This window comes from Anguilla anguilla, chromosome 4 (genome assembly GCF_013347855.1).
Source record: "Anguilla anguilla isolate fAngAng1 chromosome 4, fAngAng1.pri, whole genome shotgun sequence".
NCBI lineage: Eukaryota > Metazoa > Chordata > Actinopteri > Anguilliformes > Anguillidae > Anguilla > Anguilla anguilla.
The window spans coordinates 37,798,573-37,924,815 of record NC_049204.1 but is presented as its reverse complement, the minus strand read 5'-3'; the positions used below and the strand labels follow the sequence as shown (position 1 = coordinate 37,924,815).

General features: G+C 39.8%; 3 protein-coding genes and 1 pseudogene across 5 annotated transcripts; 2 read left to right on the top strand and 2 right to left on the bottom strand.

Moving 5' to 3' along the window:
• Window positions 1–6,588: 6,588 nt before the first annotated feature.
• On the bottom strand, window positions 6,589–18,464 carry LOC118225299 (probable polyketide synthase 7). The gene is made up of 7 exons (XM_035413476.1): window positions 18,299–18,464; window positions 17,753–17,825; window positions 16,227–16,380; window positions 15,738–15,898; window positions 14,495–14,698; window positions 13,921–14,102; window positions 6,589–12,098 (listed from the first exon to the last, which is right to left on the bottom strand). Exons 2-7 carry the CDS (start codon window positions 17,808–17,810, stop codon window positions 6,732–6,734), a joined length of 6,126 nt encoding a protein of 2,041 aa, XP_035269367.1. The 5' UTR covers window positions 17,811–17,825; window positions 18,299–18,464; the 3' UTR covers window positions 6,589–6,731.
• A 7,897-nt stretch (window positions 18,465–26,361) lies between these two features.
• On the top strand, window positions 26,362–36,830 carry LOC118225304 (patched domain-containing protein 3-like). Of its 2 annotated transcripts, none has more exons than XM_035413483.1 (4): window positions 26,362–27,280; window positions 28,048–28,169; window positions 29,002–29,147; window positions 34,399–36,830. In XM_035413483.1, exons 1-4 carry the CDS (start codon window positions 26,561–26,563, stop codon window positions 36,132–36,134), a joined length of 2,724 nt encoding a protein of 907 aa, XP_035269374.1. In that variant the 5' UTR covers window positions 26,362–26,560; the 3' UTR covers window positions 36,135–36,830. The 2 variants fall into 2 exon arrangements, with proteins under 2 accessions (XP_035269374.1, XP_035269375.1); XM_035413484.1 differs by having other exon boundaries at window positions 28,048–28,104; window positions 34,399–34,504.
• A 1,240-nt stretch (window positions 36,831–38,070) lies between these two features.
• LOC118225298 lies at window positions 38,071–51,083 on the top strand (annotated as a pseudogene).
• An 8,513-nt stretch (window positions 51,084–59,596) lies between these two features.
• On the bottom strand, window positions 59,597–88,608 carry LOC118225303 (6-methylsalicylic acid synthase-like). Of its 2 annotated transcripts, none has more exons than XM_035413481.1 (7): window positions 88,367–88,608; window positions 80,207–80,279; window positions 78,355–78,508; window positions 77,866–78,026; window positions 67,150–67,353; window positions 66,605–66,786; window positions 59,597–65,487 (listed from the first exon to the last, which is right to left on the bottom strand). In XM_035413481.1, the coding sequence occupies exons 2-7, from the start codon at window positions 80,262–80,264 to the stop codon at window positions 59,956–59,958; spliced, it is 6,291 nt and encodes a 2,096-aa protein (XP_035269372.1). In that variant the 5' UTR covers window positions 80,265–80,279; window positions 88,367–88,608; the 3' UTR covers window positions 59,597–59,955. The 2 variants fall into 2 exon arrangements, with proteins under 2 accessions (XP_035269372.1, XP_035269373.1); XM_035413482.1 differs by having other exon boundaries at window positions 88,390–88,608.
• Window positions 88,609–126,243: the final 37,635 nt, after the last annotated feature.

The following is a 126,243-nucleotide window of genomic DNA, read 5'->3' as shown; positions in this document are numbered from 1 at the left end:
CGTGGAACCAGTCATAGAATTTCCACATGGCAACGCATCACCAATATGCCGAAATTATAGCAGGTGGTATATAATAGTTCGTACTGTAAAATAAAGTGCCGTGTTTTTCTACTGATGCTAGTCCACATGAATATTCTTCTCACTTTCAACTACTGCGCATTAACTGGAATGTTTATTGTATTCATTTTGGGGTGGGTTTGTACAGTTTGTACTGTGCACCTGTATGGCTCCATATTTATGGGGATCTTTTCTGTGTTAAATTACTATGATCCCTTTTAATCAGGTGTGGCCTCAGCTTCCTCTTTTTGTGGAGCGTAATTCATACACTTTTACTTTTTAAGGATGAATGAATATTCATTTTGGAAATTTTCTCCCCTTTCTTTTCCTGAAGACATTGTTATATTTTTGGTAAAATGTGGCTTTTCGTATCAGACCATGCTGGTGAAGAGTGCTGTATGTTACCACAAAAAAAAGAAAGACAAAAAAAATAAACAGGGTATACCTTCACTGTTTTAAAAAGGCACTTGGAGGTATGGCTACTGAGCAATAAATTCAGGGTAAAAATAAAACTTCTGTGTTGGGACTGGTTTTCTGAGAAACACTGGTTACAGCTGCATCATTGAGAAATGTGTTAGTGTACAGCAGCATTTCCCAAACTATTTTATCATAAGCCCCCCCAAGCAAAGCAAAGGGGGCGTCGAGTCGCACGCCCCCCCCCCCCCCCCATTATTGTTATTATTATTATTACTATTATTATTACTATTATTATGGATAAAGGCCTAATAATTAATTTAAATCACTATACGTGGAACATATGACGCATGAGACATAGGGCTTACTTTCTCGTGTTTTTTAGTGACTTTGGTGGGCCCGATGCGTCGAGAAATTGTGTTATTCGATAAAGGGATCATTTTCAATTGTTCGGCGCTTGCTTCACCAAGCATAGTGGAGACCATGTCAACAGCAGCTGGAAGAATGAATTCCTCAGCGATGCTGTGCGGCTTCTTACACCTAGCTACATGATACGCAACCTGGTAGGAAGCTAACAAGGCTTTGGATGGAATTGAAGCGATTTTCACGAAACGACTTTGCTGACCACGATACTCTTGCAGTTGTTTGGTGAAAAACTCCAGAGGCTTGCCAACATGGTCATTATGTTTAGTTTCTAAATGTCGTCTCATTTTGTTTGGTTTTAAACTGTCTGCTGACAGAGTTTTTAAGCATAGTGCACACACAGGCCTCCCCTCTCCCCCTACCACGGTGCACGTGAACCCAAAAGCCAGGTACGAATCATCATATTTTCTCGTTTTTTGTTTCGTCGCTTCTTCCTTTCCACTTGTTGATCGTGTTGCGTTGTTTCCTTCTGTTCTTCTTTTTGGCCCTATTAAAAACTTGTCCATTCTGTTTTTCTTCCGTTCTGCTTTGCAAATGGAACTGCACCACGACGCATTTAATTTTGCCACTTGACGCAGTTTCGATATTAATTTAAATAGGTCTAATCATTCGATGGTGGTCGGAATTGACCATTGATGTCATTTTCCCACCGTTCTCCTTCTCATTGACAGTGAAAATATACCCATTCATCAAATTAGATTTGAAAATAATTGTATGACATTATGTATATAAATATTTTTTTAAATTCTATCAGTCCCAATTCTTTTGCACCCCCCGTGTATCCTTGGCGCCCACTAAGGGGGACGCACCCCACAGTTCGCGAAATGCTGGTGTACAGTTTCACTTGTTAACAAATATATTGGGTGAATGTAGCTGTTTTAGGCCTCTCAATTCTCAACCATCCTCCTTCAGTCTTACTTAAGGCTGGTATATTTGGACCTGTGTTGCAGTGTGTAACAACCTTCACCCTATTCTGTACAACTATATGGTCCTTATGCTGCTATACAGTCTATTTGGCAACATACTGTATGTAATATTGTATGGACAGTGGTACCAGTACTTAAAAATGAAAGATCATCTGTTTTTTTAAAATGATCTTGCTCTTGGTTCGATGAGATGGTGGTGGAATAGAAAGAGGTGAAGACAGCATTTTGACTGGCAAATGTATAGAATTAGTTTTTACAGGAACTGGATTTCCTGGGATAAGCAGCGGTTTCCTATAAGAGTTGTACACAAAGAATAAAGGATCAATGTTATGAATCCACCTTGCTGTTGCTTGTGTTGTCTGTGAGGCCCTCAGTCTCCTAACATTCAATAAAATACTAAATTGACACCTGAGCCCATTTTAAGTTTTCTTAAATATTTATTGGTTGATTGATGTTCCAACTGCAGATAGGTTGGTCAGGGAGTATAATATCATTACCTGGCATCTTTTATTACTTTCTTGAAAGAACATGAACCTGAAATAACATTACTTCTGAGGTGACAGCTGCCTATTTCCAAAAGAACTTAATGACACATGAATATTTTTATCCACCCTTTCAAAAGGCATTTAACAAGGAGTCACTATGCTTCGGTGTGGGGAAAGCTAAAACAGGTGGTGGTGGTGGTGGTGGTGAAGCTCAACAGTAGCATCCAGAAAAGAGCTTTTAGAATCTTGTTACAACAGCTGCCAGAAAGCATATTTAGGTCGGACTTGAACAACGTTTCCTGAAGGGGCTTCAAGCTTGACACTGGCCTGACACATAAAAAAAGAAAAAATACTGAATACACAGTGCAAAATTTCACACTACAATGACATCTTTGTACATGATCAGCCTCTATAGCATCCATGGCATCACCAGCAAGCATACAAAAGGGTGGAGGGAATCCAATGCCCCCAGTGCTCTGAATCAGCTAAGTGGGAAATGGCGTCAAGCTAGTACCAAAGGGCGGTGAGTGGGTTGGCAGGGTATGGTAGTACAGTGGGTGTTTCTCGGAGACGCTTACACGTCTTACAAATAAGTTGAAATTTAATTTGCAGTGAGGACCTGGGGACTCAAAATGGGTAAGGAATGAAAGCGGTTGTGCAGTCAGTGAGATGTGGATGGGATGATTAAGGCAGTAAGATTTAGGTGATCATATGGTCAGATGATTAGGTTTCTCATCTGAAATTATATACCTTCTAAAGCACAGCTCCCCAGTCACCATGCCGGGGAACTGGCTATTCTATTTATTTATTTATTTTTGGTGGTCAAGAGAGATTACCTCCTGTTCCTCCTCAAGAGTACAGCCCATCACTTCTCTTGGTTTCCTAAAGAAAAAACTTAAGTGACCATAGACTCAACTCTTCATAAACATTAACTTTTGTACCTTCTGTCCTCATGTGAACATCATTTCAATAAATAATTTGGCACATTCTTATTAATTATGTGTTTGTATAGAAAGTTAATCTTTTTATGTGACTTTCACAGTGAAAACATCTTTCCTTAGATTTCTATTTGCCTCTGATACTGATTACTATGCGAGACAACACTTGTTACATTGTCTTTATGTTGGCTGTAGTTGGTACCTCAAAAATGAATGAGATGTTTGCTTAAAATAATGACCAGTGTTTTGTGAATACATTATATTTGATTGCAGATTTTACCAGTGATGATTTCAGTGTTGAAAATGTGAACTTATTTTGGTTAATTGGAAAAAGAGAAGTGTGAAAATAAAAAATAGGTTCCCAAACAGTTATTGCGCCTGCTTTTTCAAAAGGTCATAAGCCCATCAATATACTCAAGCCATCAATATTAGACCAAAATAACTTGTATGGCTGATGGATCACTGGGCTATATATTGTTTGTCAGAACCAACATTAAACCAAGAATTGTTTAAATGTCAGTTCTTCCCACAGCTGAACGGGTAAAAACATTTTGTGTGCTGTTGTACCCCTTAATATTTTATGAAGTTCATTTCACTTTCATTCTGAATGTTATGTAAAGTCCAATAAACCACTTAAGGAAATAAAAATCTGTTCATATGATAAATGCGGGGGTAAACTTCAGGGTCACGTAAGAAGAAATAAATAAGGACCCACTGGGTTGATTTCATTTAAAAACGTGTGATCATTTAAAATGAATAAGTATTCAAAAGGCATGTTTCAGTAATCTATGTTTGCTGTGTCCTTACCATCTACAGGTGTATTTAATTCATTTACTTTATTTTTTCAGTCCCATTGAGATCTCCCTTTCAAGGGGCTTGGCCAATATAGAAGCATGCACCAATACAAATTCATCACATGTAAGAATACAATGAGATAATACAAAATTAAGATAAATAACTAGAAAAATGGTCCATGTTTTGGCATTTAGTTTCTTTGCATGAATGTGAGAAAAGAAATATATATTTGAAAATTCCAGGCCAATATAGTTGTTTGGGTGATTATGGCGATTTCTATTAGAAATCCTGAAAGGGGTCATTTTCCTAATGCTTTTTTGGTATGCAGTAAGGCTTAATGTATATAAAAACCATTGAAGGTTTGATCAAAATAAGACTGGCATAAATAAAAGGTTTCCTTAACCGTATCATATAAATATAAGGGAGGGCAACAACAAGGTAAATAACAGGCTACAATAGCAATTTCAGTTTGTACATGTGTACAATCAATAGTCCCAATCCCCCTCCATTTCAGGGTACCATAATGTTTGCTACAAATGTCTTCACAGGTGGTTCTAATTAGTCAGGTGTGTTCAATTGCTGCCTTAGTGCAGGTATAAGTATCTAGTTTTGATTCTAGGCTTTTGATTACCTTTGGAGTCTGTTATTGGTGGTTGTCAATATGAGGACTAGACTTGTATCAATGAAAGTCAAGGAAGCAATTATGGATTGAGATGAGGATGAGAAATAAAAAAATACACTCAGAGACATAAGGCAAACTGTAGTCTTATCAAAATCTACTGTTTGGAACACCACTGAGCTCAGTAATCGCAAAGGGCCTGGTAAGCCAAGGAAGACATTTGATGGTCGGAGAATTCTCACTAATGAAGAAAAAACTCCCACTTACCTGTCTGATAGATCAGACACACTGTTCAGGAGTCTGGCTTGGATGTGTCAGTGACTAAATGTACTAAATAAAATATGCTGATTTTTACATGGTGAAACCAAAATGTATTTTTAAAAAACCCTTTAATTAATTAATTAATATATATATATATATATATATATATATATATATACACACACTCACCGGCCACTACATTAGGTACACCTGTTCAACTGCAAACTGCACCCATTAACGCAAATATCTAATCACCCAATCACATGACAGCAGCTCAGTGCATTTAGGCATGTAGACATGGTCAAGACGATCTGCTGAAGTTCAAACCAAGCATCAGAATGGAGAAGAAAGTTGATTTAACTGACTTTGAACGTGGCATGGTTGTTGATGCCAGGTGGGCTGGCTTGTGTATTTCAGAAACTGCTGATCTACTGGGATTTTCATGCACAACCATCTCTAGGGTTTACAGAGAATGGTTCGAAAAAGAGAAAATATCCAGTGAGCGGCAGTTCTCTGAGCAAAAATGCCTTGTTGATGGCAGAGGTCAGAGGAGAATGGCCAGGCTGGTTCGAGCTGATAAAAAGGCAACAGTAACTCAAATAACCACTCGTTACAACCGAGGTATGCAGAAGAGCATCTCTGAACGCACGCCATGTCAAAACTTGAAGCAGATGGGCTACAGCAGCAGAAGACCACACCGGGGGCCACTCCTGTCACCTAATGAAGTGGCCGGTGGGTGTATATATACACACACACACTTTTTATTTATTGCAATTTTGATGCCAATTTTCTTTTTTATTGAGCTTAGGGAGGGGACATATAGTGTCACAACTATTTTTTTGTTTGTTTTTTAAAACATTTGAACACTCACAGTCCTTCCTTACTTACATTTAGTATTAGCAATACTGTGGTATTTGTAAATACTTATTAAATGCAAAACAACACAACATTAGTGGAATAATACTAAATGGCAAAAAAATATTGCTAACTAAACGTTAATTTTTAAATATAAAATATAATATAAAACTAGTTAGCAATATTTTAGCCATTTAGGTGGCTGTCTGTCATGTGGATGTGACAGTAGATTGCTATAGAACATACATCATATAAACAAATTCATCAAGTTTGCATGAAGTTGGAAAACTTTAGTTTGGACAGATGCTTCCTCAGTATTTCCACAGAATACTGAAAACAACCATTTAGAATAATTTGTCTAGGATTGCAGTTTTTCACTATAATCTGCGTGCCAAACAGCTTTAATATTGTATCTTATTAGTGGGCTGGACTAAAATCCATGTATTTATATTGTAATTGCAGTGGTTGATACACTGTGCATGTAAACTGTGCATGTTTATTTTTCATTCATTAATATCTCTTTGCTTATAATGTACCAAATATGAAGTGTGATGAAAAACATGATAAAATAATAATAATAATAATCATAATCATCATCATCATCTAAACGGTTTTACTTTCATTTTGATCTGTTGCAGTGAGGAGGATAACTTTTTTGTGTGTGAGAGAGCAAGAGAGAGAGAGGAGAGTGGAATAATAAACAAATAGTCATAGAATCATACAAACAACATAATGGTGCACTTTTTCATTCGTTTTATTTTTTAAATTCACCATCTGTTTTTACATTGCTTTCTTTTAAGATGATTTATGTTCAGTATTTCTTTATTTTTACATCTTATTCTCACATTTATTTTCAGATTCTTGAAAATGTTTTTCTACCTTTCAGTTGTTAACAAGGATTATTTATCTTTTAAACAGTAGCTTATCCCAAAACGGGTGTAATCTGAACGCCTAATGTCTAAAACTGTGTGAACTCTTCTTCCCTGTTTTCAGTTACATTCAGTGATAATTTTTGGACATTTTTCTGAAGTTGCCACTCTTCTCTTTCCTCCATGACTGACAAGTCTCTTTCCTCCACGATTGATACTAAAGTAGATAGAGTGCTGTTTGGGTCCAGAAATTTAACAAGGGGAACATTGACTCCTGTCTCTTGAAAGATGAGGTTCTGCAGAGTCATGGCCACCATTGAGTCGACACCCAGAGCAGCCAGTGCTGTATCATCACTCAGCTCTTGAAGGTCTACATTGCAAGTCTCACGGATCGTGGTCCTGACATAGTCCCCTGCCGAAGAGGGTGATGGTGACAGTTGGTCTCTGGGTTCTGTACATATGTTTCTCAGTTCTTCTTCTACCAAAGCTGTCAGACGTATTTTGAGGGAGGTGTTTTGAGACAGCACATGGTTCCAAAGGTTTTTGAAGCTGAACTTGCACACAGCCTGTTGAGCATTGTTTTGCAACAAACATTGCTCCAGACCTTCATGAAATTCTGCCACATTCATCACTATCATTCCCTTTGTCTCCAAAAATCTCTGCAAAGAATCCTTGTTCAATAGGAGGCCTAGGTTCAAAGCCCCCCAGTTAATGGACTGTGCAGCCATTCCAAGCCTCCTCCGATAATGGCAAAACATGTCCAGGAAGGAATTAGCAGCGGCATAGTTTGTTTGAGTGGCATTGCCAATGAAAGAGGAGATGGAAGAGTAGCACACAAAGTAGTCCAGTTTGCAGTGCATTGTTGCATGATGGAGATTCAAAGCACCACTAACCTTTGGCCTGAGCACTTTTTCATAGTGTGACTTGTCAAGAGCTTCAAGTAAACCATCATGCAGAACAACTGCACTGTGAAATATCCCTCTAATTGGACAGGAAGGAAACCTCTGTTCAATCGCAATGACTGCCTTCACAACCTGTTCTGAAAGGGAGACATCACACTGTATGCTGATGATGGACACTCCGTACCGATTCTGCAGCGTAGATATCTCATGCTGCAAATGAGACGAAGACCTTCTGCTTAGAATGGCAATGCATCCACCTCCCCTTTGAGCAATGAACTTCACTGTTTCAAACCCCAGCCCAGAAAGACCCCCCGTCACTATGTACACAGACTTCTGCAGGAAAGGTTGGTTTGGCTTCTCTTGTATTGGAAGATGGGATACCTCATCCTTGGTTTTTCCATTAAGCACAACTACAGATGTGTTGTCTGTGCTAAAGTAGGATTTTGATACCTGAACAGGCAGGCAATCAATGCTTCCGGAAGTCATTCTTTGAAAGACAGTGTTTCTCAGTACCGGAACTTCAATCAATCGCATTGATTTCAGCCAGCTGTAGATCAATCTTTTTTGCTTCCTTAGGTATGCTTTCTGGAAAAGATGAGCCACCTGAACGATCTTAACACAGACGCTTTCACTATCAGTTCGAAACATGTTTCGCAAAAGAATAGGTGGCATCTGATTATCATACACTAAAACAATGTTTCTGGTGGTAGAAACACTGCAAGCTGTAGCAACCAAAGATGTATCAAATGGAGGCAAAAGGACAAATGCATCGCACTTGTTCACGTTTTGTAGCAGTCCGCTAAGTTGTGTCCCTACGATGGCATTCCACCCTGACTGATTTGCGGTAAACATTAGCACATGCACCAGATTTGAATCGGGTTCAAGAGAAATAATGCCCAACTTGTTCTTTTGTCTTACTTTTGGAAGGAGACAATGCAAGATTTCCCATGCAAAGACAAAGAAGGAAATGCATGGTGCTTCCTTGAGAAATGACAGCTTCTTTGTTCTATAGCATGCAGCTTCTGGAATCACAACCTTTGATGATGCAGTAATGGGGTAACATGAAACAATGTGATCTCCTACTTTCAGTTTCCCCACACCCTTCCCGACAGCTGTAACAGTTCCACTGAAGTCCAGAGCCAGGAGTTTGTGGTTCTGTGACACGTGTTCGTTCCAGTACATGGTCTGACCAAAGACCAGATCAGAGACACTGACCGGGAAGTAATCTGATGAATGAACACAGATTTTACTCAGTTGAACCTCAACAGTTTGCTTCTGTATTTTGTCTCCAGGTTCACTACAAGGAACTGCAGACAACTTTGTCATTCTGTAAGGGTCAGCAGTCTGCAAGATGAGATTCTCAGACCCTGAAGAGTAAACTTCCATTTCAGGACTCTCAATGGTTTTAAGGGGAGTGCGAGCGATTGTACTTGAATAAATCTGGCCTTTGCTTATCGTCAGCTCTGAGTATTTGCTGGCTGGGTAGGAACATAAAGCGTGAGCTAACGAACTGAGGTCTTCACTTGTCATAGAGGCAAGATCAATTATCTGGAATGACATACCTAAAAGTTCAGCTGCGCAGGCTCGAGTCATGCCAGAAATGACAAAACCTGGACTGATACGGTCTACCGTCCCCTCTGCTGATCTGTAGGTTATAATTCTGATAGTGTCAGTGTATTTGGCAGCTTTCAGTTCAAGAACAATTTCACGGAAAAGCTCACAGCAGTCGACCAGGTGATCAAGGATCATTTCTGTTTTCAAGTCACTGAGATTTTGAAAGCCACAGATGAACAAAACCTCTTCAAAAATCCTGGCACCATCTGGAACCATGAATTCAGTAAACAATTCTGTAACTTTGAAGTCGGATAGTTTTCCAAGTTCCTTGAACTGGACAAAAGTAGAACTTGAGTGTAAATACTGCCGTAAAAAATCAGCCACCCTTAACTGATCAGCAAAAACTAAGGCTTTTGGTTTGTGACAGAGGCTGACATCCTCAGTGGTGGCATGCTGCTCATTGTGAAAGAAGAACTCTTTAGCAACAGAAGAACCCCCTCCCAATAATGTGATCCGTACATGTCTCAGTTCAACTAAAACATGACCCTCTTTGTCTGTAAAACAGCCACATACCTCAAACCCATCAGATGTCTCTCTGGCTGTTCGCAGATACATGACCATTTCATTCTGCAGGGGACCAGACACGGTGACACAGCCCATGGCGGATGGGAATCCGGGCCTTGATGAAAATCTATTCCCGGCTGCAACAGCCATCATCTGCAGAAAGTGATCCAGCACTACAGGGTGAACATAGTAGTCCTGCAGCTGCCTCATCATTTCATTTGGAACCCTGAAGGTTGAAATAGCCTCCTTGAACTCCTCCCCATAGTACACATCTCCCAGCTGTCGGAAGACCGAACCATACTGAAATCCTGCCTGAGAGAGGGCTGTGTAGACCTGCTCCGCCCTTATAACTGATTGGCACCTTTTGAAAACAAAATCCAGAGCGATATTCTTTTCCTCAGGAGCCATTGATCCATTTTTCCATTCAATGGCACCTGAGGCATAGGTAGCTGACTGAGAATGTATTTTAAATTCTGCTGTTTTCTCAGATGGTTCAACCTGTACTTTCATTTTGGGGGAGGTCTCACTGAGTACAAATGGACTTTGGAAACTGATACTGAGCTGCAGTGAGCTGAGAGACACATTTGACTTCATACTGGCTATGAAGGAAGCTAGAGCCAGTTCAACATACAGAGCACCGGGGACAAGGGCAATGCCACTGTTTTTGTGTTCACTTAGGTACTTTGTTGCACCTGAGAAAAGATTACAGGCGAACTCTGTGCTGCTGTTTTTTGTGGGCCTTATAATTGGGTGAAGGGCACAAGATGCAATTTCATTTCCCTGTCTCACTGCTTCTAAGTACACCTCCTTCTTTACACAATCAAATTGATACATTGGGAAGGGTGTTGGTGGTGCCTCATGTCCTTCATAGAGATGTTCCCAGTTCACATTCACCCCCAGCTCAAAGAGTTTTGATGCAGCAATGAGCAGTGTCTCGTGGTCTTTATCTGGCTGAACAGAGGGGAACACAGTGATGTCATTCCCCAATGTCTCCATGATGTTCCTTTGCAGGGCTCTTCTTGGACCTACTTCTACAAAGACTATGTTCTTCTTGTCTTTGGCTGCTGATCTCAAAGCTTGTTCAAATGCGACAGGCTCACGGACATTCCTGGCCCAATATTTCCCTGAGCTAAAATCCCCTTGCGAACACTTCTCTCCAGTCACAGTTGAAAACAACTCTGCCTCCATTTCATTCTCTTGCAAAGATCCTACACTGCCCTGTATTTGGTCCAGGATGGGATCCATCATATGACTGTGGTAAGCAGCAGGGACATCTAAAATGTGGAGGAACAGATTCTTGTCGTTGAAAGAGGTCTTCAGCTTATGGTGAAGACATTCAACAGCATCTGCATCACCTGATAGAGTGCAGGACTGCGGGCTGTTGAAGGCAGCTAAGCAGACTTTCCCTGAGTAAGCAGGCAGGAGCCTCAGGATTTCTGATACGGCTATCTTACTGACAACAAGCATTTTCCCTCCTGTGACTTTGCTCTGCAACATACTGCGAAAATAGATCACCTTTACTGCATCCTCAAGAGACAGCAGACCAGAGCAATGGGCAGCAGCAACCTCTCCTACAGAGTGCCCAAGAATGGCATCGGGTCTGATACCCCAGTGCTTTAGAAGGCTGAAAATGGCAACCTGAATAGCAAAGAGAATGGGTTGAACAACATCTGGTTTCAAATAATCATCATTGTCATAGTCATTTTCCAGCTTCTGCAAAATGTTAGTGCTTTTGTAATTCTGGAACAGGTTCTCAACCTCTTTCATTTTTTCTCTGAAAACGTTCTCCTTTTTCAACAGTCCTTTGCACATGCCTCTGTAGGTCACTCCATTTCCACAAAACACAAAAACCAACTTTAAACCTGATTTTAATGGCACAATGCTTTTGTTCAGTGCTGAACTGAGTTGCTCCTGTAAGTTACTGCGAGAGGATGTCAGAAACACTCTTCTATATCTGTGCTTCATGTGGCTTCTTCGACATGCCGATGTATATGCCAGTGATTTTAGATCTACTGCATTGTTTGTGGCCAGCTCTTGACTTGTGTCTGCAATTATCATTCCAAATGACTTTTCAGAAGCTGCAGACACAACAAGGAGTTTTGCTGAATCCTGATTGGTGGGTATAGAATAGTCCACCTGCCTGTACTCTCTGACTATAGCATGCGCATTGGTCCCTCCAAACCCAAAGTTATTGATACCTGCAGCCCTTCCTGCTGTGCCAGTCTTTTCCCACTTCTCTACTCTGGTGGGAATTTTCAGGTTCAAGGCTTTGGCATCAACACTGGCGCTGTCCTCAGAGTAGAACAGAGAGGGAACAATGGTTTCATGGTGCATCATCAGAAGCACCTTGATGAGTCCTGCCACTCCAGCGGCTGACTCAGTGTGCCCGATGTTACCTTTCACTGAGCCAATGCAGAGTGCTTCTCCTGGAGCCACCTAGGCTCCTTTCATAGCTGCACATAGATGTTTATAATCACAAAGGCTTCTCAAATTTTCTAATTCATAGTAACACCACGCTCACGAGTCTGCAACTATTTATACTATATGCAAGATAATTCTAAATATTTGGTGATGTATTGTCGGCAATCCAATTACCCCACTTCTAAAAGTGATTTACATAATTTACTACTTGTTTTAACATGTTTAATTCAAAATATGAGGAAGACATTTATCTTCATATATTGAAGGTTCAATTGACAAATGCTAGTGCATAACACGCATCTTTGAGGGCGGAAATGTAATGCTAGGATCAAAAAGAAAGACAAATATTACACAATATATATGGTGATTCAGAAGCAGAGACAAGTGCTCTTTTTAGTAGGTAAGTCAAATTCCTTCAGCAAAGGAACTTGATTGTTTCCATTTAACAATGTGACACAGGCTCTTTCGAATCTTGTTAAATTAATTATGTTACTGAAACTGAATGTAACAGTAACAGATGATACTGCAGATATACTTTAAAAATATGTATTGTAGCCTACAACTGACATGATTTTACAGGATGGATGGTCTGATGATAAAATTTACAGATCATGTAATCTTCAATATCACTGAAACAATTTTCTATGTCTAGTAAATGTTTGATGCAACACAGAGAAGATAAGTTCAATGACACCTTTGTATGTGTGCTTGTGTGCGTGTTCATGGCTTGTTCGTGTCCATAAAGGACTTTTTTGTATTTTGGGCCTGGTCATTGGGCATTGAGTACATAACTGCCATTCTTCCATTTTGCATCCTGTATTCTTGCAGTACTATTTAAACTATAAAGTGGACAAAGGAACTGGAGTGGGTAGGAGGGACAAGGTGGTGAAGCCTAGGAAGTAACGGGAAACAGCCTCTACTGCGCATACTTAAAGCAAAAGAGCTTTCTGTGCATTGAATTCAATGTAAAAAACCAAGGAAAATGTCATTGATCAATTTCTTGTGATCACAAATTTCATGATGTGTAGCATTTTGTGAAACAATGGTCATTTTGGTCCAGACATTTTGGGGAAATATTGCTTAAAATTTACATATTTTATTATTGCATATTTTCACAATCTGCTTTTAATATGAAATGTAACAATCATTAATCGAGTTTAAAATACCATTGGGAATGTTTTCTTTTGCCTTCAAATGTTTGATATTTCCCATTCACTTCAATCGAAGTTTCAATGCTTTGCACTCAACATGCACAGTACAGGATTACTTCTGGGAGTTCAATAGTTTAGGTTAGCACAAGGTTTGCTTTCCTGTCTAGTTGAACATGCGTTCTTATGCTTTAAACTGCAACAGGGAAAGGTAACTAGCTGACTGTCCCTGAGAGACAGTAGAAGACAAACTGCTATCTTGCTGATAGAAGTTAACAGTGTGGCCATTGTTGCACTGGCAAGTTGGCTATCTGTGAAACTATTTTGCTGCATATACTAGGTAAAAACACTTGACTGTCTGTAGTCTGTTTGCAATAAGAGCTCCAGACTGATTCCTTTATCTCAGTTTACCACCTCAGAGAAGCACCGCATCAGAATGTTTAGTGGTAGATGTGCAGTGATCTCCTTCCTGATTATGTAAAGTTAGTCTGTTATGTAACTACCAATATATTAACATAATGAAAAAGCTAGCTCCATTGATTTTTGACTTTCTATATTAAGATTATTTTATGTGAGCTGATAAAAAATATACATGCGTAAATGGGAATGGTGAAGGTAGAAGGGCTAAATTGCATGTTCTCATCATTACGTGTTCTTATGTTCTTACAAACACAGTATTACTGCCTCACTTTTTTCAGTGGCTTGAGCAGGATGATCCCACAGCCTTCGCCTCTCCCATAGCCATCTGCTCTGCTGGAGAAAGGTTTGCTGGAGCCGTCGGGTGAGATCATTTTGGCTTTGCTGAGAGTGACAAAGACCCGTGGCTCAAGGATGCAGCTGACCCCACCACAGACAGCCATCTCACAGTCTCCTGGAAAAACAAGAAGGGTAGCTCAACCATCAACATGACATCACAAACAGACAGAATACAGATTTTCCTTCTGGGTCAGTCTATAACTGCTGTCACAACATGTCAAAATGTACAGAAAGGTTTGAGTTTAGTGTTGTTTTCTTTGCCCAAAAACTACCTTCTGAAAAATTGGATTTGGTCATTTCTTTTAATGCAATTAACAGACAGCCAACCAAACGAGACATTAAACCATGGTCTTGAATCAGTGTGAGCATTATAGATCCCATGTGTCCATATGTTTTGAAGTGAAGTATCAAAGAGATCAATCAAAAATAATACTACAAACTATGAAAAAGTTTCAACAGAGAGAACTAAAACTGCTATAGCTGTGTGTAAATAACAGGCAGCTTTACCTTGTCTAACTGCTTGGGCAGCGTAGTGGAGAGCCACTAGAGAGGAGGAGCAGGCGCAGTCGATAGCCAGCGAGGGTCCAGTGAAGTTGAAGGTGTAGGAGATCCTGTTGGCAGCAATGCTCATGGCTGTTCCTGTGCCATTGTAGTGGGTTATGGTGGTTGGGCTGTTATTCAAAATTGCCTCGTAGTCCCTGTTCATGAGTCCTAAAATAAATGGTTTTTTTTTTCAGGAAATCAGTTGTACAGTTAAAAACAGGGTTTGAGTTATGTGGGAGCCAGTGGGAGCTGAGCTCCCATAAGGAGGGGTCTGAGCTCCCATGAAAGCAGTAAAATCATATACATCTGTGGGGTCGCTGATACATTACCAACAACAATTATTTTAATCACAAATAATGCATTTTTCAATGTAATGAGTATTATTTACATTAACGAGATAAATAGGCTAAAAGCAACATGTTTTCCAAAAGTACTAAATGCACTATATTCTCTAGTGAATGACAGTATGGCTGCACTTCACCACCAAGCCACCATGGTGCGCAGTAGAATATTGCCTGTTCCTGTTGAGAGCGCGCAAGTCGCAAACATTCGAACCCATTTGGAAGAAGAAGCCACTACATGTATCAGCCAGCATTATCTTTATAATATATTGAATAGAAAGTAGTAGTATAGACTAGCTACCATGCCGCCGGCAGCTCCCAGCATGCCCCGCGCACGGGACACTTTATCGGGTTCGTGCGGGACTGTTGCCCTGTAAATGTTGTAAATAGCGTGATTATTGTCTTGCACAAACGTGTCTGTGTATTATATTTTGTGTTTTGTTGTCTTTGGTTGTTTGTGTGGTGTGCCACCGTGGGCGAGACGACGGAGGAGTTTGAGGGGCTTCTCCCCTATTCGCTATTGTGAATCAAACTGAGCAAATGTCTGGTTTCTGTATTGAATGTTCCTCAATAATGCTTGATTGAGTTTGAACTACTTTACATGTCAGATTTCATCATGGATCCTTGCCATACTATACTTAGTATTAGTTATTTTAGAGACCCCTGCAAAGCTCAGATTATAACTTGAACCTTTGTAAAGCTGAATATTTAGATGCACTGAGCCACAAAAAACACTAAATGTATTTAAAAGCTGGCCATAGGGCTGGCATTCACATTGAGACAATGATAGGCTAAATCATGCCCCCTCACCAATGAATGCCCCTGAAAGAAAACATTTTATCTCACTAAAAATGAATAGTTTGTACCAATGAAAACACCAGTTCTGGTTCCACTGGCCTTCTCCATGGGTATCCCAGCAGTCTCCAGTGCCCTGTAGGTGCACTCCAGCAAGAGCTTCTGCTGGGGATCCATGAGGTCTGCCTCCGTCTCAGTGATTCCAAAGAACTTGTGGTCAAACTCATTTAACCTGGGTATTAAATTGTTCAGAACTTTTATTTCACTACTACATTGAGTTTCTTTGAGATACATTGAGATTTGTGTTGACTTGCTGCTCAACTCACTATGTTCAATTTCAAGAAAATAAAACTAACAGTTGATTTACAAAGAAAAATGAAACAATTATTTCTATCAGAAAATCTCTAAGAGCACATTGCATGAACAATTTAAATATATTGGATATGACACTAATGTACAATTCTATTTTTGGTTATTATAAGGAATAAATCTCAGCTGCATGCATTTCATAAATATGCAGTTCAAAATATAAAGGTAACTGTAGGGAACTTGTAGCTTACCCATCAATCAGGGCTGCTTTGGCAGTTCGCGTTTTCCCAGCTTTGCTGTCATCAGAATCATACCAGAATGCTGGGTCAAATCGGTAATCTGGAATTTGCACTGTGCAGTTCTTTCCTTCCAGCAGAATCTTCCAGAAATTGCTAAGTCCTTCACCTGGCAGATGCAGGAGCATATTTACTGTCACTATTAGATAACCATTCATTAGTTCTCTAGGCAATTAAAAAGTTCATATATTTAGAGAATTACTTCTTTATGCCTTTATTTTATGGCACCTTTGTAAATATTATGTTAATGTTGAAAGACATAAGTCCAGTTCAATGTGGAATTTGATTTAAAATCGTGGAGTTCTGTACAAAGAGACAAAATAAGCTCGATTCTGCCATGGAAGAAATGCACAGTTCTAATTATGGTAGGCTGGGACACATTTTTTTCTGTCTGTTTTCCTGCCAATTTTATTCAGTTTTATTGCATATACATTTTCATCCACAGAGGATGAAATACAGAAAACAAAATCTGAATTCAAATCCACTGCAGCAGACTAATGCATAAGTGATTACAGTCTCTATTTACAATCTGGTCCCTCATTTATAGAAATGTACACATAAAAATATTTTTTTTTACTGGCTGGACAGATGTGGGATTTGAGCTGTAAGTTAAGACTGGAGATTGGAACAATTTATCATTATCATCATCATTATCTCTATCACTTTACTGTGTAGCCCCGAAGTTATGCTGCCAGATAATAGCGCTCATATTTACCCTGATCATCAAAAATATTGAAATAGCCATATGGAATATATTCAATGTTATTCAAAATATGCCAATCACTGTTCCAATTTAGAAAATTATCCAACATTTTATGTTGCCTAAATAATCAAATGACATTTTATTTTTTTAAATTAATTTTCATTATCCTCAACATAATACATCAGTTTAATTTTCACATTACTTCGATGTTAATTGTAAAAGCTAAAAAGGCCATTGCATCTGTAATTTACTATGCCATTAAATGCTGGGGAGGTAAAATAATAACAATAAAAATAAAAATAAAGGTTGGGTTGTAGTCTAGAAAAACGTGCTACACAGTTTTTCGTCACCACGACCTTACTGCAACACTGAAAAGTTGCAACAATGGCAGGTGCTTGCCCACCTTTAGTTAAATGGATTACACAGATGTGTAAAGTTATGCCTAAATCTTCTTGTAAACAGGCAAAGTAGCCTGCATTGGTACATTGGCTGACACTACTACACACAAACTTTTCTTTTATGCACAATTAATACAGTATAAAAAAGCACAGAGAAAACAAATCAATAGGTGAACTTGGTGATTGTGCATTTGTTTTAAGCATTTAAAATATCTTTAATACCTGACTTTTTTATTCCCCCTTTTTGATGTAAGTTTGAGATGCCTGTAGGATACTAACTGTACAATATAATGCCAGCATACAGTGAAATAAATCACTGCAATTTCTTTCCCCCAAAATGCAGCCTATATTGACAACTTTCTGAAAGGCAAATACCTCACCTCCAGGGAAATTGCAACCAATGCCCACAACTGCAATCTCTTCATCTGAGTCCGCCATTTTCAGCTTTCACTCCTCCACAAAATGAAAGTGTGAAAATTATATCTTACACAACTCACGGGATGGAAAATATTTAAAAACGAATTTATCCATGGCTATTGCATTCAATATCAACATAAATGGCAAAAATAAATAAGAAAACACAAATTGTGCATTCAAAAATGTGTGAAAATATGAAGAACATATGTATAAGAGTAATTCATAAAATGAAAGCATCCAAGACAATTCATGGTTCGGATTCCACACTTCCTGTGGTTTAACAGTGAAGTATAATTAACAAAGGATGTGTAGAACTCGTTCACTCCTACAGGATTAACCCCAAAAAAGTATATTATGACGACGTATGACATATTATGAATTTAAACCAGAATCTGAACACACATAAGTAATTTGCACCTGTTGCTACACAATGAAGCCTCTGCGTGCCTGTGGGAAAACCCCATTAGATGTTTCACATTAGGCTATCGATATTTTATATCTTAACTCACCGAATTGCAATGAAGATTAACATAATTCCATTACCAAACTATTGGAGTTTCATGTGCTTCAAGCTTTTGAACGTCAACTTTATATATTTAAAGCTTTTTCAGGCCAGGGGGCGGTGTCAGTGGCCACGTAGCTGGCAGCTGCCAGCCTTCCAGATGGTCTTGCCAAACCTAGCTGTAAAGATTAATTGATAAATGTGACTTCTAGTTTAGTACATTTATTATTTACTCCCCCTGAAATTGTCACAATAAAATAATCATCGAAACAGAACTTGTGGCCTTTAAGCCTCTTTCCATTGATTGCCCTTAGTAATACAATTCAGATTAAAATTCATGCCACTGATACAGGGCCACATGATCGTCTGGATAATTATGAAAAGTTTATATATAAATGTTGTGATGGGAAGATGAGTCATAGTTCAGAACTGCCAGGAAAAGCTAATAACATTTGTTTATAAATGCATGCAACTTCCTTTTTCTACTAAAGAGTTGTCTATTCTATTTTAATTATTAGGATGAGAGTTAGATTTATTTGGGGAGATTTGGAAACATATTATCAACGTGTTTTGGGACAGTAAGGGATTTAAGTAGGAAACTGTGAGGTATCGGTTAATTTGTTTTTACTCAAGATAGTTTTACTGTCTGAAATCGACAAAATGTGAATATGGAGAAAAATTTTATGTACTGAAATAAAATTCAGCAAAATGCAGTAATTACTCTGGAATGTGGGGCCAAATGTTATATTTTACGAGTCAAATTAACACTGTTAACGTTGACATAATGTTGGACATTGTACTGTGTAGATAAGATTGCAGACTTAACAGTTCTTTGGAAGTGGCAATTATGTATAAACTTCAATTTTATGGCTAACTTTGGTTGACTTAGTTTTGAAAATACTCATATATACACGTAGCCTATCAAGCTCCAACAGATATGTGTAGGGAAACATCATGCAAGTTAATTTTTTTCCCAATGGTAAATTCTGCACATATTTTTCAGCTAGTTGGTAAAATCTGAAATTCTGGAACTACAACCTACACTTACACACTCTTGAGGGCTTAGAAAGCAAGGTCAGGCAATTCCTCCACAGATGGCTGGGCCTGCCACAAAGCACACCACAGTCTCCACACTTGGCATTGAAGTAATAACTGGGAGGAAGTGGAGGGCGTGGGAGGAAGTCCAACAGGCTGAGTCACGGCTGCAGCACAGCCTGCTGGTGGGATCAGTGGCATCTGGGCGTGCAGGGCTTGGTAGTATCCCAAGAACTCGCTACAACAAGGCCCAAGGCAAAGAGAGACATCCCCTGGTCCAGGCAGGTTGATCTGAGGAAGCAGGCCAAGTTCCTAGACACCATTGCAGTGACCATGCTCAAGCCAGACATGGTGCTGATGTCTGAAACATCAAAACAGATGGTCCTGCTGGAGTTGACTGTTCCCTGGGAAGACCGGATGGAGGAGGTCTACAAGAGGAAAAGGGCCAAGTATGAGGACCTGATTAGTGAGTGCCAGAAGCAGGGATGGCAGGCACAATGTGTTCCTATGAATGAGGGCTGCAGAGGCTTCAAGATCCTCGGCATCACAGGTCTGCACAGCAGGAAAGCCATCAAGAACACCACTGAGGCCGCAGAGAGGGCATCAAGATGGCTGTGGATCAAGAGGGGAGATCTGTGGACAACACATGCTACTTGGACACAAGCTAGGGTCTGATCAACCCTAGGTGGATTGCCTGGGTGAGGGTGTATGATTATTGAAAGACCCGAAACACCACATGACCCCAGATTACATCACTGATGATGTGTCCAAGTGCATCGCAAGATGTGTGAAATAACACAGAAGTCACATTAATGTAGGATTCTGCATTTTTTACACAGCACATCCATCCATCCATCATTTATACCTGCTTATCCTGGGCAGGGATGCAGACTTATCCTGGGTAGAGTTGCGGGTGGTGCTGGACCCTATCCCAGCATGCATTGGGTGAGAGGCAGGAATACACCCTGGACAGCCCGCAATCTATCACAGGGCACACACACCATTCACTCACCATTCACTCACACACTCATACCTATAGCCAATTTAGTCACCAGTCAGCCTGCATGTTTTTGGACTGTGACTGGAAACTGGAGTACCCGGAGGAAGCCCACTCGGAGACAGAGAGAACATGCAAACTCTACACAGACAGGCCCAGGCTGGATTTGAACCCAGGAACTTCTTGCTGTGAGGCGACAGTGCTACCCACTGCAGAACAAAATAGCCTAAATGCAGGAGAAATACACAGCACTTTCTAAACACAGATATTTCAATTATGAAGATTACAACAGGCGACCCTGGTTTTTCAACATTTGTAATGTTTATTGATCATACAGTAATATTGACACAGCCATCACTAGTGATGTCCTAAGTAAAAAATTGGACATCCTATATTGGAGAATGCGTGATGGTATGGGTTTTTAAGTTAGCTAGTCTTGTTTTTCCCTTGACTTTGTTGTGTATATCTCAGCCGTCCAATTTGAATCTAGTTGGTTCCAAGTAATCACGGCTAATAAGTTGCGCCTGTCACGAGTGGACGCACACAAATAGTGAGGAGTGCATTTTTATGTGAAGCCTGTGCTCTCCTTTTTGTGTACTTGTTGTAATATTGATTTAAAGAAGAAACACGTATTTACATAAATGTGTATTTTTTGTGTTTTTTGTGCCGCCATAAGGCGGTAGCGTTCATGAAAATGTCTATCATGACAATATCTCATATATCCACCTTTTCTTACTTTTGACCATATGAGGTCTGTCCTCCACCAACACCAACAGCAATACCACATTTTAGCATTTTAGCAAGTGCTATCCTGAACAACCATCTTTTGGCATGTGCTTCACAAGGTAACCTCTTCGGGAAATGATTCCTTGTTTGACTGACTTATAAAGTACAATAAATCTAAATTTCTAAAGTATGGTAATTTACAGTTTAACTACTTTTATCAGATAAAGTTATCAACAAATTGTGTCCCAAACAACCTTTGACACAAAACATAGAGTATAATAAAATATAAACAATAATCAAATAAAAGCACACAAACTGGCCAGCTTTTCACCATGTCTCTGCTTAAGCATTTACAGGAAACTCTTAGCCATAGCGTTTAACATAAATGTACTTATAAGTTAAAACAACAAACAGTGCTGATAAGTAATCAGGGTCATAACCAATAATAATAATCAATATATAATCTTACAACAAAAAGCAACATATATGAAACAAAAATTTCAATTGTTTACCATATATTATTGCATGGGGATGGACAATAAAAAATATTGTTATTTTAATCACTTCAAGGGAACTTTTCCATTCATCTGGTGTATTTCTTTCTCATTCAAAGCTCCAGTTTGTTTAGTGTACATACATATGTAAATATGTCCAAGTAGCTATTGATGTAAAGCTAACACTGTTGACTCCAAATAATTGGTATATTATGAAAAAGAAAATATGAAAACCATAACAGGACTCAGTGGTGAGCATGCCAATGACGAACACTACTACTGCTAGGATGCTGCCAGTGACTGGTTCAGCTTTATTTAAATTAGCTGCAAGCTGAAACAAAAATATATACAAAACCATTGTTAGACTATGTACAGAAATATATGTAGGCCTATGTATGCCCAAGTATCATAGTAAAGCCAATGTTACTTTGAACTCCAAATAATTATATATGATGAAACAAAAGTGTAAAACCATAACAGGATTCACACACTAGAGAACATTATACTAGGTTATAACATGCAACTGTTTATGGGTGCTTGTGTAACTTTTCTCATCTCGAAATATAACCGGTAAACCGGGATGAGCTATCAGGTAGTCTATAGCACTGCAGTTCTATAGACTACATCCTTTCATATGTCCATTTCCCTTTGAGGAGAAGGATAGCTAGTGCTATCTTAAAATTTATTCCCACTGAGATTTTACTGTAACTGTAGAAAAACTAAAACAAGGGACAGCGCAACTTTAAGGGGAGCTGGATTACAGGCAAAGAAAAGGAAGCCTGCGTTAATACTGCAGACAAGGACTGCCGCCCGACCCTTCTTAATATTTAAAATATTTGTTAACCATCAATGGTCTGTTGCTGTTTGCCACTCCCAATGCAAATCTCAATGTTTTAGTGCATAAACAGAATTAGAAGTACTGTGAAATGTCAAGATTCTGCCATGAGGCTGTGCATGTAACATGATAGCCAGGCAACCCATGTTAGTCATTCCTTTGGCTTCAAAATGAAAAATAGCAACAACATAAAAAAACTTTTAACTTGTAATGCTGGGTGTTTGCCATAGAAGTCGCAGGTGCCACAGATTCCATGACGTTCCCCATGTTTTGCCATTTCCACAATATCCTCTGTTTTTAGTGCTGTTCGTTAATGTATTTTTACTTGGGATATTTTTTGTAGCCTGAAATTGCGAAATGTGAAAAGGGAGAAAAAAAAATGTTAGCACTAAACTAATACAGCTGAAGAAACATGCAGCTATTGCCGTTAAGTGACTGAACATTGGCATTGAGATTTGGCCTTGAGCCGTCTACTGATGGTCCTACGGGAGATAAGATTGCAGAAAATATTGTTCCTTGGAAGCATCTATAAACATGCATTTTATGACTAACAAAGGTTGACTTTGCTTTGAAAATACTTATTTATTTTTCCAAATAAATACCAAGCTCAATATACATGTGAACTGAAACATTACACAAGTTAATTTTTTTCCCAATGGCAAACTCTAAATATACTTTTCAGGCAGCTGCTATAATCTGAAACTGGGGGATTACAACAAAAATGTACAGTATTCAATACTGTAGAAAACATCTCTTTCCACTTTCTGTAGGGGACACTTGAGATTATATTTAAATGTTTTAATTTTAATTTTAAATTAAATGCTAAATGAGATTAGATTTATCGACTTGGACTAAATGAGAATGCTCTATGTCCTAATATGTGAAGTCAAAAAAATGAAAGAGGGTGTACTTTTCACTTTACTGTAAATGACTGCTGCAACTTCATATTTGTAGCCTCAATTATGTTTAGCTCCAAACAAGGTAAAACTAACCCATAATTTATGCTTCTGTGCACCTATGACACAAGGCCTTATTTCTGCAACACCCAATCCAAACATATTCCATCTATTTAGTTAATAATAAGAATAATAATAAGAATAATAATAATAATGATTATTATTATTGTTGTTGTTGTTGTTGTTATTATTATAATTATAATAATACAAGGAATTGCATTTCCAAATAGGGTATTCGGCTTTGGATAAACCCCTAATTAATATCCATTTAGTCCCCTTTCAAAGTGCTTTTCAAAGTTTTTATAAGTCATACTTTGAATATAATCTTTCAGTGTTTAAACATAATGCAGCAACACAGACACATGATCATCTGGAGGATTATGAAAGGTTGCAAAACCTGTATTTGCATTCAGAAAGCTAATTACATTTGTTTATTGCATCAGATTCCTCTTACCATTTCAGGGTCAGTGAGCTACGAAGTTACCTGTTCAATCTTAATTGTTGTTAGGGTGTTGTGTTTATTAGGGAAAATTTGGCATCATTTTTCTCTATCTAGTTCTGTGTAGTTTTGAAGTCGGCAAGGGAGATAAGTCGGGAAGCATTACTATTAGTTTTTGAACCAAAGATCCAACTCAAAAACAGACAAACCAGGACAGGATACCAAAAAAGGCTTAAAGACCGACAGAGAGAGGAAGTTACCTGTGCAGATTGAACAAGATACAGACTAGACTGAAACACTGTTTTGAATGCAGAGGAGAGCAAACTGGATATTTAACAATAGGTGAAACTAATAGAAAACAAGACATCAGTTAGCACTAGCCAGTAAAAAGAACAAAAAAGGAAGTACTAGACATAAGGAAGGGAAATAAAAGAAAATAACCTGGATAAATTATTTAGAAAATACAAAGTAATCCCACAACACAACATAAATTTCATCCAATGGAAATGTAACAGTCTGCAGTCTCTGACCCCATAGCACAGAAGTCAAATGTAATCTCTGTGTAGATCAGCTGTGTCTGCTGTCTCACACAGAACAAGGGCAACAGCAAAACCTGGCTTTGTTACGAGAGCACTGAATGACCTGGCAGTAAACTTTATAAAACTAAAATAATCATCTGTCAAAAACTGATTTTTCAGCACTGCACTAGAACACACCTTAAAGAATACATGTTTCTGAAAATCAGGTTTGGCATGAGTGTCAAAGCATTATAACGATAACTTGTAAAGAACTCTATACCAACTAAGGGAAGATTTTATCAAATTAATATGCCAATCACAATATTGTCCAAACTCTTTAAGAAAAAGATCAGGAGATGATAATAGATAAATAAAAAGATCAAGATTGACTGTCAGGTCGCAAACACACCCCCCACTACTGCCTGTGAAGTCCTGCTTTTTCATAGAACCTAGACAAGCCACATCACATTTTTGTTAAAATACATTGTATCAATTTTGTTTTTATGATTACATCTGATAAAACCATAAAAACAATAAAATTAATTGGGTGCTGTTTACCCTCCCTTATGATGCATGCCAATATAGAAATAAAACTGATGGATTCCATGGATGTAATGACTAACAGTAATTACCATCCAGATTTGAGGAGCCGAGAGTCGAGAGGACACTGTTAAGCCTTGCAAGATTCCTGGTTAACATTCAATTTTTTGTCATCAAGCACCCATGACCTTGTGCAACAACAGGAAAGTGCTTATCTCTTTTGTTAGGTACCAGCAGTTCTTTCTTAAACATGTATTTCTTTCCTGACTAACAACGCAACAAAAAGTAACAACAAGCATAAATTACTGATTTGACCAATCAGGACATCTTCACCATCATAAGACAGAAGGTGCTTATGCACTTCTGTACATCGCTTTGGATAAAAGTGTCTGTTAAATAAATGTAATGTAATGCTTTGGCCTTCTTAAATCATAAAGTGAAAACATATGGATATTGGTAAAAATAAAAAAATATGGCTTTCCTCAAATTAATGACCATGCAAAGAATCTGCACACTGCTCAGCAATAAGAAAAACGACCCTTTTCAATAAGGCAGGGTTGCCCAATCTACCATCATGAAGGTTTTCATTTCAACCCTAATTTCGCGCGCCTGATTTTACTAATTAGAAGCTCAATGAGATCTCTCTCTCAATGAGGTGTGCTTTGTTAGGGTTGAAATGAAAACCGACAGGACAGTAGATCGCCAGGAACTGGACTGGGCAGCCCTGCACTAAGGCATTGGAAAAACATTGTTACTTAAATTTTCCATGACGCTTTAATTATAAAGTTCACAGCGCTCGGTGATATACTGCGGTACAAAAATATGTACACTGAAACTGAAACGATATCAAAAACTACAGGAGGGGAAAAACCTCCGTTTAGTTTTGTTAGTATAAGTTGGAATAATATTCATTAGGTGTGTATTATTGGTTTTTAACACACACACACACATTTCATTTTAAAAGACAAAAGGAAAAGAAAACACATTTAAACAGAACAAGAAAACACTCAAAAAGAAAAACCTCGTCTACATGTCAATAATACTAATATCCCTACCAACAATCACAAAGACAATAATTATTTTAAGAGAATTTGACATTAATTCAGTAGGGTCGTTACATTTTACACGATTGTTTTGTTTTTGGTGAAATAAGTCTCAGCTTCCCGAGGTGGCCGAGGACCTGTAAAATCTTTGCTCTCACGGCCATGGTTTATAAATATTTCAGTGAGATAATGAGTGGTTTATTTAGTAGGCCTACACACCCTGCAGTGAATACTGTAACAGCTATTTTAGATTTAGTTTGAGTATGTTCCACGTAGGCTAATACGTTTTATTGTATGCTGAGCATTGACTACAAACCTCTGATTTCTGACTTAATGAATTAGCATTTTTAAAAAGTCGTTGCATACATTACAGAGGGTAAAATACTCGTGAAAACATGGGAATAACTGTTATAATTATCGTCGAACAAGGAAGCTCCATGAACTGTTGGGTAGCCTTTCTTTTCAGCCAATACAGCCGTGACCTATCATTCTTTATTACAGGAAGACCCAGTACTAATACAGTATAATAATAAAGTTGTGGTGATTTGGCTGCAACGTAGTTAAACAATAACAGACAACCTGAGATACAACAGGAAGACATCGGTCACTTACTACAGTAGTCTATATGCCGAAAGAGCGTAGCAAGCAAATTGTATCGGACTAGTCGGTAACAGGAGCCGAATAACATGGCCACAGACTGCATCGCGAAGCCCTTATGCAAGTTTTTTGAGAAATTTGGGTGCGCTGTGGCTACGCATCCATTATGGTTTCTCATAATTCCTCTATTTCTCTCCGCTGGTTTAGGAGGGGGATTCTACTTTCTAAAAGAGAGGGAGGCCAATGACATCGAGGAACAATTTACACCGGTGAACGGACCTGCCAAGCACGAAAGACGTTTTGTCAGGGAAAACTTTCCTTACGGCGATGATTCAATGTTTTCAAGTCAAAGGCTCTACACCGAAGGAACATATGCGTCTCTTATAGCAAAACACAGATTCAATATACTGGCAAAAGCTGTTTTCAAAGAAATAATCGCTTTGGACGAAGCAATCCGCAATGTCCCTGTGAAAATTGATTTGGGGACAATGCAGTTTTCTGATATTTGCGCCAAATCAAACGGCAGTTGCGTCTCGAATGCAATATTAGAAATTATGGATAACAATAACGATGAAATGGAACAAACCAGCATCACATTTCCAATTTATAGGAACCAATCAGAAGTGTATCTTCTTGGCTCTGCAGTCGGTGGAGTGAAACTGAATGAAAATAATGTTGTCGAAAGTGCTCAGGCAATAAGACTATATTACTATTTAAAGGAAGATGAAGCCAATCGACAGAAAGTCAATTTATGGCTGGATGAATTTCTTAAAGTCTTATCAAATTACACAACTGCAGATTTCATTGAGGTATGTAGAATTTTGTTTTCATGTTCAGCCTACTCTGAAATACTGTTGCTTACTGTCGGAACCTGTTGCGCAAAATAAATTATAGCCTAGTTATTGCTGATATCTTGGCAGTCGAATTTAAAAATTCTGATCGATGAATATTATTGTTTTTTAAACGCTTTAATCCCGTGGAATTCAACACTTTTTTTAATAGGCCTTATTTTTCCAGAAACCCCCATACCGTAATGCTTAGTTTGATCCAGTTTCCAAGCATTATGTCCCTCTGTGCACTCGAATATTACCATTGCATGATTGATAAAACTAGTGAATGTAATTTGGCAGTATGTTCAGCAGAATTATATTCACATGAAGCATACACATACATTGGATGCTTATTATATGATGACAACAACAAGCCCTTGCAAGAAACATTCAGTTTTTACTAATTTGACAATATAATGGCCTACTCTTCAATTAAAAGAAGAAAAAAAAATTGACTTTACAATTATAAGGGCGCCAGTGCAGTGTAGTGGGAGTGGGCTATATAACTGGTCATGATGCTTGTTCAAATCCCAACTCAGTTCCTAATACAGTTATCCTAAATTATTTCAGTTAATAAAATACCACAGCATACATGGAACAATATATATATATATGTAATTGTAAGTTTCCTGAATGTGGTGCCTGCTAAAATTCTATATGAAATGTACTTGGCATTGTTGAGAATTGAAGTTGCTCTAGACAAGTGTCTGCTCAATGAATATAACAATGGTATATTGTCTTTTCAGGTGTCCTATTTCACTTCTCGATCACGACAGGAGGAACTTGAGGCAAATTCAAAAGAAGTGATCCCTTTATTTTCAGTGACATACTTCCTTTCCACCACTTTCGCAATCATATCTTGCATGAGGTAGCCTAAATTGTGTTACTTTTGTTACAGATTTTCCTGACTTCCTGAGCTACACAATCTTGCTTTCTGAAAATTAGTCTCAATAAGTTATGTCTAAAATTAGTCTCAGAGTTATGTTGAGGTTTGTAGAGATAAAGGTTATTTGTGGTAGATGGTAAGAAAATACCATTTGTAATATTTCTGGAAACCCTTGACACCAGTGTGGCTGTGGTGTGCTTGTAACAGCTTAATTACCCACTAATAAGTTACTTTAAAAGGATTAGTCCAGAATTATATGGAAATGCTACAGTAAGGTTAGGCTGAAGCATTTAATATTTCAAGTCAGGTCTATATAAATCCTTTAGTCAAAAGACACTTTCATCTTTTGCTTAGTTTTCGTAATGAAAATGTTTCCAATCAAAGTAGGAACAGTACTGAAAACCATAGCAAGCAAGGTTATCCAGTATTTTTCTAAAATTTCACCCAGTTTCACTTTTCCCAGTTTGTGTATCATTTGAAATTTTGTGAAACTGCTGGCACATGAGCAGTGTGTCTATTAAGGAAGCACAGCAGCTGATGTAGCTGCACTCCTCTTATACACCCACCCACAGAGCCAGTGAATAGAATACAATTTTCATTTTCAAGATACATGTTAATTGTTTAACTGAGATAAACTGTTGTTTGGGTTGTACAAAGCATTTATGACACATGTATTTTTTCCTGAATAGCAATGCAATAGTATCTTGGAAAAACACAGTGCTGACAACACCAGCATTGTTTGTTCTTATTTCAATTTTGTTTGGTGTGAATTATAATAGATTTGTTTCATTCTTTATATTTTAAATGTCATCAGATTGGACAATGTATGGACAAAGGTGTGGGTGGCAACCTTTGGAGTGCTCTCTGCTGGTCTGGCAGTGCTGTCCAGCTTTGGGATGCTGCTGTACATTGGTGTGCCCTTTTCCATGACTGTAGCTACGGCACCTTTCCTGATACTTGGTGAGACATTTTACAGGATTTCAGGACACCATCTCCAGAAAGTTAACCAAATTTTTCAATTTTCTTGAATAGCATAGTGAAGATCTTTGTGTAAATAATCTGTCTTTGTTATTAAATGATTAACACTATTTCCACTAATTATTAGTGTTTAAAAATATGCTGAAATACATTGCTTTCCTGCAGCTTTTTCATAGAAAGTGTTTAATGCTTACAAAGCATAGCCAAAAGTATGTGGACACCTGACATCCAACATCTCATCCAAAATTATGGGCATTAATATGGTGTTGGTCAATCCTTTGTCGCTATAACAACCTCCACTCTTCTGGGTAGGCTTTATACCAGATTTTATGGACCACTGCTGAAGGGATTTTCTTCAATTCAGCCAGAAAAGCATTAGTGAGGTTGGCGTTCATATTTGTCACAAAGGTGTTGCATGGGGTTGAGGTCAGAGCTCAGTGCAGGCCAGTTAAGTTCTTCTACACCAATCTCGATGAAGCCATTTCTATATCGACCTTGCCCAGCATGCCTGGGGGCACTGTAATGCTGAAACAAGAATGGGCCTTCCCCAAACTGTTGCCACAAGTTTGAAAGCACAGAATTGTCTAGAATGTCACCGCATTTGGGATTTTATTTCACTGGAAATAAAGGAACTAGCCAAAATCATGAAAAACAGCCCCAGACCAAGTGTCAACATACTTTTGCTCGGGAAAAAAGCTTCAAGAACACAAGCTTGGCGTAGAGCTGCTATCCTTCCGCCTATGGTTTAAATACAAACATGAATTAATATAGTTGCCGAAATGAAACGACCCCTCAGCTCCGCTCCGCTTGCTACATTTGCTCCTGGGGTAACACCCATTCCTGACATACCACAATCTGAGTGAATTACATTTTTTTTTTAATCAGTAGAAAACGTTACTTTCTATTTCTTTGTCCTCACTGGTTGCATGCAAAAACGAACATGCAAAAACATCGGATACACAAGCAAAATGGACATAATATGTAGAAGTGCACTTAAAAAGAGCAAACTTCATTCCTGTGTCTTCTTCACTAGTGGCTCACAGTGAGCGTACACAGTACCCCCCCCCCCCCCCCCCCCCCCCCAAAAAAAAACCTCTAACTCATTACACTGCCTTGCTGGGTAACTAAAAAATGCGTCAATTTAATTATTGCTTTTGAATCTGTAAAATCTTTGTGGGAAAATAATTTATATTTCAGTTCCGCTTTCTGCATTTTGACAGAGTTTAATGATACCTATATTGCTAATGAGATGACAGGCCAAGTGTGTAACGTTAGTACAGACGTCTGTGAAATTAAGAACTAAAATAAGCATTGCAATTCAGCCCAGTAGGTAAGGTTACCAGTTGTATAGAAACTGGCACAAGATAATGACTTCTTCACGGCAGCTATATCGATTTTCTTAAAAAGTGACTATTGAATGGACCACTCTGCTATTTCTACTGTTCAATACTTTTTAAATTATGCTACTGTAGCTACTCTACAACACCACATTTCTAATTTCATGTTAGCTAGCCCTATATATCCTCTAGCAACATACACACAATTAGTAGGTCTGTTGTGTACAATAGCCCATTAGAAACGCTTTCATTTAAAATTATGACAAGAAACTGGTGTGCGACCACAAATTTGGCCTCAACTTGCTGTGTTTGATAAAGCTAAGATCTGCTTCAATTGTATGACATCGAGAATACCAAATTGCAGGAATGTGAACACAGCAGGTGTCCAAAGGACTGCCACTTCCAAAATTGGTTAAAATTTGAGATAAATAGGCCTAGTCTACTTTAGCGAGATGGCCGCCTGCCATAACTAGCTCTTTAAACACTCTGATGAGCAAAAGGCCAATGCTGGATTCACACTGCACACAATTTTTGTCCTGACTTTCCTGTCCCCGACATATTCTTGAGATCGGCCACAACCTGCCACTTTGACCAGTATTTAGTGATTGCCCCCCACCCAGCACTGGTTGGAATGAAATCTAGCACCAGAGGGGTCCCCCAGGACTTAAAAACACTGGCCTACACAGAATTTATGTGCAATGGATGATATACTTGATAGATGTTTTTGATGACCAGCTGACTTCACATTAGCTGGTACAAGGGTTTAAATGGTCTAAAGCAAAAAATTAACTACAAGCATTTCCAAAGCAGCTTGTACAGCATCAGCCCAATGCACCAGTCATTGCACTGGGGCGTTGGGGTGTGATTGTTTCAAAGGGAAGACCACCCTGAACTGGCCCACCAGCTTAGTTGTCTTGGGTCAGTGCTAACCAAGCCCACATATTAATTCAGCCATTTGTAATCAGAAAAGTGTAGGATGGTATAGCTGCTGGTGATAATTGGCTGCTAGTGATTTACCACTGTTATCAGGTAAACAGGAAATAGGAAATAGTCACTATTACAGACCAAACTGACCAGTAAGGAGAACGAAGGTTTCTCATGTAACCACGGTTCTACGTATGAACTGAGGGACTATGCTAGTCACATACTAATAGGATGGTGGCAGGATGAGTCAAGATGAAATTTCAGAGCACTTCGTGCAACAGGTGTAGTGCATACTCCAACTCTTTTAAATATCGGAACACACCACATTACTGCATCTAGACTTGCTGAGTTTATAAGGAAATCAACAGCTGGACTAGCATAGTTCATAGAACTGTGGCCATGTGAGTAACCTTTGTTCTATTTCATATGGGGACTATGCTAGTCACATTCTAATGGGGTGACAATACCAGAGTATGTTGGTTCCCTTAAGACAAGTTAGGAAATAAAGAAAACAGAAAGCATTTTTTTCAAGACTTTGTTATTTTAGAACCAAACCTTAACCACAAATTTAGGGTTGGGTTGGGAGAGCCGTGCTAAGTACAGCCGAGCCCACTCCGTGAGGTGGTGCAACATTCACTTGGTAAAACCTAGCAAAGGTATCTGAAGATGCCCAACTGACAGCAGCACATACACTATATGACCAAATGTATATGGACACCCCAAGGTCTGGGGCTGTTTTTCTTGGTTTGGGCTAGGCCCCTTAGTTCCAGTGAAGGCAAATGTTAATGCAATCTTCTAGACAATTCTGTACTTCCCCAACAGTTTGGGGAAGGCCCTTTTCTGTTTCAGTATGACAATGCCCCTGGGCATACAATGAAGTCCTTATAGAAAGGGTTTTGTTGAGAACAATGTGGAAGACTTTGACTGGTCTGCACAGAGCAATCCTTCTCTTGTGTTATCACGACAAAACTAGATAACATGGCTTAAAATGATCCACGTTAGAAGTGTTTTATCAGTGTTTTTACTGTCTGGTTATCTTGCTACGATGACGCGTGACTAGATGACACACTCGCTTGCAATAACGCATTGGCTATTGACACAGCATCATATCTCAGATAAAAAAACAAATGTGTGATGCATTCAATCACCATTTTATTTTGGCTGGTTATTTATTTGAGAATACAGCGATGTCCTCTGGAAGTGTAGCTCCTACGCTGCTTATGTGCTCACTGCCACTTCATAAAGGCTTGCTAGCCAGCTAGCTTTCTAAAGTGAACCAAATATTTTAGCTAGCTCGCTCACTTGATAATGAGGATTGATAAACATAGTGGTCGTATAAACGCATTTCATTAAAAACTTTCACTAAATATACATACCTTTATTGCGGAAAAAGAATCTGTGACAAGTCTTGCAGTGGAGAATATTGGATGAGGCACGAGTGACAAACGTCTTATTACAGAAGTAGCGCGTCAGCTGCTGCAGTTCACACTTATATTAGAGCTCCCTCTACTGGATAATTCTAGTAAATAGCAATTGCAATGTTCGAACAGACAAGTACAGATAAATAATCAATGTTTTTTTTGTTTATTATACTTATTTAAAAATTGGGACACATCGGCTGCATAACTGCCGATCCCGATGTCGTAAAAAAAGTCGAATAATGGCCGATATATCGGCCAAACCGATATATCGGTCGGGCTCTAGTTACAGGGTGCCCTGCTGCCGCAGAGCGGAGTGCTCGAGCAGGCACATAGGATCGAATCATGTCCTGCAAGTAGATGGGGTCTGTCCTGTTGGCTGCAGTGTAGGCAAGGGTCAGGGCTTTGAACCGGATCCTGGCAGCGACTGGTAGCCAGTGGAGTGATCGCAGCAGAGGAGTGACGTGGGAGAATTTGGGAAGGTTGTAGATGAGTTGGGCAGCGGCATTCTGAATCATCTGTAGTGGCTGTATGGCACAAGCTGGCAGGCTTGCAAGGAGAGAGTTGCAGTAATCAAGGCGAGAGGTCACCGTAGCGTGGACGAGCAGCTGGGTGGAGTGCGTCGTCAGGTATGGTCGAATTGTTGTACAGAAGGAATCTGCAGGACCGTGATGTTGCCTTGATGTGCTCCTTGAGGTCCAGTTGGTCATCCAGGACCACCCCCAAGCTCTTGGCAGAGTCAGAGGCAGTCACTGTGGTGCCATCAACCGTGATTGAGAGCTCCTGTAGTAAGGAGGTCTTGCATGGGAAGAAGAGCAGCTCAGTTTTGTTGAGGTTGAGCTTCAGATGGTGGCTGGCCATCCAGGTGGAGATGTCAGCCAGGCAGGAAGATATCTTATCATTGACCTGTGTGGCCGAGGGGGGGGAAGGAAAGAAGGGTTGCATGTCATCTGCATAGCAATGATAGGAGAAGCCATGTGAATTAACAACTGAACCAAGATATTTGGTTGTATAAGGAGAACAGCGGAGGACCAGTACAGATCCCTGCGGCACTCCCGTAACAAGGGGATGAGAAGCAGAGGCAGACCCCTTCCAGGTGACCTGGTAGGACCTATCTGCAAGATAGGAAGCGAACCAAGACAGGGCAGTCCCAGTGGTGCCCATCTCAGCCAAGGTGGAGAGGAGTATTTTATGGTTGACCGTGTTGAAAGCTGCAGACAGGTCAAGAAGGATCAGGACAGAGGAGAGGCGTGAGGCTCTTGCAGTGGCAAGTGCCTCCGTCACAGCCAGGAGCGCAGTCTCTGTTGAGTGCCCGGATCGGAAGCCAGACTGGTGAGGGTCTAGCAGGTTGTTCTGATGGAGAAAAGAAGTTAGTTGTTTAAGAACTGCTCGTTCAAGGGTTTTGGACAGAAAGGGTAGAAGCGATATGGGTCGATAATTCAACATAGCTAGCTGGCTAATAACATAGCTAGTCACATAAAAGACTGATGAACTATCAATTATTAAAATGAATTCTGCATGAATATTAATAAAACTGCTGTTCTTCTTTCTAAGGGATTGGTGTTGATGACATGTTCATCATGATTTCCGCCTGGCAGCAGACCAATGTTTGCGACAGTGTTGAGAAGCGTCTGGCAGACACCTACAAAGAGGCAGCCATCTCTATCACCATCACCACGCTGACGGACATCTTGGCTTTCTACATTGGTCTCATGACACAGTTCCGCTCAGTGCAGTCTTTCTGCCTTTACACTGCCACAGCTATCCTGTTCTGTTTTATATACAACATCACGTTCTTTGGTGCCTTTATGGCACTGGATGGAAGGAGAGAAGAAAGTGAAATGCACTGGCTGACCTGCAGGAAGGTTGAATTCCAAAACCCCAAAGGAAGATATAAATGTGACAGTAAATCATGTAAGGAAAAGAATGATGATGTAGATACAGTAAATGTACATCTAATAAGTGGACTTTTTAAGGATTACTTTGGACCTTTCTTAACCAAATCATGGAGCAAAGCTTTTCTGACCCTGCTTTATGCTGCTTACTTAGCTGGCAGTATTTATGGATGCATCCAGACAAAAGAGGGAATAGACCTCAGAAATCTGGCCCCTGACAATTCTTATGTTATTAAGTATTACAGTGATGAAAAGTTGTACTTTAGTACATATGGTCCAAGTGTTATGTTGATTTTAAATGGTGAATTTAAATATTGGAGCAAAACAGAACGAGCAGCTCTCAACTCAAGTTTGGAAATATTTCAAAGTCTACCATTTGTTGACAAAAGCTTATTTGTGTCTTGGCTAAATGTTTATGAAGAGTATGCTAAATCCATATTTAATATAAATAATGAAATTGAATTTAAATCCTATTTACCTGGATTTTTAGAAAAAAGTTACTTTAAGCAAGATGTCAACTTCACCAATGACAAGATTTATGCCTCCCGGTTTTTTATCCAGACCATAAATATAGATGATGGTGATAAAGAAAAGAACATGTTGAATAAGCTAAGAGAGGTTGCAGCGAATTGTTCTGATAATAATAAGAATTATTCTTTTATGGTTTATCACCCTGCATTCATCTATTATGACCAGTATGTTGTCATAGTTAGTAATACTATTCAGAATATTTTAGTGGCCACAGCAGCCATGCTGGTCATATCCCTCTTGCTGATTCCAAACCCTCTCTGCTCACTTTGGGTAACCTTTGCCATTGCTTCTGTCATTGTGGGTGTTGTTGGCTTCATGACCTTATGGGATGTTAATCTTGATTCCATATCCATGATCAATCTAGTTATCTGCATTGGCTTTTCTGTGGACTTCTCTGCACACATTTCTTACGCCTTTGTCTCAAGCGGTAAAGATAAACCCAATGAAAAGGCCATTGATGCACTCTACACCCTGGGGTATCCCATAGTTCAGGGAGCTGTTTCTACCATACTGGGGGTGTTGGTGCTATCAGCATCACAGAGTTACATATTCAGAACCTTCTTCAAAATCCTGTTCCTGGTCATCTTGTTTGGGGCAGTGCATGGAATTGCTTTCATTCCTGTTTTTCTGACTTTCTTTGAAATCTGCACTTGTTCAGAAAAAGTCAACAATGAAAATAAAGAAACTAATGCTGGGTCAATGAGCACTTATGGTAATCCTGAATTTGATTATGGACCTAATATGGTTGAAGATGGACAATCACAGTTCACATTTTCATTGAATAACCAAAATCAGGTTTCACAATGTGTTAGTGTGAATGGGAACTGTAGCTTGGAAATGAAATTTGAACCTGACTGTCCCTGACTTTCAGAATTGATTATTCTGACATCAGTCCTCCTAATTATGATGTTACAGGTAGGGAAACAGTTAGGTAGGGAAAAAACAGTTAAGGATTCTGGTAGCTCTGTAATACTGTAAGTGTGAGGCAATCATGGAACAGTGGCATCATATCTGCAGAATTCTAGATGCTAATAGCCTCCATGCCTTGGAATATATTGGCTGTACGGGCCGCACATGGTAGCACCACTGCTCCATTTAATGATTTGTATTTTCTTTTTTTTCTATTTGTATTTTCATGTCTTTGTTCAATATCTTTATTACAGGAAATTATGAAAATGTGCAATTGTTTCTAAATCATTGTAGAACAATAAAATGTGATTTTTTCAATGCCATTCAGTTTGAATATGCTGTAATGTCCAGTTAAAACCCTCAATGTAATGAGCTGTACCACAATAACTATTTAATATAACTATTTCAAGGTATACTATGTAGGTTTTTGCAGACCTTGTAGACTCTGTGTTAAAGTAAACTTCACTCACACCTCTTTTTTCCTCAAGCCCACCAAAACCTCCATTGAGGACACACCCTCAAGCGCTACAAGCGAAATGTAAAGCGAAGAGGTAAGGTGCTCAGAGATATTGAAATTTTCACGTCGCCTCACAGCAAGAAGGTCGTGGGTTCAAATCTCAGCTCGGGGCTTTTCTGTGTGGAGTTTGCATGTTCTCCCTGTGTCCGTGTGGGTTTCCTCCGGGTACTCCGGTTTCCTCCCACAGTCCAAAGACATGCAGGTAGGCTAATTGGAGACTCTAAATTGCCCATAGGTATCGTAGGATATGTATAGTGCTTAGATTTTGGCCTTAGAGAGGGAAACAGTAAATAAGAATGTGGCCTGGCCTCCCCTTCACAAGCATCAAAGCAAATGTGATTGGGGCAATTTTAAAATTCCACTGATACCCTAATCAAGGCTGACTATCTAATGGGTCTCACCTCCTCAGAAGAGACAAATCATATGACACAGGACACCATATCGGGGGTTGGAGACCCTGCATGCCTAACATTTCCCATTACTTTTAGTTTGAATGCAATCTTTAGGTAGGCCAGTTCTTGCCATAAATTAGTCTGACCCCCCTTCCATTCTCTCCTGAACCTTAACCCGGCATCACCCAATCAGGGCAAGGTATTTAAGATGGCCACAGGAGAAAGTTGTGTGTTGCGTTTGGTTCCAGAGCCTTGAAGAAGAGTTTTCCTCTTTTTTTGGTGGTGGTTCCTTGGTTGTGTGTGTTTTTAGCTGGTTTTCTTTTCATCCTGTGGCACCAAAACTGGGAGTGAGTAACATTTTTGCAAGGTCTGGCTTATCCGTTTCTCTCTTTCTTTTCTGGTATTTATAGATTTGTTGTTTAATGTTTTGTATTATGTCTTCTGTTGTGTAATTTAGAAGTAGTGTGCCTGCATTCAATAAAGAATGTATGTTTTCAATTCATTAATATAATTGACTGTTTCTTATTGAATTCAGTTATTTAATCTTAAAACCTGGTATAGAGCTTGTTTTGACTTGTTGGCTGATTCCACCAGTTTTCTGTAGACTGACCTATCAATGAATTTGACGATTTAATTGATAATTCTAATTTTAAACATAATTATTAAATTAAATCCAATAAAATATATTTTACATGTAGGTTAAGTGAGGGGTTCTAGCATGCAATATCACTTGGTTCAGTATTCAGAGTGCTGAACAATTTAACAAGGGCATTGACTGTTGGAACTGCTGGATTCAGAAAATAAACATATTCTTAATTAAGCCTTACTTGTCCGACAGTATGATTGTATGAGTGAATGGTACGTGTGCCCTTTGATAGATTGGCGGCCTGTCCAGGATGTATTCCTGCCTCTTGCCCAATGCATGCTGGGATAGGCTCCAGCACCCCCCGCGACCCTGCTCAGCATAAGCAGGGTATAGATAATGGATGGATGGTAACAGTAATTAGGCAGTGTTACAACGATCTTTACACTGAGTGCACCCCTTTGTGCGTGGGAACATCGTATGGTAGCTACTCCGTAGAGCCCTTGCTATTTTGTGTTTTTCCTAGTTTAATATTTAGCAATTCTAGGCTCTGTTTCATGAAGCAGAATTACTGAGTTAGCTGGGTAACTGCACTGAGTAGGGGAGAGCGGGGTATGTTGTCACACTTTTCACTCTTTCTTACATTGACTGGGCACAATACATCACAATGGTATAAATGTCATACCAAATGAAAGAAAAAAGTCTTGGGTACATATGTTGTATTCATTACATCTTCATATCTTATTTCAGTACAGTTGTAGACAGTTAAATACAGTGTGCGCACTTGCCCCATCAGCAGGTAAGTTGTCACACTATGTTGGGTAAGCTGTCACATTGGATTATCAACAAATAAAAACACAACTACTTAATTGTGAATATTGATTTTTTTAAATTTCAAATTCAAAACCAAATTCAACATAAAGAACTCAAAACAACAAACAATCATCCGTAAATAACAACAAACAACATCCGTATCTGACTAATCAGGCTCATCTTCAGAGTTACAGTTCTGGGACAAATAAATTGCCTGGCCTGAGGTGTTAGGTATATTGGTATATTGCTAGGTCACAATATATTGAACAAGCTGCATCTCCAAATCAGGTGAAAAACCTGCCGTGGCTTTCTATAGCCAACCACAGTTGTTGTCACAGCTGCCTGATTTCCTACTTCTTCTGTGGGAACCTTTTGACAATACCGAGTCAGAGTATAGTAATTTATGCCAAAATCCCTCGCTGTACTCCTGATTGATTTATTTTGCAACTTTACCTGCCTCACTGCCTTTAACATTATGGCAGCAGGTGGTGTGCTGCCATTCTCCGTCTTTCTTCCTTCCCTCCATCTGAAGTTTCTCTCTCTGGGGATTAATAAAGTTTATCTATTCTATTATTCTATTCCTTCCTTCCTTCCTTCCTTCCTTCCTTCAAAATATCACAATATCAGTGTTTTTTGAGCATGTTCTATGTGCCTATTTATACAAATTGACATGTGTGCTAATGTTGGTTAATTCTCAAGGTTAGCTCAACATAGGACTGCAGCTAAAGTATCAAAAGACAGGTTAATGTCTCCTCTACTCAGTACAACAATATACATTTTAACATTCATACCTAAAATAGTTTTATTACATAAAATGTAAAGTGTCATTTTTTTACTTTTGAAGGTGAAAAATAAGAAAATTGTGCTCACCTCAGAATAGTGACTTTGACCACATGTGAACAGGAAGTTGACCATTGAACATGTTGTCACACAAAGTAGCTATTTGATTTTTGAGATAGCGTGTCTTCTGTTGGAGGTATGAACAGTGTGACAATTTACCAGTGTGACAACTTACCCGTTGTCATCTAATGCTAAAAACTCTCCCAAGTCTGCAACATGGACTGAAGAAGAGCTATTATGGGTTTTACTCCAGTTATCCAGCTACCTCGGTAAGCAAAGGTGGTTATACTTAGAGCTCTATTTTCAAACCGGCGCAAAGCGGTGCCAAGCGCAACATAAACTGTCTTTGCTAGTTTCAGACCGACGCAGTTGTCATTTTCCCGTCCAGCACACACGTTGTTTAAATAGCAAATGTATTTGCGCCCATGGGCGTGTTGGCCTTAAAATGAGGTGTGGTCAGGCGCATTGTTGGTGCATTGCTATCTTGCGGCAGCGGAATTGCGATTGCGCGATTGGCCAACAAAAACCTGGTCTTAAGTCAATGGTGCAGTATTTTACTGTTATTTTAAGGGCGCATTATTAAGATAGTAATATGCGCCTACATAGGCACAACGGGCGATATTAAAAAAAAAAAAAAAAACTTGTCAATGGTTAAAACATGTCATAATGGTTATTCATAACATTGGTAATATAATATTAATATTATATATATTAACATAATATTCATAATATAATATTTGGTGGAATCCTGCTGTTGCCGTAGATGGTTTGCTCGCGCGCTTCAACTTCGCGCACGAGCAGATCCGTTTCCTCTGCAGAGAAGCGTTCTTTCCTACTACTTGGCAAATCCACCATTATAATAGCAATCTGCCAAGGTGCAAGTGCACCTGGCTTTTAAAGGGAATGGGAGATGACAATCTGATTGGTTTATTTCATGTAATGCCCAAAACACGCCTATGATTAATGAAGAGACTAAGTACAACCCCTTTGAACCATGCGCCTTACTTTGCGCTCAGATTATCCGCCGTTAAACTAGCAAAAGTGGATTTGGACATACCCTAAATGCACTTGCGCCATGCGCTTAGATTGTTAAAATAGAGCCCTTAAAACTAGAGAGCATGCATGCTGTAGCGAATTCATGTCTCCTGATTGAGATAAATGCAGGTGAATTACTGAGCTAGCTGAGTTGCAGCTATAAACGGTTATAGCAGTTCCCAAAGGGTGGGGGAAGACATCTTGATAGAAGGCCAAATTTTTATACAAAAGCTACCCAACCTTGGGGCCAAGTTACCTGAAATAATTTAGGGAAAACTGGGTAGCAGCATTGCTTTGGAATACGGCATGTTAAATTTGTGAGCTAAGATAACCAATATTGTTTCTTGTAACTTAGCCTAATTTTGATATATACTTTTAGTCGCAGGCCGAGATTTGCAAGTCTGAATTACTTATAGATGGTGCTTTGTATGTGTGAGTAACTTGGCATTTGTGTACATTGAAAACATGCTTTTCTTCAGATACTAATTTCCTGTCCCCTTTACATCTAACATAACATAATATTGCTCTTTTTGGCATTATACATGATGTCAAAATCTTCACCATACTGGGAACATATCTTCAATAACTGTTGAAGACAAGCACTATAAGGGCAAAGTATGTATAAATATATATTTTTTTAATTTAAAAAGAATACTAAATACTCTTCTCTTTTTTTTTTCAAACCTAAGACAGATGGTACAGAAAAAGAGAACCCAAAAAATATTTCAAAATATGCATTGGAATTCTATAGCCAGTTTTATACCAGTGATGAATATCCCATCAGTGATATGCCTGCTCTTAAAGACTGTACAGTGTGTATTGATGGATAATTCCAATTTATGTTACACAGATATTTCTGTTACTGCAATTAAGAAGGGTATCTGCAAACTAAATGGGAATAACTATCCAGGGAATGATGGGTTGACCAGTGACTTCTATAAAGCTTTTCTGGATGACATTCAGTTATTTGTTTTTATTGGAGTTTTACATGTTTACCTGGAAGATTATTCTTCCATAAGACATGTGTCTTATTATTATTCATAAATACCAAAAGATTAATTTAATTAATGTAATTTTTCTTTTTATAAGTAATACCCCAGATAGTGTGAAGTTAAATTATAAGCACTCTTGCCTGCTTAATTGTTTCATTTGTGTGTTGTTGTTTTTTTTTTTTTCTTGGTTCAGTTTTTTGAAATCACTAGCTGCCGGCAAGCTCAACAGTACCACAACTAGGTAACATGGCTTTTAACTGTATACAGTGGTTTGCAAAAGCTTGTGCACTCCTGGTCAAATGTACATGTTTTGTTAATTTTCATAAAACTTCTACACATACACATTTTTTTGTTACTTTGTTCAATATGTAAAATTCAATATGTTAAAAGAAAATTAAAACTACTTGTGCATTAAAATTTACAGAAATATGTCTTGTTTCAGTTCCCTGCAAAGGATGTATTAACTTCATTTCACTTAGAAAATTGAATTGTTCAATTAATTGAAACACATAGTACACATATTGTTTTAGAACTCAAGCATGCTGTAAATGTTTCTCAGCCTCATAATGGATTCCTTGACTTTCATTTTCATGACTCCTCATGTTGACAAACGCCAATAAGAGTCCAAAGGCAATCAAAAGCCTAGAATCAAGATTAGATACTTAAAGCTGTCTTATACCTGCATGAAGGAAGCATTTGGACACACTTGACTATTCAGAAACCCCTCTTATGCCATCTGTCCCAAAAGTCATGATGCCCTGAAATAGGGGGACTATTTATAAAAAGTGCTGTGATTTCTACATGGTGAAACCAAAATGTGGCCACATTCTACCCTTTTCAAAAGGATACTTCCAGCAGGATAGTGTACCATGTCACAAAGCACAGCGTTTACTCCTTATGGCCAGTATAAAAACTGCTGTGATTCTTTGCAGCATAGTTTCAACAAGGTGCTGTAAATATTTCTTAGGGATTTTGGTCCTTGCTGACTTCATAACATCACTCAGTTCCTGCCCACTGTAGCCTCAATTTCCAGTTCTTAGCTGAGAGAAGTGGAACTTGGCGTGGTCTTCTGCTGCTGTAGCCCATCTGCTTCAAGGTACGACGTAGTGCATTCCAACATGCCTTTATGCACACCACTATTGCAAGATAGGCTGTTATTTAAATATGTATTGCCTTTCTGTTTGCTTGAACAAGTCTGCCCATTGTCCGCTGACCTCTCCCATTAACAAGGTGGTCTAAGCCACAGAAAAGCCACTCTTTGGATTTTTTTGTTTATTGCACCATTCACCATTCCACCATTCCCACTGTAGTGCGTAACAATTCTGGGAGGGCAGCTGTTTCTGAGATGCTGGAACAACCCTTTCTGGTACCAATAATCATACCATGGTTAAAGTCCCTTAGGTCACAGATCTCAGCCATTCTAATGTTTGCTCAAACAAAAAACCTCTTCATGATGTCCACATGCTTTATACACTTTGTGGCCACACGATTTGTCGTTTGGAGGAGCAGGATCTTTGCGTTAAAACAAGCAGGTGTACCGAATAAAGTGGCCGGTGAGTATGTGTGTGTGTGTGTGTGTGTGTGTATATATATATATATATATATATATACATATATATGTGAGGGGCCAAATAGGAAACAGCCCGAATATATAAATGTAACTCTGAATATATAATTGTAATTCTGAATATATAAATATAATTCTTGAATATATAAATGTAAGTCTGAATATATAAATATAATTACTGAATATATAAATGTAATTCCGAATATATAAATACAATTCCTGAATATATAAATGTAATTCTGAATATATAAATACAATTCCTGAATATATAAATGAAACTCTGAATATATAAATTCAATTCCCAAATATTTAAATGCAATTCTGAATATATAAATACAAATCTGAATATATAAATTCAATTCCCGAATATATAAATGTAATTATGAATATATAAATACAATTCCTGAATATATAAATGTAACTCTGAATATATAAATTCAATTCCCAAATATATAAATGTAATTCTGAATATATAAATATCATTCCTGAATATATAAATGTAACTCAGTTTATACTCAGGCATATCACAAGACAGTCATTTTTATTTTTTGAATAATTTCTCTTTTTTTTTCTTTATGGGCTACTGAGTGAGCAAAACAAGTTTAACATTAGCATCAGTAACATTTTACAGTAAAATCAAAGATAATCAAACAAAAATGTTAAATAATTAAAATTTGAATGAGGCAATAATTCGGACTTCATTAAGGGGTCCTTATTTTCTTGGTATTAGGACCTTTCAAGTAGGGGCACCAAATTTCACACGGGAATAGCCCAAAGAGCTAGAGAAATAGTAAATAATCTCTTAACCAGCAAGGGTTTCATAGAAACAGCTGCAGCATGCGACAGGAGTGACAGAAGACCATGTTATGGCTCAATAGCAAGTTCTCCAATTCGCACAAAGAGTACAGGTGAGCTGCTTAAACTCTTTGAATAACTTGCGATGTTGGTGTTTGAGGTGCTTGGCTAACTTAGCTATATACTGTTAAAGGTATAAAATAATAAAAATAATAAATATACTAAAATATAAAATTCTCAGTCAAATCAAAATCAAATTGTGATTGTAAGTAACAGTTCTAGTTTTTCCATTTTCGTACCGCACTCTAGTCTGAGTTGGCCTGCTTGGGAACGGCTAAAAACACTAAAACAATTCATAACACGTAAAGATGGCTAGCGGCATATGGAAGTAATTCTGTCTCACCAGATTTTGAAATTTAAAAGCCTTTGAATTTCTAGCACTGATTTTTTTTTTTTTTTTTTGCACTGAAATTATGTATCTTATTTTTTTGCCTCTGAATTCAACTCTTCAAATTTTTAATAACTAATTTTCACTTTCATATTTCAGTGTTCACAAATTCAGAATCAAAAATTCAAATAATATATATTCAAGTTGCTCAAATTCAATAGGCCAAATTCAGATGCCAAAATTTGAGGTAAAAATTTCAGATTAAACATCCGGGATTCCAAGGATAAGCAATCGATTCTGTCTCAAATCGAACCAACATCCAACCAATAAAGTTATGCTCCATTGGTCATGTGACGCCGATGCTTGAAATGACCTTTTATACAGTCTATGGAACTTACTGGAGGCGGTCAGCGATGGGAACAAATGCGAACGATGGCACTTTGTTGAGTATATTAACTCTTTTATTTGCCTTTTGTGTCGTTTGTTTTTGTAAGATTCAGTAACAGGTAATAGCTGACACGTTGCACATTAACAGAATTTATTGGACAATATCTACGCAGAACTTTTAATGAGGTGGCGTTCGTTAAATTTTTGTTAGCATAGCTAACGTTGTCATTAATTTTAATTTTTTATTTTTATGACTGACAGTGCCACCATCTTGATAGACAGTGGTTTTGCTTATGTTGCCCCACACGTGATCAGTCATTCCCAACTGCTACGTATGAGATCCTTTGGTTAATTTGATAAATTATTTCTTAATCACTACATGATTTCTCCTTCAGTTTTCTGTGATTTTAACAAATTTTCCATGACTGCTCTGTGACTTTAGCCAATATTTCCTCATTTGTGTTGTTTGATGATTTCTTGCTCAAGTTGTTGAAAAAGCGTTGTTGCAAAGATTCTCTCAGTGCACTGTAAAAAAAATGTATTCTTACAGTAAAATGTTTGTAAAAATTTACAGTAATGTTGAATCATGGTAATAACTGAATATTTAATGGCCATCCCATAAATAGCAGGATTTCATTGTTTTTCCTTCAGTAAATGGTTTTTCATTTGCGGTAGTCTTTTGATCATTTCCTTATGCCATTTTTTTACGATGTGCGTCTTCAAGGCCTATACCTGTGCCTCAGTCTTGCTTGCATCTTGATTCACTGTATATCTGCTCTTTAGAGACAGAGAAATTTCACACAAGTTGACGCTTGTTGATTGTGTGAACGTTAGTAAATACAACAGGATACACAATCAGCCATACTTACTGTATAATACTCTATCTCGTCCTTACGTGATCCTCAGTTAAATGCATGTGTAAAACAGCAGGTCACCAGCAAACGTTTTTAGTATGTTTCTTCAACCAAGCATTGTTTTGTAGTAGGAAGGACCCCCATTAAATAGCCTTTTGTCTGTACGTTCAGGGTGGTGCAGCATGATCGAAATGAACTTTGAAAATGCGTACAAGTCCTTTGAGAGACTAAAGGACGAGTCACGGTGGTCCCAGTGCTACTATGCCTACCTGACCGGAGGTTAGCATGACTGCCCCCGGTGGGCTGGAGGTCTGTTTTCCTTTCTGGACCTTATAACATCCCATGTTCGTGCAGGATTCTCCCATACTCCACATAAAAACACCACAAATTAGACTGAGGGAAGGAACCAATTTATCTACTTCATGTGAAGTGCAATTTACTTATGTTGCTTCATTTATTTCAATTTCATTATACTGGAAACATTTTTAGATGGATCAAGTGCAGAGAGGGGGCTTGTGTATTGTGGGTTTCCTGTACTGCAGAAAGGGTAAATATAAACCAGTTGTAAAAAGGGAAAAAGGTTTATCTAGGAAAGATATGTGAAAGGTAAGTGAGAAAGCAGACTAGATGACAGTGGTGGAAGATTACAGGAAAGGAAGATGCAAGGAAATAGTGGGGATTTGGTGCGTGTGTGTGTGTTTGTGTTTAAAGGATGTGAGAATGGTAATTCTTCTGAAAGTGTGGTATTCTATCACTGAACATTAAAGCACTGATGGTCCTTCAAAGTATGCAAGTCATAGTTCTGTCAGGACCACTGTCATCAAAGTAGAACTTTATTGACAATAAAGGCAATACAGTTATGTTTGGCGGTATGGCTCTGTTCTGGAGCTCTCCCGCCAACCATGCAGCCCGCGTGGATAAGGTCGGGAGGCCAGCAGCCAAACCCCCCTAGAGGGGTACACACGGAACAGATCCAGCAGCAAAGCAAGTTCTTAACACATGGGGATGGAGCAATACAAATTCTTAACACATAGCAATGGAGAATGCAAATTCTTGACGCATGGGGATGGAGCTGGGGTGGTGGAGGGGATTTACAAAGCAACGTGCAGCGAATGAGTAGAGGGAGGCTGTTTAAGTAGACCACCCTGTTAGGGAATGTACTGTGATAGGCGAACATCACTCAGCTGAGCCATCAGCTGATTCAGCCGGAGCGCTTGACTCTCGTGGCCTGCCAGAACTACGCGATGCTCCATTTTTGAGTGTAGTTTTAAACCCACCAGTGGAAATACCAAAAAAAAAACTCTACCCTCTTCCCACTCTGTTCAAAGTGTGCCAGGGAGCCACAGGAGATCTGGATAGGGCGAAGACCATCTTCAAGGACGTCCAGAAGCACTTCAAGAGGAAGAACAACCAGATTGAACAGTTCTCTCTGAAGAAGGTGGGCTTGTGCGCTAGTTTTTAATGGTTTTTAAAAGTTTTTTAAAGTCTTTAACGGTTTAGCGTGATTTCAACATTTTGGGAAACCCCCGTCTTTTGGAATTAATGAGGTGTTGGGTGCCCATGCCCTCTAGCAGAGAGGTGCTTTAGCCCAGTTTGTACTGCTTGTCTTTCCTGTTGTGTGTGTGTGGGCATGCGTGCGTGCATGTGCACATGTGCATGCACATGTGTATTTATGGCCGCACATGTGTCTCTCTTCTTTTTGTGCGTGTACATGTGCTTGTACTTTTGCACGTGTGTATGATTGGGTACATGTATGGATTGGCATCTATTTGTGTGTTCAGGCAGAGAGATTACGAAAGACTTCTCCCACAGTGGAGCTGTGTACACTGGCTGCCTTTGAGGTTCTGTACCTGTGGAAGGCTTTGCCCAACTGCTCCATCTCCAAACTGCAGCTCATGAGCCAAGGTGACTTCACTGATCCCACCACATACTATGGGGGGCCCCCAGAAAGAGCTGTACCACATTTATTTGTGTCATTCTGTGGCTTTAGTAAACGGAGATGCTGCTGCAACTGTGTGCCCGAGCCAAGTATAGTCTGTCTCTGCTTGCTGCGTAATGAATTGTGATAAAAGATTTATCTGTATTCAATTCATTGGCATCTAGTAAAGCATTAAGTAGATTTTTTTTTCTTCAAAATGGGCTTGGCTTTTATCATCAGTCACACTTTAAAGTAGTTTTAAGTCGCCTTTTTGTGTCCTCAACACGGCCATATATTTTTTTCAAGACCAGGGTGTCATTATTATATGTTAGTTTTGTTTGATGCACTTGACCGAGTAACATACAGAAATCCACAAAGTTATTATGTTTCTTAAAAATACGTTTTTGGGAATTAAATGAACCCGTGTCAATCTAAAGCAATCTGTTGTGTAATACGGCACCGTGCAATCCAAGAATTCCTTCAGGAATTTAATTCTTGACATGAAACATGATTAAGGGGCATACTAGTTCTTGATTTCATGGTTTTCAGATTTGTTTTGCAGAACATTAACTTTATAGTCAGGGCTCTCACCTTGCAGCTGTGACCACCCTGAAACCTGCAAAGCAGACAGAAAAGGTTTTATGCTGATGGGGACACAAAGCAAATGATGGTCAAGCTCATTAGCAAGGACCAGAATCAGGGGGGTGTGTACTAGGACAGAGTGTAGCACAGTGGGTAAGGAAGTGGGCTTGTAACCAAAAGGTCGTAGGTTTTATTCACGGGTAGGACACTGCCGTTGTACCCTTGAGCAAGGTACTTAACCAAAATTGCTTCAGTATATATCCAGCTGTATAAATGGATACAATGTAAAAATGCTATGTAAAAAGTTGTGTAAGTCGCTCTGGATAAGAGCGTCTGCTAAATGCCTGTAATGTAATGTATATAATACTATACGCCTTCTGTGGAGCTGTCAGTAGGTTTCCATATTAACACCTGGCACCTCCACTTTCTTACTTCTCCTTCAGTATTACAGGACGTGGATGACCCCTCACACACAGGCCTAAAAAACCTGCTTCTCGGTGCCATTCACAAATGTTTAGGAAATACAAAGGATGCCATACAGGTAATAAAAAAATGGTTTGATAATGTGGTTTGATTTTGGCCAAATTCATACAAAAAAATATTTGTACTATTTTAGATTCTGCGTATTTTAATGTTTAATGTTTACTACAATGTTTAATTGAATCGTATATAGAACTGTGCCCTCAGGACAGTCCAATTTGGGAAACACCAATACACTGTTTGGGCACATGGTGTCACTGTCCACTTAACTGAACCACAGATTTTCAGATGTGTTTTCTTAGCTCATTTATTGTACTGAAAAGCATGGAATAATAATATTGACTTGGCATTTGTCATTTTGTGAATATTTAATATCTTTTGACTGAACTGAAAAATATTTTTATGCATGAGGTGCTTTTTAAACTGCATTTGAATTGGAACTATTCAGTATTCCCTACCACGGATTTTCCTCTCTACATCCGGGTTATTCTTGTACCCGATATGCTTATAGGGGGTTGCGCTACACTGGCATTGATGCTGAGCTTTTTCTGATTGCGCTGCTTCTGACTGTGCTGATTCAGACTGCGCTGCTACTGACTGTGCTGATTCTGACTGCACTGCTTCTGACTGTGCTGATTCTGACTGCGCTGCTTCTGACTGCGCTGCTTCTGACTGTGCTGATTCTGACTGCACTGCTTCTGACTGTGCTGATTCTGACTGTGCTGCTTCTGACTGTGCTGATTCTGACTGCGCTGCTTCTGACTGCACTGCTTCTGACTGTGCTGATTCTGACTGCACTGCTTCTGACTGTGCTGATTCTGACTGTGCTGATTCTGACTGCACTGCTTCTGACTGTGCTGATTCTGACTGCACTGCTTCTGACTGTGCTGATTCTGACTGTGCTGCTTCTGACTGTGCTGATTCTGACTGCACTGCTTCTGACTGTGCTGATTCTGACTGCACTGCTTCTGACTGTGCTGATTCTGACTGTGCTGCTTCTGACTGCGCTGCTTCTGACTGCGCTGCTTCTGACTGCACTGCTTCTGACTGTGCTGATTCTGACTGCACTGCTTCTGACTGCGCTGCTTCTGACTGCGCTGCTTCTGACTGTGCTGATTCTGACCGCGCTGATTCTGACTGCGCTGCTTGTATGCAGTCTTTTCAGCTGGCGGTGAGAGACGAGGCAGGCCGACAGAGCAATTCCTACGTCCAGCCATACTCCTGCTATGAGCTGGGCTGCATCCTACTGGAGAGTCCTGAGGTGAGGCTGGCTCACCCAGAGCTGTGACCCGCACTGTCAGGGGAAGGAGCCGAGTCAGTGTGTGCAGCTCTACAAATTTGTATCCAAGAGAATTTAACAAAGTTGTGTGTGGTGCATGCTTCTGTGGTGCAAATAGAATATTTAATTTGGTCATATATAAATATGCAATGACATATAATATGTATGTATATATAATACATAATTGATACAGAGTGTCATTTCTTGGATAATGACTGTGAGTTTTCCCTGTGCTATTTCTGTTTGTTCTTGCAGTCAGTGGGGAAAGGAAGAGCGCTGTTACTTCAGGCTAAGGTAAGAGTTTGTGCAGAATTATAGCTGCTGGCAGCTGCTGGCAATGGCAGGTCCCCAAATTGGCACCATTAAAACCTGAGATGTTAAGCCATTTGTAGGCTCTTTCTATATTTAACAAGTAGTCTGGGTTGCCCTGAGAGACGTCTTCTGGGAAATTACATGATTTTTCACAGTCAGCCACAATCAGTTGTGAGAGACTTGATTCAGATTTTAGTGAATTTGTTCTTGAGAAATGGGGCCCAGAATACACTTAAATGTGAAATCTATCCTTCAGCGGTTTTAAGATGTACACACCATTGTTTTGCATTGTTTAAATACTAACAGTTAAATATTAAAAATTAACAGTTAAATTGTTTAAATATTAAGTGGTTCCATGTTCAGATGGCTCTCTTTGCAGCAGTGTACTTCACAGCTTCAAATTTCATTCTGACCATGCCTGTGCTGACTGTGGGATTTCTCACCCAGGGAGGAAGGGTTTGATTTGGGAAGGTGTTCCCTGACCTCGTAGTGCAACCGCAACTTGTCTGGCCAATCGGTTGCCCGCAGTGTCTCCCTCTCCCAAGCTTATAGTTGAGAAAATCTGAAGCTTGTGGAACGAAAGAAAAATTGGGAATCAAAAGCTGTTCAGTTGTTACTTACTTGTTTTGTGTGCTTTACCCAGCGGTGCTTTCATCCGGAGTTGACAGGTGCATTTCATAAAGCACAGTGCATATGTTGTGTCACTTCCTGTCTGTGTAGATCAGAGAATACGGTCAGTTCCTGTCTGATGATCCAACACTGCTGTATTGTGTGTGTGTGTGTGTGTGTGTGTGTGTGTTTTCTGATACAGGAGGATTATGCCGGCTATGATTTTGAGAACTCCATGTGCGCATTCACTCAGCTCTTGCCTCTCTGAAGGAGGTAGTCCCACAGTGACTCTGCCGAATATCCCTGACCATGTCCTCCACCCCAAATGTGCACCACCACCCCCCCATGTCTGCACTGTGCAACAACATAACGATATACAGGGAGCCTGGCTTTATTCACCAAAGCCATCCAAACAGCAGCATAAAAAAACGCCCTTCACCCATTTTTGTGCTGTTTACCATATAGTTGTCTTACTTGTACTAGTATGGCATATTATATTGTTTACCATATCTTAAATCCTCTTTATGATTGGTTTCATTACATATTTCGGTAATTACTGAATCAGTTGCTTCTGTTTTAAGTTTATTAATCAGTGGCTTGGTGCAGCTGTAGAGACCAAGACACCATACATTATTTTGTCCTGTTTCTTCTAACACGGTAATCCTCCCTGTTGTTTTGTACAACTGTAGTTGTAATGTATTTCCATGAATGAAAAGAGCAGTGGCAATGTGTTCTGATTGGCTACCACCCACTCTCCTCCTCCCACAAGCTGTACGTGAGAGTGGCAAATACTGAATATGGTCTTAGATGTCCTCATCATGGTTATACATTAGCTGAACTAATGCATGCATGTGGTACAAACCTCATTTGTCCTTTTTTTTGCCAAATTTAACGTTGGCAATGGAAGGAGTGGACAGGAAGTGGCTTAGAAAGAGTAAAATTGAATTTAATGTCCAGCAACAAGAAGTAAAGGGCACAGGTCATGCTTTTAGAGTTCCTAGTTTTTCCCAGTTTTTTGTCATAAAGCAAAAAAGATTTAGCAATTGATTATCTGATGCTAGTATTTGTTGTGCTGTGGTAAAATATATCCATAGGTAAGTGCCAAATGTAAATCATGAGTGAGCCGTCGCTTTTGGCTCCTGAATATCTTCCCCTTTTTTACTATATAACCAAATTGTTCCCGCTAGCACTTTGAAAAACCCAGTATGAGGGATTAAATAGACCACTTAGCAATATCAGTGTCAATAACAGTGTAAAAAACAAACTGTTTACATAATATCTCATCACATTTTTGCGGTTTGGATGTCCAATCCATAGCCTTTTTAGTTAGGTTGTGTTACATGATTGTCCTTTCCCCTAATTTTGAAGCTTCTCATGGTCTTCTCATGATCTGCCAGTTAGATAGTGAACTCAAACACCCTTATGTCGGTGCTTTAGTAAGAAGAGCAGTGATAGTCTTCTCAATCTTGTTTTGGTTTTCTGTTATTTTTGGAACCACAGTTGTGGTCTGTTTATCTGGTGAAAATGGTTTCCCAGCTTTACAGTAGATCACTCTGAGAGCAGTTGTTATTAACCCTGTAATACACCCAAAAACCCATCAGATTCCTACATCTTTGCATCGCTTCAAACTAACTGGTTTTCATTGTCTGCACCACAGTACAGCGTTTAACTTTTTATACACTAAGAAACGACGTTTTTTTCTGTTTTTTTAGAACTCAGTTTACAGAATCTGGTGCAGACACAAAGCACTGGGCAGACATCCCAGTCTTTGTGTCACGCATGGAATACACCAGAGAAAATAAAAATGTCTGACTTCAAACTCTCTTAATCTCTGTAAGATAAAGTTCTTTGGGGGAATATTGTCCATGGGTCACCTGTTGTTGACGTCATCAAGTATTGTCATACATCATCAAGCCATATTCTTGTAGACTGCCTGTATTTTTACCAAAACTATTCTTTCTACTCTTTTATCTGTCTCTAATGTCACAGTAGAATACATAAACCATGCAGTGTGAACAATATAATTTCATAGTTTTGACCAGGAAGGGTACTGTATTGTGGGATATACTGTATTTTAAAAAATGGCTCCTCTGCTGTTTGGTCAGTATGAAGTGTTGTAAAAAAAAACAGTTTCAGGACTTCTCACATACTCTTATATATTAGATGATCTCCTATTCCGCTGCAGCAGGTTGTTGAAATGTGAAACAAACACTTTAAACACCAATGGCTAATACATAACTGGGCATTGATAACTCAGCTATGCATGTTCTTCATAATAATAGTAATTCCTCAGAGAATTTGTTTCTGCTGCACTTCATTTAACAGTACAGTATGAATAATGTGAATAATTGTGATTGGTTTAAACAGATTATGGAAAGTCCCTGGTAATTTTTGTGAAACATTCATCTTACAGACCATAATATGGTTAATGTCCTGAGTTTCTTACCTGAAAGATGCAAGTACAGTTCCTCAGCTTCACAATGCCACCGTACCTTTGCGTTGGATAATCTGAATTGTTTAAAATTATCCACCTGTATAAGCAGACAACAAAATCATAAGCTACACATTTTCCCCTGCAAAATGTTGTCTGTCAAGTAAAAAATAACACATAAAAAACTGGTGAGTACCTTTGCTTAACTGCAATGCCAGATCATGCCATAGGTGGTTGTTCGTGGAACCAGTCATAGAATTTCCACATGGCAACGCATCACCAATATGCCGAAATTATAGCGGGTGGTATATAATAGTTCGTACTGTAAAATAAAGTGCAGTGTTTTTCTACTGATGCTAGTCCACATGAATATTCTTCTCACTTTCAACTACTGCGCATTAACTGGAATGTTTATTGTATTCATTTTGGGGTGGGTTTGTACAGTTTGTACTGTGCACCTGTATGGCTCCATATTTATGGGGATCTTTTCTGTGTTAAATTACTATGATCCCTTTTAATCAGGTGTGGCCTCAGCTTCCTTTTTTTGTGGAGCGTAATTCATACACTTTTACTTTTTAAGGATGAATGAATATTCATTTTGGAAATTTTCTCCCCTTTCTTTTCCTGAAGACATTGTTATATTTTTGGTAAAATGTGGCTTTTCGTATCAGACCATGCTGGTGAAGAGTGCTGTATGTTACCACAAAAAAAAGAAAGACAAAAAAAATAAACAGGGTATACCTTCACTGTTTTAAAAAGGCACTTGGAGGTATGGCTACTGAGCAATAAATTCAGGGTAAAAATAAAACTTCTGTGTTGGGACTGGTGTTTTCTGAGGAACACTGGTTACAGCTGCATCATTGAGAAATGTGTTAGTGTACAGCAGCATTTCCCAAACTATTTTATCATAAGCCCCCCCAAGCAAAGCAAATGGGGCGTCGAGTCGCACGCCCCCCCCCCCCCATTATTGTTATTATTATTATTACTATTATTATTACTATTATTATGGATAAAGGCCTAATAATTAATTTAAATCACTATACGTGGAACATATGACGCATGAGACATAGGGCTTACTTTCTCGTGTTTTTTAGTGACTTGGGTGGGCCCGATGCGTCGAGAAATTGTGTTATTCGATAAAGGGATCATTTTCAATTGTTCGGCGCTTGCTTCACCAAGCATAGTGGAGACCATGTCAACAGCAGCTGGAAGAATGAATTCCTCAGCGATGCAGTGCGGCTTCTTACACCTAGCTACATGATACGCAACCTGGTAGGAAGCTAACAAGGCTTTGGATGGAATTGATGCGATTTTCACGAAACGACTTTGCTGACCACGATACTCTTGCAGTTGTTTGGTGAAAAACTCCAGAGGCTTGCCAACATGGTCATTATGTTTAGTTTCTAAATGTCGTCTCATTTTGTTTGGTTTTAAACTGTCTGCTGACAGAGTTTTTAAGCATAGTGCACACACAGGCCTCCCCTCGCCCCCTACCACGGTGCACGTGAACCCAAAAGCCAGGTACAAATCATCATATTTTCTCGTTTTTTGTTTCGTCGCTTCTTCCTTTCCACTTGTTGATCGTGTTGCGTTATTTCCTTCTGTTCTTCTTTTTGGCCCTATTAAAAACTTGTCCATTCTGTTTTTCTTCCGTTCTGCTTTGCAAATGGAACTGCACCACGACGCATTTAATTTTGCCACTTGACGCAGTTTCGATATTAATTTAAATAGGTCTAATCATTCGATGGTGGTCGGAATTGACCATTGATGTCATTTTCCCACCGTTCTCCTTCTCATTGACAGTGAAAATATACCCATTCATCAAATTAGATTTGAAAATAATTGTATGACATTATGTATATAAATATTTTTTTAAATTCTATCAGTCCCAATTCTTTTGCACCCCCCCCCCCCCCCGTGCATCCCTGGCGCCCACTAAGGGGGGCGCACCCCACAGTTTGGGAAATGCTGGTGTACAGTTTCACTTGTTAACAAATATATTGGGTGAATGTAGCTGTTTTAGGCCTCTCAATTCTCAACCACCCTCCTTCAGTCTTACTTAAGGCTGGTAAATTTGGACCTGTGTTGCAGTGTGTAACAACCTTCATCCTATTCTGTACAACTATATGGTCCTTATGCTGCTATACAGTCTATTTGGCAACCTACTGTATGTAATATTGTATGGACAGCGGTACCAGTACTTAAAAATGAAAGATCATCTGTTTTTTTTAAATGATCTTGCTCTTGGCTCACTGAGATGGTGGTGGAATAGAAAGAGGTGAAGACAGCATTTTGACTGGCAAATGTATAGAATTTGTTTTTACAGGAACTGGATTTCCTGGGATAAGCAGCGGTTTCCTATAAGAGTTGTACACAAAGAATAAAGGATCAATGTTATGAATCCACCTTGCTGTTGCTTGTGTTGTCTGTGAGGCCCTCAGTCTCCTAACATTCAATAAAGTACTAAATTGACACCTGAGCCCATTTTAGGTTTTCTTAAATATTTATTGGTTGATTGATGTTCCAACTGCAGGTAGGTTGGTCAGGGAGTATAATATCATTACACTTTTATTATTTATTGCATCTTTTATTACTTTCTTGAAAGAACATGAACCTGAAATAACATTACTTCTGAGGTGACAGCTGCCTATTTCCAAAAGAACTTAATGACACATGAATATTTTTATTCACCCTTTCAAAAGGCATTTAACAAGGAGTCACTATGCTTTGGTGTGTGGAAAGCTAAAACAGTGGTGGTGGTGGTGGTGAAGCTCAACAGTAGCATCCAGAAAACAGCTTTTAGAATCTTGTTACAACAGCTGCCAGAAAGCATATTTAGGTTGGACTTGAACAACGTTTCCTGAAGGGGCTTCAAGCTTGACACTGGCCTGACACATAAAAAAAGAAAAAATACTGAATACACAGTGCAAAATTTCACACTACAATGACATCTTTGTACATGATCAGCCTTTATAGCATCCATGGCATCACCAGCAAGCATACAAAAGGGTGGAGGGACTCCAATGCCCCCAGTGCTCTGAATCAGGTAAGTGGGAAACGGCGTCAAGCTAGTTCCAAAAGGGCGGTGAGTGGGTTGGCAGGGTATGGTAGTACAGTGGGTGTTTCTCGGAGACGCTTACACGTCTTACAAATAAGTTGAAATTTAATTTGCAGTGAGGACCTGGGGACTCAAAATGGGTAAGGAATGAAAGCGGTTGTGCAGTCAGTGAGATGTGGATGGGATGATTAAGGCAGTAAGATTTAGGTGATCATATGGTCAGATGATTAGGTTTCTCATCTGAAATTATATACCTTCTAAAGCACAGCTCCCCAGTCACCATGCCGGGGAACTGGCTATTCTATTTATTTATTTATTTTTGGTGGTCCAGAGAGATTACCTCCTGTTCCTCCTCAAGAGTACAGCCCATCACTTCTCTTGGTTTCCCAAAGAAAAAACTTAAGTGACCATAGACTCAACTCTTCATAAACATTAACTTTTGTACCTTCTGTCCTCATGTGAACATCATTTCAATAAATAATTTGGCTATCAGGCACATTCTTACAAATTATGCGTTTGTATAGAAAGTTAATCCTTTTATGTGACTTTAACATCTTTCCTTAGATTTCTATTTGCCTCTGATACTGATTACTATGCGAGACAACACTTGTTACATTGTCTTTATGTTGGCTGTAGTTGGTACCTCAAAAATGAGATATTTGCTTAAAATAATGACCAGTGTTATGTGAATACATTATATTTGATTGCAGATTTTACCAGTGATGATTTCAGTGTTGAAAATGTGAACTTATTTTGGTAATTGGCAAAAGAGAAGTGTGAAAATAAAAAATAGGTTGCCCAGACAGTTATTGCGCCTGTTTTTTCAAAAGGTCATAAACCCATCAATATACTCAAGCCATCAATATTAGACCAAAATAACTTGTATGGCTGATGGATCACTGGGCTATATATTGTTTGTCAGAACCAACATTAAACCAAGAATTGTTTAAATGTCAGTTCTTCCCACAGCTGCATGGGTAAAAACATTTTGTGTGCTGTTGTACCCCTTAATATTTTATGAAGTTCATTTCACTTTCATTCTGAATGTTATGTAAAGTCCAATAAACCACTTAAGGAAATAAAAATCTGTTCATATGATAAATGCGGGGGTAAACTTTGGGGTCACGTAAGAAGAAATAAATAAGGAACCACTGGGTTGGTTTCATTTAAAAACGTGTGATCATTTAAAATTAATAGGTATTCAAAATGCATGTTTCAGTAATCTATGTTTGCTGTGTTCTTACCATCTACAGGTGTATTTAATTCATTTACTTTGTATTTTTTCAGTCCCATTGAGATCTCCCTTTCAAGGGGCTTGGCCAATATAGCAGCATACACCAATACAAATTCATCACATGTAAGAATACAATGAGATAATACAAAATTAAGATAAATGAAAAATGGTCCATGTTTTAGCATTTAGTTTCTTTGCATGAATGTGAGAAAAGAAATATATATTTGAAAATTCCAGGCCAATATAGTTGTTTGGGTGATTATGGCGATTTCTATTAGAAATCCTGAAAGGGGTCATTTTCCTAATGCTTTTTTGGTATGCGGTAAGGCTTGATGTATATAAAAACCATTGAAGGTTTGATCAAAATAAGACTGGCATAAATAAAAGGTTTCCTTAACCTTATCATATAAATATAGGGGAGGGCAACAACAAGGTAAATAATAGGCTACAATAGCAATTTCAGTTTGTACATGTGTACAATCAATAGTCCCAATCCCCCTCCATTTCAGGGTACCATAATGTTTGCTACAAATGTCTTTACAGATGGTTCTAATTAGTCAGGTGTGTTCAATTGCTGCCTTAGTGCAGGTATAAGTATCTAGTTTTGATTCTAGGCTTTTGATTACCTTTGGAGTCTGTTATTGGTGGTTGTCAATATGAGGACTAGACTTGTATCAATGAAAGTCAAGGAAGCAATTATGAGGATGAGAAATAAAAAAATACACTCAGAGACATAAGGCAAACTGTAGTCTTATCAAAATCTACTGTTTGGAACACCACTGAGCTCAGTAATCGCAAAGGGCCTGGTAAGCCAAGGAAGACCTTTGATGGTCGGAGAATTCTCACTAATGAAGAAAAAACTCCCACTTACCTGTCTGATAGATCAGACACACTGTTCAGGAGTCTGGCTTGGATGTGTCAGTGACTAAATGTGCTAAATAAAATATGCTGTCATTTTTACATGGTGAAACCAAAATGTATTTTTAAAAAACCCTTTAATTAATTAATTAATATATATATATATATATATATATATATATACACACTCACCGGCCACTACATTAGGTACACCTGTTCAACTGCAAACTGCACCCGTTAACTCAAATATCTAATCACCCAATCACATGGCAGCAGCTCAGTGCATTTAAGCATGTTGACATGGTCAAGACGATCTCCTGACGTTCAAACCAAGCATCAGAATGGAGAAGAAAGGTGATTTAACTGACTTTGAACGTAGCATGGTTGTTGATGCCAGGCGGGCTAGCTTGAGTATTTCAGAAACTGCTGATCTACTGGGATTTTCATGCACAACCATCTCTAGGGTTTACAGTTCTTTGAGCAAAAATGCCTTGTTGATGGCAGAGGTCAGAGGAGAATGGCCAGGCTGGTTCGAGCTGATAAAAAGGCAACAGTAACTCAAATAACCACTCGTTACAACCGAGGTATGCAGAAGAGCATCTCTGAACGCACGCCATGTCAAACCTTGAAGCAGATGGGCTACAGCAGCAGAAGACCACATCGGGTGCCACTCCTGTCACCTAATGAAGTGGCCGGTGGGTGTATATATACACACACACACGCACACTTTTTATTTATTGCAATTTTGATGCCAATTTTCTTTTTTATTGAGCTTAGGGAGGGGACATTTAGTGTCACAACTATTTTTTGTTAGTTTGTTTTTTAAAACATTTGAACCCTCACAGTCCTTCCTTACTTACATTTAGTATTAGCAATACTGTGGTATTTGTAAACACTTATTAAATGCAAAACAACACAACATTAGTGGAATAATACTAAATGGCAAAAAAATATTGCTAACTAAACGTTAGTTTTTTAAATATAAAACATAATATAAAACTAGTTAGCAATATTTTAGCCATTTAGGTGGCTCTCTGTCATGTGGATGTGACAGTAGATTGCTATAGAACATACATCATATAAACAAATTCGTCAAGTTTGCATGAAGTTGGAAAACTTTAGTTTGGCCAGCTGCTTCCTCAGTATTTCCACAGAATACTGAAAACAACCATTTAGAATCATTTGTCTAGGATTGCAGTTTTTCACTATAATCTGCGTGCCAAACAGCTTTAATATTGTATCTTATTAGTGGGCTGGACTAAAATCCATGTATTTATATTGTAATTGCAGTGGTTGATACACTGTGCATGTAAACTGTGCATGTTTATTTTTCATTCATTAATATCTCTTTGCTTATAATGTACTAAATATGAAGTGTGATGAAAAACATGATAAAATAATAATAATAATAATAATAATCATCTAAACAGTTTTACTTTCATTTTGATCTGTTGCAGTGAGGAGGATAACTTTTTTGTGTGTGAGAGAGCAAAAGAGAGAGGAGAGTGGAATAATAAACAAATAGTCATAGAATCATACAAACAACATAATGGGGCACTTTTTCATTCGTTTTATTTTTTAAATTCACCATCTGCTTTTTACATTGCTTTCTTTTAAAATTATTTATGTTCAGTATTTCTTTATTTTTACATTTTATTCTCACATTTATTTTCAGATTCTTGAAAATGTTTTTCTACCTTTCAGTTTTTAAACAAGGATTATTTTTCTTTTAAACAGTAGCTTATCCCAAAACGGGTGTAATCTGAATGCCTAATGTCTAAAACTGTGTGAACTCTTCTTCCCTGTTTTCAGTTACATTCAGTGATAATTTTTGGACATCTTTCTGAAGTTGTCACTCGTCTCTTTCCTCCATGACTGACAAGTCTCTTTCCTCCACGATTGATACTAAAATAGATATAGTGCTGTTTGGGTCCAGAAACTTAACAAGGGGAACATTGACTCCTGTCTCTTGAAAGATGAGGTTCTGCAGAGTCATGGCCACCATTGAGTCGACACCCAGAGCAGCCAGTGCTGTATCATCACTCAGATCTTGAAGGTCTACATTGCAAGTCTCACGGATCGTGGTCCTGACATAGTCCCCTGCTGAAGAGGGTGATGTTGACAGTTGGTCTCTGGGTTCTGTGCATATGTTTCTCAGTTTTTCTTCTACCAAAGCTGTCAGACGTATTTTGAGGGAGGTGTTTTGAGACAGCACATGGTTCCAAAGGTTTTTGAAGCTGAACTTGCACACAGCCTGTTGAGCATTGTTTTGCAACAAACATTGCTCCAGACCTTCATGAAATTCTGCCACATTCATCACTATCATTCCCTTTGTCTCCAAAAATCTCTGCAAAGAATCCTTGTTCAATAGGAGGCCTAGGTTCAAAGCCCCCCAGTTAATGGACTGTGCAGCCATTCCAAGCCTCCTCCGATAATGGCAAAACATGTCCAGGAAGGAATTAGCAGCGGCATAGTTTGTTTGAGTGGCATTGCCAATGAAAGAGGAGATGGAAGAGTAGCACACAAAGTAGTCCAGTTTGCAGTGCATTGTTGCATGATGGAGATTCAAAGCACCACTAACCTTTGGCCTGAGCACTTTTTCATAGTGTGACTTGTCAAGAGCTTCAAGTAAACCATCATGCAGAACAACTGCACTGTGAAATATCCCTCTAATTGGACAGGAAGGAAACCTCTGTTCAATCGCAATGACTGCCTTCACAACCTGCTCTGAAAGGGAGACATCACACTGTATGCTGATGATGGACACTCCGTACCGATTCTGCAGCGTAGATATCTCATGCTGCAAATGAGACGAAGACCTTCTGCTTAGAATGGCAATGCATTCACCTCCCCTTTGAGCAATGAACTTCACTGTTTCAAACCCCAGCCCAGAAAGACCCCCCGTCACTATGTACACAGACTTCTGCAGGAAAAGTTGTTTTGGCTTCTCTTGTATTGGAAGGTGAGATACCTCATCCTTGGTTTTTCCATCAAGCACAACTACAGATGTGTTGTCTGTGCTAAAGTAGGATTTTGATACCTGAACAGGCAGGCAATCAATGCTTCCGGAAGTCATTCTCTGAAAGACAGTGTTTCTCAGTACCGGAACTTCAATCAATCGCATTGATTTCAGCCAGCTGTAGATCAATTTTTTTTGCTTCTTTAGGTATGCTTTCTGGAACAGATGAGCCACCTGAACAATCTGAACACAAACATTTTCACTATCAGTTCGAAACATGTTTCGCAAAAGAATAGGTGGCATCTGATTATCATACACTAAAACAATGTTTCTGGTGGTAGAAACACTGCAAGCTGTAGCAACCAAAGATGTATCAAATGGAGGCAAAAGGACAAATGCATCGCACTTGTTCACGTTTTGTAGCAGTCCGCTAAGTTGTGTCCCTACGATGGCATTCCACCCTGACTGATTTGCGGTAAACATTAGCACATGCACCAGATTTGAATCGGGTTCAAGAGAAATAATGCCCAACTTGTTCTTTTGTCTTACTTTTGGAAGGAGACGATGCAAGATTTCCCATGAAAAGACAAAGAAGGAAATGCATGGTGCTTCCTTGAGAAATGCCAGCTTCTTTGTTCTATAGCATGCAGCTTCTGGAATCACAACCTTTGAGGATGCAGTAATGGGGTAACATGAAACAACGTGATCTCCTACTTTCAGTTTCCCCACACCCTTCCCGACAGCTGTAACAGTTCCACTGAAGTCCAGAGCCAGGAGTTTGTGGTTCTGTGACACGTGTTCGTTCCAGTACATGGTCTGACCAAAGACCAGATCAGAGACACTGACCGGGAAGTAATCTGATGAATGAACACAGATTTTACTCAGTTGAACCTCAACAGTTTGCTTCTGTATTTGGTCTCCAGGTTCACTACAAGGAACTGCAGACAACTTTGTCATTCTGTAAGGGTCAGCAGTCTGCAGGATGAGATTCTCAGACCCTGAAGAGTAAACCTCCATTTCAGGACTCTCAATGGTTTTAAGGGGAGTGCGAGCGATTGTACTTGAATAAATCTGGCCTTTGCTTATCGTCAGCTCTGAGTATTTGCTGGCTGGGTAGGAACATAAAGCGTGAGCTAATGAACTGAGGTCTTCACTTGTCATAGAGGCAAGATCAATTATCTGGAATGACGTACCTAAAAGTTCAGCTGCGCAGGCTCGAGTCATGCCAGAAATGACAAAACCTGGACTGATACCGTCTACTGTCCCCTCTGCTGATCTGTAGGTTATAATTCTGATAGTGTTGGTGTATTTGGCAGCTTTCAGTTCAAGAACAATTACACGGAAAAGCTCACAGCAGTCGACCAGGTGATCAAGGATCATTTCTGTTTTCAAGTCACTGAGATTTTGAAAGCCACAGATGAACAAAACCTCTTCAAAATTCCTGGCACCATCTGGAACCATGAATTCAGTAAACAATTCTGTAACTTTGAAGTCGGATAGTTTTCCAAGTTCCTCGAACTGGACAAAAGTAGAACTTGAGTGTAAATAGTGCCGTAAAAAATCAGCCACCCCTAACTGATCAGCAAAAACTAAGGCTTTTGGTTTGTGACAGGGGCTGACATCCTCAGTGGTGGCATGCTGCTCATTGTGAAAGAAGAACTCTTTAGCAACAGAAGAACCCCCTCCCAATAATGTGATCCTTACATGTCTCAGTTCAACTAAAACATGACCCTCTTTGTCTGTAAAACAGCCACATACCTCAAACCCATCAGATGTCTCTCTGGCTGTTCGCAGATACATGACCATTTCATTCTGCAGGGGACCAGACACGGTGACACAGCCCATGGCGGATGGGAATCCAGGCCTTGACGAAAATCTATTACAGGCTGCAACAGCCATCATCTGCAGAAAGTGATCCAGCACTACAGGGTGAACATAGTAGTCCTGCAGCTGCCTCATTATTTCATTTGGAACCCTGAAGGTTGAAATAGCCTCCTTGAACTCCTCCCCATAGTACACATCTCCCAGCTGTCGGAAGACCGAACCATACTGAAATCCTGCCTGAGAGAGGGCTGTGTAGACCTGCTCCGCCTTTATGACTGATTGGCATCTTTTGAACACAAAATCCAGAGCGATATTCTTTTCCTCAGGAGCCATTGATCCATTTTTCCATTCAATGGCACCTGAGGCATAGGTAGCTGACTGAGAATGTATTTTAAATTCTGCTGTTTTCTCTGATGGTTCAACCTGTACTTTCATTTTTGGGGAGGTCTCACTGAGTACAAATGGACTTTGGAAACTGATACTGAGCTGCAGTGAGCTGAGAGACACATTTGACTTCATACTGGCTATGAAGGAAGCTAGAGCCAGTTCAACATACAGAGCACCGGGGACAAGGGCAATGCCACTGTTTTTGTGTTCACTTAGGTACTTTGTTGCACCTGAGAAAAGATCACAGGTGAACTCTGTGCTGCTGTTTTTTGTGGGCCTTATTATTGGGTGAAGGGCACAAGATGCAATTTCATTTCCCTGCCTCACTGCTTCTAAGTACACCTCCTTCTTTACACAATCAAATTGATACCTTGGGAAGGGTGTTGGTGGTGCCTCCTGTCCTTCATAGAGACGTTCCCAGTTCACATTCACCCCCAGCTCAAAGAGTTTTGATGCAGCAATGAGCAGTGTCTCGTGGTCTTTATCTGGCTGAACAGAGGGGAACACAGTGATGTCATTCCCCAATGTCTCCATGATGTTCCTTTGCAGGGCTCTTCTTGGACCTACTTCTACAAAGACTATGTTCTTCTTGTCTTTGGCTGCTGATCTCAAAGCTTGTTCAAATGCGACAGGCTCACGGACATTCCTGGCCCAATATTTTCCTGAGCTAAAATCCCCTTGAGAACACTTCTCTCCAGTCACAGTTGAAAACAACTCTGCCTCCATTTCATTCTCTTGCAAAGATCCTACACTGCCCTGTATTTGGTCCAGGATGGGATCCATCATATGACTGTGGTAAGCAGCAGGGACATCTAAAATGTGGAGGAACAGATTCTTGTCGTTGAAAGAGGTCTTCAGCTTATGGTGAAGACTTTCGACTGCATCTGCTTCACCTGATAGTGTGCAGGACTGAGGGCTGTTGAAGGCAGCTAAGCAGACTTTCCCTGAGTAAGCAGGCAGGAGCCTCAGGATTTCTGATACGGCTATCTTACTGACAACAAGCATCTTCCCTCCTGTGACTTTGCTCTGCAACATACTGCGGAAATAGATCACCTTTACTGCATCCTCAAGAGACAGAAGACCAGAGCAATGGGCAGCAGCAACCTCTCCTACAGAGTGCCCAAGAATGGCATCGGGTCTGATACCCCAGTGCTTTAGAAGGCTGAAAATGGCAACCTGAATAGCAAAGAGAATGGGTTGGACAACATCTGGTTTCAAATAATCATCATTGTCATAGTCATTTTCCAGCTTCTGCAAAATGTTAGTGCTTTTGTAATTCTGGTACAGGTTCTCAACCTCTTTCATTTTTTCTCTGAAAACGTACTCCTTTTTCAACAGTCCTTTGCACATGCCTCTGTAGGTCACTCCATTTCCACAAAACACAAAAACCAACTTTAAACCTGACTTTAATGGCACAATGCTTTTGTTCAGTGCTGAACTGAGTTGCTCCTGTAAGTTACTGCGAGAGGATGTCAGAAACACTCTTCTATATCTGTGCTTCATGTGGCTTCTTCGACATGCCGATGTATATGCCAGAGATTTTAGATCTACTGCATTGTTTGTGGCCAGCTCTTGACTTGTGTCTGCAATTATCATTCCAAATGACTTTTCAGAAGCTGCAGACACAACAAGGAGTTTTGCTGAATCCTGATTGGTGGGTATAGAATAATCCACCTGCCTGTACTCTCTGACTATAGCATGCGCATTGGTCCCTCCAAACCCAAAGTTATTGATACCTGCAGCCCTTCCTGCTGCGCCAGTCTTTTCCCACTTCTCTACTCTGGTGGGAATTTTCAGGTTCAAGGCTTTGGCATCAACACTGGCACTGTCCTCAGAGTAGAACAGAGAGGGAACAATGGTTTCATGGTGCATCATCAGAAGCACCTTGATGAGTCCTGCCACTCCAGCTGCTGACTCAGTGTGTCCGATGTTACCTTTCACTGAGCCAATGCAGAGTGCTTCTCCTGGAGGTCTGGCTTTGGCAATGGCTCTGGAAATGCTTCCTGCTTCTGTTGGGTCCCCTACCGGGGTTCCAGTCCCATGAGCCTCTATGTACTGGACATGTGATGGATCAAACCCTGCAGAGTAAATTCTGTGGAGCAGCTCCTCCTGCTGGGCCATGGACGGCCTGGTGATTGGACTGACAGTGCAGCCATCCTGATTGACAGCAGTTTTGCTTATGATGCCCCACACATGATCAAAGTCCCGTAGAGCCTGCACACAGGACAACAAAGGAAAATCACGATATCACACAGGAATTTAATGGCAGTGCCACCTAGGCTCCTTTCATAGCTGCACATAGATGTTTATAATCACAAAGGCTTCTCAAATTTTCTAATTCATAGTAACACCACACTCACGAGTCTGCAACTATTTATACTATATGCAAGATAATTCTAAATATTTGGTGACGTATTGTCGGCAATCCAATTACCCCACTTCTAAAAGTGATTTACATAATTTACTACTTGTTTGAACATGTTTAATTCAAAATATGAGGAAGACATTTATCTTCATATATTGAAGGTTCAATTGACAAATGCTAGTGCATAACACGCAGCTTTGAGGGCGGAAATGTAATGGTAGGATCAAAAAGAAAGACAAATATTACACAATATATATGGTGATTCAGAAGCAGAGACAAGTGCTCTTTTTAACACACCACCAAGTAGGTAAGTCAAATTCCTTCAGCAAAGGAACTTGATTGTTTCCATTTAACAATGTGACACAGGCTCTTTCGAATCTTGTTAAATTTATTATGTTACTGAAACTGAATGTAACAGTAACAGATGATACTGCAGATATACTTTAAAAATATGTATTGTAGCCTACAACTGACATGATTTTACAGGATGGAAAATGTCATTGATCAATTTTTTGTGATCACAAATTTCATGATGTGTTACATTTTGTGAAACAATGGTCATTTTGCTCCAGACATTTTGGGGAAATATTGCTTAAAATTTACATATTTTATTATTGCATATTTTCACAATCTGTAGTCTGTTTGCAATGAGAGCTCCAGACTGATTCCTTTATCTCAGTTTACCAGATACCTCAGAGAAGCACCGGATCAGCATGTTTAGTGGTAGATGTGCAGTGATCTCCTTCCTAATTATGTAAAGTTAGTCTGTTATGTAACTACCGATACATTAACATAATGACCAAGCTAGCTCCATTGATTTTTGACTTTCTATATTAAGGTTATTTTATGTGAGCTGATAAAAAATATACATGTGTAAATGGGAATGGTGAAGGTAGAAGGGCTAAATTGCTTGTTCTCATCATTACGTGTTCTTATGTTCTTACAAACACAGTATTATTGCCTCACTTTTTTCAGTGGCTTGAGCAGGATGACCCCACAGCCTTCGCCTCTCCCATAGCCATTTGCTCTGCTGGAGAAAGGTTTGCTGGACCCGTCGGGTGAAATCATTTTGGCTTTGCTGAGAACAACAAAGACCCGAGGCTCAAGGATGCAGCTGACCCCACCACAGACAGCCATCTCACAGTCTCCTGGAGAAACAAGAAGGGTAGCTCAACCATCAACATGACATCACAAACAGACAGAATACAGATTTTACTTCTGGGTCAGTCTATAACTGCTGTCACAACATGTCAAAAATGTACAGAAAGGTTTGAGTTTAGTGTTGTTTTCTTTGCCAAAAAACTACCTTCTGAAAAACTGGATTTGGTAATTCCTTTAAATGCAATTAACAGACAGCCAAGCAAACAAGACATTAAACCATGGTCTTGAATCAGTGTGAGCATTATAGATCCCATGTGTCCATATGTTTTGAAGTGAAGTATCAAATAGATCAATTAAAAATAATACTACAAACTAAGAAAAAGGTTCAACAGAGAGAACAGACAACAGACCTTGTCTAACGGCTTGGGCAGCGTAGTGGAGAGCCACTAGAGAGGAGGAGCAGGCGCTGTCGATAGCAAGCGAGGGTCCAGTGAAGTTGAAGGTGTAGGAGATCCTGTTGGCAGCAATGCTCATGGCTGTTCCTGTGCCATTGTAGTGGGTTATGGTGGTTGGGCTGTTATTCAGAATTGCCTCGTAGTCCCTGTTCATCAGTCCTAAAATAAATGTTTTATTTTTCAGGAAATCAGTTGTACAGTTAAAAACAGGGTTTGAGTTATGTGGGAGCCAGTGGGAGCTGAGCTCCCATAAGGAGGGGTCAGAGCTCCCATGAAAGCAGTAAAATCATATACATCTGTGGGGTCACTGATACATTACCAACAACAATTATTTTATTCACAAATAATGCATTTTTCAATGTAATGAGTATTATTTACATTAACAAGATAAATATTCTATATTCTATAGTGAATGACAGTATGGCTGCACTTCACCACCGATAGGTTCCCAGTTTTATTTAGTATACATATATATATTATATGTAGTGTATTGTGTTTCCGTTTCTGCCATTACTGTGTCTGTAGTTTGCATGCCTCTGTGTCTAGCCCCTCTGTAGTGTGTCTCAGTATAACACCTCTAGTGTCTGCAGCAAGGATGTCACATTCCTATGCTAAATGGCTGCGAGGGTCCCCAGGAAGGGACAAGACCATTTGTCTCTGGCCTGCCTCTTAACTGAACCTTTTAATATGTATGACTGCAAACTGTATATCCAGACACCACACAGCGTGATCGGCAGAGATTCTCTCAGCGCAGCGCCCGAATGTGCTGGGTCTGTCTCTCCCTTGCACATTGAATTAAACATCAAATCCTCTGAGGAAACTTTGTCAGCGTGTTCTTCACCGTCCTGCATTTGACTCCACGAATAAGGGCAAAATATTCTAACAGTTTTGGCGACCATGAAGGGACAGGAAATATCTTCCACCTGAAACAACGAGAATCAACAAGAAGGTGAGTATCTTTTCTTAAACACAACTTACCACCTTCATTAGGCGTTGATTTTCCTTGGTGCAATTTGGAAGTGACTCCTGTTCAGTATTTTAAGAAATAATTACGTGGACAGGACTTTGATGTAACAACTGATAATGAGTTTGTCTTTTAATGTTAACGTCATGGTAGTGCTAGCAGTATTAACAGAGTACGTGGAAGCGTCAATCTGTTCAGTAACGTCTGCGTGCTGAATTAGAGCACGGCAGCGTTTCGGACCACGTCGGGTCCACTACGCCAAGAAGAGCGTCTGTTTAGTAACATGTGTCGGTATTTGATAGAAGGACACGTTCCGAGCCACGTCGGGCTCATGGGCGAAGTAGCGTCCACCTTCCTTATTAACGTCTGCATGCTGGGTGAAGTCACGTAGCGTTTTGGACCACGTCGGGTCCACTACGCCAAAAAGAGCGTCTGTTTAGTAACGTGTGTCGGTATTTGACAGAAGGACACGTTCAGAGCCACGTCGGGCTCACGGGCGAAGTAGCGTCCACCTTCCTTAAACAGTAACGTGTGTCGGTATTTGACAGAAGGACACGTTCCGAGCCACGTCGGGCTCAAGGGCGAAGTTGCGTCCACTTTCCTTAAGCTGTTTAGTAACGTGTGTTTCTGGAGTGGACACAAAGACACGTTTCGGTTTGGAACCATCAGACGAGGGAGCGTCTGTTTAATAACTTGTTGGACAGGCTTTGGTGTTGCTGGTTTTTGGGGCATGCTGGTTGCTGTTAGTAGCCTAAGTGTTTCGGAGCAACACGGTGAATTGTGAAACTTGGGCTGTGTGCCAAAGTGTGTGAAAGTTGTTTTTCAATGCGAGTGATTGCGTGAAAGTGCACTCAATGTTGTTTTGTTCGGACCTCCATCGGTGTTGTAATGTCTACATAATAAGTCTAGTATTGTTGTGTTAGGTCTACGTGACATGCTCGTGATATAAAGTGTACATAATACAGTATATCTCATAAAAAACACGTTTTCAACGTACAAAAATGCCAAGTTACTCACACATACAAGACATACACCATCAATAACTCATTCATTCAGACTGCCAAAATCCAGGCCTGCCATTAAAAGTATTGATATCAAAATGACGCCAAGTTACGGTACTACAAACAATATAGGCTATCTTGCCTCACCGAAATTTAATAACATGTATTCCAAAGCAATCCTACCCCATATTTCCTCAATTCTTTCAAGTCACTTGGCCCTGTGTTTTGTAATCTCACCATATTACAATGTCATGCAAACTTTGTGTCAGATCAAAGTGTCGAATATTTCGTATTGCCTCATGGAACACATTGAAATTCATATACAGACGGAGGGGACGGAGTGTAGCACAGTGTGTAAAGAACTGGGCTTGTAACCGAAAGGTCGCAGGTTCGATATCAATACTTTTAATGGCAGGCCTGGATTTTGGCAGTCTGAATGAATGAGTTATTGACGGTGTATGTCTTGTATGTGTGAGTAACTTGGCATTTTTGTACGTTGAAAACGTGTTTTTTATGAGATATCATTTCTTTTTGCAAAGTGTTTTATTACGAGAGTGAGAAATGCGAAGTGACCCTGTAAGAAACGGTTGTGGATTATGGCTATCCTTGTGTGAATTTGTACAGTCTGATGAGCGTGTAGGCTACGTTTAGCAGTTTCGGTTTGCTATATATGTAAAACAGTGGCTGTGACAATTGGTGCGGTGGCGTAATTGTAAAAACGCATCTGAAAAGGTGAAATATGGCCAGTGTATGTAGGCTACTCACGGATTTGACGGGCATCCAATGAGCCTTGATTGACAAAAGAATCAGTAAGCCCGTAGAATTAGAGCTGCCTAGGTCGCAACTTGTGTACCCTTCTGTCCTGCTCCGTTGTCTGTTATTTCGTGAAAATGCACTTTTAGTGTTTGTAAGGTTTATAAGGCATTTTGATAGGCTTATCTGTAGGTAGGAATCCTCTTTGCTGTTTTGTTAAACTAGAACCGAAAAAGGTGATAGTGGAGAATAGGAGCAGACGCATATGTCCCAGCAGGCAGTGTGAGATAAATTAGGTGAAATGATTAAATTGCGTAGTTGAAACAATATGTTTTTAGCAGAATGGGCATGTAGGTGAAGGTTGACATGATCACAGACAATAGTGCGAAGTAAATGAAGTGACCATGAGCGAGCTTAGTTTCCTCATCAAACGGTATATATAACAGTCTGTATTAAATGTTAGTTGTTGAAGTGGAGGGTTAAATAACCTGTGCAATCTATTGCACTAATGTGTTTTTCGCATGTTCAGTGCTAGTAGTTATATTTATGAGTGAATCATGATTTTAAATGTAATGTTTTAATGCGGAGTTGCAGAACGTACATACGTAGTAATTGTTTGTATGTGGCTAGATAGAGAACAGGGCGAGGTAACATGAATGTAGAAACGTGGCGTTTGCTGATAAGAAGGTTTTGTAGGCTACGGTAGCCAAGTGAAGAAATATAGCTAGTAGAAATGGCACAGTGGTGAACTGGTGTAACTTGTTAATAAAAGGAATACATTTGCCGTCATGAAATGCATATGGGTGGCCGTGAGTGAGTTTTGGTAAAGCAAATATAAGCGTAAGAAAACGTTAGTGTAAAAGAGGAAATGATCTACCTGAGGGCGAGTCGGGATTCAAGCCTTAAAACGGAGGTTTACCAGTCTGTGACTTCGTTAGTGCAGCACCATGCCATAGCTATGCAATGCGTGAAATATCATTAGCAAACCTGCCGGTGGTTTTAAAGAAGAACACAGGCCAGTAAGCACAGAAGAGCTCCTGTCGAATCCATATGGCTTTGCAATATTGTAGCCGGTTAATAACTGAACGTACAGACGGTACGTCATAATGCATATGGCTTAGCAATATTGTAGCCGGTTAATAACTGAACGGTGAACGGCGGGTAGATATGGTGCAAAAGCAATAATTGATAAGTAGTAGACAATTATTAGTGAGGGTCGAAGCAGGTTAAAGGAGTAACATGGTGATTGAACGTGACACTTCCCAGTTGTCTTTAGGAAACAACAAAACAAATGTGCATAATTTTTTTTATTATTCAGTCATTTCAATGTACTAAAGCCTAAATTTCCCACTATAAAAGTTCACCCTGGGCGTGGTAATGAGAACTGTCAGTTAGCTATGATTGACAGACCGTGCCCCGTTACCATAGCTACCCCCATGATAAGCGCTATTTTTGGGAGCCTTTTCACAAGCTAGCTAGCTTAGTAGTATATGAAGTATCGATAGATAGCTAAGATAAGGACGTTGACTTATATACAATTATAATTTTTGCTAGCTAGCTAGCCAAGTTAAGAGAAAAGCACAACTATAACGTCCTCATAAAAGCAAACTAGCTAGCTAACGTTATCGATAACATTGCCTTATGAAAGCGAACTACCTAGTTAGCTAATGTTAGCTAGCTAGCTAGCTAAATGAATATAACCAGAAATAATCTAATAGTCCTTAAAGGGCACTCTAATTTACGTGAACCTAACGTTAGTGAAATATTTGCATTGTCTTGCCCGTAAGCCAGCGGCGCAAACTATGGGTCTCCAGTTATCCATGGGTTTCCGGGGCGTGAAAAGGGGAGTGGTTAGGCTACTGTGTTCGTGAGGCACCAAGTTGAGAACTTTCTCAACCGGTTGAAAATAGGACGATAAATTTAAAGCGCATATTTCTCCAAAAATACAGAACGGACATATTTAATACTTTACTCATTGTGTTTCTTCAATGCCTCTTGTGGAAATAGCACATAAAACAGAGAAAGTGTGAAAGTCACCATGGTAGGCTACTCCTTTAAAGAAAGGTGTTCCAAGCTGGGCTTGAACCTAGGACCCCGTGTTCCCAAGACTGTAACCTTGCCCACTAGGCCAAAGGTGGACTAGCTATTTAACCGGGGAATGTTTCAGAGTAAAAAGGTATGGGTATTTTGCGTGTGTATGCGCGTTTTTGATTGGGTCGTGTAGGTGAAGATTTGGCTGGTGTCAGTGAAATGTCCAATGGGGAGACATTTTGTTAGTGGGATAGGCGGCAGGAAAAATAAGAATGAGAAGAAGAAGAAGAAGAAGAAAGAGAAGAAGAAGAAGAAGGAGAAAACGCGAAATCCCCTTAGTTTGGGGCTTTATTGTGTGGACATGTGAAGTTATTTATGAAATCTGTCTGTTGAAATGGGATCAGAATGTACAGAATTGAATGTTTTTAAGGGTGGAGTGTCTGTGGCTGTTGTGGTTATTTCTCTGGGGAACCCTGAAAAGTGCCAAACTCTCTGTGCTGTATAGGTATGGGGCATGCCCCCGCCAAGGCGTAACTTGGCGGGATGGCATACCTGCCATCCCAATATAACGTATATAATATAATAGAATCGGAGCAGTACATAAACGCGTTGAGGTTCCGGACTAATAGCATAATGACTGTAATACCATAAGCGCGTAAATATTCTTAACTTATGAAGCCCAAGATAAGGGAATAACGATAAAATAAAGAGTAAAAGTAGCACCCATATAATATAAAAGAATCGTAAAAGCGCATATTTTCCTTTCGTGTAGTTAATGGCTCATAATAGCTAATCTGCGTAATTCTGAAGGGCTACCAACTACGGGAATGATGACGGAGAAAGAGGTTTTATGCGGGGAATTAATGGCAGCGGCATTAAAATCTATGGTTAAAAGATATGGGAAAGCAATGAGAACTAACCCCCCATTCCCCAGCAAAAATGATTCCGGGGTAATTTCAGAGGAGGCACTGAACGTATGGTGGTCCCAACAGAAAAATAATTAAGAGAAAGGCAAATATGCAATGTATGTTTGTTATATGAAGTGTACACAATATAGTCGAAAGAATTTATAACCTAAGTAACATAATAGAATGATCATAGATAGTAGTATAAACTGATTGAGGTTCCGGTCTAATAGCCTAAGGACTGCGGACACTATATGAGCCTGAAATAATGGAGTAAGGTTATGTAGGAAAATTTTGAGACTCCCCATGATTGAGATGTCTTCACACATTAAAGTTAGGGTATTCCCATCAATGTTGATCAAACTCTCGATGCTTCATGATAGAAATACATCACATGTATGACTATACACTCATATAATCAATATGTAATCCAATAAACCTATATCAGTAGTTGCAGCTAAGCTTATGGAAATGCAAGAAACCGCAGTATCAACTGTAGAAAAAAGCAAGAGAACGCAGAAGGCTTAAAAAAACCACACTTACTCACTCAGCAGAAAACATTAATCAAATACTAACCATACACTTATATTTTCAAACTGATCAACTGTGCTAGAAGACTAATATTTTACAGTGACCCCTATGTAACTTGTATGCTTAATGGAAAATTACAGGAGGCTGTGACTTGTATGCATAATGGAAAATTACAGAATAAAGACTAATATTTTTTAAGGGAAAGTTGGGGTAACATTACACAATAACGTTATCACCTAAGAACAGAAAATCATTGTGGTGCCAAGAAGGTCAGATCGACCCAAGAGCAGGAAATCAAAATCATTGCGGTGCCAAGAAGGACAGATGGCTGGTATTTTTAGAAATGTGTTAAGGGGAGTTGTGGGGTACATTTGTGTATAAAATGAATGTGAAACTGACAATCGAGGTTCAATTCGGTGGAATTGATCCGGCTTTATGCACCTGTGCAAATAAAGTCTAACTTTTCTGAAGAGCTTGCTGCTGTGGTGTCTTTTCCCTCATGAAGTAGTTTTCTACAAATTAATGATTGGACTTTGAATTCTGTCGGTTCCGAGACACGAAAGTTAAAAGAATTTATGATAAAATAGTAACACAAATAGGAATGTCTCCTATATTCTGTGTAATATGATAAAGTACAAGACACATACTTTACTTGCCCTTAGCAACTCTCTTACACACAGGGATGTAGCTACAGACAAGTATTTTATACCCATGTACTAGCTGTTTATTGTTAATAATGACTAATCTACAGATCTCTGAAGAGTTTTCAATTGTGGGGACTAAAAATGGTGAAAGAGAGGTTAAGTGAAGAAGGTTAGGAAGGCTGCTATGTGTTCTCTGCTAGGGAACAAGGTAAGAATGGGCCTTTAGAGATACGCTGCTGTATTTAGCTTATAGTAATTCAGGGAATGAATTGAGTAGAGACAGTGGTGATTTCCTGACTGTGGCAATTGATGGTAGTCTTCCCATTTTTAGAAACAAAGCTGGAGAAATTGGTTAAGCTTTGAGAGATTGTAGTGATCTATTGGGCATGGGCTGCATATATTTTACGAAATAGCATAAGGACGTGGACACCATAAGCCCCTAAATATTCTTAATTTATGAGCCCAAGATAAGGGAGTAACAATAAATAAATAAATAAATAAATAAATAAATAAAAAAGGTAGCACACATATGATTGACCCCTAGTGGCAGATCCTAACACCATCCTTTCCACTGTTTCTCATGTAAAATACACGCTGAGCAATGTTGGCTTCAAGCTGACACTGAGGTAATGGATCGTTTTTACTTCTCAAAGTAGCATCTTGCATGAGACTTTTGTTAATACCGTGAATGTACCTGTGGGTGATCAGTGGGGTTACCGAGGGCAACCGAGGCCGTGTAAATACACCAGAGATGGAGGAACTAGTATGTAGCATTGGAGGGTTCAAGCACTTGTGAAAGATGGAAGTAAAATACAGAAGTATTGAACAGGAGAGAAGGCTTTTGGTGCAAGGTAGTACACTGCCTTTACTGCAGTACTGTGGGAGACGCTGAGGACCTTGCTCAAACACGGCAGGAAGTTATGCACTGGATAGCCAGTGAGATTTACAGGGAAATTGCAAGTAGGGATTTGACAGAAACGTGTTTGAAAGTGTTTGTATGTGGAGAATAGAGGATGTAAGCATAAGGATTTTAAAATGACGTGTGACATTTGAACTTGTAGGAGACTCCTGACTAGGGCAAGAGCCCCCAATACAAAATGGGGGACTGGTACAAGAAACTAACATTGGTACAAGAAACTAACTAATCAATTCAAACTAACTAATCATTTGTTCTCCATTTTAGGATAAGACTGGGTGACGCAGCCACCAGCCGTGCTCCTCTCCGTGAAAGCGGGACTGAGTAATTAACACTGAGTAAAGCCGCGTTTCCACCAAAAGTACCCGGAACTTTTAGTCCCAGGAACTAATTTTCAAGGAACTAAAAGGTTCCTTCAGCCCATGGTTGTCTGCGTTTCCACCGCGGTCTAAAGTCCCGCGAAGATTAGGCAAATTAGCCCACTGACGTATGAAAAAGCGACGTTGTCGTCGGTCCATCTGTACTATGATTTCTTCTGTAACCCCATACTATCACCGAAGTAGCCTACATTATTTTCTAATAACCGGGACAGCCCGGAGGGGTTTATTCCACTTATATACAACGGGTTACCAACAATGACTATATATGGTTACTTTTGTATTTATTTATTTTTATCGATTTAATCACCTGGAATTGAAATATTTTTCTGCAGCCGTTTGGGCATATTTTACCGTTGTCAAGCAAAACTGTCGTTGGTAGTTGAACTTGGACCGTTGTTATGCAACAAATAGGATATAACAGGCCAATAGTCAGATTGTAACTGTTTTATATATCCTCTCAAACACATTCATTATGTTTTTATGCGAACATTCACTTTCATGTCTTGACATCCGAGGCGACAGAATGCATTCACATTTCCAATATAACTGGCAACAACAGCAGAAAACATGCACACGTTGTAAACAATTTTCTGTTTGATTACTTTCTCATCGTCAATTCCATATAGGCTAATCGCAAAATGACAAGAATAGAACGAAAACTCAGACTTGTGTGAAAATTTAAATTAGTAGTGGTACAGCCACCGTTTGCTTTCCTTCGAAGTTACTGCTAGCCGAGCAGCGAAGTGTGCCCTCCAGATGCGAACCATGCACCATAAATTAGTCCATAGTCTTCCTGGTCTTTTTGTGGAATTGAAGAATGGCAGAGTAAAATTACGGCAGTCTGAAAAAGCTAAAGGTACGATTACTAGAATTAACCTGTTATTTTACCCTGACAAAAAGTGCGGAAGGTGATTTCCAGTTTGCTTTTACTGTATCACCAATGTGAATTACGCAGAACTACCGCATACCTCACATAACTGTATCAAACGTTTTGAGTCAGTTACAACGGGCTAACAAAGAAAATCCGGAAGAAAATATTCAGCAACCAAATTAATCCGTTTGAATGTTTTGGTACGTAATATGCTGTCCCACCACAAATGCTTTTTATAAAAAAAAATTATAAAACGAATACTAAAGCAAGAAAAGAACAGAAGAGCACACGTTATAATTCCAAGATGTTGGCAGGCTATAACCAAAACTAGGCTACTGCGCCGCATAACATACAAGTTTGATTTGAAGTTATTATGAAAATAAATTGGTTTGTGGCTGCATATTTTTAAACATGGCGGCTGAAAATAAACACAAAAAAATGCTGCGAGTACTCGACCATCAGAAATGTTCAGCGCTGCAAGCTCCACCCAAAAGGTTCCTGTACTTTCGGAAAGTACTACCCCCCGAGCAGGAACTTTTTGGGGTGTAAAATAAAGCCCCCGGAACTAAATCTAGACCCTAGTTCCTGCGGTGGAAACGCACTGAGTTCCTCAAAAGGTTCCTAGTTCCGGGGTAAAGTTCCTGCGGTGGAAACACGGCTTTATATTTATTAACAATTAATTTGCTTTCACCCTTTGAAATTCTAACAGGTTGACCCATGAGGACTCCTGGTGGTTAGTGTATTGGTGGGAAATTGCATGTAATGGGTGACTGTATAGGTAGATATTGCAGGCTTTTGTCCTAAGTGTGTTTCACTGGATCACAGAACTGGACCTGACCCGGCTGAGGACAAAGAAACATGCCTGGTTCAACCTGGATACAAGGTCATGGTGAAAAACATAATTGGAAGACATTTTATCCAAATTTGGTCTGGACCACACATGCTCACGATTCCATCAGCTGCTTCCAGTGACTGGAACTCCGGTGTGGTTCCGCATTAAATAGTTAAGAAAATACAAGGGTGAGACCCAACATGGGGCACAATAATCCCCGTCTACCCTCTGGGGGCTATCTCTCTCTGCGTGTCTCCGTTCAGACGCATGTTTCCAGGACAAGAATGTGCACCAACCTTGCAGGCTGCAGTTGGATTTGGGATGACTTCACAGCGACATTTTTGTCATTATGTTGTCATGTTGGATATTTTTGTCATTATGTTGTAATGTTGAACATTTTGTCATTATATTGTAATGTTGTATATAGTCTGAGAGTGTGGGTTGATACAGGAATAGGTTGGGAGGAGGGCTTCTCCCCTATTCGCTATTGTGAATCAAACTGAGTGAATGTCTGGTTTCCATATTGAATGTTCCTCAATAATGCTCGATTGAGTTTGAACTACTTTACGTGTCAGGTTTCATCATAGATCCTCACCACGTTACACCTAACATTAGTTATTTTAGAGACCCCTGCAAAGCTCAGATTATTATTAATAACTCAAATCTTTGTGAAGCTGAATATTGAGACGCACTGAGCCATGAAAAAACACTAAATGTATTTAAAAGCTGGCCATAGGGCTGGCATTCACATTCAGACAATGATAGACAAAATCATGTCCCCTCACCAATTAATGCCCCTGAAAGAAAACATATTTTATCTCACTAAAAATGAATCGTTTGTACCAATGAAAACCCCAGTTCTGGTTCCACTGGCCTTCTCCATGGGTATCCCAGCATTCTCCAGTGCTCTGTAGGTGCACTCCAGCAAGAGCTTCTGCTGGGGATCCATGAGGTCTGCCTCCGTCTCAGTGATTCCAAAGAACTTGTGGTCAAACTCATTTAACCTGGGTATTAAATTGTTCAGCACTTTTATTTCACTACTGCATTGTGTTTCTTTGAGATACATTGAGATTTGTGTTGACTTGCTGCTCAATTCACTATGTTCAATTTCAAGAAAATAAAATTAACAGTTGATTTACAAAGAAAAATGAAACAATTATTTCTATCAGAAAATCTCTAAGAGCACATTGCATGAACAATTTAAATATATTGGATATGACACTAATGTACAATTCTATTTTTGGTTATTATAAGGAATAAATCTCAGCTGCATGCATTTCATAAATATGCAGTTCAAAATATAAAGGTAACTGTAGGGAACGTGTAGCTTACCCATCAATCAGGGCTGCTTTGGCAGTTTGTGTTTTCCCAGCTTTGCTGTCATCAGAATCATACCAGAATGCTGGGTCAAATCGGTAATCTGGAATGTGCACTGTGCAGTTCTTTCCTTCCAGCAGAATCTTCCAGAAATTGCTAAGTCCTTCACCTGGCAGATGCAGGAGTATATTTACTGTCACTATTAGATAACCATCCATTAGTTCTCTAGGCAATTAAAAAGTGCATATATTTAGAGAATTACGCCTTTATTTTATGGCATCTTTGTAAAGATTATGTTAATGTTGAAAGACATGTGGAATTTGATTTAAAATCTAGGAGTTCTGTACAAAGAGACATAATAAGCTTGATTCTGCCATGGAACACATGCACAGTTCTGCTTATGGTAGGCTGGGACACTTCCTATATTCATAACATTCATAAGTGATTACAGTCTCTATTTACAATCTGGTCCCCCCTCATTTATAGAAATGTACACATAAAAATATTCTTGAAATGCAGGAACAAAAATAAAAGGCTTGCTGTAAAAGTATACACATAATGCTGTCTGTCTGCTTGAATTTACTCAAATCAGTGCTAAAAAAAACAAGAAAAACAAACTTTTATAGATTATGTCACTATATAGCTCTAAAATGGTGGTATGGATGCATTACATAAATGCAGAACATTAATTTTTAAAAGTGCTTAAAAATAACTGCTTTAATGTTTTCATTTATTTTAACTGAGTACTTTCTAAACAAGCTGTGGATAAATTAGGTCTATGGCTATTGGGACTCTACAGATCAATGAACTGAACATCTACTGTGCATACTCCATAATTGAGTTGAGTATAATCATTTTTTGAATACCTATTTTTTTGCTGGCTGGACAGATGTTGGATCTGAGCTGTAAGTTAAGACTGGAGATTGGAACAATTTATCATTATCATCATCATTATCTCTATCATTTTACTGTGTAGCCCTGAAGTTATGCTGCCAGATAATAGCGCTTACATTTATCCTGATCATCAAACATATTGAGAAAATGGCAATATTGATATTCAATGTTATTCAAAATATGCCAATCACTGTTATAATTTTGAAAATGATCCAACATTTTATGTTGCCTAAATAATTGTGACAAGGCTACCATAGAATGTTGCACTTTATTTGCATCATACTCTGTTTTAAGAAATCAAATTACTTTTAATTTTTAAAAATTAATTTTCATAATCCTCAACATAATACATCAGTTTAATTTTCACATTAACTCAAGGTTAATTGTAAAAGCTACATAAGGCCATTGCATTTGTAATTTACTATGCCATTAAATGCTGGGGAGGTAAATAACAACAATAATAAAAATAATAATAAAGGTTGGGGTTGTAGTCTAGAAAAACGTGCTACACAGTTTTTAATCACCACAACCTTACTGCAAGACTGAAAAGTTGCAAAAATGGCACCTTGCCCACCTTGCCCACCTTGCCTTTAGTTAGATGGACTACACAGATGTGTAAAGCTATGCCTAAATCTTCTTGTAAACAGGCAAAGTAGCCTACATTGGTACACTGGCTGGGATGACTACACACAAACATTTCTTTTCTGCACAATTAATACAATATGAAAAAGCACAGAGAAATCAGATCAATAGCTGAACTTGGTGACTGTGCTGTCATTTGTTTTAAGAATTTAAAATATCTTTAAAACCTGACTTTTTCATTTCCCCCTTTTTGACGTAAGTTTCAGTTGCCTGAAGGATATTAACTAACTGTACAATATGTTGCCAGCATACAGTGAAATAAGTCACTGCGATTTCTTTCCCCAAAAAATGCAGCCTATATTGACAACATTCTGAAAGGCAGATACCTCACCTCCAGGGAAATTGCAACCAACGCCCACAACAGCAACCTCTTCATCTGAGTCCGCCATTTTCAGCTTTCACTCCTTCACAAAATTAAAGTGTGAAAATTATATCTTACACAACTCACAGGATGGAACATATTTAAAAACTAATTTATTCATGGCTGTAGCATTCAATATCAGCAGAAATGGCAAAAATAAATAAGAAAATACAAATTGTGCATTCAAAAATATGAAGCGAAAATATGAAGAAAATACATATAAGAGTAATTCATAAAATTAAGAGACAGATTCATGGTGATATGGTAGGCAGACTGTTTAATGTTTGGATTCCATGCTTCCTGTGGTTTAAGAGTGAAATATAATTAACGAAGGATGTGTAGAACTCGTTCACTCCAACAGGATTAACCCCAAAAAGAGTATTATGACCTTAATTTAAACCTGAATCTGAACACACATGAGCAATCTGCACCTGTTGCTACACAATGAAGCCTCTGCGTGCCTGTGGAAAAAACCCATTAGATGTTTCACATTAGGCTATCGATATTTTATATTTTAACTCACCGAATCGCAACAAAGATTAACATAATTCCATTACCAAACTATTTGAGTTTCATGCTTCAAGCTTTTGAACATCAACTTTATGTATTTAAGTACAATAAATGTACATTTCTAGAGTATGGGCATTTACAATTATAAATTAACTACTTTTATCAGATAAAGTTATCAGAGAATTGTGTCCCAACCTTTGACACAAAACATGAAGTATAATAAAAGTATAATAAAATATAAACAATAATCAAATAAAAGCAAACAAACTGGCCAGATTTTCACCATGTCTCTGCTTAAGCATTTATAGGACACTCTTAGCCATACCATCTAACATTAATATGTAGCCTACTTATAAGCAACAAACAGTGCTGATAAGTAATCAGGGTCACAACCAATAATAATAATCAGTACATAATCTTACAACAAAAAGCAACATAGATGAAACAAACATTTCAATTGTTTACTATATATTGTTGCATGGGGACGAGACAACATTTTTAGAAATGTTGTTATTTATAATCACTTCAAGGGAATTTTCAATTCATCTTGTGTATTTCTCATGACAATCATACAAAACTCCAGTTCGTGTTTTTGTGGTTAACTGACTCAACCTGTCACTGGCTAGCTTTGAATTAGCCAGATTGAAAAACAAAATATAAGATAAGACCTTCGTTTGTCCATACATACATATATAAATATGCCCAAGTATTGATGTAAAGGTAATACTTTTGACTCCAAGTAATTGGTATACTATGAAAGAAAATCTGAAAACCATAACAGGACGCTATTACTGCTAGGATCATGCCAATGACTGGTTCAGCTTTATTTAAATTAGCAGCAAGGTGAAACAAAAATACAGTGTTCGAATTACGGGGGGAATTGGGGGGGGTCTGACTCTGACCCCCCTAATTAAGACTTGGACCCCCCCCAAAAGAGGTAAAAACAACAGGTTGGGGGGTCGAAACATTCATATATCCTTCTTACCTGTAATCGTAAATATTGCAATATATATTTCCCATCAGAGGCGTCATTAGACACCAACCCTAGTGACGCCACTGACCTGTTGTTTTTACCTCTTTTGGGGGGGGTCCAAGTCTTAATTAGGGGGGTCAGACCCCCCCCCCCCCCAATTCCCCCCATAACTGGGATGGGCTATCAGGTAGACTATAGCACTACAGTTCTATAGCCAACATCCTTTCATGTGTGCATTACCCTTTGAGGAGAAGGATAGTTACTAGTGCACACAGAGTCTGTTAGCTATCTTATAATTAATTTCCATTGAGATTTTGCTGTAACTGGAGAAAAACTAAAATAAAGGGCCAGAGCAACTTTAAGGGGAGCTGGATTATTACAAGCAAAAAAAGGAAGCCTGCGTTAAAACTCCAGACAAGGACTGACGTCCGACCCTTGTTAAAAATAGGCACTCAATGACTCAAAGCTGACTTTTCTACCCAGACACAAACAATACGTAAGCTGTTTTCGACGGTGAAAGTTATCGAGGTCGATAGAGCACATTGTGTTTATTCGGGGGACCAAGAAGCATCGAAAGAAATCGTGTGTGTTCATCTTCCGACTCCTTCAGTACCTGGACAGGAATCTTATATTGGAAGCTAGCGGGAAAGATAGACATGCTTGATGGCAAGCCAGGAATGTCTTGAGTATATGTCAATAATTGACAAGCTGTGTAATCATCAGGTAGGCCTATTCCTTAGCATAGGCCTATATTAAAATTATCACGGTTTTGAACATTGTACCTTTAATGTTAAATATATGAAATGTAACTGAAAATCTGAGGATTATAGATGCTAATTTGAGGACCCTGCCCATTGTTGTCTTTAAAATTATTAGATATTATTCCCACCTCACATTATTTCACAACTTTGAAATGCTCCTAGTAAGCTAGCCCACACTCCTGCTGACCTCTCTATGGAAGGTGTATGGAAGGTGCAGATTCCTGGACATGCGAACAGGACATAATCTATGTGGATTATTCAATACTTTGTCACATTTTGCCATGACAAAATCTGAGCATTAAACTACAGTAGTCTGCTGTGAAAATCACAGGGAACACATATAGCCCTCTATTGATAACTGTATAACTGTACATTAAGTTTGAGCATTTTAACAGGTGCTCTTAGCCAGAACAACCATCTGTTTGCACCAGCTTTACAGTAAAAAACACTGCAACCCCAGGGCTTAATATACAGGGTGAAAGGGGGTTACAACCCCCAATATTACAAAACAGGCAAAATAACCCCACAATAATATGTAGTAATATGATGAGAAAAATAATTTCAAATAATAGAGATGGGGATTTCATGATGTGACTAGGATATACTGGTAAAGCTGGGTGTTTGTCACAGAAGTCGCAGGTGCCACAGATTCCATGACATTCCCCATGTTTTGCCATTTCCACAATTTCCTCTGTTTTTAGCGCTGTTGGTTAATGTATTTTTACTTGGGATATTTTTTGCAGCCTGAAATTGAGAAATGTGAAAATGGAGAAAAAACAGAATGTTTTTTTTTTTTAATTTTTCAATTTTACCAATTCTCTGTGTGTATCACATTCCTGTTCGATGCGCTATCCTCTGTCGGTCTGGGGAGGGTGTAGACTACCGCATGCCTCCTCCGATACATGTGGAGTCGCCAGCCGCTTCTTTTCACCTGACAGCGAGCAGTTTCACTGGGAGAGTGTAACGTGCACGGAGGTTCACGCTATCTCCCCCAGATCCCCTCCCTGCTGAACAGGCACCCCGACCAACCAGTAGGATTCGCTAATGCAACGATCAGGACTCATACCCTCACCGGCTTCCCACCCGCGATCACTGCCAATTGGTCTCTGTAGTGGTAGGTGAGTGCTTATACCTCTACACTACCCAGACGGCCCTGAAAAAACAGAATGTTAGCACCAAACTTACGGAGTAGAGCTGTAGAAACATGCAGCTATTGCCGTTGAGTGACTGAACACTGACATTGAGATTTGGCTTTCAGCCGTCTACTGATGGCCCTTTGGTAGATAAGATTGCAGAAGATATTGTTCTTTGGAAGCATGTATACCAAGCGGCCAAAACCAGACTTCGTTTTTGAAGCTCATTTCCTGGTGTTGTAGTTCCTGGTTGCTCACTAGCGCCACTACGGATGGCTCCAGTATAGGTGTTTTCATATCCGGTTTCCATGTAAGTCTACGGTACAAATGCGATCAAAATACAAAGTCAATAATTTTTTCTTAGAAGAACAAATAGTTATAATATGTGTATTTTATTGGTCTTATGACTGTCCATGGGTCGATTTCATGATTTATTGCGTCATTTGGGCACAGTGCCAATATTTGTTCTGGACCAATGAGGTACAGCTTGCGTCACTTCCGGATTACTGCGGAGGACTATGCTACAGTAGGGGCTACAGTCTATGGTCACTGGGGTGGGCGGTGGCGCTTCTTGGCCTTGCCATTGCGGCTCCGGCTACGGTCCGCCTGTGCTAAGTCTGAAAATGCAGGCATCCCATTTCGTGGTGATTTCATTATGGCGTGTGCTATTTACAGCTGCACTAGACGACCATAAAATAATCCTCCTCTTAAGTTTTTCGGTAGCCGAGTCATTTTTACTATTTCCTTTAGCCTACTTAACCAAATAATTACTTGGCAGAAAGCGTAATCAGCTTGCTATATTTGGTAGTCCAGTAGTAGCCTGTGCTAAAACAGTTCGCAACTTCGGCTACCAAGCCATTTGACTAGCTAGCTAACCTTAACCGGCAAACATTCAATCTGTCAAACGTGTTTGGCGGCTTGTCAATCGTGTACATTGCGTAAATGTCTACCTGGGCCATGCTTCACGCATGTGACAAAGCTACTATAATCCCGATTTTGGGATAAACACTTTTTCAGTTTCACGAAGCGAATTAAGAGTTTCAAGGTTCATTTGCTGAATATACAACACACGATGAAATCACACACAGAATTTAACGAAATTAACCATCTTGGCATTTAGAAAGGAACATGTTTTTAGCATTTAAGAGACCGACAAGCTAGGCATTTAAGACAGTGGTTCTCAGAATCGGTTCTGGGGGCTCCTTGCGTATATTGGCTTTTCTCCATTGGTTTTGATGATTTACAAGAAAAAAAATAATAGCCTAATAATAATTAGAAATTCAACGTAGGCTACATTATTTTTGTCTTCATGCACCAGGTGGAAAACTTGCCGTACAAAGTGCGTTGTCATATTTACACGCCTGCAGATCAGTTATTAAAATACTTGGTAGATTTGTTAATCACCGCTGAGTTAATTTTTATTCGGTAGAAAGTGATTTGCGAACGATCGGTCAGCTAGCGTCACCCAGCAAGTGAACACCACAAACGGCGATGGAGTAGCTAGTAGTAGCATGCTCATTAACTGACTGGCGAAAACCTACGACGATAACTTGCTCGCTTAACAGCAGATCTACCAGACAGTTATACGAAAATTTGCCTAGTCAAATCACCAGTAGCCTACACATCTCCGATTGATTGACCATCAGTGTAGTCAATGTTCTTCCCCTGTGGTTCATATTGCTAACGCGTGAGCTAACCACGGATAGCCTACCTAGCTCACTGGCAAACTGATATGCTAGCTAAGCATATTCGTTTTGCTGAGAAACATAAATTGAAGATAACTGAACATAGCCTAATTGTATTTTTAATGTCATACATATAACGTGATTACATGACACAGTACAGTCACGGATGGAAATTAAACTCTGTAAACATCTGATAATATATTTTAAAACATAACGGCAGACAGTCAGCTAGCCTCGTTCAGGTTGAGGGGCTTTTCCGCACCGGACTGTCAATCAAATTGTAAAAATCACAAGACCGCTTAACTCTATGGTTTTGGCTCCAAATCGAGAAAATGGCCGCGCCCGCCATTGAGCTTCAAAACGTGTTTTAGAGACCCACGGAGAGTCAATGGGTGACGTCACAGTAGCTTTGTCCATATTTTTTACAGTCTCTGATGTATACACCTGCATTTTATGACTAACAAAGGTTGACTTTGCTTTGAAAATACTTGTTTATTTTTCCAAACAAATACCAAGCTCCAATACACATGTGAACTGACACATTGGGGTGACATAGCTCAAGAGGTAAGACCGATTGTCTAGCAGTCGGAGGGTTGCTGGTTCAAACCCCGCCCTGGGCATGTCGAAGTGTCCTTGAGCAAGACACCTAACCCCTAACTGCTCTGGCGAATGAGAGGCATCAATTGTAAAGCGCTTTGGATAAAAGCGCTATATAAATGCAGTCCATTTACCATTACACGAGTTAATTTTTTGCCCAATGGCAAAATCTTAATATACTTTTCAGGCAGCTGCTATAATCTGAAACTGTGGGATTACAACCTGTTATGAGCGTTAGCCACTAGGTGGCACTCAGGTTCCAAAACAGGAAGTGACCGATGAAGAGGCACGGGAATACAGACGTTCGGTTATGCACTGCAGCATTGTTTTATTAGCATGCATTAAAGACGGGTTCTAAACATCGACCTGACTGGATATATGTTTAACACAACCAAAATGTACAGTATCCAATACTGTAGAAAACATCTCTTTCCACTTTCTGTAGGGGATGGACACTTGAGATTATATTTAAATGTTTTAATTTTCATTTTAATTTTTAAATTAAATGCTAAATGAGATTAGATTTATCTACTATTAGGACTTGGTGAGAACTAAATGAGAATGCTCTATGTCCTAATATGTGAAGTCAAAAAAATGAAAGAGGGTGTACTTTCATTTCACTTTACTGTAAATGACTGCTGCAGCTTCGTATTTGTAGCCTCAATTATGTTTAGCTCCAAACAAGGTAAAATTAACCCAAAATCAATGCTGCTGTGCATCTATGACACAAGGCCTTATTTTTGCAATACCCAATCCAAACAGATTCAATATATTTAGTTATAATAACAATAATCATAATAATAATAATAATAATAATTATTATTATTATTATTATACAAGAAATTACCTGTGCATTTCCAAATAGGGTATTCAGCTTTGGATAAAACCCTAATTCATATCCATCTGGTCCCCTTTCATTTTAAGGTGCTTCTCAAAGTTTTTATAAGTCATACTTTGAATATAATCTTTCAGTGTTTAAAAATAATGCAGGAACACAGGCACACGATCATCTGGAGGATTAAGAAAGGTTGCAAAACCTGTATTATTATTCAAAGATTAGGTCAGTATTTACATTTAGAAAGCTAGTCACATTTGGTTATTGCATCAGATTCCTCTTACCATTTCAGGGTCAGTGAGCTACGAAGTTACCTGTTCAATCTTAATTGTTGTTAAGGTGTTGTTTATTAGGGGAAATTCGGCATCATTTTTCTCTATCTATTTCTGTGTAGTTTTGAAGTCCGCAAGCGAGATAAGTCGGGAAGCATTACTATTAATTTTTGAACCAAAGATCCGACTCAAAAACAGACAAACCAGGACAGGATACCAAAAAAGACTTAAAGACCAACAGAGACAGAAAGTCACCTTTGCAGATTGAACAGGATACAGAATAGGCTGAAACACTGGTTTGAATGCAGAGGAGAACAAACTGGATATTTAACAATAGGTGGAACTAATAGAAAACAAGAAATCAGTTAGTACTAGCCAATAAGAAGAACAAAAAAGGAAGTACTAGACATAAGGAAGGGAAATAAAAGAAAATAAACCTGGATAAATTATTTAGAAAATACAAAGTAATCCCGCAACATAACATAAATTTCAACCAATGGAAATGTAAGTCTGCAGTTTCTGACCCCATAGCACAGAAGTCAAATGTAATCTCTGTGTAGATCACCTGTGTCTGCTGTCTCACACAGAACAAGGTCAACAGTAAAACCTTGCTTTGTTATGAGAGCACTGAATGACCTGGCACTAAACTTTATAAAACTAAAATAATCATTTGTCAAAAACTGCACTAGAACACACCTTAAATAATACATGTGTCTGAAAATCAGGTTTAGCATGAGTGTAAGGATAACTTGTAAAGAACTCTATACCAACTAAGGGAAGATTTTACCAAATCAATATGCCAATCACAATATTGTCCAAACTCTTTAAGAAAAAGTTCAGGAGATGATAAGAGATAAATAAAAAGATCAAGATTGACTGTCAGGCCGCAAACACACCCCCACTACTGCCTGTGAACTCCTGCTTTTTTATAGGAACTAAACAAGCCACATCACATTTTGCTAAAATATATTGTATCAATTTTGTTTTTATGATTACATCTGATAAAACCATAAAAACAATAAAATTCCTTGGGTGCTGTTTACCCTCCCTTATGATGCATGCCAATATAGAAATAAAACTGATGGATTCCATTGATATAATGACTAGCAGTAATTACTGTCCAGATTTGAGGAGCCAAATGTTACAGAGTCGAGAGGACATTGTGAAGCCTTGCAAGATTGCTGGTTAACATTCAATTTCTTGTTATCAAGCACCCATGACCTTGTGCAACAACAGGAAAGTGCCTTTCTCTTTTGATAGGTACCAGCAGTTCTTTCTTAAACAGGTATTTCTTTCCTGACTAACAACTGTGGTGGAAATTACCTAATTTCCCCCGGTCGGTGAGAAGAGTCTAACAGACTTACCCAAAATATTCAGTTTCAGATACCTTTATTTGGCCGAACAGGAGAATTCACAGAGCAACAACATCTCTGAATGAATGTTCTCGAAACAGTTAGAGCATTTTATAGGCTACACTTCAAAGTAGGTGAAATTGCCTGTTCTGGAATTTCCCCAGTGCTTTTGCAGTTCCGTTAAAAACATTGGATTCCTAGGAAACGCTGAATTCTCACTTCCTCAAGGCTATATATGTCACAGTGACTTACAGTGGGCTCCAGAATTATTAGCACCCTTAATAAAAATGTAGAAAAAAAGCTGCATATTATAAATTACACAGATAATAATCTATATGTTATGTTCAAACATATGAGAAAACTATATAATTTTATTTCAGTACATTTACTCTCATGCTGCGCACAATAAACAAAACCAAGAATCTGGAGCTTGCCAAACATTTTGCCAAACAAAATTGAACATTTTGGCCATACACACCATGTACATGCTTGGTGGCAAAAGAGGAATGCATACAGGAGAAGCAACTCATACCTACTGTCAAATATGGAGGTGGGTCATTGATATTTTGCAGATGTTTTGCTGGCAGTGGTCCCGGGGCACTATTTTAGATCAATGGGACAATGAATTCAACAAAGTACCAGGAAATACATAATCCATAAGCACAAACCCAAAGATATCAATGATTCTGAAAGTTCTACATGGAGCAATAGTCAAAAATCCCTCCAAATGTGCTCTCTAACCATATCACAAATTAGAGGAAAAGATGCATGGCTGTCATCTTTGCCAGGGGTGTTCTCACAAAATATTAAACCAGGGGTGCCAATAAATGTGGAACCTGTTTTTTAGGGAAATATTTTTATATTTAAAAAATTTAAGACTTTGTGGATTCCAATGAATCATTAATCAAGCACACTAGTTTACACATGTTGGAAAATAAAGCTTATGTCAATAACTGTTTTATTTTTTAGTTTATCAATTGTTTTTAGCATTTTTTGTGGATATTTATCAAGGGTGCCAATAATTCTGGAGCCCACGGTATAACAATGGAGAAGTGCAGAGACAGTTTCTGTGAAGAACAGGAACACGCGCGGGAGGGGCTATGCGCTCTGTAACACCGGATAATGAAACGATACCGGATAATGTAATAACTTTTCATAATGTAATGACTTTTTCATTTAGAAGGACTGTCTCTGCACTTCTCCATTGTTATACGTAAGTCACTGTGACATGTATAGCCTCAAGGAAGTAAGAATTCAGCGTTTCGGGTAAATAAGTCAGTTTCCTAGAAATCTGATGTTTTTAACCGAGCTGCAATAGCGCGGTTAATATACCAATATCCATATGATGTTTTCACTTTATGATTTAAGAAGGCCAAAGCATTAGCCTACATTACACACTGTAAAGGTTATGCGCTTGGCCCAAAGTTAACTTCCGCTCCGTGTTTGTTTATTATTTGGGTTTGTCTTTACTGGCTAATATGGCACTGATTTCAAATGGAGTGAAAGTTAAACTGATGAGCAGACTGATGTTGGGCTCAGGTTGTTGTGCTGTGGGGTGCAACGTGGAACAAATGCCATTTCAAAAATTTGTAAAAATATATAATTTAACTTTGTAACCCCACTAGGGAATTGTGAAACGAATTGTTTGAATCCCTGCGATTATTATAGCTGGTGATTGCCCGTTGTTACTTCATATTTTTGAGAAATAACTGGACATCGTTACCTATTAAAATGTAAGTCCTGTAAAAATATGCATAATAAACTGTATAAATAAATAAAAACTCAACTTCATACATACACATTTAGTAATACTAATACAGCCTTATTTACTGTATCAAATTTAAGACAAGCAACATGCTCGTAATTATCTCATCGCGACCCATTAAAGCTAATGGCGCAGAGGTTGCTTCATAATTTCAAACTGCTTTCTTAACGGCTATTTTGCATCCTGCGACTTGGGTTACAACTGTGAATATGTACGGATTCCTAGACGTGCTGATAACGACCACCCCATTAACCTCAAATACGCAAGACATTAAGGACACTTATACAGCATGCTAACAACTTTACGTCAAGTTCCATTCATTTATATAGGGTGGTCAATACACGTCCCCTTAGCAACCAAAAGCTAGCGCTGGACCACCTCTGACTTATTTGCCGGCACAGAAAAAAATCACGAAAGTGTTGAAAAAATAACCACGGGAGGATAACAAGGACATTTTTTCCTACATAACTAGGTACAGGTTGTTACCCATATTTCGCCTATTTCATATATAGTTGCAAATAAGTTTACGTTTTCCTGTCTGTCAAACAAAGGTGGTCCAATAGGTGCTCTCACTCTAGCATTGACTTTTTTCAGGTAACAAACTTATGATAAGCAATAGCTAATAGCTAGCTGACCAGTAACAAGCCTTCAATAGTTATGAACAATTAGCTAACTAAATTGATTGTAGCTAGCTAGCTAAACGTAGCTAACATTGTATAAATTATAGACAGTAACGTTAGATCAATGCTAGTAGTTGATACGCTATAGCTACGTTTTGAACTTACGTGTTTCCAATGACTTGACAACGTTACATTGCCTGAATATTTTTTGTTGTGGTAACCTAGCAAGATGACCCAAACTATTAAGAGCTACTATGTTTTTCCATCAATGCATGCTATACAAATAAATACCTACAGTAATTGCATTGGCTACACATGCTGCCCAGCACTAGCCCCAGTTTGAGTCTCACGTAATCATCGTTTTTAAGCAATGTCATAGAAAGAGTGCATTTTTTACTAGGAATGTGGATGTAACCAGAATAGTTATGGATTATGCAAGGAATGTATGATGCTCAGCAAGGTGCAATACTGTCAACACTATCTGTTTCTGTCACATTTTTCTGGTAGTGTAATGTTATCACATTTGAATTTGGCCAAGTAACGGTTCTTTTCTTCGACTGGTAACCCCAAATACTACTGGCTAGACATAGTTTTAACTAGCTAGCTAACATAATGTACTTGTTATTTATTTTGCTTGTTATCAAACATAGTCTAGAGGGACTCTGTTGTTATTGATTGTCTGTGGAAGTCTGCCGGAAGTGAAGTTAGGGCCAGAACAACGTGAAATACGTGAATATGTTGTGATTCACAGCAATGCATAATTTAGACATTTTGGATAGATTTGGAGATGCTGGGTACACTGCTTAGTTTTTGCTTCATACATCTATAGTAGTTCTACATATCCACCCTTAGATTTTATGAACTTGTGGTCAAGAAGTTCTTGATCCAGCACATGTACATGTCATAGTTTAACCTGCTGTATATATGCAATCTCTCAGTATTTAATTACAAACTAAAAAAGTACAAATTAATTTTAGATTTTTTGTCTAGACAATTGCATTTGTGGCACTTTATTTCTTCTAAAATTAAACTAAAGTAATCTGCGTTAGTATTGTAAATTGTACAAATGTCTTGCTTCATTTAAACCTCTGGGGTCGAGAGCTCCGCCGGGGGAGCTCGACAAGATGAAATTTACTTTCGTTTCTATTTGGATGATTAACTTCACGTGCTTTATCATACAGACACAACAACAACATTGACAGAAACCTTAGAATCGCGACTTTCCAATGCGCCCATTGGCAAATAATATGAATTGTTTCAAATGTTCTAAATTTGATTAATTAGATCATGTATGCTTCGTTAAACTTTACTCATTACTAGGTGAATTTCGCTCAGCAGGAAGTCCGCCCAAATCGCATTCACATGTTAACAACATTATAATTACTCTCCATAGAAGGAGACTAAAGGAGGGGCGATGCGAGATCCATGTGAGAAATGCCAAGTCTGCGAAAGCGGGATAGAATGTCAAAGTGTCACCTAATTCACTTCTTTTGAGGTGAACATTTCGTTTAATTTTGGAAAATGGTCCGTCCGGAAGCCGACACTGATGAAGAGCGGTGTCATTTCGAACAGCGAACTGATCCAGCTGAGGATCAACTTCATGCCTAAGTATATTTCTTATGATCATATTGGTAAATATGTGTACTGTATTGCAACGTATCTGTGTGTTTGTAGGAATATCCAGCAATATGCGCGTTTGTAAATTCGAACGATTTGAACTATTGCATCTCAAAATTATAGGCTAGGCTCTCTGCGTCTGGTTGTGTTAGAAGTATCAGGTAGACTGTATGTTTTTCGATCATATTGGTAATAAATAGCCCGTGGCGTGGCTAAGATTCTAAAACTGATGTCCTCGCACAATCGATATTAGCATACTGTAAGTAAATTCGGGAAATAGCAATATAATAACCACTTAGCTAAACAGACCTAGCCTACTTCAGATTGAGGCATTGTTATTGATGAGTTGCGTGTAGTTGAGCTGGAATATCAATGTTTATTTAGTTTAGCTAATGTTGTTTTGTTGATAGCTTGCATTATTTGTAAATGTGTGCTGTATTACATTCTCTGTGTGTTTGTAGGAATATTCACTAATATGCGCGCTTGTAAATTCCCACACTATGAACGATTCGAACCATTGCTTCTCAAAATTATAGGCTACCTCTCTGTGTCTGGTTGTGTTTGTTTGGTTCTTTGTTTGTATATGATGTAACCATGTCACATTTCCTAAGTTTTGTTTTCATTAGTTAGTGGTTTGCCCCTTTTTTGTAAAGCACATTTAATTTTCACCTGTTGAAGGAAATGTGCTATATAAATAAAGTTTGATTTGATGTCACATTTCCTAACAATTTTGTTTTTATCATATTTACAGAGATGCTGATCAGGAAACACGGCCTAGTTCACCACTAGCTAAGAGGCCACGCAAGCGTTGCAAGAGTACACCAGTCTCATCTCATCTTCCATGCGTATAGTTTGCTTCAATAAAGGTTCTGAAAATCAAAAGATGTCTTTGTTTCTGTCTTCTAAATGGCTCACTGAGTCTGAGGAACTACTTTACCAGGAACTAAAAGGTTCCTTCAGCCCATGGTTGTCTGCGTTTCCACCGCGGTCTAAAGTCCCGTGAAGATTAGGCAAATTAGCCCACTGGCGTATGAAAAAGCGACGTTGTCGTCGGTCCATCTGTCATATGATTTCTTCTGTAACCCCATACTACCACCGAAGTAGCCTACATTATTTTCTAATAACCGGGACAACCCGGAGGGGTTTATTCCACTTATATACAACGGGTTACCAACAATGACTATATATGGTTACTTTTGTATTTATTTATTTTTATCGATTTAATCACCTGGAATTGAAATATTTTTCTGCAGCCGTTTGGGCATATTTTACCGTTGTCAAGCAAAACTGTCGTTGGTAGTTGAACTTGGACCGTTGTTATGCAACAAATAGGATATAACAGGCCAATAGTCAGATTGTAACTGTTTTATATATCCTCTCAAACACATTCATTATGTTTTTATGCGAACATTCGCTTTCATGTCTTGACATCCGAAGCGACAGAATGCATTCACAGTTCCAATATAACTGGCAACAACAGCAGAAAACATGCACACGTTGTAAACAATTTGCTGTTTGATTACTTTCTCATCGTCAATTCTATATAGCCTAATTGCAAAATGACAAGAATAGAACGAAAACTCAGACTTGCGTGAAAATTTAAATTAGTAGTGGTACAGCCACCGTTTGCTTTCCTTCGAAGTTACTGCTAGCCGAGCAGCGAAGTGTGCCCTCCAGATGCGAACCATGCACCATAAATTAGTCCATAGTCTTCCTGGTCTTTTTGTGGAATTGAAGAATGGCAGAGTAAAATTACGGCAGTCTGAAAAAGCTAAAGGTACGATTACTAGAATTAACCTGTTATTTTACCCTGACAAAAAGTGCGGAAGGTGATTTCCAGTTTGCTTTTACTGTATCACCAATGTGAATTACGCAGAACTACCGCATACCTCACATAACTGTATCAAACGTTTTGAGTCAGTTACAACGGGCTAACAAAGAAAATCCGGAAGAAAATATTCAGCAACCAAATTAATCCGTTTGAATGTTTTGGTACGCAATATGCTGTCCCAGCACGAATGCTTAGCATTTTATAAAACGAATACTAAAGCAAGAAAAGAACAGAAGAGCACACGTTATAATTCCAAGACGTTGGCAGGCTATAACCAAAAGTAGGCTACTGCGCCTACTGTTTGATTTGAAGTTATTATGAAAACAAATCGGTTTGCGCCTGCATATTTTTAAACATGGCACCTGAAAATAGACACAAAAAAATGCTGCGAGTACTCGACCAATCAGAAATGTTCAGCGATGCAAGCTCCACCCAAAAGGTTCCTGTACTTTCGGAAAGTACTACCCCCCGAGCAGGAACTTTTTGGGGGGTAAAATAAAGCCCCCGGAACTAAATTTAGACCCTAGTTCCTACGGTGGAAACGCACTGAGTTCCTCAAAAGGTTCCTAGTTCCGGGGTAAAGTTCCTGCGGTGGAAACGCGGCTTTAGTGGTGGGGAGGCATGCGGCCAGGTGTGAATAGCCTACTTAGCTGGCAGGTCGTCCTACCCAATGCATATTCATTACAGAAAGGCCATTTGCCCTCCCATTCTCACCTGATGTTGAAAAATAGTAGTCACAACGCTAACTTTTAGCAATGTATTTTATATTTCTCATTGGATTTGCTAAAATATTTGGTCATCTTTTGATACCCAAGACCTTGATGAACACATTTCAGTGACTAAAAGTCTTATTCATAATTGTTCAATGTGCTTTATTACAACATTCCTGTGCATGTTCAAAACTACTGTTTACAGTTTGTGTGTTTTTAGAGCAGTTTACAATCCACACATGATTATGACCTACTTACTGCTGCCATATTATTGTAGCTGAGTCTGTGCTGAAAACAAAGATATGAAACACTTTGGAATCACTGTATATAAAGTTGATGAAATTTACACAAATGTCAGAGCATCGCACAATCACCAGTGTGCCTCATTTTACCCTTAGACCCCAGAGGGTTAAGCCATTTTTCAAGTATCTGTGATGTTCACATCTGGAGTTATAAAGCTTTAAATAGGGTACTCCCTAAATGGGCAAGGATTGGAAAGATTTGGCATGTGCGCTAAGGGGTTAAACAGGTATTTCTTTCCTGACTAATAACTGTGGTGGAAATGACCTTTTAGGAAAATTTTGAGACTCCCCATGATTGTGATGGCGTCACATGTTAAAGTTAGGGAATTCTCATCAATGTTGATCAAACTGGTTCCTCCAAACTCTCGATGCTTCATGATAAAAATATATCACATGTATAACTATACACTCATATAATCAATATGTAATCCAATAAACCTATATCAGTAGTTGCAGCTAAGCTTATGGAAATGCAAGAAACCACAGTATCCACTGTAGAAAAAAAGCAAACGCAGAAGGCTTAAAAAACCACACTTACTCACTCAGCCGAAAACACTAACCAAATACTAATCATACACTACTGCCAAAAACTTCAGCAGATAACACTAACCAAAAACTAATCATACACTACTGCCAAAATACAGCAGAGAACAATAATCCAAAACTAACAAAACACTATTGCCAAATAAAAGTGCTAGAAGACTAATATTTTTACAGTGACCCTTATGTAAACTGAATACAAATGGAAAATTACAGGAGGCTATAACTCTGTAACTTGTATGCTTAATGGAAAATTACAGAATAAAGACTAATATATGTTTAAGGGAAAGTTGGGGTAACATTCCACAATAACGTTATCATCTAAGAACAGAAAATCATTGTGGTGCCAAGAAGGTCAGGCCGACCCAAGAGCAGGAAATTAAAATCATTGTGGTGCCAAGAAGGACAGATGGCTGGTATTTTAAGAAATGTGTTAAGGGGAGTTGTGGGGTACATTTGTGTATAAAATGAATGTAAAACTGACAATCGAGGTTCAATTTGGCGGAATTGATCTGGCTTTATGCACCTGTGCAAATAAAGTCTAACTTTTCCAAAGAGCTTGCTGCTGTGGTGTCTTTTCCCTCGTGAAGTAGTTTTCTACAAATTAATGATTGGACTTTGAATTCTGTCGGTTCCTAGACACGACAACCTAATTTCCCCCGGTCGGTGAGAAGAGTCTAACAGACTTACCCAAAATATTTGGTTTCAGATACCTTTATTCGGCCGAACAGGAGAATTCACAGAGCAACAACGTCTCTGAATGAATGTTCTCCAAACAGTTAGAGCATTTTATAGGCTACACTTCAAAGTAGGTGAAATTGCCTGTTCTGGAATTTCCCCAGTGCTTTTGCAGTTCCGTTAAAAACATTGGATTCCTAGGAAACGCTGAATTCTCACTTCCTCAAGGCTATATATGTCACAGTGACTTACAGTGGGCTCCAGAATTATTAGCACCCTTAATAAAAATGTATAAAAAAAGCTGCATATAATAAATTACACAGATAATCATCTGTATGTTATGTTCAAACATATGGGAAAACTATATACTTTTATTTCAGTACATTTACTCTCATGCTGAGCACAATAAACAAAACCAAGAATCTGGAGCTTGCCAAACCTCATTGGAATTATGACTGGAAGAGAGTGCTATTGTCAGATGAGACCAAAATTGAGCATTTTGGCCATACACACTATGTACATGCTTGGTGGCAAAAGAGGAATGCATACAGGAGAAGCACCTCATACCTACTGTCAAATATGGAGGTGGGTCATTGATATTTTGGAGATGTTTTGCTGGCAGTGGTCCCGGGGCACTATTTTAGATCAACGGGATATCCAAAGATATCAATGATTCTGAAAGTTCTACATGGAGCAATAGTCAAAAATCCCTCCAAATGTGCTCTCTAACCATATCACAAATTAGAGGAAAAGATGCATGGCTGTCATCTTTGCCAGGGGTGTTCTCACAAAATATTAAACCAGGGGTGCCAATAAATGTGGAACCTGTTTTTTAGGGAAATATTTTTATATTTAAAAAATTTTTATATTTAAAAAATTTAAGACTTTGTGGATTCCAATGAATCATTAATCAAGCACACTAGTTTACACATGTTGGAAAATAAAGCTTATGTCAATAACTGTTTTATTTTTTAGTTTATCAATTGTTTTTAGCATTTTTTGTGGATATTTATCAAGGGTGCCAATAATTCTGGAGCCCACGGTATAACAATGGAGAAGTGCAGAGACAGTTTCTGTGAAGAACAGGAACACGCGCGGGAGGGGCTATGCGCTCTGTAACACCGGATAATGAAACGATACCGGATAATGTAATAACTTTTCATAATGTAATGACTTTTTCATTTAGAAGGACTGTCTCTGCACTTCTCCATTGTTATACGTAAGTCACTGTGACATGTATAGCCTCAAGGAAGTAAGAATTCAGCGTTTCGGGTAAATAAGTCAGTTTCCTAGAAATCTGATGTTTTTAACCGAGCTGCAATAGCGCGGTTAATATACCAATATCCATATGATGTTTTCACTTTATGATTTAAGAAGGCCAAAGCATTAGCCTACATTACACACTGTAAAGGTTATGCGCTTGGCCCAAAGTTAACTTCCGCTCCGTGTTTGTTTATTATTATAGCTGGTGATTGCCCGTTGTTACTTCATATTTTTGAGAAATAACTGGACATCGTTACCTATTAAAATGTAAGTCCTGTAAAAATATGCATAATAAACTGTATAAATAAATAAAAACTCAACTTCATACATACACATTTAGTAATACTAATACAGCCTTATTTACTGTATCAAATTTAAGACAAGCAACATGCTCGTAATTATCTCATCGTGACCCATTAAAGCTAATGGCGCAGAGGTTGCTTCATAATTTCAAACTGCTTTCTTAACGGCTATTTTGCATCCTGCGACTTGGGTTACAACTGTGAATATGTACGGATTCATAGACGTGCTGATAACGACCACCCCATTAACCTCAAATACGCAAGACATTAAGGACACTTATACAGTATGCTAACAACTTTATGTCAAGTTCCATTCATTTATATAGGGTGGTCAATACACGTCCCCTTAGCAACCAAAAGCTAGCGCTGGACCACCTCTGACTTATTTGCCGGCACAGAAAAAAATCATGAAAGTGTTGAAAAAATTACCACGGGAGGATAACAAGGACATGTTTTCCTACATAACTAGGTACAGGTTGTTACCCATATTTCGCCTATTTCATATATAGTTGCAAATAAGTTTACGTTTTCCTGTCTGTCAAACAAAGGTGGTCCAATAGGTGCTCTCACTCTAGCATTGACTTTTTTCAGGTAACAAACTTATGATAAGCAATAGCTAATAGCTAGCTGACCAGTAACAAGCCTTCAATAGTTATGAACAATTAGCTAACTAAATTGATTGTAGCTAGCTAGCTAAACATAGCTAACATTGTATAAATTATAGAGAGTAATGTTAGATCAATGCTAGTAGTTGATACGCTATAGCTACGTTTTGAACTTACGTTAGGATACGTGTTTCCAATGACTTGACAACGTTACATTGCCTGAATATTTTTTGTTGTGGTAACCTAGCAAAGATGACCCAAACTATTAAGAGCTACTATGTTTTTCCATCAATGCATGCTATACAAATAAATACCTACAGTAATTGCATTGGCTACACATGCTGCCCAGCACTAGCCCCAGTTTGAGTCTCACGTAATCATCGTTTTTAAGCAATGTCATAGAAAGAGTGCATTTTTTACTAGGAATGTGGATGTAACCAGAATAGTTATGAATTATGCAAGGAATGTATGATGCTCAGCAAGGTGCAATACTGTCAACACTATCTGTTTCTGTCACATTTTTCTGGTAGTGTAATGTTATCACATTTGAATTTGGCCAAGTAACGGTTCTTTTCTTCGACTGGTAACCCCAAATACTACTGGCTAGACATAGTTTTAACTAGCTAGCTAACATAATGTACTTGTTATTTATTTTGCTTGTTATCAAACATAGTCTAGAGGGACTCTGTTGTTATTGATTGTCTGTGGAAGTCTGCCGGAAGTGAAGTTAGGGCCAGAACAACGTGAAATACGTGAATATGTTGTGATTCACAGCAATGCATAATTTAGACATTTTGGATAGATTTGGAGATGCTGGGTACACTGCTTAGTTTTTGCTTCATACATCTATAGTAGTTCTACATATCCACCCTTAGATTTTATGAACTTGTGGTCAAGAAGTTCTTGATCCAGCACATGTACATGTCATAGTTTAACCTGCTGTATATATGCAATCTCTCAGTATTTAATTACAAACTAAAAAAGTACAAATTAATTTTAGATTTTTTGTCTAGACAATTGCATTTGTGGCACTTTATTTCTTCTAAAATTAAACTAAAGTAATCTGCGTTAGTATTGTAAATTGTACAAATGTCTTGCTTCATTTAAACCTCTGGGGTCGAGAGCTCCGCCGGGGGAGCTCGACAAGATGAAATTTACTTTCGTTTCTATTTGGATGATTAACTTCACGTGCTGTTATCATACAGACACAACAACAACATTGACAGAAACCTTAGAATCACGACTTTCCAATGCGCCCATTGGCAAATAATATGAATTGTTTCAAATGTTCTAAATTTGATTAATTATATCATGTATGCTTCGTTAAACTTTACTCATTACTAGGTGAATTTCGCTCAGCAGGAAGTCCGCCCAAATCGCATTCACATGTTAACAACATTATAATTACTCTCCATAGAAGGAGACTAAAGGAGGGGCGATGCGAGATCCATGTGAGAAATGCCAAGTCTGCGAAAGCGGGATAGAATGTCAAAGTGTCACCTAATTCACTTCTTTTGAGGTGAACATTTCGTTTAATTTTGGAAAATGGTCCTTTCGGAAGCCGACACTGATGAAGAGCGGTGTCAATTCGAACAGCGAACTGATCCAGCTGAGGATCAACTTCATGCCTAAGTATATTTCTTATGATCATATTGGTAAATATGTGTACTGTATTGCAACGTATCTGTGTGTTTGTAGGAATATCCAGCAATATGCGCGTTTGTAAATTCGAACGATTTGAACTATTGCATCTCAAAATTATAGGCTAGGCTCTCTGCGTCTGGTTGTGTTAGAAGTATCAGGTAGACTGTATGTTTTTCGATCATATTGGTAATAAATAGCCCGTGGCGTGGCTAAGATTCTAAAACTGATGTCCTCGCACAATCGATATTAGCATACTGTAAGTAAATTCGGGAAATAGCAATATAATAACCACTTAGCTAAACAGACCTAGCCTACTTCAGATTGAGGCATTGTTATTGATGAGTTGCGTGTAGTTGAGCTGGAATATCAATGTTTATTTAGTTTAGCTAATGTTGTTTTGTTGATAGCTTGCATTATTTGTAAATGTGTGCTGTATTACATTCTCTGTGTGTTTGTAGGAATATTCACTAATATGCGCGCTTGTAAATTCCCACACTACGAACGATTCGAACCATTGCTTCTCAAAATTATAGGCTACCTCTCTGTGTCTGGTTGTGTTTGTTTGGTTCTTTGTTTGTATATGATGTAACCATGTCACATTTCCTAAGTTTTGTTTTCATTAGTTAGTGGTTTGCCCCTTTTTTGTAAAGCACATTTAATTTTCACCTGTTGAAGGAAATGTGCTATATAAATAAAGTTTGATTTGATGTCACATTTCCCAACAATTTTGTTTTTATCATATTTACAGAGATGCTGATCAGGAAACACAGCCTAATTCACCACTAGCTAAGAGGCCACGCAAGCGTTGCAAGAGTACACCAGTCTCATCTCATCTTCCATGCGTATAGTTTGCTTCAATAAAGGTTCTGAAAATCAAAAGATGTCTTTGTTTCTGTCTTCTAAATGGCTCACTGAGTCTGAGGAACTACTTTACCAGGAACTAAAAGGTTCCTTCATGGTTGTCTGCGTTTCCACCGCGGTCTAAAGTCCCGTGAAGATTAGGCAAATTAGCCCACTGGCGTATGAAAAAGCGACGTTGTCGTCGGTCCATCTGTCATATGATTTCTTCTGTAACCCCATACTACCACCGAAGTAGCCTACATTATTTTCTAATAACCGGGACAACCCGGAGGGGTTTATTCCACTTATATACAACGGGTTACCAACAATGACTATATATGGTTACTTTTGTATTTATTGATTTTTATCGATTTAATCACCTGGAATTGAAATATTCTTCTGTAGCCGTTTGGGCATATTTTACCGTTGTCAAGCAAAACTGTCGTTGGTAGTTGAACTTGGACCGTTGTTATGCAACAAATAGGATATAACAGGCCAATAGTCAGATTGTAACTGTTTTATATATCCTCTCAAACACATTCATTATGTTTTTATGCAAACATTCGCTTTCATGTCTTGACATCCGAAGCGACAGAATGCATTCACAGTTCCAATATAACTGGCAACAACAGCAGAAAACATGCACACGTTGTAAACAATTTGCTGTTTGATTACTTTCTCATCGTCAATTCTATATAGCCTAATCGCAAAATGACAATAATAGAACGAAAACTCGGACTTGCGTGAAAATTTAAATTAGTAGTGGTACAGCCACCGTTTGCTTTCCTTCGAAGTTACTGCTAGCCGAGCAGCGAAGTGTGCCCTCCAGATGCGAACCATGCACCATAAATTAGTCCATAGTCTTCCTGGTCTTTTTGTGGAATTGAAGAATGGCAGAGTAAAATTACGGCAGTCTGAAAAAGCTAAAGGTACGATTACTAGAATTAACCTGTTATTTTACCCTGACAAAAAGTGCGGAAGGTGATTTCCAGTTTGCTTTTACTGTATCACCAATGTGAATTACGCAGAACTACCGCATACCTCACATAACTGTATCAAACGTTTTGAGTCAGTTACAACGGGCTAACAAAGAAAATCCGGAAGAAAATATTCAGCAACCAAATTAATCCGTTTGAATGTTTTGGTACATAATATGCTGTCCCAGCTTAGCATTTTATAAAACGAATACTAAAGCAAGAAAAGAACAGAAGAGCACACGTTATAATTCCAAGACGTTGGCAGGCTAAAAGTAGGCTACTGCGCCGCATAACATACAAGTTTGATTTGAAGTTATTATGAAAACAAATCGGTTTGCGCCTGCATATTTTTAAACATGGCACCTGAAAATAGACACAAAAAAATGCTGCGAGTACTCGACCAATCAGAAATGTTCAGCGATGCAAGCTCCACCCAAAAGGTTCCTGTACTTTCGGAAAGTACTACCCCCCGGGCAGGAACTTTTTAGGGGGTAAAATAAAGCCCCCAGAATTAAATTTAGACCCTAGTTCCTGCGGTGGAAACGCACTGAGTTCCTCAAAAGGTTCCTAGTTCCGGCGTAAAGTTCCTGCGGTGGAAACGCGGCTTTAGTGGTGGGGAGGCATGCGGCCAGGTGTGAATAGCCTACTTAGCTGGCAGGTCGTCCTACCCAATGCATATTCATTACAGAAAGGCCATTTGCCCTCCCATTCTCACCTGATGTTGAAAAATAGTAGTCACAACACTAACTTTTAGCAATGTATTTTATATTTCTCATTGGATTTGCTGAAATATTTGGTCATCTTTTGATACCCAAGACCTTGATGAACACATTTCAGTGACTAAAAGTCTTATTCACAATTGTTCAGTGTGCTTTATTACGACATTCCTGTGCATGTTCAAAACTACTGTTTACAGTTTGTGTGTTTTTAGAGCAGTTTACAATCCACACATGATTATGACCTACTTACTGCTGCCATATTATTGTAGCTGAGTCTGTGCTGAAAACAAAGATATGAAACACTTTGGAATCACTGTATATAAAGTTGATGAAATTTACACAAATGTCAGAGCATTGCACAATCACCAGTGTGCCTCATTTTACCCTTAGACCCCAGAGGGTTAAGCCATTTTTCAAGTCTCTGTGATGTTCACATCTGGAGTTATAAAGCTTTAAATAGGGTACCCCCTAAATGGGCAAGGATTGGAAAGATTTGACATGTGCGCTAAGGGGTTAAACAGGTATTTCTTTCCTGACTAATAACTGTGGTGGAAATGACCTTGTAGGAAAATTTTGAGACTCCCCATGATTGTGATGGCGTCACATGTTAAAGTTAGGGAATTCCCATCAATGTTGATCAAACTGGTTCCTCCAAACTCTCGATGCTTCATGATAAAACTACACTACTGCCAAAACTACAGCAGAGAACAATAATCCAAAACTAACAAAACGCTATTGCCAAATAAAAGTGCTAGAAGACTAATATTTTTACAGTGACCCTTATGTAAACTGAATACAAATGGAAAATTACAGGAGGCTATAACTGTAACTTGTATGCTTAATGGAAAATTACAGAATAAAGACTAATATTTGTTTAAGGGAAAGTTGGGGTAACACACAATAACGTTATCACCTAAGAACAGAAAATCATTGTGGTGCCAAGAAGGTCAGGCCGACCCAAGAGCAGGAAATTAAAATCATTTTGGTGCCAAGAAGGACAGATGGCTGGTATGTTAAGAAATGTGTTAAAGGGAGTTGTGGGGTACATTTGTGTATAAAATGAATGTAAAACTGACAATCGAGGTTCAATTCGGCGGAATTGATCCGGCTTTATGCACCTGTGCAAATAAAGTGTAACTTTCCTGAAGAGCTTGCTGCAGTGGTGTCTTTCCCCTCGTGAAGTAGTTTTCTACAAATTAATGACTGGACTTTGAATTCTGTCGGTTCCTAGACACGACATTTTGGGGGCTCGTCCGGGATACGAGAAAGGGATCGCTGAAGCTCCCGGCTCCTGGAGACAGAGGCAGAGGGTACTAGCCCCTTAAAAAGCTGGCCAGCTTATCAAAAGGTGAGAGTATTTAACTATTTGTTTTGGACTGGGGCACTGTCCCCTCTGACCTCCTGTCCCTGAACGCCAGGAGTGAAATCCTCTCGTAAAACTAACCCGGACACTAACACCGAAAATTGAGGGGAGGGAAGCAGCGAGCTCTTCAGAAACGTACGCAACGAACCGTGAGTGAATTGAGTGTGGTATGAGTGAAAGGACGTCATAAATTGTGTTGCAAAGTGTGATTGAAGCAGAATTAATATTGGAAATATTGTTGTTGTTTTAAAAAGAGGTGCCAGAGACTTGGGAGGAGAGAAACCCAAGAAGGGCCGGCCACCTGCAAGAGCTCTGGTAAAAGCGTTTTTGGGAAAAACACTGTCCTCTGAGGTGTAAAGTAAGAGAAAAAATTGTTGGTAAGGTAAAATACTGTTAAGCTGTGCTTATGCTTAGATGATTGTGCTTGCGCGGAAAAAACGTTGTATTGAGGCAACTGAGGTAAAAATTGTGATTTATGTGTATGTACAACTATAAAGGAGAAGGGTGAAAATTAAATGATAAACTAAAATAAGTAAAGAAACGTGAAGTGTGTAGAAGGTATAAACGGTGGAAAATACAATAAAAGTATTAGCCCTGGCTGAAAATAAAGGTTAAATATATAATATCTATAAATAATTAATAAAATAAAAGTATTAGCCTCGGATGAAAATAAAGGTTATATAAGTATATAATAAAATATAAATAATAAATACAATAAAAGTATTAAAATAAACATTTTTAAAAAATGGAAAAAGGAGAGAAACGCCGGTTGAAATAATCACGGGAAAATATCCTAAATGTAAACAGGAGATAGAAAATATATCAGAAAAATGGACAAAAAGAACTAAAAGAATGGCGACAAAATGGCCTAAAGGGGGTACGTTTGATAGGGAAATATGCGATCAGATGGGAGGGGTAATAGCAAATTAGAGACAAGTCAGAAAAAAGAAAGCTAAAAAGAGACCAGGAAAAAGCAATTTTAGGATGGTTTAGGTCCGCTTCCCTAGAAAAAGATGTAGGAATAAGTAGGGGTCGCAGTAAAATAATGACTCCTCCTCCGTATGCCCCGCAGTCACCGGGACATACGGTGATAAAAGAGAAAGGCTTGTACCCAATATGCCCGGTAACATCTGAAGCGCCATCTGCAGCGACAGTGTGTCCAGTAGTAAAAGGACAGGTTCAGATACAAGGTTGGGTAGAACATGAGGAAGGTGAGGAACAGCTTGGGATAGAGAGAGCGCGTCTCAAGGAAGAAAAGGGAAAAATAGATACAAGGGTAACAGAGCTAAGGGGAGAATACAAGGAAGTGAAGGAATTAGAAGAGCTGTTAAAAGGAAAATATAACCAGTATGATGAATACCATAGCCGGTTAATAAAAAAGGCAAAAGAGATAAGAGACACTGAGAAAAAACAGCAAGTGTCTAAAATACGCCAAAAGCCTGAACAGGTGGGGTCAAAAAGGGACGGGGAAACACATAAAAGACGCGAAACTGTGGGGTGGGGAAACACTAAATGGGAAAAGCTCCCGTATAACACATGGGAAGAGCTGAAGCCAAAAAATACCAAGGGAACAGATTCCCGAGATAAGCATAAGCCAAGTTTAGCAAAAGGCACTGCAAATAAAAAGCAAATCCCCCAAGCAGAATATAAATTAGAATATAATAAAGGGGAGGGGGAGTTCTCTCCAGCAGAAAAAAGTGAGGCAGGCGACAGTGAGGCAAGCCAGGCAAGTAATAGCGAGGCAGAAGAGTCAGATGGGGGAGAGGGGCCTGCACAGGTGGAGGGAGACTTAGCTGGGCGATATCAAAACGTAAGAGAAAGACCGCCAACCCGGCGTAACCCAGCAGCAGAAGGATATAGCCATAATGCTAAAAACCCCAATACCATAGCGCCATTGTTGATTAGGGAAGGTGGTGTACCCCGGTACATTCCCTGGTCCACCCAAGATATGCATAATGTAATAACCAATCTCCCTGATTTTCAGAATGGGGCGAGCCACTGGATCAGGGTGCTGGAGGAGGAGACGACAGGCCGGATCCTGGCTGTGGGGGACCTGAAGGCTCTCCTGGGAAAGGTTGTGGGGATGGAAACAATGCTGGACATATTTGAGCAGGCTGGCTTTGACAGAAACCATGCGCAGTCTCCAGCAGTGGACGGTGGGCTGTTTGATAACGTGCGTGGGGTTGTTTGCACTGCTCTGCGAGCCCTGTATCCCGCACGACCGGACATAACGACCTTAACGGGACCGCCGTTAAAAGACATCCACACGCAGTTGCGCAGGTGGAGATTGATAACTGAAAGGGACGTACGGGCAGATCCCATAATGACCACCCTCTTCCGCAAAGCCATCCGGGAGGGGATGTCACAAGAAGTGGGGCGCCGCCTCGATGAGGTGGTGGGACTGAATACCATGGCACACAGAGAATTTGTGGATCATGTGGTGCATGCTGTAGAAAGGCAGCGGAAAGAGGGAAAAAAGCTGGAAGATCAAACAAAAGACATTCAAAGAAAGCTACTGCAGTTGCAGCTGGAGGAGCTGAAAGCCAAAGAAAAAAGGGCGAGAGAAATAAAAGAGCTGGATAAAGAAAAAGAGGCGAAAAAAGTGGCATCTGTGAAAATACAGATATATGGACAATGGATTCTTTGACTTTGAAGCAACCCCCGCGCCTGAACCATGGAGCAGCCTGATGGTGCCCCAGCTGACGGTGATCTACAACTTCTCCAGCATCCCTCACCCACTGGCCATGCAAGGTAATATGCAAGGGGGGGGGGGGGGTCACAACCGGGTGGGAATCAAATGGGGGGAGGGCCAGGGAATGGTGGTCAAAAGAATCAGTGGAAGGGGCAGCAGAATCAGAATAACAACATGAAAAATAGCAGTTGGAACCAACAAGGCTTTCCTAACCAACAGAGACAGGGCCCCATAGTTTGCTAAGGATGTGGTCAGGAGGGGCACATAAAAAGACGGTGTCCGAACGCACAAGGGATGTACCCAGGTAACCAGGGGACCTGGGTACCAAATCAGCCTCAGCAACCGCAGGGTTACCCCCATTTGGCCCCACCTCCCCAGGCTAGGCCCCCATATCAGAGTGGGGGACCTGTAAATTACCAAGGTGCCCAATAGGGGTGACCAGAGAACCCAGGCAGAGTAGGACAGCATGTAATGATAACAAACGGGCCAGAACAAGAACCTATAATAAATGTACAAATCGGAGGAAAAATTGTCCCCATGATGATAGATACTGGGGCAACATGCACATGCATTAGGAAAGAATATGCCTCACATCTGCCACTGTCGGGAGAAGTTATTCAAACAGTAGGGTTCTCGGGGAAAACAATGTTAAGCCCGACCACAAAACCGGTATTAATAAAAATAGGCGCAAAAGAAGCAAAATTAGAGGTAATAGTATGCAAAAATTCCCCCGTAAGCCTTCTAGGAAGAGATGCAATTCTAGCCTTAGGACTAAAATGAAACTGTGAAGGAGGGGGCATAGATTTAACAGGAATGTACTATATGAGAAGTGAAAACCTCCACATGGCAAATGTATATTGGGTAGGGGATATTGACACACAAGTAAAAGACCAAGTGTGGAGCACTTGGCAAAAATATGTTGAGGCTCAGATCCCGCAGGCAACTGAGCCAGAATATGACTTATATTGTACAATGAGGTTTGATCCCTACCAGGATCCAGATCTAGAAAGAGAGTGGAGTAAGGGAAAAGGAGAAAGACAATATTTAGTGTCAACTGCGCTCCTGATAGGACAGGAAGGAGCAGCATTAAACATAGCAAGGACCCCATGGATTGAGCAGTGGTTTCAGGAGGAACATGCGGCCCCACACATAACGTTGAAAGTCAATCCAGGGTACCAAGCTAAGGACTTAGGTCCTATGATTAAGAGAGCAGAAGAGCTCCAATTCGGGCCAACAGAAAATTATTTCATTTGGTGCACAGCAGATCAAAAAATGATCAAAATTATGGTAAGCGCTCAGATGTGGGGAAAGCCCCAAATGGTGAGGGTACCGTGGGAAGAGGGTACAAAACGGGAGAAATCTAGAGAAAATTTGGGCATAGAAGAACATTTAAACCAATTACCAAGCCAACTATGGTCGCAACATGACACTGATGTAGGTAAAGTGAAATCGGCAAACCCGGTTGAAGTGTACTTAAAACCAGGCTGTAAAGGTCCATTTAAATTACAATATCCTTTAAAAAAGAGAAGCAGTGGAGCAAGTGAGAAAAACCATAGAAGGTCTGTTAAAATCAGGAGTGCTTAGAGCAACGCAAAGTCCATATAATACACCTTTACTGCCTGTACGAAAAGCAGATGGGAAAAATGGAGATTGGTGCATGATCTGAGAGCAGTGAATGATGTAGTGCAGGAAATGACAACAGAAGTGCCTAATCATCATACTTTGTTAACCAATGTTCCTCATACTGCAAAATGGTTTACAGTAATAGATCTGTGTTCTGCCTTTTTCAGCGTTCCGTTGGCCGAACAAAGCCAAGAGCTGTTTGCCTTTACATTTGAAAACCGGCAATATACGTACAACAGAATGCCGCAGGGGTTTAAACATTCTCCGCATGTGTTCAACCAAGTGTTAAAAAATGACTTACAAGGTTTGGATAAAATAAACAGTTGGAAAGTTCCGCAACCACAGACAGTGGGACAAATGATGACATTCTTAGGAATGACGGGTTTTAGCACGGATTGGGTGGAAGGGTATTCTGAAAAAACGCAACCACTAAGAAAGATAATGAAGGAGGTTAGGCAAGAAAAACTGTCGAATAAAGGATGAGGGGGAAGTTGGCTGGCAAAAATAGGACTTGCAGTGGGGATAACACTGATAGTGGTACTGGTGTTGCTGTCTTGTATCCTCCCTCTCTTGAGATCCTCTCTCCATAGGGCTATAGGCATCCAATTGGTGTCATACAGGGTGACTAACGCAGGAGCCAGGCGCCAGACGGGTGATTCCAGTTTCCGGCGGACGATGTCACAGTCCAGGGAGACGGGGAGAGCGGAGGGACTGCGGGCGCTGACACCAGTCCAGGGAGCAACAGCACCAACAGTGCCCCTACGGGTCCAGTACGACAATCGCAAGCTGGCTTTCCAGTGGAGTGACGTGCAGACCGCGTACTCTGGTTGGAAGATATACCAGGAGCCCACCAACTACGAGGACTGCGGCAAATCATCGTGCTACGAATCAACGTGTTAAGAAAATTAAAGGAGTGTATGATAACTTTGTTGGGTCACTTAGAATAATACATACAGCTTTGATATGTTTAATCAAATTTTGCGGCGGCAGAGAGTGTTGGAGGAACCATGGGAACAATGTTACATTGAGGAATCTGAAATATTTGGATGCTGCTATGGCAGCAGGGGATGTGCAGGCACCCAACGTAGTATACATGGGGTGGTGCACACCCGACGCTGTCTGACGCTGAGAATAAGAATACAGCGAGGGGAGTCTTTTGGGGCCATAAGGTCTGACCCCGAAAGGGGGGAAATGTAGGAAAATTTTGAGACTCCCCATGATTGTGATGGCGTCACATGTTAAAGTTAGGGAATTCCCATCAATGTTGATCAAACTGGTTCCTCCAAACTCTCGATGCTTCATGATAAAAATATATCACATGTATAACTATACACTCATATAATCAATATGTAATCCAATAAACCTATATCAGTAGTTGCAGCTAAGCTTATGGAAACGCAAGAAACCACAGTATCCACTGTAGAAAAAAAGCAAACGCAGAAGGCTTAAAAAACCACACTTACTCACTCAGCAGAAAACACTAACCAAATACTAATCATACACTACTGCCAAAAACTTCAGCAGATAACACTAACCAAAAACTAATCATACACTACTGCCAAAATACAGCAGAGAACAATAATCCAAAACTAACAAAACACTATTGCCAAATAAAAGTGCTAGAAGACTAATATTTTTACAGTGACCCTTATGTAAACTGAATACAAATGGAAAATTACAGGAGGCTATAACTCTGTAACTTGTATGCTTAATGGAAAATTACAGAATAAAGACTAATATATGTTTAAGGGAAAGTTGGGGTAACATTCCACAATAACGTTATCATCTAAGAACAGAAAATCATTGTGGTGCCAAGAAGGTCAGGCCGACCCAAGAGCAGGAAATTAAAATCATTGTGGTGCCAAGAAGGACAGATGGCTGGTATTTTAAGAAATGTGTTAAGGGGAGTTGTGGGGTACATTTGTGTATAAAATGAATGTAAAACTGACAATCGAGGTTCAATTTGGCGGAATTGATCTGGCTTTATGCACCTGTGCAAATAAAGTCTAACTTTTCCAAAGAGCTTGCTGCTGTGGTGTCTTTTCCCTCGTGAAGTAGTTTTCTACAAATTAATGATTGGACTTTGAATTCTGTCGGTTCCTAGACACGACAACCTAATTTCCCCCGGTCGGTGAGAAGAGTCTAACAGACTTACCCAAAATATTCGGTTTCAGATACCTTTATTCGGCCGAACAGGAGAATTCACAGAGCAACAACGTCTCTGAATGAATGTTCTCCAAACAGTTAGAGCATTTTATAGGCTACACTTCAAAGTAGGTGAAATTGCCTGTTCTGGAATTTCCCCAGTGCTTTTGCAGTTCCGTTAAAAACATTGGATTCCTAGGAAACGCTGAATTCTCACTTCCTCAAGGCTATATATGTCACAGTGACTTACAGTGGGCTCCAGAATTATTAGCACCCTTAATAAAAATGTAGAAAAAAAGCTGCATATAATAAATTACACAGATAATCATCTGTATGTTATGTTCAAACATATGGGAAAACTATATACTTTTATTTCAGTACATTTACTCTCATGCTGAGCACAATAAACAAAACCAAGAATCTGGAGCTTGCCAAACCTCATTGGAATTATGACTGGAAGAGAGTGCTATTGTCAGATGAGACCAAAATTGAGCATTTTGGCCATACACACTATGTACATGCTTGGTGGCAAAAGAGGAATGCATACAGGAGCACCTCATACCTACTGTCAAATATGGAGGTGGGTCATTGATATTTTGGAGATGTTTTGCTGGCAGTGGTCCCGGGGCACTATTTTAGATCAACGGGACAATGAATTCAACAAAGTACCAGGAAATTCTGGCAGAAAATTTGGTTGTCTCTGCTAAGAAGCTAAACAGAAATGCTTAAGTGAAATCAACATCCATGTTTTCCAATGGCCATCTCGGTCTCCAGACTTAAATTCCATCAAAAATCTGTGGTTTGAACTGAAGGGGGGGGGGGGGGTGGTCCATAAGCACAAACCCAAAGATATCAATGATTCTGGTTCAATAGAAATGTTTATATATGGCCCCCAAAAAGGTTCTAAATGGTTCTATTTTTTTTTAAATGGCACACGTATATGTTTTGGTTCCATATAGAACCTTTTTTTTTTTTTACAGTGTATAGCCAGTGTGACCAAATGTGGCTATTTCCTTTGCTGTCACTGTGAGGATGGATGAAAGACAAGCAGAACTCTTCGATTTCATTTACATTAGCAAATCTTCAACAGCCATTTCCTCAAAACTGTATATTGCCCATAGGGTATTCAATTTATCTCAACTTTAACAATAGATACAGCTACATAATTTTACATACTGCTTCTTAAATATTATAGACCCAGCTTCAGATAATATTAATTAATATTAAGAGGGGGCTGAGATATACTGTACATACAATAAATCAATTTTCCATTATTGAGTCAGCTGAATAGGGCTTACTGAACATTTCACTTTTCCCCAATTTTTTTGACTCTTTAAGAGGATTTTTTTCCTAATTGTAAATTTGGCATCCAATGTGGGGCTGAAAACATCAAATCCCCTCCCTAATTTCCTGTAACCACAGTCCCCCGCTGTGCGCAAACCCCGCTGTGGATTCGAGAGGGCGTAAACATCCACAGTTCTCCGAAGAAGCACGTGGTGTAGCTAGCTGCTCCTTTTCACATTGTGGACTACAGCTAAGCTTGCTTAGAGTGTAGTAGGAGGAAGACCTTTCATATGCGGCTTTCAACACAATCTATGAGATCTAAGAGCAAGCTTTAGCCAGTGTATAATTTAATGGTAGAGTAAGTGTATTGCTGATACCATGTTTTGATTTTCACATTCTAGACGTAAATGTATTATTGAATTATTTGTGATGTGATATAAATGTATGTCAGAAAGGTATGTAAAGGTCAAGATGGTAAAATGGGCCTTTTGGAGAATTGTGACTTATCTGCTCACCTTTTGTTATGTGAATTATTTGCTTATAGCTAACAAAATTCAGACCGATGCCAGATTTTTGGGTCCGATGCCAATCCCAATTTTAGAGAGTCCTAGCCCACCGATTACTGATGTTTTGACCGATATTTTGTCAAAAAGTGTAACATTTTCAAATCAATTCGAAAAACTTATATTTTATCAAAGTTTCTATATTTGAGAACAATTAACTTATAATCAAACAAATAAATAAAAATAAACACACAAAGAACTTTTTGATAGATAAAAAAATGTAAAAGATGATATTAAATTAAATATATATATATTAACACCATCTTCAAGTGGTGTAAATTCAAAAAACTCCACACGTTGCTTTTACTCCTTTCTTTTCCAGCCATCTATAAATAAAAAAATTTTAAATCAGTTTTCCAGTTTCAAACATGTATTTTATGATTATTATTATTATTGTTATTAATTTGTTATTATTATTTCTTAGTATCTATTCTCAGTGAATTAATTATATTTTCTTATTTTATTCCTACTACATGATCTCAAAGAGTAAGACTTTATCTAGCGAGCTTCCCTGTGTTCCCTGTCCATAAGAATTCGGTGGGGAAAAAAACTACAATGCGCTTTCGTGCAGGTTACCTGCGCTAAGTGTTGGTTGATTCACTTCTCCAACAGCAATCCTTCTCTCATGTTACCACGACAAAGCTAGATAACATAGCTTAAAATGATCCACGTTAGAAGTGTTTTATCGGCGTTTTTACTGTCTGGTTAGCTTGCTATGATGAGGCGTGACTAGATGACACACTCGCTTGCAATAACGTGTTGGCTATTGACACAGCATCATATAGTAGCTAATATCATTATCTCAGATTTAAAAAAACAAATATGATTCAATCACCATTTTATTTTGGCTGGTTATTTATTTGAGAATACAGCAATGTCCTCTGGAAACGTAGATCCTACGCTGCTTATGTGCTCACTGCCACTTCAAAAAGGCTTGCTAGCCATCTAGCTTGCTAAAGTGAACCAAATATGTTAGCTAGCTAGCCCTCTTGATAATGAGGATTGACAAACATAGTGGTCGTATAAACGCATTTAATTAAAAACTTTCACTAAATATACATACCTTTATTGCAGAAATCGAATCTGTGCAGACAAGTCATGCAGTGGAGAATATTGGATGAGGCACGAGTGACAAACATCTTATTACAGAAGTAGCGGGTCAGTTGCTGCAGTTCACACTTGTATTAGAGCTCCCTCTACTGGATAATTCTAGTAAATAGCAATTACAACGTTAAAACAGACAAGTACAGATAAATAATCAATCTTTTTTTTGTTTATTATACTTATTTAAAAATCAGGACACATCGGCTGCATAACTGCCGATATCGATGTCGTTAAAAAAGTCAAATAATGGTCGATATATCGGCCAAACCGATATATCGGTCGGGCTCTAATTCAGTATTTACTGAATTTTAGAGAAACAAGAAGTGCTTTTGTTTACATTTTCCCCCATGATCGTCTAGTGCCAGATCAAAAGCTTTTACTAACAAACTTTTAGTAGCAAAAAACGAAAAATCAATTCGCCATCCCTGCTACCTGCGTACTGCGCTCAGAGTACCGTATTATTGATTTAAGTAGTATTATTTACTACAGCACAAATTGCATCTTTTGTTTATATTCAATATTAGTGGTTGCAGTGAGAAACTGCAGCTGTAGACACAAGATAGTTTATGTTATGGTAACAAAGTGGACTATACATGTATTATCGTCATTGTTTTATTATGCCAGTGTGTTTTTGCGCGTTTGCACCGAAACTCAAAACTTATCAATAAAATGGTTTAGCTATTTCTCAGCATAATGACAGATTCAAAGACTAAACAAACTCACCCGATACTGTCTTCAAATGGATCCATGCCAAAGAAAAGTAATTATTCATCCTCTCAAAAAGTTGTTACTAACAAACTTTTAGTAGCCTAGCATGCACTCTGGCTGGCACTGTCTTCCATTGCTTCCCCGACATTCAGACCCTCCCCTCACTGATAAAAACTAGACCTGACGGTATCGGATTACTTGCGTCGCCATGGATGTCTTCTAGCCGCTTGCCGTAAAGAAGTTTACTAGATGTCGTAACACTTAGATTTGGAGCTCCAGCTCTTCCGCACCCCAACTAATAAAGAAGTCCAAATGGCGGGCAAACAATATGGTGGATATAGGTGCTCCCAATGGCACAGTTGTAGAGCACACTCAGATGCATCGGTCGATGAAGTTTCGTGTTGATCTGACTTACGGTGTGGGAGTTATGACCTTTTTAAAGTATGACCCTTTGTTATAGCGCCACCATCTGGCCGACATAGGTGATTTTTAGTGCCTGAGTAGTGGGGGGCCATAGGAACCCACCTGCCAAATTTGGTTGCTCTAGGTCTTATGGTTGCTGAGCGTCAGACACTTTTAGCGGAGAAAAATAATAAGAATAATAATAATAATCCTAACAGATACAATAGGGTTCCACCAGCTTCGCTGCTTGGACCCCTAATTAAAGCCGCAAGCGGCGTTGGGAGGGGTCCAAGCATTGGCACTATCGCGCCCCCTATGGAGCGATTTTGAAATGGCTTTGTCCTCATGATCATATACCTTCACCCAACATATCTACTGAATATCACGATAAGCAATGGATTGGAATATGTGTCTGACGTAGTAAAATATTGATGACTTATGGCCAAATTTGTATTGCTGTCTGATGACTTAGTTGCGTCACCATGGATGTGTCCTGGCCGCTTCCCGTAAAGGACTTTACTATGTCGTAACACTTAGATGGCATGTCGTAACACTTAGATGGCCCGGCGTGTATGTACAGCGGCAGTGCTTCTGCGCCACAACTAAAAAAGGTGTCACACTAGTGTTGTCACGATACCAAAATTTTGACTTTTATACTGATACCAGGTTTGGTATCACGGTACTCAATACTGAAATGATACTTGAAACTTAAACGATGCTGATTCGATACTCGGTACCTAACGATACTGAAATTACTTTAATAGATCAGAAACGTAATGTCCACAAGGGTTGACCTGATTTTCGAAATCACGGTTTATTAAAAACCTGGTTTATTAACAACCTTTAAGTTGAAGCCTGTTCAACATATTAATAAGCATAGGCCTATAGTGTTACAACACTAAACAATAGAAAAATATATTAAATATATTTTAAAAATGTAACAATTGTAAACTAAATACTCTTTAAACAGGTCTTTCACTTTTAAATAGATCTAAAAACAGCATATTTTAATAACAATACACCATCTTCCTATAATAAAATATTTACAAATTAGAACACCTATTGCTACTGAAGTCAACTGAGTGGAAGCTTGCGCTGTATCAACAAGCTGAGTGCACAAGGGCAAGTCACCTCACTTTTTAGATTAGATTCAACTTTATTGTCATTGCACAGAGTACACGTACTGAGACAACGAAATGCAGTTAGCATCTAACCAGAAGTGCAAAAGAAGCAGTAAAGTGCAGTAAGGTGTATGTACATAAGTGAATAAATATGAATACAATACAATGTGGTATGACCAGTATAGACATTTATAAACAGTATAGACAGTGGATCGGTATAAATATGATAAATATATTATTAGCAAGGTGCGAGATTCAGTCATTGGAGTAAGTTGAGTGGGGGGGGGGGGCTGGGGGGGTCCAGGTGGGGGTATCCGGGGTGGGGGGGGGGGCTGTCACTGTGGTGCAGAGTTCAGCAAGGTGACAGCTGAGGGGAAAAAGCTGTTCCTGAACCTGCTGGTCCTAGAACGGAGGCTCCTGTAGCGCCTCCCAGAGGGAAGGAGGGCAAACAGTCTGTGACTGGGGTGAGAGGTGTCCCTGGTGATGCTGCGTGCCTTCCGCAGACACCGCTTGTGCTGGACAGTCTGAATTGCTGGGAGTGGAGTGCTGGTGATGCGTTGGGCGGTTTTCACCACCCTCTGAAGTACTTTCCGGTCCGAGGCAGAACAGCTGCCGTACCAAACTGTGATGCAGTTGGTGAGGATGCTTTCAATTGTGCAGCGGTAGAAGTTCACCAGAATCTGAGGAGACAGATGGGCTTTCCTCAGTCTCCTCAGGAAGAAGAGTCGCTGGTGAGCCTTCTTGACCAGGGTCGAAGTGTTGAGGGCCCAGGAGAGGTCCTCGGAGATGTGGACGCCCAGAAACTTGAAGCTGGTGACACGCTCAACCTCCGTCCCGTCGATGCAGATAGGGGTGTGCGTGCCTCCTTTGGTCTTTCTGAAGTCCACAATGAGCTCCTTGGTCTTCTTGGTGTTGAGGGCCAGGTTGTTGTCGGCGCACCACGCCGCCAGGTGCTGGACCTCCTCCCTGTAGGCTCATCGTCTCATCGTTGTTATTTATGAGACCAACCACCATTGTGTCGTCTGCAAACTTGATAATGGTATTGGAGCCATGTACAGGAGTGCAGTCATGAGTGAAGAGGGAGTATAGGAGAGGACTCAGCACACAGCCTTGTGGGACGCCGGTGCTCAGGATGAGGGTTGAGGAGGTGAGGTTGTCTAACCTAACATACTGAGGTCTGTTGGTTAGGAAGTCTAATATCCAGTTGCAGAGGGAGGGGTTGATACCAAGGTCACCAAGTTTGGTGATCAGTTTGGAGGGGATGATGGTGTTGAATGCTGAACTAAATCAATGAACAGCATTCTTACATAGGTGTTGTTGTTGTCCAAGCGGGAGAGGGCGGAGGGCAGCGCTATGGAGATGGCATCCTCCGTACTCCTATTTTGACAGTAGGTGAATTGGAAGGGGTCCAGTGTGGGTGGTAGGCAGGATTTGAGATGAGCCAGGACCAGCCTCTCAAAGCACTTCATGATGGTGGAGATGAGTGCAACAGGGCGGAAGTCATTTAGGCTCGCTGCAGAGGAGTGTTTTGGCACCGGCACGATGGAGGTGGATTTGAAGCACGTGGGGACAGCTGCTTGGGCCAGTGACAGGTTGAAGATGTCAGTCAGGACCTCAGTCAGCTGCCCAGCGCAGGCCCTGAGCACGCGTCCGGGGATGCCATCAGGGCCAGCAGCCTTGCGTGCATTGATCCTGCTCAGTGCTGCACACACGTCGGTGGGGGCGAGTGTAAGGTGCTGGTGGTCTGCAGGGAGTACAGCCTTGATGGCCGCCTCCTGGTTGTCCCTGTCAAAGCGAGCGTGTCGCTGGTTGGGGGGGAGGTGTAGGTGGGTTTGTAGTCCGTGATGGCCTGGATGCCCTGCCACATGCGTCGGGGGTCGGAGTTGTAGGTGAAGTGCTCCTCAATCCTTAGCTTGTGGCTGTGCTTGGCCCTCTTGATGCCCCTTTTCAGGTTAGCCCTGGCTGAACTGTAGGCCTGTGCGTCACCTGATCTGAAAGCAGCGTCGCGTGCCTTCAGCAGTAGGCGGACCTCTCTGTTCATCCACAGCTTCTGATTGGGGAATGTTGTAATCTGGCATAGGCATCAATGTCTGTGTGGGAATCCAGGGTGGCCTGAGTGGCAAACATACTCCAGTCTGTGTGTTGAAACTGGTGCTGTAGGACAGAGTCTGCTCCCTCAGGCCATACTTTAACTGTTCTAACTGACAGTTTCACACGTTTGATGAGTGGTGTGTATTTAGGGAGTAGGAACAATGAGAGGTGATCAGACTGTCCCAGGTGGGGGAGGGGAATGGCTTTGTATGCCATGTTAGTGTAGACATGGTCTAAGGTCTTGTCCCCTCTTGTAGGGCAGGAGACATGCTGATGGAATTTGGGGAGTACAGTCTTTAGGTTGGAGTGATTGAAATCTTCCGCAATAATAAAGGCTGCCTCCGGGTGTGTAGTCTGTTGTTTGCTAATGGCGGCCTGCAGTTCTTTCATAGCAAGCTTAGCATTAGCGTCCAGGGGTATGTATGCTGCAGTCACAACAACAGATGTAAACTCTCTGGGCAGATAAAAAGGTCTGCACTTAACCATGAGATGTTCTAGGTTAGGAGAGCAGTGACTCTTGATAATGGCATTGTCTGTGCACCAAGCTTTGTTGACATAAATGCACAATCCCCCACCTCTGGTTTTACCGGAGTCATCAGTTGTTCTGTCCGCCCTGAGGATGTAGCACCCAGGTAGCTCAATGGCGCTATCGGGAACGCCACTGTTAAGCCAAGTTTCCGTAAAAATCATGAGGTTGCAGTCCATAATTCTTTTATGAGTGGTGATCCGCAGTCGCAGTTCATCCATTTTGTTCGCCAGGGACCGTACATTGGCAAGGAAAATGCTGGGTAGAGATAGCCGATGAGGAGATAGCCTTAGCTTGGCTCTTAGCCCTCCTCTTGTTCCCCGCTTTTGTTTGCGGTCTCGACGCCGCCTGCGAGTACTTCCGGCCGGCGGAGCCGGGTTGGTAGCCTCCGGTGTCCTGACGGTCTCAGAGTAGAGCCGGAGATCGCTGATAAAGTTGTCCAAGTTGAATAATCCTATATCCAAAAGTTCTTGTTGGGTGTACGATACGTATGCAAAACTGTTCTGAGTGAACAGACTTAAAACGACTAAGTAGATAACCGCTAATTTGCGAAAACTGGAGAGACGCTGAGCCTCGCGTTGTGCACGCGCCGTCATCTTGGTCGACAACCTTAGTTGCTACTGCCATCTAGCGAAGATTCTGACAAATTACACCTTTCATCCTCTAAATCAGTAATGCGTGAGACACATTTCCCAGGCTTTTACATTTGACACAAAACTACCGAATGTCGGAAAATTCTTTTTTAAGTACCGAAAAAGTGCTGAAGTTTCGGTATACTGTGCAACACTACGTCAGACACATATTCCAATCCATTGCTCAGCTTAGCAGAGAATGCACACTTCAGAGCGCCTCAGAAACGGATAGAATAATAACACATAAATACGCATTTCAAATAATAAATACAACATTGAGAAAAAACGAAACAAAAGACGAAATATCAAGTCGCGACCTACGCGCAGAGCAGCCTACCGTTTTATTTATTTATACATTGGCAAAATCTTTGGTTACGCTGACCTATAAAACGCTATTTCAAAAGCAAAATCAGACATGTTATACATCGTTAGAAAGCTTATACTCTCACCTACTGAATAAATGAATTGTCAATCAAGCCAAATTGCACTAAAAAGGGCGACAACGCCGTAAGCAACAGGTGTGGTATTACGCACAGCTATTTTTGAAGAGAGCCGACCTGGGCGTCACTAATGCGCATATATTTCACAAACGGATTGTCCAAGATAATATATGACCACTCATTCGCAAAAGGGACATCTACGTGTAAAACCAATGGTAAGATTGTATATTTATTCAATGTTTAGTCCCAGATATTGACTGTAGAATGACATGGTATCATTTTAAAAAAAGTTAGTCTCGCTTATTTCGTTATTCAGTGAGCAGCGTTTTCACTGCTGTATTGGCATATTTTAGGGCTAATGTCGGGTTTATCTTGTTGCTACGGAATATTGCATTACATTACATTACATGCATTTGGCAGACGCTCCTATCCAGAGCGACGTACAACAAAGTGTTTAACCATAAGCAGGAACAAGTGTGTCGAAAACTCTAGAGGGCAGTAGCCTACCGTTCCGAGTGCAGGGAACAACCGCATAGTTCAACTTGGACCCTGTAGGTTAAACTGATTAACACTAACACAAACAAGAACAGCAACAACGCAGTCTATGCAAAAATACAAGCAATAGTTAAGACTAGTGAAGTCACCTACAAAACAACTACCTAGTTACAACCCTAAGCTTACAGTCGATTTAGAGATTAAATTGAGAATACGATTTACAGCATAAATTGCGTCTTTTGTTTATATTCAATATTAGAAATTGATGCGAGAAACTGCAGCTGTAGATGCAAGATAGTTTATGTTATGCTAGCAACGGAACGAAGCGGACTGCATATGTATTACCGTCATTGTTTTATTATACCAGCGTGTTTGCGCGCATTTGCACAGAAACTCAGAACCTATCAGTAAAATGGTTTAGCTATTTCTCAGCATAATGACAGATTTAAAGACTGAACGAACTCACCCGATATTGTCTTCAAATGGACCGTATTATTTATTTAGACATTGGCAGACTACAGCATAAATTGCGTCATTTGTGACGCGGCGGCGTTGGGAGGGGTCCAAGCATTGGCACCATCGCGGCCCTATGGAGCGATTTTAAAATGGCTTTGTCCTCATGATCATATGCCTTCACCCAACATATCTACTGAATATCATGATGATCGTATAAAATGTTGATGACTAATGGCCAATTTTGTGCGAAGAGACGCTGTCGGATGACTTAGTTACGTCGCCATGGATATGTCCTGGCCGCTTCTCATAAAGGCCTTTACTGTCGTAACACTTACGCCGGGCACCCACCACCCAGCACGGCGAAGCAGCATGGCGCGGCGCGTAGCGTGTCTCCACTGGTTCCGTTTGTGTCCCGCAAAGGCTTGCTTAAAGCTCTATATTCCTAGTGGCTCTCGCAGTCTGCAGTGGGATTACATCATGTATTTCACGTTTGTTCACGACTGTTGATTATGGGTAAGTGAATACTTGGTGAGAGACCTTTTTCAGTCTGTTAATATGGTAATATTTTTTAACACATGTAAATACGTGAGAAAGTAAACGCTTTAAAGAATTACCATAAGCTTAAATCGCAACGTAGCCTACATAATAATCAATCTCAAACTGCATTAATTTATTTGCTTGGTTAACAAGCGTGCCAACTTTATGAAGAATATGTAATGATCATAATAATAATAATAATAATAATAATAATAATAATAATAATAAATAATAATCCATAATCAACCATTGGGAATTCCCATGTCGTCTTGTTATTCACGTCAAAACATTTATATGATCATATTTAGTAAAATCAGTTAATCATCAAAAAGATAGCGTAACAGTTTAAACTTGAAGGGATATGAACACCACAACGTCATGAACACCGGAAGCTTTGAAGTACAAATGCCATAAAGGCTTGCTTACAACTTAATTTATAAAATAGGTGCATTTTCATCGGCAAGACCACTAAATCAGATTTTTTAAAGCACTGTGGATTATCTGATTTTATTAACAAGCCCTTTTTGAAAGCACGGCGAACGAAGACATCGGAAAAATCAAATAGGCTGAGCAATGGTTGGTTAAAAACTACCTTCCAACACTCGAGCTAACAAACCGCTGCTCGGTGCATTCACTTCTACATCATTCAATAGGCTATGTCTTTCTGTGGTGTATTTTCAAATTTACCCCGCCCCCTCCGCAAAATAAGATAGCGAAACTAAGTTTGCCTTTTTTCCAGTTTTAATTTTGTTTTCCTGCCAGGACAATAGAAAAACAAAAAGGCTTGTATTTTTTAGCTGCTTATAAAATATCTGGTGTTTATCTGGTTTTATCTTGTTCTCCACTACTGCAAGAGGGAACTAGGGACACACCCCCAGTAATACAAGGATGAAATATAAATCAGAGCATGTATACCTAGCATTTTAGAGCATATTTCTGTGTATAAACAGGCCATTGTGACGCGCGACAAGCCGAAAAAATAGAACAGAAGCGAAAAACTACGCTTCAGTTCGCTTGTGTCGCGCGAGCTTCGCAGCAGGTTTGCGACGCGTTCGCATCTGGTGGAGACAACGTCGCCCATTGCAAGAACAGTGCTTCAACTACGCTTAAGTTACGCGCGTAGTGCGCTCGCGGTCGATACGCGTGCGGTGGGTGCCCGGCTTTAGATGGCATGTCGTAACACTTAGATGGTCCGGCGTGTATGCACAGCTGCAGTGTTTCTGCGCCGCAACTAAAAAAGGTGTCACACTAGTGTTGTCACGATACCAAAATTGTGACTTTGATACTGATACCAGGTTTAGTATCACGATACTCAATACTGAAATGATACTTGAAACTTAAACGATGCTAATTCGATACTCGGTACCTAACGATACTGAAATTACCTTAATAGATCAGAAACGTAATGTCCACAAGGGTTGACCTCATTTTCGAATTCATGGTTTATTAACAACCTGGTTCATTAACAACCTTTAAGTTGAAGCCTCTTCAACATATTAAAATGCATAGGCCTATAGTGTTACAACACTGAACAAGAGAAAAATATGTTAAATAAAAATTAAACAGTTGTAAACTGAATAATCTTTAAAACAGGTCTTTCACCTTTAAATAGATTTAAAAACAGCATAGTTTAATAACAATACAGCATCTATCTATAATAAAATATTTCCAAATTGGAACACCTATTGCTACTGAAGTGAACTGAGTCAAAGCTTGCGCTGTATCAAGGAGCTGAGTGCACAAGCGCAAGTCACCTCACTTGGCAACTTTAGTTGCTACTGCCTTCTAGCGAAGATTCTGACAAATTACACTTTTCATCCTCTCAATCAGTAATGCGGGTGACAATTTTCCCTGGCTTTTACATTTGACTCAAAACTACCGAACGTCGGAATATTCTAATAGCGAAACGTTTCTTTTTTTTTTCTTTTTTTTTAAGTACCGAGAAAGTGCTGAAGTTTTGGTATACCGTGCAACACTACGTCAGACACATATTCCAATCCATTGCTCAGCTTAGCAGAGAATTCACATTTCAGAACGCCACAGAGACAGATAGAATAATAACACATAAATACACATTTCAAATAATAAATACGACATTGAGAAAAAACGGAAAAAAAAGACGTAATATCAACTCGCGATCTGCCTGCTGCGCACAAAGTAGCCTACCGTTTTATTTATGTAGACATCGGTTACGCTGCCCTATAAAACGCTATTCCAACAGCAAAATCAAACATGATATACATCGTTAGAGAGCTTATACTCTCACCAACTGAATAAATGAATTGTCAATCATACCAAATTGTACTAAAAAGGGCGACAACGCCGTAAGCAACAGGTGTGGTATTACGCACAGCTATTTTGGAATGTAGCCTACCCAGTTATCACAAATGTGCGTATATTTCACAGACGGGTTGTCCAAGACAATATATGACCACTCAGTCGCAAAAGGGATATCTCTACGCGTAAAACAATTGGTAAAATTGTATATTTGTTCAATGTTTAGACCCAGATATTGACTGTAGAATGACATGGTATAATTTTTAAAAACTTTGTCTCATTTATTTCGTTATTCAGTGGGCAGCGTTTTCACTGCTGTATTGGCATATTTTAGGGCTAATGCCGGGTTTATCTTGTTGCTACGGAATATTACATTACATTACAGGCATTTGGCAGACGCTCTTATCCAGAGCGACGTACAACAAAGTGTATAAGCATAACCAGGAACAAATGAGTAAGTGTATAATTCGTCCAGGTGCGTAGAACTGCCGAAATCCGTCCTGCTAGAGTGGATAAGTATCTGCGTTCATTTACTAATTACATACCGCGTTAGATTTTAAACTTTTCCCTGTGTGGAAACTGTTCTTTGTTTTTAGGTTGTGTTAGGTTTCTTTGTTTTTAGGTTGTGCTAGGCTTCTATCTACCACTTTGATTCTTAGAATTGATAGATTGCGATTATTGCACTATTACAGACTGTGAACCTGTGTAATCAGCGCGTTATTCGACTCAGGTTTTCAGTTGCTAATTAGGTACACTACCTCCTAGTTTATGAACCAGCTCCCCATTCCAGTCTGTGCTCTCCCCCTCAGAAGGCGCTTCCAGCGACGTGGCCCCCCTCGACAACGGAACCCCTCTAACCTCTGCTACCCCCCGCTGACCCCCTGTGAGAACTTCACGGTCACAGGGGGGCTATGGAACTGCCAGTCTGCTACGCGCAAGGCAGACTTCATCTCCGCCTATGCCTCTCTGCAGTTCCTTGCCCTCACAGAGACCTGGATCACACCAGACAACTCTGCCACTCCTGCTGCCCTCTCATCCTCCTACTCCTTCTCCCACACCCCCCGGCGATCTGGCCGTGGTGGTGGTACTGGTCTACTGACCTCCCCCACCTGGAAATTCTCTGTTCTCCCCCTCCCTGACCTGTCTATATCCACTTTTGAATTCCATCCTGTCTCTATCACCTACCCTGCTAACCTCTATATTATTGTTATTTATCGTCCCCCGGGGCCCCTGGGAAGCTTCCTGGATGAGCTAGACACCTTGCTCAGCTCCTTCCCTGAGGACGGCACCCCGCTCATCCTCCTGGGAGATTTTAACATCCACCTAGAGGCCTCCCAGTCTGCTGCCTTCCTACCACTACTGCACTCCTTCGACCTCTCCGTACAACACTCTCCCCCAACCCACAAGGCAGGCAACGTCCTAGACCTGATCTTCCTGAGGACCTGCTCCAGCTCCAACCTTACGGTTACCCACCTGCATACGTCTGACTATCACTTCATCTCCTTCTCCCTCCCCCTCTCTCCACATCCTCCCTCTCCTCCTCCCATCCCCACTGTCACTGTCCGCCGTAACCTCCGCTCTCTATCACCCTCTTCTCTTGCTCTCAGAGTGACTGCTTCCCTCCCCACTCTTCAATCATTTTCCAAGCTCCCCACTAACTCTGCATCCTCCACCCTAACTTCATCTCTCTCCTCAGCACTCGACTCCCTATGCCCCTTCGTCCCTAGGCCAGCACGTTCATCCCCTCCCAGTCCATGGATGTCTGACATCCTACGCACCTCCAGGGCCAGCCTCCGCGCTGCTGAGAGGAAGTGGGCCAAATCCAGGGACCCATCTGACCTCTCAGCCTATCAGTCTCTCCTGACAGAGTTTTCCTCTGCTGTCACTGCCGCTAACCCTCGTCAACTTTTCTCTATTTTCTCTTCTCTCCTCAGCGTGCCACCTCCTCCACCCCAGTCTTCCTTCACTGCAGATTACTTTGCAGCATTCTTTGACGAAAAGATTGCAGACATCCGCAGCTCCTTTGCGCCCTTCGCCCCCTCTGCGCCCTCCACGCCCTCTGTGCCCTCTGCGCCCTGTTTCTCCACATTTTCTCTCCTCTCAGACTCTGAAGTTTCCCAGCTTCTGCTCACCCACCGCCCTACCACCTGTGCCCTCGACCCTATCCCCTCATCTCTCCTCCAGGCAATCACCCCTGACATCCTCCCTTTTGTCACCTCCCTCGTGAACTCCTCCCTATCTTCTGGATGTTTCCCCTCATCCTTCAAGAGGGCCCACATCACCCCGCTGCTGAAGAAACCCACACTAGATCCTTCAGTCATTCAAAACTACCGCCCGGTATCTCTCCTCCCTTTCCTATCCAAAACACTTGAACGTGCTGCATCTAACCAACTCTCTGCTTTCTTCTCTCACAACAACCTGCTTGATCCCCACCAGTCTGGCTTCAGGCCTGGCCACTCGACCGAGACTGCACTCCTCTCGGTCAGTGAGTCACTCCATGCCGCACGAGCAGCCTCCCTCTCCTCTGTCCTGATTCTTCTAGACCTCTCCGCTGCATTTGACACTGTGGAGCACTCTATCCTCCTGTCCTCCCTGGCAGCATCAGGGATCTGCGGCACAGTCCTTGACTGGATTGAGTCTTACCTCTCTGATCGTTCCTTCCAGGTTGCCTGGGCGGGTAAGGTATCACCTCCCCGTCCCCTCGCCACCGGAGTTCCCCAGGGCTCAGTCCTCGGTGCCATTCTCTTCTCCTTGTACACCAGATCCCTTGGCCCTGTAATATCTGCCCATGGCTTGTCCTATCACTCTTATGCCGACGACACGCAATTCTTTCTCTCCTTCTCCCCATCGGACACACAGGTCCCTGACCGCATCTCCGCTTGCCTGAGGGACATACAAAGCTGGATGGACAATCACCACCTGAAGCTCAACCCGGGAAAGACGGAGCTAATCTTTATTCCTGCTCTATCCTCTCCCCTCCTCGACTTTTCCATTTCCCTAGGGGACACCTTAGTGAC

What these genes read in the sequence shown, in the direction of transcription:
- LOC118225304 (XM_035413483.1), top strand. Translation starts at nt 26,561, where the DNA reads ATGGCCACAGACTGCATCGCGAAGCCCTTATGCAAGTTTTTTGAGAAA. An exon ending in CAACTGCAGATTTCATTGAG is followed by an intron (nt 27,281 to 28,047) that starts GTATGTAGAATT and finishes TTGTCTTTTCAG; the next exon opens with GTGTCCTATTTCACTTCTCG. An exon ending in GGCACCTTTCCTGATACTTG is followed by an intron (nt 29,148 to 34,398) that starts GTGAGACATTTT and finishes CTTCTTTCTAAG; the next exon opens with GGATTGGTGTTGATGACATG.
- LOC118225303 (XM_035413481.1), bottom strand. Translation starts at nt 80,264, where the DNA reads ATGGCGGACTCAGATGAAGAGGTTGCTGTTGTGGGCGTTGGTTGCAAT. An exon ending in AAAGCAGCCCTGATTGATGG is followed by an intron (nt 78,027 to 78,354) that starts GTAAGCTACACG and finishes TTTAATACCCAG; the next exon opens with GTTAAATGAGTTTGACCACA. An exon ending in TGCTCAAGCCACTGAAAAAA is followed by an intron (nt 65,488 to 66,604) that starts GTGAGGCAATAA and finishes TCCTGTGTGCAG; the next exon opens with GCTCTACGGGACTTTGATCA.
- LOC118225299 (XM_035413476.1), bottom strand. Translation starts at nt 17,810, where the DNA reads ATGGCGGACTCAGATGAAGAGATTGCAGTTGTGGGCATTGGTTGCAAT. An exon ending in TGCCCAAGCAGTTAGACAAG is followed by an intron (nt 14,103 to 14,494) that starts GTAAAGCTGCCT and finishes TTGTTTTTCCAG; the next exon opens with GAGACTGTGAGATGGCTGTC. An exon ending in TGCTCAAGCCACTGAAAAAA is followed by an intron (nt 12,099 to 13,920) that starts GTGAGGCAGTAA and finishes AAAGGAGCCTAG; the next exon opens with GTGGCTCCAGGAGAAGCACT.